This window comes from Bos grunniens, chromosome 12 (assembly GCF_055505025.1).
Source record: "Bos grunniens cultivar Pamir isolate PY7600 chromosome 12, Bosgru_T2T1.0, whole genome shotgun sequence".
Classification (NCBI taxonomy): Eukaryota; Metazoa; Chordata; class Mammalia; order Artiodactyla; family Bovidae; genus Bos; species Bos grunniens.
In genome coordinates, this window is record NC_141176.1 from 15241440 (window position 1) to 15385618 (window position 144179).

The window sequence follows — 144179 nt, forward strand, 5'->3', positions numbered from 1 at the left end:
CCAGGCTCCTCCATCCATGGGATTTTCCAAGCAAGAGTACTGGAGTGGGGTGCCATTGCCTTCTCCGATATATATATATATGTATAGTCATGACTGATTCTCATTGTTGTATGGCAAAAAGCAACAAAACACTGTAAAGCAATTATCCTCCAATTAAAAAAATATGTAGAAAAAAAGAAAGAAACCATGTAAAAGAAAAACATTTAATTACATAAGGAAATGTTCACAAGACATTTATTAATAAGAAACAGCAGATAACAAAACAGTATATTCAGTATTATTCCCCTTTTTGTTAAAAAAAAATTCAAAGCATGTATTTGCACAGAAAAAAGGACTAACGGGATGGATATCAAAATGTCAGCTCTGACTTGTGTTGTAATTACAAGGTAATTTCACCTTTCTTCCTTTCTTCAGCTGTGCTTCCCAAATCCTCTGCAGTCAACATGCATTGCTTTTGAACTCAGGAAACAAAGCAGTCTTTGCCTTGCGCAGCATCACATTAACCGAAACTCTGCACGCTGGAACCGTGACCTTGATTTTTAATAACTGCAGTCATTAAAAACACATTAAAAACATAATACAGATTATGAAAACAAATGCTAGTGCTCAGAACAGAAATTGATTGGACACATCCACTCAATCACTCAACAAATATTTTATTGAGCATTTACCAAGTGCCAGAAACTGTCATAGGTGTCAGGGGTACGGCAGTGTATAGACTCTACTGAATTATTTATGCTGGTGAAACATTAAAAAAAAAAAAAACATAAATGTCAAAACTACATCTGAAAATTGTGTTATAGCCATAAGCTGGAATAATAAGTAACCATTAAAAAGCATGTTCTAACAGACTTATTGGCACTGAAAATGCTTTAAATATATTTATGATGGAAGAAGAGTAGGCCATAAAAAGTACAGAGCGTAATGTCATTTTTTAACTAGCAATGTTTTTACATATATTTGTTTGTGTAAAAACATGTTTTTATTCATATCCATAGTCTATCTGTATCTAAGTAAAACCATCTCTCTCCCCAGTAGAGACTAGAGAAGAGATCGCCCTTAATCAGAATGCTAAGAAATGAATAAACTCCAAAGTGAAACCCCAAAGCATTTGTAAATCCTTGGGTGTGATAGTGCTTTGCATAAGGAAAATGGAAGACATCCGAGGGCGTTCTGAGTGGGCAGAGAAAGAATGGTGGACGTAGATGCCATCTACCTCTCCTTGCTTTCAGTTAAGCCATCATGCAAAGAACGTGACTTTATTGTGTGAATGTCTATGTGTAAATCAAGAAAAATAGAACTTTCCTGGCTGTCCAGTGGTTAACACTCCTCACGCCCAATGCAGGGGGCATGAGTTCAATCCCTGGTCGGGGAACTAAGATACCACACGCCAGGAGGCACCTAAGCCCACGTGCCGCAACTACTGAGCCCAGGCACTGCAGAGCCCATATGCCACAGAGAGTCCGAGCACTGCAACAAAAAATCCTGCCTGACCCAACCAACCTTCTGAGTGCTGCAACTAAGACCCAATGCAGCCAAATAAGTGTTTTTTTTTTAAATAAAATAAGCACTGCTACTTACTAGCTATGGGACCTTGGGCAACTTATTTAGATGTGCCTCAGCCTTCTCTACTGTATTATTTAGGAATATTTGGATTGCATGTAACAGAAAACCCAACTCAAAGTGGCTTCAACAAAAAGAGAGTTTTGTGGGTCATCGAAGGGGGCCAAGGGTGTCCAATCAGATCCCAGAGCTTACAGTGCTGCTGCTTCTGTTTCTTAGGGCTGATTTCCTCCATGTTGGAGTTCCACTCTTACATAGGTTTCTTCCTTGTGGTGGCCAGGTCTCTTCTGCAGGCCCAGTCTTGCACTGTCCTTGCATGCATGCTTAGTCGTTCAGTCGTGTCCAACTCTTTGCGACCCCATGGACTGTAGCCTGCCAGGCCCCTCTGTCCATGGGATTTCCCAGGCAAGCATGCTAGAGTGAGTTGCCACTTCCTTCTCCAGGGGGTCTTCCTGACCCAGGGATTGAACCTGCAACTCCTGTGTCTTCTGTGTTTCCTGCATTGCAGGCAGATTCTTTACCCTCTGAACCATCAGGGAAGCCATCTGGCATCCTATGCTATCCACTACCCTAGAAGAAAGAGAACTCTTATCTCATTTTTTTTCTGGCAAAATCTCAGGATCATTTGGTATGAGTGGGCAGCACCTCTTTCATGGCCACTCTTAAACCTAGGGATGGAATCAATCCCACCCAATCACTTGGAAGAAGAGTGGGAGAGGATTAATCAATGAGAACTTAGGTGTTCTTTCCAGGGGAAAAAAAAGGGGTACTAGCCTTTCAGAAATAGCAGCTGTCTAATATAGACAGACACACATGTCAGTTTCCCCATATTCTGTCTGGTTGCTCTTTGGCAATTTTCCACCATTTTATTGGAAAGAGCTCTCTAAAATGCAAGTCCAGTTATCATAACAGATAAGCTTCAAGAACAGCGATCAACTCTTGCCCATCTTCAGGGCTCAAGTCCTAACCTAGTGCCTCGCACAAGGTTGATGCTCCGGAATCTATTGAATGAATGATCTCATTTGAGCCTCAGAAGTGCCAGGAGCTGCCTGGGCAAATGCGATAACCGTGTTTCATATGGCAAAATAAATAAGCCAGGAGATAGCAAATATAAAGTGAATCTACTGGACACCAAGATGAGTCAGACAGAGGTGGGGTTTAGACTATATCATGAAAGGTAGAGAACATGTGTATGGGCATCATAGAGTGTCCCAGCTGAGCCAGGAGAATGCTAGGTTGGAAAGCCCCATCACGAGCAAGGACAAGGTAGTCCTTCCTGTAGTCGGTGTGTAAGAGAACAAGGGTTTTGCTCAGATTCTAGCAGAGAAAACAGGCCCACAGGATGACTCAGTGGTGTGATAAGCTCATACCCTCCACAGGGCCTTTGCCCATGTTAGCCCCCATGCAGGAATGTTCTTTACATCATCAGTCTCCTTTTTAAAAATTATTTTATTTAATTGCTTTTAGCTGCACACGGGCTTTCTCTAGTTGTGGAGCATAGGCTCTAGGGTGCAGGGGCTCAGTAGCTGCGGCTCCCAGGCTCTAGAACACAGGCTCAGTAGTTGTGGTACACAGGCTGTGTTGCTCCAGAGCATGTGGGATGTGAGGTCTTTCCCAGAGCAGGGATTGAACCTGTGTCCCCTGCACTGCAAGGCAGATTCCTAACCTCTGGACCGCTAGGGAAGCCCCATCAGTCTCCTTCACTTCACTCAGGTTTCAGCATTAATGTCACCTCTTAGGGAGGTTTTCCCAGATCTTGAGACTTAGACCAGTACTCACAGCACCGTGACCCAGCTGCCATTCCTTCAGAATGAAGTTACCACCTGAAATGCCCTCGCTCACTTGCTTACTGTCTCTCTCTTGCCATAGGCACATAAGTTCTGTTGGAGCAGTCATCTTCCCCGTCCTCTTCATTAGATATTTTTCAAACAAATGAATAAGCAAAAAGAATGACTCTTCTGGCTTGAGGCTACGTAAATAAATCACAGGCTTTAAACATGTCCAGCTCAGCCAATCCTTCATAAAGAACAGTTATTATAATGACTCTTATTTATAGATGTCATGAAATATCAGAAACCCTGACTTCGATGGTTTTGACTCTTCTTAAAAGCAGGGCCCAGAGGCCAGGGCAGTAGAGACTGAGCAGGCAAAAGAGGTGGAGGGAAGGAGCAAAGGCCGGGTGGCTGCTGCTGCTTGCCTGGGAAAGGATCCGAGGCGGGAGGAGAGGGGAATCTGGGGAAGATGAGACGGGGTGGGGACCCCAGGGACTTCCAGAGGAAGCTGGGAGTTGGGTTGTGGGGGGTGAGCTTGGAAAGGAGCATATCCTAATCCGAGTCTTGTTTTAATTATCAACTGATGATGGCAAGGACTGTTTCCATTCAGCTTCAAAATTTCAGAGTGTATGTGTTGAGGGTCTATAAGTTCAAAGCACTTGCTGGCCCCTGAGCAGGGGAGGTGAGCCAGGTATTACTCAGGCCCCTTAGGACCCCTTGGAGGAGACAGGAAGGTGGGTCACAGCAAACTATGAGAGTATAATAACCCTCTACTAGGCATACCCAGTGAAGGTTGGGGTGGTCTTATGTAGGATGCCTTGGAAAGACAGAGTGGGGCTAGCAAAAAGGATAAAGGGGATCTTTTGTTTGGTTTTTTAAAAATAAACAGCTCTTTTTCACATTTTATCTTATTTTAATTTTTATTTTCTTGGCTCAGCCACATGACCATGTGGAATCAGGTCAGGAAGCAACAGTTAGAACTGGACATGGAACAACAGACAGGTTCCAAATAGGAAAAGGAGTACGTCAAGGCTGAATATTGTCACCCTGCTTATTTAACTTATATGCAGAGTACATCATGAGAAACGCTGGGCTGGAAGAAGCACAAGCTGGAATCAAGATTGCCGGGAGAAATATCAATAACTTCAGATATGCAGATGACACACACTTATGGCAGAAAGTGAAGAGGAACTAAACAGCCTCTTGATGAAAGTGAAAGAGGAGAGTGAAAAAGTTAGCTTAAAGCTCAACATTCAGAAAACGAAGATCATGGCATCCGGTCCCATCACTTCATGGGAAATAGATGGGGAAACAGTGGAAACAGTGTCAGACTTTATCTTTTTGGGCTCCAAAATCACTGCAGATGGTGACTGCAGCCATGAAATTAAAAGACACTTACTCCTTGGAAGGAAAGTTATGACCAACCTAGATAGCATATTCAAAAGCAGAGACGTTACTTTGCCAACAAAGGTCCATAGTGAAGGCTATGGTTTTTCCTGTGGTCATGTATGGACGCGAGAATTGGACTGTGAAGAAGGCTGAGCGCCAAAGAATTGATGCTTTTGAACTGTGGTGTTGGAGAAGACTCTTGAGAGTCCCTTGGACTGCAAGGAGATCCAACCAGTCCATTCTAAAGGAGATCAGCCCTGGGTGTTCTTTGGAAGGAATGATGCTAAAGCTGAAACTCCAGTACTTTGGCCACCTCATGCGAAGAGTTGACTCATTAGAAAAGACTCTGAGGCTGGGAGGGATTGGGGGCAGGAGGAAAAGGGGACAATAGAGGATGAGATGGCTGGATGGCATCACTGACTCCATGGACGTGAGTCTGAGTGAACTCTGGAAGTTGGTGATGGACAGGGAGGCGTGGCGTGCTGTGATTCATGAGGTCGAAAGGAGTCGGACACGACTGAGCAACTGAACTGAACTGAAGGGGAATTCGAACCCATGCCCCTTGGAAGCATGGAGTCTTAACCCCTGGTGCCCCAGGGAAGTCCCAAAGGGGATCATTTTGAACAGGATCAAATCCCACTTTAGTGATTCAAAACAGAAAACTTGGGGGAAATATCTGTTTCACGGTTATTGTGATTTTTTTTCACTGATCTTATGTCAACAAGTTCAGTGTCACCTTTAACTGGCAATGGTGGGAAAAGACCATTTCACTAAGATAGACTGGGCTTCCCTGGTGGCTCAGATGGTAAAGAATCTGCCTGCAGTGCGGGAGATCCAGGTTTGATCCCTGGGTGAGGAAGATACCCTGGAGAAGGGAATGGTGATCCACTCCAGGATTTTTGTCTGGGGAATTCCATGGACAGAGGAGCCTGGCAGTCCATGAGGTTGCAAAGGCAGTCTATGGGGTCGCAAAGAGTCGGTGACTAACACTTTCACTTTCACTAAGACGTACCATGCATCTGAGGTCAGCAAACCTATCAGTAATTGGTTTTTGTCTTTTCAAAAACAGAAGAAGCTGAAACCCAAGAACAGGGACTGGTGACTATCTGTGGGACTCATCAAAGCTGAGCCGAGCTCAGCTGGTCACATGATGCCCTTGAGTCTTGAGACAGTGTCCTGACCTACTTCACAGGAAAAACACAAGAAGAACTTGTCACCTCTCAACCCCCTGACCACACTCTGGGTTTCAGCTGACTCTGCAAAAAATAATCAAATAAAAATTTTATCTTCCCATGATCAGAAAATATTCTCCATGAGGACTTGTCTTAGGACCTTAAATTTAAACTGTTGAAATTCTTTATACCTGCTACCCTTCTCTCCAGCCTTTTTGAAATGGAGAAATCATTTTTAAGGAAAATCTGCACTCTATTACATGAATGGTAGAAGCCAAGCCTTTAGTTAACACTCAAAAATCCCAAACATTTTTGCCTTGTACTCTGTATATGGCAGCAAGTGTATTCTAAGAACAGGAAGACTTAAGACACACTGATGTATGGATAGCACCCCTTTAAAGACGTCTCTGTTAGTAAGATTCTGAGTGTCAACCACTGAAGTTGATTGAAAATGAGTTACATAAAAAGAAAACAAATGAAACAACATGGGTAAACTTTAATAGAATAAGAAACCTATCAAATATAAAGTGGTCATTAAGCACTTACCATATGTTCAAAACCACCCTCTGTTTACCTAAGCACAGTACAAGTTATCTCCAGCTTTGCACAGAAGGTGTGTGCCCAAGTTCATTGGTAGGTTGTATTTTGTTTTTTTAACTCAGAATAAATTTCTTTTTTTTTTTTTATGTTATCTTGTTTTATCTACACAGAAATCTAAGGAAGGAAGGAATGCTTTACAGCCAAGGTCCTTGAACTTCAGAGGTAGAGGGGGGAAAAAAACCACTTCCCTCAGAAAATACAAATAGGAAAGTCCAAGGAAAGTGAAGTCACTCAGTCATGTCTGACTCTTCGTGACCCCATGGACTGCAGCCCACCAGGCTCCTCCATGGACTGCAGCCCACCAGGCTCCTCCCTCCATGGGACTCTCCAGGCAAGAGTACTGGAGTGGGTTGCCATTTCCTTCTCCACAGAATAAATTTCTTATAGGCATGCATCTTTGTTTCCTATTTTATGTGTTATTAATGATAGACTTTTGTGAGCTAGCTTAGGGCATAGGCAGCATATTGTGTGCATGCAAAGTGTCACCTCATTTCAGGTTATAGCTCAGTTGCTGGGACTCACCACCCTGCTCCCTTTTCCCGAATGTAGACAAAACCAGAACAATGATGGGAAGAGCAGCATCACCCCTGTGGCTTCCAATGTCTTTTTTGAACTTGGCTCCTCGTGGGGGCTCAGCCATTCTGTCAGCTCTTAAGGAAAAAAATTTGTGTTTGTGTTTACCTGTGTGTTTGGGCCTTCATAGGACTTCTGGTTTGGGACTAAACATCTTCTAGTGCAGGTTGAGTTGGACATTCTTGACTTCTCTCTTGAACCTATGTCCTCTCCACTGGCCCTGTGACATGCAAGAGCTCTACAAGTTGGTCCTGATTGGGAAAGGAGATGATGGCAGGCTATCAGGAGATAAGAAAGTCTTGGCTGGCTCAGTGGTCTGGGCTGAGTGGTTTGCCCAGGGCTCCTCAGGATAAGTAGACAGAGTCTGGGATACCTGTAATATCTGTCTTCAGCTTCCCACCTTCAAGCAGGGCACCCGTCACTCAGCCCTTCAGATGTCGGGGAGACTCCTGTACCAACTTGGGAATGAGAGGAGGGGTCCCACTAAGGAATTCAGACGCCCTGGCTTTACCAACAATCATCAAAGTTCTCTTGATCAGCACCTAATATCCACTTCTAGGACAAGTTCAGAGGCAATTCCAGGAGTGGCGTATCAAGTCATTCCTGTGTTAATGGGCATTCTCTGCTGTTTCAGCTTCTGCAAGACCAGAATGAGGACGTGCTGAATGACTCTGGGCAGGCCTTGTCTTGTTGGAGTCACATGTTCTCCAACAGCCCTGCCATAAATGGGATGGGACCAATCTGAAGCAGAGATTCCCTATGGCTGGTTTCCAAAATAGAGTCTGATCAGAGAACTCCAGAGTGATTACAGAGCTGTGGATGGGGGAGAGGCACTGGGTACATGGAAAAGTGAGACCCTCACTTAGTTTTACAAAATGCCTTTCTAAGGTCCTGATATAGACTCAGGATATTTAGAAGTTTATATATGAAATTGTTTTTACCACTCCCAAAGAATGGCAGAAAGGCAAACAAGAATTGCCTAAGTGGGAGGGATAAATTGAGAGATTGGGATTGACATATTCACCCTACTATCTATAAAATAGATAACTAATAAGAACCTGTTGGATAGCACAGGGAACTCTATTCAATACTCTGTGATGGCCTGTATGGGAAAAGAGCCTAAAGGAAAGAGTTACTATATGTATATGTATAACTGATTCAGATTGCGGTACACCTGAAACTAACACAACATTGTGAATCAACTATATTCCAGTAAAAATTAAAAAAAAAAAAAAAAGAAATGCCCTAGTAGGAACCAGCAGAAACTAAGAAAGAAAGGCTAGATCCTATTCAGAGTATAGGAGAATGATGGTCAGGAATTCAAATTCAGTGTTATGCTCAGGAGTTATTCAAAACAAGCTCAAATCCTGTCTCGGCAGATACTAAAGTCCAAGATAGACAAGCTGGTGGGAGTGCCAAATCTGGGCAATAGTTAAGTTTCTGCAGTCAATAAGAAATCTTGAATAGATCAAGAAGGAGTTGACACATCAGAAAAGATTCTGAGTATTTATTAGAAGCTCATCCTAGCCCTAGGATTAAAAGCTGGTATCTACAATTTTTGATGCAGATCTTTCCTTAGATACACTTTTTTAAAAAACTGAAATCAACCTGACAAAAGGGCAGACTCACCTGCTGGCTGGATTGATTTAGGGGTTGATCCAGGCTCAAGGTCTATTTGTCAGGCTAATCGCACAGGAAGATGGGATGAAGGCCAGCACACACACTGCCACTGGCAGTTAGATCTGTTTCCATCAATGCAAGCTTAAGTCACAGCCTAGCCTTAGAGAGCACCTCTCTCATGGTAAGAAGTTAAGTCTATTAGTCGGGACTCCTCTCGTTGCAAAGGACAGAAACTAAAGTCTAAAGTAGACAACCGAAAGGCACATTAGTACAACTCCAGGAATGACTGGCTCCAGGGACTCAAATGATGTAATCTAGGATATGACCTTCTCCATCTCCTGCTTTCTTCTGCGTTAGTTTCAATAGTTAGCTTAGAGTTAGCTTCAACAGCTCAGATGGATAAGATGACCATTAACACTCCCAGGCTTACTTCTTAACTTACTTACCCCCTCTTTCAGTGGAAACAGAGGCCCTAGTAAATTCCAGAATCCAGTTTTTATTGCCTGGTTTGATCTTCGAATCTTTCCTGAACCAACCATTATGTTCGGAATGATACTGTGATTGGCTACACTTAACTACATTAGGCAAGCTCTGGCGAACCACATGGATTAAGAATTAGAAAAGAGGCAGTATACTCCTTGACATAAATCACAGCAAGGTCCTCTATGACCCATCTCCTAGAGAAATGGAAATAACAAAAGGAAACAAGTAGGACCTAATTAAGCTTAAAAGATTTTGCACAGCAAAGGAAACTATAAACAAGATGAAAAGACAACCCTCAGAATGAGAGAAAAGAATAACAAATGAAACAACTGACAAAGGATTAATCTCCAAAATATACAAGCAGCTCAGGCAGCTCAAAACCAGAAAAAACAAACAACCCAATCCAAAAGTGGGAAGAAGACCTAAACAGACTTTTCTCCAAAGACTTACAGGTGGCTAATAAACACATGAAAAGATGCTCAACATTGCTCATTATTAGAGAAATGCAAATCAAAACTACAATGAGGTATCACCTCACACTGGTCAGAATGGCCATCATCAAAAAATCTACAAACAATAAATGCGGGAGAGGATGTGGAGAAAGGGAGCCCTTCTACACTGTTGGTGGGAATGCAAATTGATACAGCCAGTATTGAGAACAGTATGGAGGTTCCTTAAAAAACTAGGAATAAAACTACCGTGTGACTCTATAGTCTCACTACTGGCATATACCCTGAGGAAACCATAATTTGAAAAAGACACATATACCCCAGTGTTCATCACAGCACTATGTACAACAGCTAGGACATGGAAGCAACCCAGATGTCCATCAACAGACAGATGGATAAAGAAATTGTGGTTCATATATACAATGGAATATTACTCAGCTATAAGAAGGAATGCATATGAGTCAGTTCTAATGAGGTGGATGAACCTAGAGCCTATTATACAGTGAAGTAAGTCAGAAAGAGAAAAACAAATATCATACATTGATATTAACGCATGTATGTGGAATCTAGAAAGATGGTCCTGATGAACCTATTTTCAGGGCAGCAATGGAGACGCATAGACAACAGCCTTGTGGACGCAGTTGGGGAGGGAGAGGGTGGGACAAATTTGAAATATATACATTACCATATGTAAAGTAAAAAGCCAGTGGGAATTTTCTGTGTGACACAGGGAGCTCAAATGGGGGCTCTGAGACAACCTAGAGGAGTAGGATGGGGTGGGAGGTCGGAGGGAGGTTTAAGAGGGAGGGGACATATGTCTGTGGCTGATTCATGTTGATGTACGGCAGAAACCAACACTGTTGTAAAGCAATTATCCTCCAATTAAAAATAAATAAAATTTAAAAAGTAGAAAGAAGTGGTTCGCTATGGGAATTCGACATACTATTGTCAGAAGAAGATCTGGTTGGGGGAAAGACAAAACGAAAAGATGTCCACTACAACGAGTGATTAACTAATATTCTATTAGGCAGAGTCTCTCTGGCCTGGTTTTGGGCAGAGCTGAGCCTGCAGGTGACCAGTGACCATTAATGTTTGGGCTTTGTTAGAATGCTGCTGCTGCTGCTAAGTCACATCAGTCACATCCGACTCTGCGACCCCACAGAAGGCAGCCCACTGGGCTCCTCCTTCCCTGGGATTCTCCAGGCAAGAATACTGGAGTGGGTTGCCATTTCCTTCTCCAATGCACGCATGCATATTAAGTCGCTTCAGTCATGTCCAACTCTGTGCGACCCCACAGAAGGCAGCCCACTGGGCTCCTCCGTCCCTGGGATTCTCTAGGCAAGAATGCTGGAGTGGGTTGCCATTGCCTTCTCCATTGTTAGAATAGAGGGACTAATAAAATCATGGTATGATAGAGTGCAACAGCAGGTCTTAAAATAAAATGTTCAAGTCTTTACCAAGTGCTTTTCACAAAGATTTTATTATTAAATATTATTTAATTAAATGAACTACATAATAAGAATTACATCTCCCTTACAGGGATGCCAAAATTGAGGCTCTGAAAACTTAAACAAAAAGCTCTCTTATTAACAGGTAATCTGGTTAAAGCATAAAACCAGCCTACAAATTCATTGTTTATTTACTCCACTACAATTGTATCTGAGGAAAATATGTTTTCCAAATGTTGAAGGAGGTTTGGAGTCTTTCTCCATGAGGTGATAGGGACGATCATCTAGCGAGACAATATCCTTGAAGGAGTCGTTCAAGGATAACCTCGCTAATCAAGACAAACACATGGATGGATGTATGCATGATGTTCAGTTCAGTTCAGTCGCTCAGTCGTGTCCGACTCTTTGCGACCCCATGAATTGCAGCACGCCAGGCCTCCCTGTCCATAAGCCTGTGTTTAAAATCTTATTTTAAAAAATTAAAATAATAGATGTATCTTACAAACCATTAACTGTTAATACTTTTATCTCTGTGTGCATTTATATGTAGAAAAATACTTATTTGCTAAAAACTCCCTCGTGAAATTATTGACAGAGAAAAATCAAGCATTTATAAAAAGTAGCCTTGAGGGAAATGGGAATTTTAAAGTCATCTAATTAATTGTTAATGCAAATAACAAAAATAGTAGATGATATGCTTATATTGGTAATGGGATGTCAGGCAAAAATATAACTGTGCATATTTAAAACATGCTGGTTTCTGTGGTTTATTAAGGTGGCTATGTCACCATGCTCATGTGTCTGTAGACAAGTGTTTCAAATACTTTCCACAACTTGAGATGAGTTTCAGGGATTTGTAGTTAATTCATCAGGAAGAGAGCTTCTTGAGAAAGCCTAGCCTGTACCAAGTTGGCATCTATGCCAAGAACAAAAATAATACCATAGACGGTTCTATCTTTCTCTTAGGACCTAGGAGCCACGAGCACTCCTATTAGTCAGGGAGGTGTTTATACTTCTCTTGTCAACTCCAATAATGCAGTTGCTTAAACTAAGCTCTCATTTTATTGTAGTCATGAGTATTTAATATTGCATTAAAAATTCTACAACTACGCTTAAATTTTTACGATCTACTGTAACCCAGCAGGTACCCAAACTTAATGACTACTTTTATTATTAAATGACTACTTTTTTATTCAGATAGTATTAAAGCTAGAGAATATTATTTAAAGTATTGAGTCTCCTTGACCATACAACAGCAAATTGAAGCCTCACTAATGAATGAGTTCATTTTTCTTCTTCGGGCTTTAGGCCCTGTCAAACAAGGGGCTTCAGATGTTAGAACTTCCTAGAACAGACCTCCTCATAAGGTTGTTCTACAACATTAAAATTATGTTCTTCTTGAGGCAAACTGTTCACTTAGGTACCTTTAAGTACCTCCAGGCCCCCTGTACCCGCAATGCTTCTGCTCTGAGGTCTGCCTTTACTATGGGTATTTTGAGTGTCTGCGACTCTATAATGATATACAGATTTCCCCTTCGTATCAGGGGGAGTTGGTACCAGGACACCAAAATCTGAAGATATTTGAGTCCCTTATATACAATGACACATACAATAAGCCCTCTGGTATCCACAGACGCGGAACCCAGGGATAAGAGTGTCTTAGTAAATGCCACGCTCTTCACTTTGTACAAAGACAAGGTTTTCAGGCACAGGAAATATCATTTCTGGTTTTCTTTTTTGGTAAAGAGCGTTTCTGTGTGACAACTGCCACCCTTGGGCTCTGTTTTCCATAAGCTGTGAGTATATATAGTAGGTGTAGGCTCTTATCTGTGTCACTTAACTTTTCAGGGCCCCGGGAACCAACAAACAACAACAATAAAAAAAAAAAAACGTGAAAATTCCACACCACCCCCCCCTTCAAAAAAAAAAAACAAACTATTGTTCACTATCCAATTCTTGAAATTGCAGCCTTGGCTTAAACCACAATGAATAGTTTTCAACATAACTGCCAGCTTTGACTGATAATGACACATGGATTCTAGGACCAAATCCAGGTTTAGCAGGAAAAGTGCTGTTGGGAGGATATTGAACCCTGCTGTAATGCAAGTACCCCAGGAAGAAAACGCTTCTGAACCATTGACAGCCACCTGTACCGACGTGAGGATGAAACTCTAAAAGTAGGTGAAAACTTTTAAGGAAAGGAGAGGGGATCAACAGACGAGGCAGACACTAGGAGGAGGAGAGATGGGAATGCAGCTGAGGGGGACTGGAGATCACAGCTGTGGCTGCTGCTGCTGCTAAGTCGCTTCAGTTGTGTCTGACTCTGTGCGACCCCATAGACGGCAGCCCACCAGGCTCCCCCGTCCCTGGGATTCTCCAGGCAAGAACACTGGAGTGGGTTGCCATTTCCTTCTCCACAGCTGTGGTTAGCTAACCACAAAATAAAGCAGTGTTGGCAGAACAAAATTATTAAAGAGGACTTCAAGACTGGACTTGAGGGACTCCCCTGACGGTCCAGTGGTTAGAACTTCATGCATCCACCACAGGAGGCATGGGTTTGATCCCTGGTGGGGGAATTAAGACCCTGAATGCCATGCTGCAAAAAAAAAAAAAAAACAAGAAGAAGTTCTTGAATAAAAATGAAAATACAACATATCAACTTTAAATAATTGTATGGGAATAGTCACAAGTTTAAACACAAAGGTCTGGACTTGAGTGGACTTGAGGTTATTACAGCACAGTGTCCATTCTTGCTGGCACCAGCGCTTACTACAGTGTTTGGGATATGGTGACGGCTCAATGAATAGTGGTGTTTTTAATGAGTTTTTTTGAATGAATGAATATCTTTTTTAAAACAATCAAGGAAAGCCTCTTTTCACTGACAAGAGACAATTCCTCTGACCAGTGATTTCAGGAGTGTACTCCTTTGAATCAAAGGTGGGGACAAGAGACTAGTTTCATGCTCTCCCTTGACTGAGACTCCAGGATCCAGAGTAACCTTTCCCTGCTTGAACAAGCAGAACGGATGTAGATGGCCTAAGGGGCAGAAGGCGAAAATATTGGCAACTGGAGCTCATCTTAGAAGATTTGCTCACTGGCTCCAACTTCAAAAGAAAGCTTCCAATCACCTCCCTTACAAAACACCCCACCACACAAAGACATACAGCTGCATATACCAGTCTTTGGTTTTCTTCTGTTAATATTGTTTTACAGTTAACAAAGAGATGATCTGTGTTAGGAGCCTGAGGCCGAAACAGGCGAGGTGACAAGTCACTATGGTCCCCTCTAGATCGTGGCAGTGTTGCCTGAACCCAAAGCCAGTGTTCTTCCCAATACACGAACAATGAAGCTAGAAATGCAGCCCAGATGCATAACCCCAATCTACCTAGATCTCTGTACATGTCATAATAGCAATAATATTGGAGATGCTTGAAAAGAGAATATATAAATGGAATTAGAATGCAAGACCCTTCATTTAACGGGGTGTAGCAAGAGGTCAATAGGAATTTCAAACCATCCACCATGTTTTATTCTCTTTTCAAGTTGTTGCTTCCCTCTGCTCAGTGCCTGGGTCAGGGTTCTTTCATCACCTTGTAACACATTAAACTCCCTTTCATCCTAGAGTTACCCACCTTCCCCACATGTGCTATGTAGTCCTTAGCTATTAGGGCTTCCCAGGTGACTCAGTGGTAAAGAATCTGCTTGCCAATGCCGGAGATGCAGGAGTCTTGGGTTCTATCCCTGGATCAGGAAGATCCCCTGGAGGAGGAAACAGCAACTCACTCCAGGATTCTTGCTGGAAAAATGCACCGGAAAGAGGAGCCTGGTGTGCTGCAGTCCTTGGGGTCACAAAGAGTCAGACACAACTGAGTGATTGAGCACACAGCACAGCCTTACCTATTAATACTAGACTCTGGGAGGATATAAGAAGATCCTAAGCATCTCCATGGTACTGAGATGTGGGAATCCACACAAGGACTTCTCCAGCACTAAGGGATGCATACCACGAACCATCAGATGCCAAGAACCAGCAATAAGGGCGTAAAGCTAGTGACAAATTTGTAAACATGAAACTTCTTTTTCTTATTGATGGTGGAAATTTTACATGTACTGTAAAAAGTACAAATTTTTAGTTCAATGAGTTTTGGCAATTAAACATACTCTTTGTAAATACATAACTTCTTGTAAAGCTTAATTTGTGTATGTGTGCAAGAGATTATAGGTTGTATTTGAGACAGAAAGGAATAGAGACACAAAAAGATAGACCTGGAGAGACAGCATGAAGACAGATGTGTAAAAAGGACTGAACTGTTCACCAATTCTTACATGGTAAGTGGGCAAAGAAATAACAAAATAAATGCCAACGAGAGATTCAGGGCTGCTGACTGCTCCCGAGATGTGTGGGCAGAAATGAAAAGCTGAAATTTCTAAGATCAAAAGCAAATTCCTTTCTTTGACAACCTTATACACATTTTGCTGCCGTTCAGTCACTAAGTCATGTCCTACTCTTTGTGACCCCATGGACTGCAGCATGCCAGGCTCCTCTGTTCTCCACTGTCTCTCAGAGTTTGCTCAAATTCATGTCCATTGAATACACAAACATAAGATCATTTTTATGAAGGAAAAAGCAAACTGGACTTCCCCAGTGGTCCAGTGGTTAAGCCTCTGGGCTCCCAATGTAGGGGGCATGGGTTCAGTCCCTGGTCGGGGAAGTAAGATCCTGCAAGCTTCATAGCAAAACAAAAAAGCAAAGCAAAACAAACAAACTAAAAAACCAGTGCATTGTATGACATACATTCCTGAAAAATTATTGATCAGAAGGATGAAAATGTCAAAATGGCTCCAGGAGCAAGTTTTATATCCCAGAAGCTGAAATAATATCTACCCAAATAAACAAGGAGATATGGGGAGAGGCAAGTCCTCAAGACTGAATTTGTTGTCAACACTGGGACCAATGGGGTAGAGAGGTTTTATTTTCTTTACTCCAAGCTCTTGATTTTTTAAACACACAGCAAAAACAAGCTTTGAGTTTTTAATTCAAGTGAACAAGTCAAGAGTAAATCATGCTTCCATATTTCATGTGGAACCAGACTGGCAACCAGACTGAGTTACTAAGAAGTCACTGGTAAGGTATATTCCAGGAACTCTGGGTACAGATTAAATTATAGGATCTGAAAGTGTTTTATGACTCAGGACTTTCTTATCTTATCTGGATTGCAAATTCCCTAGGTTGGCACAGGCTTCTTATAACCAAGATAGTCCTTTACACCACTTGCTCAATGATCCATGTTTTATAAAAACCAGTAGTCCACTAGCGTCTAGAGCTTACATACTGAATTGGATTACCTTTCCGAAGTCTTTAAACAGAATGCCATTTAACTAAAGAAAAGCCGTAAGTCAAACTGATGTACTGTCTCCACAGCTGTTTTTATTTTGTGGCTATTTCTGTTGTACAAACCTCTGGTTTCAGATCTCCTGGGTTTGGATCCTGATCCTACCGCTCCACTGGCTGTGTGACCTTAGGTATGTTATTTAACCTCTCTGTGCCCGTGGTGCTCATCTCCAAAGTAGGAGAAAATAGCACCTATTTCATAGAGACACTGTAAGGACTAAATGAATACTATCCATTTATTTCTTTAACAAATACCATTGGCTCTTCAAATCCATGGGTTCCACACCTGAGGATTCAACCAGCTACAGATCAAAAATGTTTAAAAAAAAAAGAAAAAAAAAGAATCACTGGGGACTTCCCTGGTGGTCCAGTGGTTAAGACTTTGCCTTCAAATGCAGGTAGTCCAGGTTCAATACCTGGTCAGGGAGCTAAACTCCCACACAGATCGCAGCCAAAAAAAAACCAAAACATAAAGCAGAAGCAATATTGTAACCGACTCAATAAAGACCTTGGAAATGGTCCACATTAAAAAAAAAAACAACTTTAAAAAAAATACCAGGAAGTTCTAAAAAGCAAGATTTAAATACTCTGAGAACTAGTTATTAAACTATTTACATAGCACTTGCACTGTGTTAGGTATTATCAATAATCTAGAAATAAAGTATGTAGGAGGATGTGCATGGACTTTCATATAAAGGACTTGAGCATCCATGGCGTTTGGTGTTCACGGGAGTCCTGAAACCAGACCCCCGCAGATACCTGGGGACCTCTGCCTGCTTTTCTTGAGCACCAAGCATGTGTCAGGCACTGGGTTAAGTTCTGCGGAAAACAGAAATGAACTAAATAGGCAGAAGTACCCGCCCACATGAAGATTACATTCCAACCAGAAAGACAGACAATGAACTAGTCAGCAAGGGTGTGTACAGTGTCAGATGATGGTGAGTATTGTAAGAGGAGAGAGCACAGAGGAGAGGAGACAGGATTGGGGGCTGCTCTCCAGAGTGCCCAGGACAGCCTCAGTGAAGTGACCTTTCACACTAATAGTATCTGTTGCGTAAATAAGCATTTAATACTTGTTAGTGCTGTCAGCATTATCACTATTAATTAGACCCATATTTAACCAAATTAGCGTATGACAAACTCCCAAGGGAACTAAAAAAAAAGGTCAAAGTCCTGCCAGGGAGATTATAAATGCCATAGACTGCAGCACCGATGGTCACTATTTGCTTCGGCCACCTATAGGCTGTCCTTACTCTTCCTCCGACTCCTTTCCTGCCATCTCCCCTACACCCTTGACATCAATGCTTAAACACCATGTTCCCATGTGCTTCAGCCTGGGGATGTGTTCTATACCAGCACAGCACTTCACAATTTTTCTTCGTAGCATTTCTGTCTCCTATCATTAGTCTTGTGCTGTTTATTCTTATTGATCTGTCTCCCCACTAGACCATACTCTCCTCGAGGGCAGGGACAGTGTCTGCTTTATTTATTTCTATCCCCACCCCGTCTATATCTGACCTGGGAGATGGTTAAATATCCCTGCTCGAGACTTCCCTGGTGATCCAGTGGCTAAGCCTTCATGCTCCCAATACAGGGGGCCTGGGTTCCAACCCTGGTCAGGGAACTAGATCCCACGTGCACCCATTAAGAGCTAGCCTGCCTCGACTAAAGGTCCCGCATGCCGCAACAAAGACTGAAGATCTTGTGTGTTGCAACTAAGTCCAGAACAGCCAAATAAATACATAAATATTAAAAAATAAAAAGAGAGAAAGGTCTGTACTCCACTGTGCCCATAATTAGGCAAATAATTGGTAGGGTGCCTGCATTTTGGGCATCTGCATTATGTACCTCTTCTTGCACTTTCTTTCAACGTAGTTTCAACTTCCCATCATTTTAACTGTAGACAAAGAACAAAGCTCATCTATAAGACAGTCTATGAAGAAACGGATAATACCTGCACAGATGAAAGAACCAAGAAGCAAGATTACTATTCTAGGAAAACGAAAGGTCCCCCAAGGAGTAACAGCCGTCTCATCTGTATTTGGAACAGCCTGGTATTTGGAACTTTGTGGCATAACCTTATTTCTATTTTTGGCCATGCCACGTGGCATGTGGGATCTTAGTTCCCTGACTAGGGATAGAACTCTCATCCCCTTCATTGGAGTTGTAGAGTCTTAACCGCTGGACTGCCAGGGAAGTCCTAACATAATCGTTATTTGTTGTCATTTTTCTGAAACACCCATAAGCATCCTGACAAGACAAACCATCAAAATTCTTAATTCATGACGTATGGAAAAAGATCATCCCATCCAGATTTTAAGTGATTACCCATAAGACACACAGAGATCTGTGCACACATAGAAAAGAACTGGGGCAAATGAAAGCTGGTCTGAATTGGTCAGATGAAGGGACAAACTTGTGTGTTCTGATTTTTCTCTACAAAGCAGGGTTGCTAGGGAACGGTAATAACCATATCGTTAACTCCCAGGGTATCACAACACACAATCCCAGAAGTGATAAGAAGAGGAGAGCCAACGCCAAAGAGGACAGAGGCAAGGAACGATTTTCAGAACATGGTCTGACTCACCCGGAGCAGCAGTGAAACTATTTAGCCGGGCCAGAAAATTTGCAAAACTTAGTACAGCTAGGGACTGTCTGTCTGGTTTATAGATTATCCACTCCCTTTGCCTTCCTTCTCCGACCCTACATTTTCTAAATATAAGCCTTGATCATTCTCCATCAGTAGATAAACAGCAATTAGAAATAAACTACAGCCTTTAGTTGCCAACCCTTACTTCAAGATAGAATGTCATTAGCATCTTAATTAGATACAGGTTCCATTTTTCCAAGCTGATTTTTAAATTTTATTTACTTAAACTTTTTCTTTTGTATTGGGATATAACCAGTTCACAAACAGTACTGTGATAATTTCAGGTGAACAGCAAAGGGACTCAGCCATACATACACATATATCCATTCTCCCCCAAACTCCGTTCCCATCCAGGCTGCCACATAACATTGAGCAGAGTTCCTCAAAGCTATTTTTGCCTTACTTCTGGGCCCACTCTCTCATAGAATAGAGTTGCAAGAACAGATTGTCAAAAGTTTCCCCCTTTTCCACATCTGCGATGGGGTTTCCCGGAAGTGAAGGAGAGTGTAGCTGGGGGAAGGAAAGCGTGGGTCTGCATGGAGCCTGGGCCATCCTAAGGAGGAGGGAAGCATCTCAAGGGTGAAAAGTTGAAGGGGAGGGTAAAGAAAATGGCCAGGGTTCAGAAAGTGACTCACACCAAGAACTGAGCCGGAGGGAACGTCACTGCCTTTATCTGAAGCAGGAGCCAAGGCCAAGGGACAGGTTGACACCAGGGAGGAGAGTGGACGCTTAACCGTTTGCTCATGGCTTCTTTATACAAAGCAATTGAGAATCACAGAGCAAGCTGCCAGATCCAAAGAGGAAGCTCACTGGAGAGGAGCCAGCAGGGAAGTTGTGGGGTGAAGGGCTGGGGTGGGTGGGGGGTCAGGCAGGGAAGGGATCAAGTCATTGGCCGTGTTTCCAGAGTAAGCCGAGATGGCAGTCTCCCCCGGGTCATAGGGGACCAGCCACGACATGATTGATTTCACACCCTGGGAGGGAGCATTCACAAAGACGCCTGGCTGGTTTTGAAATATGAGGCCATGGTGTGACTGACTGTACATCTTTAGCTATTTTTTTCCTTCAAGGCAATTACATTAAGTGCTTAACATCATCCAGAGAGGAAAAATGAGGGCACCGCATTTTGGGTGGGAAGGTTGAGGAAGGAGGTCTGAGCTGTGTCCCTGCCATAAATGAAGGTGCACATTCAGAAGATGAAGCCTTTCAGACCCTGAGTTCTGACGACAGGGGCAAGGGAACACATCAAGACCCGAGAGCTTGAGGGAGTGTTAGCTGTGTCAACAATTGCATGTTACACACGCTGAAGGGGAGTGCAACCTGCCAAGCGTTAATGGATCTGCTGGAAGTGGAGAGAACTGGGCACCTGCCGCAAGCCGCCTGACCTGGCTCTCCCCACCTGAGCGGCAGCCAAACGAGTTGTTTCTCTATTTTCTTCTTACCCTTTGGGTCAAAAGAAAGGTTGCTCCTAAGTGTTTTTCAGAACCCGGCCTGACCCCAGCGTCATTGACTGGGTATTGGCTGCCGGGGAAGAAATGTCATTGCAAGTGAAACGGCCCAGGGGAATCCTGAAACCCTCACTCTGCTCATTCCTCAGACTGGTGGTGTCCCATCACAGGACGGTAGAAATGGGGGTCCCCAGGACATTTTACAGAACGTGTGCAAAGGGCTGGTCTCACGTGAAGGAGATACACAAACTGCCAGGATTGTTGGGCTTCACAGGTGGCTCAGTGGTATCATGGGGTCACCAAGAATCGGACACGACTGAGAGACTGAGCACACACACCAGCCAGGGCTATTAGCTCACCCAGAAGCAGGAGACACTGCCTAAGCCATAGGAAGCCCTCAAAGCGGACGCCGCACTTGTAAAACTGATGAAACAATTCTGCCCTTCAAGAAACACCAGACAATGGAGGAGACCAGGCAAATAGAGAATCACTAAAAATAATCTATACAGAAAAAAATACATTCGTTTCAAAAGGTCCAAGGAAGGAGCATAATGACACAGAATATTCTCTTTGTATTTTTTAACTTTTTAAATAGACATTTTCAAAAACAGAGAAAAGTAGAATAATAGAATGACCCCCCCATGTACCTATCGCTCAGCTTCTTCGAGCAATATCAGGGTACGTCCTTCTTATTTTCTTATTTTACCCGGTCCCATTCTTCTTTTTTCCTGGAGCTTTTTTGTTGTTGCTTTTTTTTTTTTTTTGGCCACATAGCATGTGGATCTTAGTTCCCTGACCAGGGATCGAACCCATGCTCACTTCAATGGAAGCACAGAATCTTAACCACTGGACTGCCAGGGAAGTCCATCCCTCACTCATAAATATTTCTGAATATATTTAACAATGATTCTTTCACTGAATTTTTTAACAGAAATTTCTATCTGAAGTATTGAGAATGTAAAGAGAAAAATTAGGAGATAAGGGCCTTAGAGAGGCAATAGGTTCTTGGTCTTCCCAAAGCTTGGGATGGACTAATGTTTGCTTAGATTCCATGAAATATCCATAATCTTTCTATTAAATCCCATTTTTGTGTGTTAGCTAGCCAGCACATGACTTTTACTGTTGCAGCCAAAAGAACTTTACTAGAGCTCTCTGGGGAAGGATCCCACAGCCTAGAGACACCAGCAGCACAAAACTAATATAGTGACGAGACTGCTATGAAACAAACCCTGGATGATGTTCGCTGCTGCTTCCCCAGCACCTAGCACAGTGCTCAACACACAGGGATTGTTCAACCTATTTGTTGACTAAATTGAATATTGAGCATCCCAGTAGAGAAGATTGGCGGAGAAGGCAATGGCAAGCCACTCCAGTACTCTTGCCTAGAAAATCCTATGGATGGAGAGAAGACTGGTAGGCTGCAGTCCGTGGGGTCGCCATGAGTCCGACGTGAACGAGCGACTTCACTTTCACTTTTCACTTTCACGCAATGGAGAAGGAAATGGCAACCCACTCCAGTGTTCTTGCCTGGAGAATCCCAGGGACAGCAGAGCCTGATGGGCTGCTGTCTATGGGGTCGCACAGAGTCGGACACGACTGAAGCGACTTAGCAGTAGCAGCAGAGAAGATTGGGGACTCATGGAACAAGTCTTAGCATCTTACTAGAAACAAGGCTTTGACACTGACTCTGCTACTTTCTTTCTATGTGAGTGAGTCACTTAACATCTTTGGACCTCAGTTTCCGAATCTGTAAACTGGGGATAAGAAACTCAGCCAACCTTACAGGGAGGCTCGAATGAGGTCATGCTATATGAAAGTGCTTTGTAAACTAGACTGTTTGCAAATGAAAGCTATTATTATCTTTTCCAGCTGGGGATTCCATTCTGCCTATCTCAGCCTCTTGGCCTGAGAAGCCTTTAGGGCGAAAATGGATGATAAACTGCCTCCTTCGTAATTTTTTTTTTCCCCTTCTCCCATTCTGGGCACTTCTTTTTAGCTTGGTATCTGCTTGGAGAACCCTGTTTCTAGATTAAACGGTGAGAAGCCCAAGAATTCTGTCAAGATTCTGTCTGTTTTCAGAAACCTATTGCTTCTTCATTCAGTTCATTAGGTCCTCAATGCTTGACCACGTTGACGGGTCCACACATCCCTCTGATGGTCAGTGGTGTAAAGGCTGTGGCTTGATCCGTTGCTATCACCCTTGGGAGATACACTCACTCATCTTACTGGGAGGAGGGCCCTCTGGAAAAACAAGGAGGCAGAGGAGCAGGGAAAATAAGTAAGTGTCAATGTCACGGCTTCCAGGCTCAGCTCCTCTGTCTGGGAGGCCACAAGGTTGGCAAGAAGCAGGCGAGTTGTCCTCGTGCCTGAGTCAAGAAACAGCTTGAGCTTTCTCATCACCTGAACAGCCCAGCACTTAGAGAACATTGCTGCATTGTTCTGTGTCCGCAGGTTCCCGGTGGCAGGCCAACCCCAGGGCCATGCCAGCAAGCCCATAGCTGTGCTGATCCGTCTCTACCTACGGCCGTTCATCTAATTGAGTCCACGGGGACGTCATCTCATGCTGCTGCTACCCAAGGAAGCGGGGGTGGGGCTGTGGGGGAAGGGGATTACATCATCATTATTATTGTTATTCACTTATCAGATGATTATTAATTATACTTCAATTAAAGGCTTGCACTCTTTACAAGCATGAGCTCACCAGCCCTCACAATGCCCAAAGGAGGTCAAGAACCAGGAGAGTGCTGATTTGCTCATGAATGCAGCTGACTTGAGTTTCAGAGATCCTGTGATCTTTTTTTTCCTCTATGTCTAGCTACAGGCCACCTCCCTTTGAAGCCCCCAATGTCCCTAATGTATAGGAGTCAGACATGTGGCCCACACTGCCACTGGCTACTATAAAAGTAGCAAGGATTAAATTTTTCTTTCACAACCTTTGCATGGATTTGGGGGAAAAAAAAGGCAAAAGATAACCAGGCACTCCAATGTAGCCTGCTCGCCCTCAAGATAAATGTGTCCAGGGAGGTAACCTCACAGTTGAATTGACCCCTGAATTTCAATGAAGCAGGAGCAGTTTGGGGCTGGGATCTTGGCTGGAGAGTTAGGTGGAGCCTGAAGTGTGTGCACATGTGTGTGTGCTCAGTCGTGTCTGACTCTACAACCCCATGGACGGTAGCCCACCAGGCTCATCTGTCCATAGGGTTTCCCAGACAAGAATACTGAGTGGGTTGTCATTTCCTCCTCCAGGGACTCTTTCCAACCCAAGGATCGAACTCTCACCTCTTGCAGCTCCTGCACTGGCAGGCAGATTCGTTACTACCGGAGCGGGGCCCAGCATTGGTGATCAAAAGTCATTTTGTTACTGAGGTCAAAGGACGGAGCTGAAGGGTGGAGGGACAGTGAGTGGTGAGCGGAGTCAGAGCCTTTCAGAAGGCGCAGAGAGGCGCTCAGTCAAAGCCGGGCAGCCACAGCGTCTGCAGACTTTGTGGAATGCAGGTCCCCAAAGCAGCACCCCTGGGGACCACAACTCTCCACCCAAGGGAATACCCAGGCAAACTGCAAGCCTGAGGAAAGCTTTCCCTTTAATGTATGGATGTGCTTGGTCCCTCAGTTACGTCAGACTCTTTGCGACTCTGTGAACTGTAGCCCGGCAGGCTCCTCTGTCCCTGGGATTCTCCAGGCAAGAATTTCGAGTGGGTTGCCATTTCCTGCCCCAGGGGATCTTCCTGACCCAGGGATCGAAGCCCAGTCTCTTGTATCCACTGCCTCGGCAAGCGGATTCTTTGAGGAGGGTAGCCTGTTTATCTTTCTCTTTTTCCTATTTTTTTTTTAAGAAGAGAATAGAGTAGGGGGTGGAGTGGAATCTCTTAGCAGGCAGGGGTAGGTACCAGTTTAGGTACCAATTCGTTTAGTGAGCCAGGTACCCCATCCTGCAGCTGCCACCCTCAGCCGGGCAACAGAGTTAATAAGACCTGAAGGAAACGGAAAAGAGAGTTGGAGAAACCTGAGGCCCAAAGTGCCTTATCTTGAAAGAGATCAGCATTTTAGTTAAAGGAAAGGTTTACCAATTAAAAGGTCCTGGAAAGAAGTAAATAATTACACACACACCCCACATACCCCCCCGCCCTTCTTGAGTTGTCCCAGCTGGTTTGGGGGGAGGGGAGGTGGGAGTTGGGGAAGCCCTGGGGCTTTGTCCACAAGGGGTAGGGGCTTTGCAGAAGCATTTTGTGTAAAAGGAGTAAGGGCTTTACTCAGCTCCTTCCACTAACCTTACCCAATGAGGCTTGTAGCGATCTAATCTGAGAGAGATAAAGCCCAATTTCCTCAGCTCTGGAGCTGATAAACACCACGGCAACGACCAGCTCTGTTCACAGAGGGATAATTAAAGCTCTCAGGAATCCAACCAGTGGTCAAAAGAACAAGGACAAACTCATATTTCTCAATGCCATTCCGGGCAGCTGTGAGCACCTGTCCTTTTGCTGGAATTTAACCCAGTGGAATTAGCATTGCCATCACCCACGTCTTTATGGGTTCAGCTGGAACTTAGCAGTCCATGAGCAGTCCAGCTAGCATCTAGCTCACCAATCACAAGCACCAACTGTGCCACTAACTTAGCACTCCTTGGGAAGGCGAGATTCAGCAAAAATAAACTCTAACACGCTTTCTTACTGACTGAGGAAAAGTCTAAAATTCTAGAAATTATATAATCCTACATGGAGGTATGGTGATTTCTTTATTGAAAAAAAACACACATGGCAATGTATTTTCTGACACTGTTGCAATTCATGAGTTCTGCAGAGTAAATTTTGTTACTTGGAGTGTTTGGATCCAGTACAAATGTGTGTGTATCATGAGATGTGAGGTCAGAGAAAGCACAGCAAAAGGAAATAACATGCATGTCCATGCTCTCAAGGCCCAGAGGTTTCTCAAAGGGAGAACCCTGTGAGAAGCAGGAGGTGAGAGGAGGCAGAGGAACATCCTACCAGGAAGTCAAGGTAACTTAGTATGTTCCCCCAAGAACATACATACCAACAGGAAAGGGACAGTTCTCCGTTGGAATCAGAGCTGATCTTAGGAACTTCCCTGGTGATCCAGTGGCTACAGATCCTGAAGACTTCCTTGGTGATCCAGTGACTACGACTCCCAAGCTCCCAATCCCACAGGTTTGATCCCTGGTCAGGGAACTACATCCCACATCCCTGGTCAGGGAACTACACCCCACAAGCAGCTAGGAGTTCAAATGCTGCAACTAAAGATCCCCAGTGCTGCAATAAAGATCTAAGACTCCTCATGCCACCACTAAGACCTGATGCAGCCAAATAAATACTTAAGCTTTTTTAAAAAAGTTGATCCTGGGCTGGGACAGAAAATGTGGTCATGGGCACTGAGTGGTCGTTTTCTCTTCCACATCAAGTGGACACATTATGAATGCCTTCCTAGGACTAAGGGAGAGACAGAGGCTGAGCTAAGACCTCAAAGGTTCTCACTTGTTTCTTTTCTTAAGCACTGTAACAAGTCTTTTTAAAAGAAATTTGTCTCGGAGCTCAATTCTCTAAAACAGATAAATATGATATGTTACTAATATACATTTATTTTGAACATTTATATTTTTAACACTTATCAATCAATAAAAACAAGAAGATAATTGTTGTTAAGTATTATGATGAAGATAAATACTTGAAATTAAGTGTTATGCTTAGCTTTATTTTGATTTCTGCACCCAAATTATTTATTTCAATTGCCTTTGGCCTTAAAATTTTATATGTATTTTAAAGTAACTGGAAAATTCAAATTCACCCAGAGAGGTAGATTCAAATGGAAAGTATGGGTTTTTAACAGCTCTCCTTTCAGGGTATATGCTTCAAATGAATGAATCCAAAAACTTAGGCAAGTGGTTAAAGAGATTTTAGTTACAAAATGCAATCACAACAGGCATTCCCTTGTGTTCCAGTGGTTAAGACTCTGTGCTTTCAATGCAAGGGGCATGGATTTGATCCCCGGCTGGAGAACTAAGATCACACATACTAGCTTGATGTGGCCCCAAACAATTTTTTAATAAATAAATTTAATTTAATTTAAAATGTCCCATAACTTCTTCTGAGAAGGTATCTAATGGCTGACAATCACAGTTAAAAAAAACGTAACCACAGCAATATTTATCAAGGGCTTGCACGTCCCCTCATGATATAAAAGTCAGCAACAAACACCCCAATCATAAAGTAAGTCTAAAATATCTCTAGTAAAATAGGATGCTTTGATACATGTGCCAAAGCTATGAGCCTTAGCTTTGTTTCTGATTTAATCGAGATTTGTAGTAATGACGAACAATTTGTACTTAAGCAGATCAGCAGTGCCTAATTTAAAAAAAAAAGTGTGCAAACTACCAACTTTTCAAAATAATGACACACTCACAAGAGCTTCAAGTATATTCACCAAAAAGGTAGAAATTCCTACCTCAGAATTAACTTGATCATCCAAATTGATGGTTCTTAATACATAGAACTGTGGTATAGAATACATTTTTTATGAATACTTTTAATTTTTAAATAAGGAAAATAGATTTAAAACACACATTTGAATCAAACATGTGTGGAACTCCTAAAGAGCCTTCCCTGGTGACTCAGACTGTAAAGAATCTGCCTGCAATGTGGGAGACGTGGGTTCAATCCCTGGGTCAGGAAGATCCCCTGGAGAAGGGAATGGCTACCCATTCAAGTATTCTTGCCTGGAGAAGTCCATGGACAGAGGCTTCTGGAAGGCTACAGTCCATGGGGTTGCAAAGAGTCGGACACAACTGAAGTGAGATATATGAACGGTAAGAGAAAGAAAAGGTCAGATTATAAAAGACATTCTCTATCATGGTTAAGTGTTTGAACTAGATTCTGAGACTCAGGAACAAGACAGTGACATAATCAGGTCTGTATTTTAAAGAGATCACACTGGTTTCAATGTGGAAAGTGGATTTTGGTGGAGGCGAAGGGGAGGGAAAGGAGAGAGATGATTGATGGGTGAGAATATGCTGTGGTCATCCTGGCAAGGGCTGATGGTGGCCAAAACGAAAGTCACAACACTTTGACCAGAAGGAACAAGGGTGTTGATTTAAGAGTTATTCCAAAGGCAGAGTAAACAGGACCCAGTCATTGATTAGATGGGGGTTGTAGGTCTGAGGCACAAAGTAGAAAGAAAAACCCTATACCATCTGGCAAGAGGGAAGGGATGGCGGCAGTGGGAGGGAGGGCCACGGGGGAGGGGATGTGTGTATACATATAGCTGATTCACTGTTTTGTACAGAGAAACTAACACAACATTATAAAGCATTATACTCCAGTTAGAAAATAAATAAATACTCTGGCACGAGCAGTGAAATGGATGGGGTATCCATCACCAGGGCAGGAAATTCAGGAGGAGGAGATTGGGTGAGTGCAGAGAAGAGAGGTGCTGAGCTCAGACACATTAAGTTTGAGATTCAAGTCAAGAACTAGTCACAAAATCCCTGTAAAAATAATGCTGAACGGAGTCCTGCACACGAAGACAAATAAGCACTAGATCTCTCCTTTAAGGTATGAGTGTGTGTGTGCTCAGCCGCGTCCAACTCTTTGCAACCCTCTGGGCTCCTCTGTCCATGGAATTTTCCAGACAGGAATACTGGAATGGGTTGCCATTTCCGTCTCAGGGGACCTTCCTGACCCAGGAATCGAACCCACATCTCCTGTGTCTCCTGCATTAGCAGGTGGATGGATTCTTTACCACTAAGCCAGCTGGGGCTTATAACAAATGTAAACAATCTGATTATAAAGCAGAGAGGGGTGAATACTTTGAAGAGGGGCATATCTTTGGAAAAATAAGAGAGGGTTCATAGGCCGTAAGAGATGAATAAGACTTGGCTTTTCTGGAGCTGGGAAAGAGAAAGACAGTCTAGGCAGAGATGAAAACATGAGCCAGAGAAGGAAGACCCCCCTACCAAAAAAAAAGATGTGACATCTGGGGAGTAACTAGAATAATTCAGTTTGTTCAGCTTATGGTACAGAATAATGAAGGGGAGGCTGGAAAGGCAGACCAGGGCAGATGATCAGGAAAAGCCATAACTGTCCTGCTTTATTGTAGGTACTGCTCTGTACCTGTGGGGAGCCAGTGAAACTCTTCAACTAGGAAAAGCATGAGGTCATGGGTCCCAATCCCCTGAGGCATGGTTTGCTTCCTTCGCTTCTGAGGCCAAGGACTCTGACCAGAGGGGCTGCTGGGAAAGTAATGTCATCTATTCCCCCATCAATCTCCCCAGGTAAATGTCAGTGTTAGTACAAAGGGAAATAGTGGTGGCCACTTGAGAAACCACTGCAGCGGGGCCATGTGGGTGAAGTCATGCTGTCTGAGTCACCAACACTGCTGTTTAACTTATTTTGGAATCTTTGGTTTGTGGTGTGGGGGTGGATTAATTGGCAGAAATTACAGAAGTAGCTATTACTCCATCTTGATTTGGGGAGTCTGTGTACAGACTTAAGAAACTCTTGTTTTACTTTTAAGTTTGTGCCTTATTCATACACATTTTTGAAAAAGAAAAGATCCTTTTTATGTAATGGGATGAAGCTCACATCCAATGTCAGTAGTCCCAGGAATGCCTGAAGTGGTTTTGTCATCAGAATATAAAAATTGAACTCTCCTCCCAATATAAGCAGACTGTGGCTTGATAAATACTGTGAAAGTAGAACATGGGAAAAAGAAAAAGTAAGAAATCCAGTTCAGGCAACTATTAAGAGCATCACAATTCTAACCACTGCCAATGAAAAACCCATGAGAAATAAGTCTGAAAAGGCCAGAATTTCCCAAATCAAAGAACTTTCTCCAGGATTCTCATTTTGTTTATTTTCAGTCTGGCTACATTGGACTATGGCCTCAGCTGGTAAAGAATTGCCTGCAATGCAGGAGACCTGGGTTCGATCCCTGAGTTGGGAAGATCCCCTGGAGAAAGGAAAGGCTACCCACTCCAGTATTCTGGTCTGAGAATTCCATGGACTGTGTAGTCTGTGGGGTTGCAAAGAGTCAGACACGACTGAGCGACTTTCATTTCACTTGACATCAGACTATGAGATACCTAGTACATGCATCTGTGGTTAATTTCACACATAAAATACACACGCAAGCACTGCATGTCAGAAAGGTGAGAAGAGAACCACATGTAAGGTTCTATTTGGAAACTGTTCATTTAAATGTACTTTAAATTTTTCAGATGATAAAAAGTCCTAACCCATTTGCGATCTCACCCAAAACATCTGGAAGCTTACATGGATTATTTAATAATCCTAAATTAGTATGTGTTAAATCGCTTCAGTCATGTCCGACTCTTTGTGACCCCGTGGACTATAGCCCACGAGGCTCCTCTGTCCATGGGATTCTCCAGGCAAGAATACTGGAGTGGGGACACCATGCCCTTCTTCAGGGGATCTTCCTGACCCAGGGATTGAGCCCACATCTCTTGTGTCTCTTGCCAAACACATCCCTTGCTCCTTGGAAGGTAAGCTATGACAACCCTGGATAGCATATTAAAAAGCAGAGACATTACTTTACCAACAAAGGTCCATATAGGACAACAACAACAACCACAACCAAACACGTGTGTACTCTGAAGAAGGAAACCCAGAAGAAAATCAGAAAGAGATATCAAGAAACACGCAATTAGAAGTGACCATTCTCGGGAGGGTTGGCACAGAGAAGCAACCAGATGGTCTCTTTCAAGTGGAGCCAAATAGAATGGAACAGTAGATGTTTTTTTCCTATAAGAATTTATAGGGGGAATAAACTCCAAACCCTCAAAGTGCCTAGGAATATTCAGATCAACAATTTCATGTTCTTCAACAAGTTCCAAATCACAAATCAAAGTTTTTAACTCGATATGGAGGGAACAAAAACTTTAACTGCTGTAGAGTTCCAAAGTGCTAGGGACAAAGATCAATGTCTTATGTCCAAAGACTTTTGACTCACATACAAGATTTAGGTAAGTTAATCATGTAAGGTGAAAGTTATGCTATTTAGCCAATCCCCACCCTCTACTTCTGACACCCTCTGCCCCCGCCAGTCTGATGGGTTTCATTTGAGATCTTTTTCTAATGTGTTTGCAAAAATATGACTGTATAGTTGTTTTGTACGTTTTCACATAAATGTTTTTATGTGAAAATTTTACATATTTTTCTATAATTTGTTTTTTTTTAACCTATCAAACATCTTGGAGATTTTTCCTTACCAGTACATAGAGATTAACTCCAGTTTTTTCTTGTATGATTTTTTTTTCTTTTTAACTTTTTGGGGAAAATTGTAGATTCATAAGAAATTATGCCCCACCCCCTGCCAAATTTTCAGGGATATCTGAAAGGCCACCCTTCACCCAGTCTCCACTAATAGTCATGTTTTAATTTGCATTTCACCATCCTCTATGTGTTTGTAGATACTTCTGTGCAATTTTATTATATGTACAGATTCACATAAGCACATTGCATTTTTAAGATGTTGTTTAAGATGTTTAAGATTTGAACAAGAGTTCAAATATACTCCTGGGAGTATATTTGTGTGTGTGTTTGTGTGTGTGTGTGTGTAAATTGCTGAAGAAAGTATTTTCAAAGTAGTTTTAAGGGTCTTAGAAGTTTGTCTTGTTAAAAATATTGGTTAGGGTGGTTATCAAGATTAAAGATTTAGGATATTAATCATGTATTGTCCTCTCTTGTTCTTCAATTGTTTATTATTTGTGTGTAGCTGCATAGAAAAAATAAATAGAGGGATGGTTAGATCTGATTAGCTTTCCTTGCTGGACTAAATCACCTTGGGAGGCTAGGCTATAATCTCAGAAACCTGTGAAATTCACCATGCCTTTGTATGTCTGATGCATGCTTAACAGGCATCCAATAAATGACTGCTGGTTAGTTAGGCTGGTTGATTTTCTGGTTACCCTGCTTACCAGAGTGCCAGCTGAATGAGCCAAGCTGCATATTTCCTTGTAGAAATATGCTCCTGGAAAACTCAAACAAAACATTTGCTTATGCCACTCCCAGTATAAGAGTGAGTGAGTGCTAAGTCGCTTCAGTCATGTCCAACTCTGTGTGACCCCATTGACTAGCCCAGCAGGCTCCTCTTTGCATGGAATTCTCCAGGCTAGAATACTGGAGTGACTTGCCATTTCCTACTCCTGGGATCTTGTCAACCCAGGGATCGAACCTTCATCTCATGTCTTCTGCTTTGGCAGGCAGGTTCTTTACCACTAGCACCACCCAGGAGGCCTTGGCAAAATATCCTTGGAAATATTATGAAAGCACCTGGATACTACAGTGGTACGTTTTATTGAGCCAGCTCAGAAGATGGGTAGCTATTTAGTTCCAAGCTCCATCCAAGACAGTGGCAGTTTCCTACATGACTTCTGGCAAAATGTGTCATGAATATTCATGAAGCGAAAGATCAGAAAATACTCGCTGCTTGTTAGTTATCCTGGGATCCTCCTGGGATGCATATGGCAAGGTTCAAGCAAGGCCACATTCATCTCACTTCTCTTCTTTTTCAGGACATTATTATTATATTACATATTTTAATTTCACTAAGGCAAAGTGAGCCAGAAAAAGAAACCAGAATATTAGCTCTTCAATTGATTGCAATTTTAAAGGACATTGCAATGATTATTTCTTGCAAAAAAAAAAAAAAACCTGTAAATAGATAAGAACAATGTGACATAGAAAAGATGTCTTTCTCTGCCAACCCTGTTCTTCTTTTAATAACATGGAGCTCAAATCCTGCTATCTTCTTGAAAGCTTCTCTAACCAAAATTCAATTATTGTGGAATAGTCAAGAATGTGGAAGCTGCCATAAAAAAATACCTGTCTGAACATAAGGGTGCATGTATCTTTTTGAATTATAGTTTTTCCAGATATTTGCCCAGGATATGTACAATAGAATGTGAAGAGTGAAAGTGTTAGTCATTCAGCCATGTCTGACTCTTTTGACGCAATGGTCTGTCCATGGAATTCTCCAGGCAAGAATACTGGAGTAGATTGCCATTCCCTTCTCCAGGGGATCTGCTTGACTCAGGGACTGAACCTGGGTCTCCTGCATCGCAGGCAGATTCTTTACCATCTGAGCTACCAGGGAAGCCCACGGTGGAATACTATGGACCAATTAAAAAGAACAAGATAGCGCTATTTGCAACAAGATAGATAGACTTATAGATTATCATATTAAGTGAAGTAAATCAGAAAAAGAAAGACAAATACCATTTGATATCTGCAATATGTGGAATCTAAAATATGACACAAGTGAATCCATCTACAAAATCAAAATAGACTCATAGACAGAGAGAACAAACTTGTGGTTGCCAAGGGGAAGGGAGGGTGGGGAAGGGATGAATTGGGAGTTTGAGATTAGCAGGTGCAACCTAATACGTAGAGAATTCAATATCCTGTAATAAACCATAATAGAAAAGAATATTTTAAAAAATATATATGTATGTAATATGAGGGCTTCCCAGGTGGCACTAATAGTAGAGAACCTGCCTGCCAATGCAGGAGATATAAAAGATGCAGGTTCGATTTCTGGGTCAGGAAAATCCCCTGGAGGAGGGCATGGTAACCCACTCCAGTATTCTTGCCTGGAGAATCCCATGGACAGAGGAGCCTGGCAGGCTACAGTCCACAGAGTCACAAAGAATTGGACACTACTGAAGGGCACACAAATATAAAAAATGATATAACTGAATCACTTTGCTGTACAGCAGAAACTAATATAACATTGTAAATCAACTGTCAGTCAAAAAATTAAAAACAGGGACTCCCCTGGTGGTCCAGTGGTTAAGAATTCACCCTGCAATGCAAGGGACGAAGGTTTGATGCTTTCACTGATCAGCGCCCCAGACTTGAGAACTTCTGTCTCTGCTACTCCTTAAGCACTTAACCACAGACCGACTAGATTTATTATTTAGTTACTCATGTTTGTTTCATCTTCCAAAGAAACCTGCCATCCTCTTGAGGACAAAAATCATGTCACATACAACTCTCAGAACATCTAGCTCAGTTCCTCCCCCTTAGTAATATTTCAGTAAGCACATTTTCAAAATAGCACTGTGTTACATTCATTGAGCACTGATGATATGCCAGGATAATATATGCTAAATGCTTTGACGCATTTATCCCATTTAATCTTTACATTAACCAAATGAGGCAGGCACTATTATTAGACCTATTTGTTAGATGTGGAAACAAAGTTACAAAAGTTATAAACTTTGCCCCAAATCACACAGCTGGTAAAAGGCAAAACCCAGACTGAAACTCCAGTCTGTCTGATCCCAGACCCCCTGCTTCCCACCATTTTTGGATATTGCTTCCCAAATTAAAAGAAAACAAACAAACATTTCTTGATTAATTAGATGCTGAATAGCTGGACATGAATGAACTCTTTGAACTCACTTGTAATATCTAGGTCACTTGGCAATAACTAGATATTTACTATCGTGGATGTTGGAATCTGAGATTTATTCAGTCAGCAGAAAATTTTGCTAGGCATGTGTCCCCGAGGACAGATGAGTGAGACAATGTCACCAAAACAAGTAATTATAAAACAACGCACATCGGGTTTTAATGATGGTTTGGAAAAATGCTCATGGAAACATAGGAGACAAACTTAATTTAAAATAGTTCACCATAGTGTCAGCATTTTTAGGATTTCTGCTATGTACCCAGCACAGTGCTGAGCAGTTTATACATACTGAATTCTCACTACCACTCAACAAGAAGTAGGTTTTATTATTCATATTTGCAAAGAAGTAAACTGAAGCCTGAAGTTGTCAAATGGCTTGGCCAAGGTCACACAGCTAATTAATGGAGCATAGATTGACTCATGTTTAGGTCTGAAGGACACCCAGGTCCATGGTTGGTTCCAGCTACCCATACTCTTATGAACTAGGTTTTCTTCTGGGTTTTTGCACTATCAAGAAACACCAAGGAAAGCATTTAAATATAAAGGAGAAAAAATATATATATAAAAGAGGTATAGGTGTATGAAGGAGGTTTCAGATCTGTCTCTTTAAGGCACTTCGGCCAACAGAGTGAACCAACAGGGTCATGGGGCTGAGTCATTGTCTAATTTGGAGAATAGATTATTTCGATATTTCGCTTCTCGCTTTTTTTTCCCCCCTCAGCTGGGGTTTATAATCTCTATTGTTCTTTAGGCTGACACCAGGTTTTGTGCTTCCTGATTTTGATGAACAGTTTCTTGTCTAGTCACCCTATCTCTTTAGTAAGCACGGTCCTTTCTGTATTTTTCCCCCACCCTCTTGTCACATCAAAAAGAGAGATTTGACAGTTGTTTGATTTGCCATTCTCATGATGAAGGTTTTAGATCAAAGCCAGAGCACCATCAGTCACATTTATAACACATTTTAGGACGAGAAAAAAATCAAGCAAATGGGGGACATTTTCAGGGGACCTTCAGGAGATGCCTTGGGACAACCTTACAGGAGGACCAATTCTGGAGCCTGGTGGGTACGTCTTCCATACCTACCTAGGGGAATGACAAAGGAGGCCCAGGACTGTGCCACCAAAAAAGAAACAAAAGGGTCACTACTGATGGAGGACCTTCTGGCAGCATGATACCAGTGCCTTAAACACAAGCCTGACTTTGGGCCCGGTAGTTTCAATTTGAGGAGTCTATTCTAAAGAAACAGACTTGTGTACTGCAATCACCCTCGGTATTTTTTTCAGTCGAGTTTTACTGAAACTTTGGATGGCTAAGTTGAAGATCTCTCTCAGTAAATGACACACTGCACTTGAAAATATGTGGGTTATTTTCAAATATCTTTTGATATTGATTTCTAGCACAGTTCCACAGTGATAAGAGAACAGACTCTGTATGATTTCAATACGTTTAGACCATGACATTTTTGCACCTTGTTTTATGTCCCTGGGGCTATCTTCCAATGTCTCCTAGCTTACAATCTATGGGAACTTGAATAGAATTTGTATTCTACTGTTGTGTGAAAATTGTGTAAAACTTAATTATGATAAATTGGTTCACAGAGCTTTTCAGGTCTACTATATCCTTCTACTTCTCTGTATATTTTTGAGAGTTTAGTATTGAAACTCCAACTAAAAATCTCAATTTATCAACTAAAAAATTATATAGTAGAACTGTATGTAACCTTGTTTTGTATTTTCTAAGTCACCTGTAAATGTTTTATCATATTTTAATAATTTAAAAAATAAAACAGAGTTGTGTATAATGATTAACATATCATCAATAGGAAAAAGGGAATATATTTAACAGTCTGACAATGGAAATTGTGTCAATAAATTATGATACATCCATACAGTGGAATGCTTCACTGAGAACTTCATGTCATAAAAAAATATTTAATGACACAGAAAAATGTTTTCCATATATTTTAATCTTTAATAATAAGATGTTTCAAGCATATACAAGGTAGCAAGACTATTATGACAAACCTACCATCCAGCTTCAACAATTACCTGCTGCTGCTGCTGCTAAGTTGCTTCAGTTGTGTCCGATTCTGTGTGACCCCATAGACGGCAGCCCACCAGGCTCCCCCGTCCCTGGGATTCTCCAGGCAAGAACACTGGAGTGGGTTGCCATTTCCTTCTCCAATGCATGAAAGTGAAAAGTCAAAGTGAAGTCACTCAGTCATATCTGACTCTTTGCAACCCCAGGGACTGCAGCCTACCAGGCTCCTCCATCCATGGGATATTCCAGGCAAGAGTACTGGAGTGGGGTGCCATTGCCTTCTCCATATATGAATATATGTATGTATTAATATATATGCGTAGATACACACACACACACACACACACATACATGGGCTTCCCTGGTGGCTCAGTGGTAAAGAATTCGCCTGCCAGTGCAGGAAACTTGGGTTCATTCCCTGGGTTGGGAAGATCTCCTGGAGAAGGAAATGGCAACCCACTCCCATATTCTTGCTTGGGAAATCCCATGGGCAGAGAAGCCTGGCAGGCTTCAGTCTATGGGGTCGCAAAAGAGTTGGACATGACTGAAAGCCTGCACAGCAACAACATGCACACACACACACACGTGTGTGTCCTATGTGTGTGTGTGTGTGTGCAGGTATGTATTATAACTGAATCAATTTTCTGTATACCTAAAATACTGTGAGTTAACTATACTTGAATAAAAGATAATTTTAAAAAGAAACCAGACTGTTGTGTGGAGTTTCTCCCTTCCTAGGCTTTGCTAACAACTTCCCTATTAAACATGTTTCTCTGTGTCCTGTATTTCCTTGACTTGAGGTTTGATTTGTGGCAAAAAACACTTTGTAAATTTTCATGGACTCGACTGTGCCCCTCATCCCAATTAATTTGTTGAAGTCCTAGGCCCTAGTAGCTCAGAACGTGACTGTATTTGAGGATGGGGGTCTTCAAAAAGGTCATTAAGTTAAAACGAGGTCATAAGGATGGGCCCTAATCCACTGAGAAGTGTAAGAGAGGAGGAGATTTTTTTTAAGTTGCATTTCTTCGTTTTGGCCACGCTTGGCCTTCGTGGCCGTGTGAGGTCTTTCTCCTGTTGCGGCGCGCAGCCTCATCATTGCAGTGGCTTCTCCAATTGTGTAGCGCGGGGTCTAGGGCAAGCTTCAGTAGTTGCCCCAAGGCATGCGAGATCTTAGTTCCCTGACCAGGGATGGAACCTGGAACCTATATCCTCCGCACTGGCAGGCAGATAAGAAGAGGAAATTTAGGCTCGGACTCAGTACAGAGGAAAGACCATGTGAAGACAGAGCAGAAGAGGACCATTGTAAGCCACGGAAAAAGGACTCAGCAGAAACCAACTCAGCCGCCACCTTAAACTTGGGCCTCCAGGCTGCAGGAGTAAAGTAAACCTCTTGAGAAAGTAAACCTCTGTTTTTTTAAGCCACGCAGTCTGTGGCACTGAATTACTGCAGGCCTGGAAAAACTGATACATAGATGTGCCTCTTTTGTCAGAAGGCACACAACCCATTCTTGAGTAGGGAATTCTGTGATGGAGAGGAAAAAAATATTACAAACCATAAATCTTGTTTTTAATCTACACAGTAAGAATGGCTACCTGTTTCAGAACAAATTACGTGCCAGGCACTGTACTCTAAACACTTCATTTTATTACTTGACTTTACAATCAGACCCACAGGTAGGTATTATTGTTGCCATTTACAGATATTGAGACGAATTCAGAGAGATTCAGACACCAACCCCAGAGCACACAGCTGGTTAAGTGGCAGAGATGGGTCTAACCTGGGCCCCTTGTGTGCCATGTAGATGATCACTGAGAAATTAGATGCTGTCAAACAGAGCTGCGGGACAAGCCCGAACTGCCAAGCTCAAACTGGAGAAGAAAGCAGCCCAAGGAGACATGGTACTCCCAGTGAGAAGAAAAGGGCCACTTCTCAGGCCCTTGGCATCTGAGGTCCCGACCCTGATTTTCACAGCTCACGCTGCAGTGGCCCAGCTCTCCGATGGCCGCTGCTACACTAACCGTGACAGTCATTCCTCCTGGGTCGACATGGAAAATCACCCTGGCATCATCTTGCATAGACTGCCTGCCTCTTCCCTCACCCCCCTCAGCCCACTAACAACCCTAAACTCCACATGCACGCTCACAGCTGTTTTGTTCTATTTTCACTGGCTTTGGATCACATTTCAATTCAGAATTAAGGAGCAGTGAGTAGGAGGCAGTACAGTATTAAGGTTGAAAGCATGGGCTTTAGGGAAAAAAAAAAAAACAAACAACAGATCTGGGTTGGGGTACCTGATCTATCCCTTTTACCTTGGCCACTTTAAGTGAGAGCCTTATTTCCTCTTAGCCTCAGTTTCCTCATCTTTAAAATAAGATTAATTATAATACCTACTTCACAAGGTGACTGTGACAACTAAATGAGATCACGCATCTAAAGCACACCTCTAGGGCCCTAAAACTTAATCACGTAGCTTTGAAATATTAGCCCTAAAAGAGAAAAGCACACTGCTAAGAAGTGATGGATGTCTGGAGGAGCAGACACATGGAAAGGCAGATCTGTGACTCTGGGTCACTTTGTCACTAACCATACTCAACCAGAAAGTTTCAGGAACTCTTGCCTTCCCCACTTTGGCCCCCAGATCACACTGACTGCTTTTTCCACTGCCTTTTCAGCTAGCTTATCATTCAATCAGCTCTGGACAAACGACATTGGCTTTGAAAGCTAGAGTCTGTGTACAGTTAACTAAATAGCAGTGGATCTATGCAAGAGAGCCCAGAGCCAGTTTTCTCCTGAAATTTCTGGCCACTCACTTCGATCAGCAATGGGAAATTTCCAGCCTGTGAAGCTCTACCTTAATGTGGGAGTCTATGTTGGCGTTAATCTCTCCCACTTTCCCAGTGGGGAAAATGCATCATATTTAGGACCAGTCACCTGTGTCAATAGCATCTTTGTTGCTGACACCCAGTGTGATGTAATCGGGGCTGGTCTGATGTCTTTTGTGTCTAATGTCTTTTGTTTCATCGCCTGGACATCAGCAAGTACCCTGCTTGCCGGCCTGATCATCCTCGATCAACACATGGTTTTGTCTTCTGTCTTCTTCATGGTGGGCTCCACAGCTGGGGAAGCGTGATGTTGGCCTGATAAATAGGACATGTTTCTTGGAGAGATGCTCTGCCACGTGGACCTTGGCCCTAAGTGCCTAGGGTCTGGGCCTGTAGGGGGGCCTCAATATCGCATCCCTGTGCATGTGGACATTTTCAAGATGGCCTTCTCGGCTTGCAAGGCCTTTCTCTGCTGGGGTGGGGTGGGAGGTAGAGGCTGGTGTAGAGAAAGAGAAGCCACAGCTTCCTTGTTTTCGTTTTCTCTGCTTTTTGGCAAAAAGCGTGTGAGGTTATGTGTTTGAAGGAACCAATTCCAGAAAAGAGAACCATCTGACACCCCACAAATGCCATGAAGACCCAGCATTTCTGGGAATCTTTGCTGTTTGCAGCTCGGGGAGTTCAAATGAGATCTGGGAAAGTAGCCGGTGGTTTTTCTCCCTGGGTCATTTTTTGTCTTTATTTCTGCTTCTTCTATTTTTTAACTACCCAAAGAGAGCAACTGAATTGTATTTTGCTTGGTAGGTTTGAGGGCTATCTTCCAAGGAAAATGTTAAAATCAGAGTGACAGTCACAACGAAATAATATTTCACCCTATGAAAATAATTTGTAAGAAATCTGCATTAGGTTATGTGTTATATTTCACCTGAAACATCCCACACAGCTTTTTTGGGGGGAAGTGATGAGCAGAGCATTGGAGGTTTTGAAGTTTGATTTAATTCCGCCAACAACAGTATTTCAAATGTACTCAGTCTAACATCCAAGAATCACCAAGCACATAGCATTGACTGCCCAGCAAAATAAAATAAATCCCTCATTCCCCCATTTGGGAAGGAAAGTTAAGGGAAGAAATTTCTCTAGTTACTCAGCCAGTGAGACCTAGTGTGGATGAAATTAAACAATCAAAAAATGTAGTTCCCAACTTTTAGTTCTCAGTAATGAAAAGTTAGCTTTTTAATCATTTTTATAAACTTCTGGAATTTTTGGAAATATGGATCATGATCTGAATTTTACTCTTTCTTGGTCAATATTAGCTTTGGTTGTATGATTAGTCATTTACTTGAGATAACATTTTTTTCCAGATACAGATTTTTCAGTTCAGTTCAGTTGCTCAGTGGTGTCCAACTCTTTGCGACCCCGTGAATCGCAGCACGCCAGGCCTCCCTGTCCATCACCAACTTCCAGAGTTACTCAAACTCACGTCCATCGAGTTGGCGATGCCATCCAGCCATCTCATCCTCTGTCGTCCCCTTCTCCTCCTGCCCACAATTCCTCCCAGCATCAGAGTCTTTTCCAATGAGTCAACTCTTCGCATGAGGTGGCCAAAGTACTGGAGTTTCAGCTTCAGCATCAGTCCTTCCAATGAACACCCAGGACTGATCTCCTTTAGGATGGACTGGTTGGATCTCCTTGCAGTCCAAGGGACTCTCAAGAGTCTTCTCCAACACCACAGTTCAAAAGCATCAATTCTTCTGCACTCAGCTTTCTTCACAGTCCAACTCTCACATACGTACATGACCACTGGAAAAACCATAGCCTTGACTAGATGGACCTTTGTTGGCAAAGTAATGTCTCTGCTTTTTTTTTTTAATATAAATTTATTTATTTTAATTGGAGGCTAATTACTTTTGAATATGCTATCTAGGTTGGTCATAACTTTCCTTCCAAGGAGTAAGCATCTTTTAATACAGATTTTTACATTGTACCAAACTCTACCCAGAGACCAACAGTTTTCTCTTATCTTTGCTTAAGTCCTTTATTTCTTTTTTCTTTTTTTTTTTTTGTTTACCATAAACTATTTCCTGAATATTGCTATCATGGAGGTATTTGGGAATTTTAATATTATTTCTCCTAATGTTTGACATTTCATAGAAAGAGGAATCATAATTTCTATTTACTGCTATTTCATTGAAATGCTTTTTTTTTTCAAGTAAGCTGTTTTTTTTTTTTTTTCCATGTGCGCTTGAGAAAAAGGTGAAATTCATTGTTTTGGGATGAAATGTCCTATAGCTATCAATTAGGTCTAACTGGTCTATTGTATCGTTTAAAGTTTGTGTTTCCTTGTTAATTTTCTGTTTAGTTGATCTATCCATAGGTGTGAGTGGGGTATTAAAGTCTCCCACTTTTATTGTGTTATTGTTAATTTCTCCTTTCATACTTGTTAGCATTTGTCTTACGTACTGCGGTGCTCCCATGTTGGGTGCATATATATTTATAATTGTTATATCTTCTTCTTGGATTGATCCTTTGATCATTATGTAGTGACCTTCTTTGTCTCTTTTCACAGCCTTTGTTTTAAAGTCTATTTTATCTGATATGAGTATTGCTACTCCTGCTTTCTTTTGGTCCCTATTTGCATGGAAAATCTTTTTCCAGCCCTTCACTTTCAGTCTATATGTGTCCCCTGTTTTGAGGTGGGTCTCTTGTAGACAACATATGTAGGGGTCTTGTTTTTGTATCCATTCAGCCAGTCTTTGTCTTTTAGTTGGGGCATTCAACCCATTTACGTTTAAGGTAATTACTGATAAGTATGATCCCGTTGCCATTTACTTTATTGTTTTGGGTTCGAGTTTATACACCATTTTTGTGTTTCCTGTCTAGAGAATATCCTTTAGTATTTGTTGGAGAGCTGGTTTGGTGGTGCAGAATTCTCTCAGCTTTTGCTTGTCTGAAAAGCTTTTGATTTCTCCTTCATACTTAAATGAGATCCTTGCTGGGTACAATAATCTGGGCTGTAGGTTATTTTCTTTCATCATTTTAAGTATGTCTTGCCATTCCCTCCTGGCTTGAAGAGTTTCTATTGAAAGATCAGCTGTTATCCTTATGGGAATTCCCTTGTGTGTTATTTGTTGTTTTTCCCTTGCTGCTTTTAATATTTGTTCTTTGTGTTTGATCTTTGTTAATTTGATTAATATGTGTCTTGGGGTGTTTCTCCTTGGGTTTATCCTGTTTGGGACTCTCTGGGTTTCTTGGACTTGGGTGATTATTTCCTTCCCCATTTTAGGGAAGTTTTCAACTATTATCTCCTCAAGTATTTTCTCATGGTCTTTCTTTTTGTCTTCTTCTTCTGGAACCCCTATGATTCGAATGTTGTAGCATTTAATATTGTCCTGGAGGTCTCTGAGATTGTCCTCATTTCTTTTAATTCGTTTTTCTTTTATCCTCTCTGATTCATTTATTTCTACCATTCTATCTTCTAATTCACTAATCCTATCTTCTGCCTCTGTTATTCTACTATTTGTTGCCTCCAGAGTGTTTTTAATTTCATTTATTGCATTATTCATTATATATTGACTCTTTTTTATTTCTTCTAGGTCCTTGTTAAACCTTTCTTGCATCTTCTCAATCCTTGTCTCCAGGCTATTTATCTGTGATTCCATTTTAATTTCAAGATTTTGGATCAATTTCACTATCATTATTTGGAATTCTTTATCAGGTAGATTCCCTATCTCTTCCTCTTTGGTTTGGTTTGGTGGGCATTTATCCTGTTCCTTTATGTGCTGGCTATTCCTCTGTCTCTTCATCTTGTTTAAATTGCTGAGTTTGGGAGTCCTTTCTGTATTCTGGCAGTTTGTGGAGTTCTCTTTATTGTGGCGTTTCCTCGCTGTGTGTGGGTTTGTACAGGTGGCTTGTCAAGGTTTCCTGGTTAGGGAAGCTTGTGTCGGTGTTCTGGTGGGTGGAGCTGTATTTCTTCTCTTTAGGGAGGGATGCTGCAAACAAATGACACTGGCATGCGCTCGCAGTGCCTCAGCCACACTGGGTCTGCCCCCGCTCACGGCACGTGTAGCCTCCCTGCCCACACTGCTCGGGCTCTAGGTTGTTCTGCCGGGAACAATCCGAGGCTGGCCCTGGGTTGCATGCACCTCCCAGGTCCAAGCCGCTCAGGTTCAGGCACTCAGGTAGTCCTCAGAGGCGCAGACTCAGTTGGGCCTGCGTTTTGTGCTCTTCCCAGGTCCGAGCAGCTCAGGTGATGAGGTGTTTGGCGAGCGCCAATGCTGCGACTTATCGCCTCCCCGCCACTCGGTTATCTGGGTGTAAAACCGGCGCACCTTCTCAGGCAGATGTTGACCGTCCAGACCCCCAATAAGTTTTAGTTAGCAAAGAAGCCAGTTTTATAGATAATGTCTCTCTGGGGCTGCGATTGCCCCCTTCCGGCTCTGGCTGCCTGTCACCGGAGGGGGAAGGTCTGCAGCCGGCTATCTCTGTTTAGTCCTTTGTTCTGTGCACGGGCTGGCGGTGTCTTAGGTTAGGGCTGGCTTTTCGCATGGTAGATATCCCACAGTCTGGGTTTGCTAGCCCAAATTATTTCGCTCAGATAGTGCTCAGGGTATTCAGGCCAGATTCTTACTCTCAGCGATGCAGCCCGTGCCGCGCCTCCCTGCCCAGCCCCCGCTTGCTAATGGCGGATGCAGGCGTCTGCGCTGTTTCTCCGCTGGGGAAACATCCCACCCCTCTACGTTCTCACAGAGCACCATATTTGAGCTCCCTGTGTCATACAACAAATTCTCACCAGTTAGCTATTAATATTTTACTCGTGGTAATGTGTATGTTTCAGCGGCACTCTCCCAATTCGTCCCGTCTTCTCCTTCCCCCGCTGTGTTCACAGGTCTGTTCACTGTGTCTGCGTTTCCACTGGGTATTGTTCTTAAAACTCTTTGTATTTGGAGAGAAAATAGAACCAACCGACATCGTGTACCAATATGTACCAAGCACTCTACTGGACATTGACAACATGACTTCAGTGAATCCTCCCTACCATCTATAAGGAAGCTACTTTTACTGCAGATAAAGCAATTGGGGCTCAGAGAAATTAATTAATACCTTACCCAAGATAATACAACCAATAAGATGGTGCAAATTAGATTTTGACCCCAGCATTCTCTAACTCCCAAGTCTGTCCTAATTTTTAAAAATTGATATAGTAGCTCAAATTCCTCACTTCCACATTCTCCCGCAGAAGGGAACATGTAGATACAGTGAATCTCGTATATCTAAAGTTCAAGTAAATATATGAGCTCCCAGAGGAGTTGACTCTTTTCATAGAGAATCCAGAAACAGATTGGAGGCCTTACAGAAAACAGTTTAGAATTCTCTGTCACATGATGCATAAGAGGTAGATTTTAATAACTGTCTAGAAACATGGATCGCAAACAGTATTGTTTGGTTTAAGAAATTTTTACTTCTCAAGCACTATCATAAGTAATATTGTTTTCAAATTTCTGTACAGTGTCATTACCTCAGATAAAAGTTCCCTGGTGATATCTAGAATGGGCACCTGTACTTCCAGGAGTACATGGCCACCAAATTCACTAACAGTGCGATGGAACTTCCTTCTCCTCCTTATCAGTCTTTCAAGAGAGTTATTCACTCCTTTGCTGTCCTACAGTTCTAAACTGTTTAATGGTTCCAAACTCTGAATACAGTCGTGGTGGTGGTGGTGTAGTCACCAAGTCGTATCCAACTCTTACAACCCCATGGACTGTATGTAGCCCACCAGGCTCCTCTGTCCATGGGATTCTCCAGGCAAGAATACTGGAATGGGCTGCCATTTCTTTAGCCAGGGGATCTTCCTGACTCAGGGATCGAACCCAGGTCTCCTGCACTGCAGGCAGATTCTTTACCGACTGAGTTAGGAGGGAAGCCCCTGAATACAGTACTGCATTTAAATAGAGTAGAATGTCTAGTTTGTTGTAATAGAACAGCCTTTAAACAAATAATTTCCTTTCAAAGACCACAATCTTCCTCATCACCCAGGCTCAATAGCTCAGAAACATTCTGGAATCTATCTCCTGGCCTTTGCTCTCTAATTCAGCTCCTTAGCAAGCTCTATTAATTCTTTCTTTTAATGTTTCTAGAGTCTAGCACTTAATTTCCATCTTTTCCCCCTGCGGCTCTCATTCAGGCCTCTACAATCTCATACCCAGACTATTACAATAAACTTTTAACTACACTGTCTCCATTTTTATCTTCCTCTAGCCCCTAATATACAATGTAAGATTAATCTTCCTTGAAATATCAGTTTTGTCTAATAGATGCCTCCATTAAAATTGTCTGCTTCCAGTGCCTATAGATAAAGTTATAATCCTGAAGTCCAACCCTGTGATAGATTTTTTCCTGAGTCAACTCAGCTAATCTGGAACTACATTTCCCAATTCCTTTCCCCAAAGGGTCGAGGTTAGGGTTTCCCACAAGAGAAGTTTGCATGATATTTGGAAGGAGAAGCAGAGGCAGGCATTTCTTAGTCTCTGGAGGTCAAAGGAGGCCCCACTGTGGCAGCTCACAATCGGCTCTCCTGGCTACTGGCCTGGCCTGCTGCCCCGGCTGCTGCCAGTTCCCATCTTTCAGCCTCTCCAAGTTCAGGGCCAGGTGTCTGTGCAGCTCGGAGGCAAAGGGCTTCTGTTCTGCAGGCCGCCAGTGTCACTGAGCATGAAGTGGTAAGTGACCACTTCATGGAGTCCACCTTGTTCCTAAAGATTTCATTTTTCACTCATGGGTTCCCATTCACCCTTGCCCTTTCCTAGGTTCTATTCAGCTTTTCCTCCAGATTCCAGCCTCTGATCTATGGGGACCTTCAGACCCAATTTCATGATAGGCAACAGCCAGTCTCACATAGATCTGTCCACCAGCTTCCACAATTGCCTGAGGCCATCAAAAGCTAGGAGAGGGCCAGGAACAGAATCTCCCTCACAGCTTCAGGAGGAACCAACCCTGTTGACACCTTGATTTTGACCTTTAGCCTCCAGAACTGTGTGACCATCAGTTCAGTTCAGTTCAGTCAATCGCTGGTGTCTGACTCTTTGCAACCCCATGGACTGCAGCATACCAGGCTTCCCTATCCATCACCAACTCCCAGAGTTTATTCAAACCCATGTCCATTGAGCCAGTGATACCATCCAACCATCTCATCCTTTGTCGTCTCCTTCTAATCCTTCCTTCAATCTTTCCAGCATCAGGGTCTTTTCCAATGAGCCAGTTCTTTACATCAGGTGGCCAAAGTATTGGAGTTTCAGCTTCAGCATCAGTCCTTCCAATGAATATTCAGGACTGATCTCCTTTAGGATGGACTGGTTGGATCTCCTTGCAGTCCAAGGGACTCTCAAGAGTCTTCTCCAACACCACAGTTCAAAAGCACCAATTCTTCGGCACTCAGCTTTCTTTATAGTCCAACTCTCACATCCATACATGACTACTGGAAAAACCATAGCTTTAATTCCATGGACTTCTGTTGGCAAAGCAATGTCTCTGCTTTTTAATATGCTGTCTAGGTTGGTCATAACTTTACTTCCAAGGAACAAGCGTCTTTTAATTTCATGGCTGCGATCACCATCTGCAGTGATTTTGGAGCCCTCAAAAATAAAGTTTGCCACTGTTTCCACTGTTTCCCCATCTATTTGCCATGAAGTGGTGGAATAAGATGTCATGATCTTCGTTTTCTGAATGTTGAGCTTTAAGCCAACTTTTTCACTCTCTTCTTCCACTTTCATCAAGAGGCTCTTTAGTTTCTCTTCACTTTCTGCCGTAAGGGTAATGTCATCTGCATATCTGAGGTTATTGATATTTCTCCTGGCAATCTTGATTCCAGCTTGTGCTTCTTCCAGCCCAACATTTCTCATGATGTACTCTGTATATAAGTTAAAGAAGCAGGGTGACAATATACAGCCTTGACGTACTCCTTTTCCTATTTGGAACCAGTCTGTTATTCCATGTCCAGTTCTAATTATTGCTTCCTGACCTGCATACAGATTTCTCAAGAGGCAGGTCAGGTGATCTGGTATTCCCATCTCTTTCAGAATTTTCCAGTTTATTGTGATCCACACAGTCAAAGGCTTTGGCATAGTCAATACAGCAGAAATAGATGTTTTCCTGGAACTCTCTTGCTTTTTCGATGATCCAGCGGATGTTGGCAATTTAATCTCTGGTTCCTCTGCCTTTTCTAAAACCAGCTTGAACATCTGGAAGTTCACGGTTCATGTATTGCTGAAGCCGGGCTTGGAGAATTTTGAGCATTATTTTACTAGCGTGTGAGATGAGTGCAATTGTGCGGTAGTTTGAGCATTCTTTGGCATTGCCTTTCTTTGGAATTGGAATGAAAACTGACCTTTTCTAGTCCTGTGGCCACTGCTGAGTTTTCCAAATTTGCTGGCATATTGAGTGCAGCACTTTCACAGCATCGTCTTTGAGGATTTGAAATAGCTCAACTGGAATTCCATCACTTCCACTATCTTTTTGTTCATAGTGATGCTTCCTAAGGCCCACTTGACTTCACATTCCAGGATGTCTGGCTCTAGGTGAGTGAGCACACCATCGTGGTTCTCTGGGTCGTGGGGTGGGGGGAACCTGGATGTAGAGCCTGGATAACACTGGGAGCCTCTCCCCGTCACCTGATTAGCACCCTTGTTTTATCTATTTCCTCTTCCTCCGTTTCTTCTTGCCTCACGTTTTATTTCTCTTTATCTTTTCTTCCCAAGTTTGTGTCCTTCCTTCTCCCCACCCAAGGCCTAGCATGGTGCTCAAGGCTGCCTAGGGCCACTGTGAAGAGTCAGTCATTCTGAACTGGGGGAGGAGGCAATGTGGGTTCATGAATGTTCTAATGGGCCACACTAATAGCAGAATATTAGTATCTTAAAATATTAATTCTGGGAAGAGGCATTAGCAAAGCAAGGAGGCCTGAGTAGCAAAATATGAAAGCTCAAAGAAGAGTTGAAGAAAAAGTATAATTCTAATTGTTACTTCTTGACCTGCATACAGATTTCTCAGGAGGCAGGTCAGGTGGTCTGGTATTCCCATCTCTTTAAGAATTTTCCACAGTTTGTTGTGATCCACAGACTCAAAGACTTTGGCATAGTCAATAAAGCAGAAGTCAATGTTTTTTTGGAACTCTCTTGCTTTTTTGATGATCCAACAGATGTTGGCAATTTGATCTCTGGTTCCTCTGCCTTTTCTAAATCCAGCCTGAACATCTGGAAGTTCACAGTTCATGTACTGTTGAAGGCTGGCTTGGAGACTTTTGAGCATTACTTTGTTAGCATGTGAGATGAGTGCAACTGTGCAGTAGTTGAAGCTTTCTGACCGTACTGTTGTGTTATTTGAGCCACCCAGTTAGTGGTCCTTTGTTCCAGAAGCCCCAGGAAACTAAAGCAACCCCTTGAGACATCTTTCCCAACTAGGTGGTTTCCGTATTGCTAGAGATCTCCCAGGACCCTGCACCCTCTACTTTTGGGAAAGAAAAAGAACTGACAGATTGTGACAGTACCAGACTCTGTATTAGATGCTCTGCATTCCTTGCCCCAATTAACCCTCAGACAGCCCCGAGGAGGTGTATGTTACTATCCTCATTTTAGAAACAAGCACATAGTGGGACTTCCCTGGTGATCCAGTGGTGAAGAACCCGCCTTGCAATGCAAGGCTTCCCAGATGGTTCAGTGGTAAAGAATCTGCCTGCCAATGCAGAAGACACAGGTTCAATCCCTGGATTGGGAAGATCCCCTGGAGAAGGAAATGGCACCCCACTCCAGTATTCGTGCCGGGAGAATTCCACGGACAGAGGAGCCTGGCGGACTACAGTCCACAGAGTCTCAAAGAGTCAGACACAACTTACTGACTCAGCACACATGTACACTTGCAATACAGGGGACTCGGGTTCAAGCCCTGATCTGAGAACCAAGATCCCGCACGCTGTGCGCCACAACTGCTGAACCTATTAGTCCAAGCCCCCTGGAGCCTCGCCACAACTGGAGAGCTTATGTGCAGCAACGAAAGGTCTTGTGTGACACAGCAAAGATCCCGGGTCCACAGCTAAGGCCTGATGCCGCCAAATAAAAGTATTAGGGGAGAGGAAGAAAGAAAGAAATGAGCACGTAGAAACATTAAATTCCTTCCCAGGGTAAGTGACGGAGGTGAAATTCAAACCCACGTCTAACTCCAAAGCCAAAGCTATTTCCATGATTTCATTCCTCCCCACTTTCCTTGAAAGAGCAGATAGTTCAAACCTCAAAACCGTCCTCTCCTCTGACATTTCTCAGTTGTTCTATGTTTCCCAAAAGAGACCCACAGAGTTGCGAGAAAAATTGAGAGGCAGAGTCTTCACTTAACAAAGCTCAGTCCCTACCCTCTGTACCTCGGCCCCATATACTTCCCTATTTTGTAGAAATAGTCATGGAAATCGGAGCTAATTAGACTGAACCTAGGGATTGTCAGGAAGAAATGGAAAAAAACAAGGATTTAGAGGCTGTCCTTAAAGTTAAGATTTTATGATTTTCAAGTGTAAATGAAATACAAAGTGTGCCAACAAAATATTGCTTGGGAGAGAGCCCTTGGAGGATCTGCTTTAATGAATAAATAAGTATATTTTGAAATTAGCTTTCTATTGTCTGTAGTAAATCCCCCATATGAGCTTGAAAGTAGTTGCTTTCTAATTCATGAAAAGAATTTCCTTCTATTGTTTTGCTTACCCTGTTGGAAGGATGGTGCTTATAGGGAACCTCAATTCAGGGAAGGCCACTGGTGCAAAATCCGCCAGTCTGAGCCAAAGTCAGAGGCCAGAGGTCAAAGCTATCAGGTTTAGCTTAGGGAGGGCCCAGGCCCAGAGAGTCAGGTGACCTGGCATTCTTGGATCCAGAGAAGCTCATTTGTGGGCCTTCTTGCAAATGAGGCCCTCAGAGAAGAGTTCCTGACTTGTGTAGACTTTGTTGTTAAAACCAAAGTTTTAACTGTATACTGTTAACTGTTTTAACTGTATACTGAGCTACTGTATAGCTCAGGGAACTCTATTCAGTGCTCTGAGCAAGCATGCATGCCTGCTAAGTCACTTCAGTTGTGTCTGTCTCTTTGCGACACTATGGACTATGGCCCACAGGGCTCCTCTGTCCATGGGATCCGCCATGCCCTCCTCCACGGGATCTTCCGGACCCAGGGATCGAACTTGCATCTCTTATGTCTCTTGCATTGGCAGGCAGGTTCTTTACCGTTAGCGCCACCTGGGAAGCCCATTCAGTCCCACTGAATGGGACGGAAATCCAAAAAAGAGGGGCTATATGTATATGTACAGCTGATTCCCTGGTGACTCAGACGGTATATGTAAAATGACTTCCCTGGTGGTCAGACGGTAAAGCGTCTGTCTACAATGCGGGAGACCCGGGTTCGATCCCTGGGTCAGGAAGATCCGCTGGAGAAGGAAATGGCAATCCACTTCAGTACTATTGCCTGGAAAATCCCGTGGACAGAGGAGCCTGGTAGGCTACAGCCCATGGGGTCGCAAAGAGTCGGACACAACTGAGCAACTTCACTCACTTATAGCTGATTCACTTTGCTGCACAGTAGAAACTAACATGGCACTGTAAATCAACTATATTCCAATAAAAATTAATTTTAAGAAGATCAATCAATCAATAAAAATGAAGAGCCCTTGACTTGATGTGTTGGTAGGCTTGGCCCCAGGTTCCTACACTCAGCTCTGGACCCCAAACACCTCAGTCTGGCTCACTACTTCATGCTGAATGTTTTCTGCTCACCTCCCAACCCCACCCCCAACCTGATCCATTATCCACCCTGCTGTACATCCCAATCCTAAAGAACTCTAAGAACTGCATCTTTGACCTCTTACCTTCTGGCTTCCATTTGGGCTCATCAACATTTGGGGTATTTATTACCCTGGATTCCTCAACACTGAGCCAAGACACATCGGTAAATGCTTTCCTCCATCAAAGGCCAAAGTTGCTTTCTGGAAGCCCTGTCCCTACAGTTATACTTCTGGCCTGGTCCCTTTAGCCTCTGCCTCCCCTTGCTTCTCTAGGCTTATCAGTGGCCGTGTGTGTGTGTGTGTGTGTGTGTGTGTGTGTGTGTGCATGCGCGCGCTCAGTCATGTCCAGCTCTTTGCAACTCCACAGACTGTAACCTGCCAGGCTCCTCTGTCTGTGGAATTTCTCAGGCAAGAATACTGGAATGGGTTGCTATTTCCTTCTCTAGGGGATCTTCCCGACCCAGGGATCAAACCCAGGTCTCCTGCATTGGCAGATGGGTTCTTTACCAGCTGAGCCACCTGGGAAGCCCTGGCAGTGGTGATAGCTTCTTGTTATTGCTAAACTGGCATCTTCCTCATCTTCTACCCATTCCTTTAGCTCTGCCTACAACTTTGCAAGTATTTTCTTCATGAACTTTTAGGTGGACCATTTGCTTTTCTGCTGGGACCCTGATGGAAATGCTACTGCATGTCCAGTATCTAACGTTTTGGAAAATAGTAGATACTCCGTAAAAATGTGTTGCCAGGAAAAAAAAAACAAAAACGAGGATGATGGATGGGGAATAGATTCTACTTCAAAAGGAGAATAACTTTCCTCTCCCTTCACTCTCTCCCCAGTAACTCTTGCCTTCCACTCCTTTCTTCAATTTTTTTTTTTGCCTCTTCAGCTTTTGCTTTATGATCTTATTCCCAAGAGTCCCCAGGGAAAGAGAACTGAGGACAATGATCTAGCCACAGTTACCCATCCCCACCCCCGAAAAGAACTAGAATTGAAAATGGAGGATTCACATGCCTAGTTCCCCAAGTCAGTGGATTCTGCCGAAAATGTCAGTGGAAAAATGCAACACAAGTGGATGGTGAGATGGGAGACGTCTGTAGATGAAAGTCAGCGAACTGATAAATTAGCAGTACATCCCATCTGGCGTGAAGAAGCCACAATAGAGAATAAAGCAGGCTTGCGGAGGGGAATTATGGATTCATGTACACTGTGCCAGAGAGGTTCTCATTTGGCATTCTAATGTGCTGACAAGCTGTGCTGAAAGGCCATCTCATTTTCCGGGCCCATAATGAAATGATAAAGGAGTGGTCAATTGCCCTGGGCCCTTCTTTAGGAAAAGCCACAAATGCTGAATTGGTACATCTGGATGGGGAAAGGGGACTAAATACTAGGACACATGAAGTTTGTTACCAGGGACTGGAGCTAATCAGCAGTGAAAGCCAAGAGGATCATGTTCAGTTGGAGCTTCTGGTCCTTATATATGAGAGACAGGGGGCTGCTGGCTCAACTATGAACAAAAAGTTTGACCTTCATTTCTCTTTATCCTCGGTGGCTCAGATGGTAAAGTATCCACTGGCAATGCAGGAGACCCAGGTTCCATCTTTGGGTCAGGAAGATCCCCTGGAGAAGGGAATGCCTGGAGAATCCTATGGACAGAGGAGCCTGGTGGTCTATAGTCCATGGGGTCACAAAGAGTTGGACCTGACTGAGTGACTAACACTGTCTTTATTTTCATGTTTATATAAAGACAAAAAGCTTATATCAGCCTCCTTGTATTAAAGCAGGGACATTTTCTGTGACTTTCCAAGAAAAATCTCTGTGATTTTCAACCCCCTCTCCTCGTATCTTTTTATTTATTGACTTATTTTTTTATTATTATTTTTTGGCTGTGGTGCTGTACAGCAAGTGGGATCTTAGTTCCCTGACGGAGAGTCAAACCCATGCCCCCTGCAGTGGAAGCCCAGAGTCTTAACCCCTGGACCACCAGCGAAGTCCCCCTCATCTCTTTTTTAGGTTTTGCTCCATTTGCTGTAAGTATTTGTGGAGCATCAAGACTGTTCTAGGTCTTCCAGATAGATCAGCATTCCCAGAGATGCCAACGGGGAGGAGAGGACTACCTTTGGCTTATCAGCCGCCTGGAGCAGGGCCACATTTGGGAGGAAGCCGAGCCTGAGTCCAAATTCTGGCTCTTCCACGGTTAACTAGCTGTGTGACCTTCACCTCTCCATGTCTCGGTCCCCACATGACTCCAGTGGGGATAATCCCTGCATCACAGCATTGTTGGGAGGATTAAGTTAGGCAGCACGTGCTGGTACCCAGAATAGTCCCTGGCTCTTAGTAGGCCCTCAATAAGCGGTGTCTGTAAGGGTCGCTGGCCGCCAAGCATCCCTGCGTTAGTTGACCACAAAGACCGTGGCGCGGGCGCAGGATGAAATAAATCACTTTTGTTTTCCCTGTCCAGACAAAAGAAGTCCCCTGGCTCTCGTTGCGTATAAAGCAGCCAAAACAGACTGAGCCCTAAGAGCCCCCTTTGTCCCAACAGAGGCCTCATTTGTCGGACCCAAATGCTGCCCTGGCAGTCCTGGACGCCTGTGCCACTGCTACAAATCTGTTTGGGTTGGAGCACCCCCAGTTCACTGCTGTGATGCGTCCAAGCTCCCGGGCTGGCCAGGCGCAGCTGTGAATTCATTCAGAGTGGCCCTGCCCACGGGGCTCCGGTCACCGTTGGCTTTAAATCCTGAGAATCAGCAATTCATTTTGATGACCTTGCTCCTCTCTGGGTTGAGGTGGCCCAGGGGCCCTGGCCTGCCAGGGGGTCAGATGACTTCTGGAGAGGATTTCTGGGTTCCAGGAGCAAGTGTCCTTGGTGTAGGAAGTGAGGGGACCTGGCAGGATTTCTCTTGGTGCCTGCTCTTGGAGCCTGTGCTAGGAGAAAGACACTGCTTTTGCTTTGTAAGTTGTTAGAGGGAAAAGAGTAGAACTTTTAACAGAGTTTGAGACAGGAATTCAGGTGGCGCTAATGGTAAAGAATTCACCTGCCAATGCAGGAGATACAAGAGATACAGGTTCGATCCCTGGGTCAGGAAGATCCCCTGGAAGAGAGCGTGGCACCCCACTCCTGTATTCTTGCCTGGAGAATCCCATGGACAGAGGAGCCTGGCGGGCTACAGTCTGTGGGGCTGCAAAGAGTCGGACACAATTGACCAACTGAACACAGCACAGTTCCTCATTCTGTTCAGATGAACTGCAAACCTGAAGACAAGGACACTGGAAGCTATTATAACTTCTGAGGCTGTAAGCACAGACCCAGGAGCTGGCGTGTGGGTGGGTTATCCACGTGGGCCTCACAATCACGCCCATGTCTCCCAGGGAATTACTGTTTCCACTCTCCTTCTTGAACGGGGTGAATAATCAGCACGATCAGAACCATGAATCCACAGACCTTCACTCCAAGTGAGCTCACGAGCTGTCTTTTTAAATATATTTTTTATATTTCCCTTTTTATTTCTAATTGTGGTAAAATACATATAAAGTTTACCATCTTGACCATTCTAAGTGTATGCATCGTTCAGTTGTGTTTAACACTTTCACACTGTCGTGCAGCCAATCTCCAGAACTCTTTTCATCTTGCAAAACTGAAACTCTATTTGTTGTTGTTCAGTCTCTAAGTCATGTACAGCTCTCTGTGACCCCATGGACTGCAGCACACCAGGCTTCCCTGTCCATCGCCAACTCCCGGAGCTTGCTCAAACTCTTGTCAATCAAGTTGGTGATGCCATCCAACCATCTCATCTCTGTCATCCCCTTCTCTTGCCCTCAATCTTTTCCAGCATTAGAGTCTTTTCCAATGAGTTGGCCCTTCGCATCAGGTGGGCCAAAATATTAGAGCTTCAGTTTCAGAATCAGTCCTTCCAGTGAATATTCAAGGTTGATTTCCTTTAGGATTGACTGTTTTGATCTCCTTACTGTCCAAAGGACTCTGAAGAGTCTTCTCCAGCACCACAATTCAAAAGCATCATTTCTTCGGTGCTCAGCCTTCTTTATGGTCCAACCCTCACATCTCACAGGACTACTGGAGAAACCATAACGTTGATTATACAGACCATTGTTGGCAGAGTGATGAAACTCTATACCTATTAAATAATAACTTCCCATCTCTGCCTGCTCCAGCCCCTTGAAAACCAACATTTTACTTTTCTATCTCTATCAGTTTGATTACTCTAGATACCTCATATAAGCGAATCATACGTATTTGTCTTTTTGTGACTTTTCCCTCTAACAACTTACAAAAATCATAAGTATTTGTCTTTTTGTGACTGGTGTATTTCACTTACCCTAATGTCCTCAAGATTTATCCGGGTTGCAGCTTGTGTTGGAATGTCTTCCTTTCTAAGCCTGAATGATATGACAAGTTGCCTTTTTTTTTTGGCTGTGCTGGGTCTTCATTGCAGCATATGGGCTCTTTGTTGCTTCACACAGGCTTTCTCCAGTTGCAGCACGCGGACTCTAGGGTTTGAGCTTAGTTGCCCTGAGTCATGTAGGATTTTGATTCCTGGACCAGAGATCAAACCTGATTATTAACTACTGGACCACCAAGGAAGTCCCACAAGTCGTCTTTTTTAATTACAGTCCTCTTAGGGATCCTTACAATATGAGGGAGAGCATTAGAAGGACTAATACTGAAACCAAAGCTCTAATGCTTTTGGCCACCTGATAGCAAGGGCCAACTCCTTGGAAAAGACCCTGATGCTGGGAAGAATTGAGAGCAGGAGGAGAAGGGGACGACAGAGGATGAGATGGTTAGACAACATCACGGATGCAATGGATGTGAGTTTGAGAAAACTCTGGGAGATAGTGAAGGACAGGGAAGCCTGGTGTGCTACAGTCCATGGGGTCGAAGTCAGACAAGACTTAGCATCTGAACAACAACAAAGGCTGGGTGGGGAAGACCATTTAGGGTTTGACGTTTCATAAAGCCTACAGAGATTGAATCTTTTTATGGATATATTACCATCACTTATATTCAATATCCAATGTCACGTGCTGCCCATCAGGTAATTAATGCATGTTGATCACTGATGGTGTAGAGAGCCTTGGGTCATACATCACTCTCTGTACTGAGTTCTGAGGAAGACCAGGTCTTGCTTTCCAGGGGAGAGGGAGGCCCAACCATACCACACAGCTCTGACATGTGTTAGTGGTGAGTTCCTTGATGAGTCACTTCACCACTGTGACTTTGGTATTTTCATTTGGTATCAAATGAAGATGATATTAGGGCTTCCCAGGTGGCACTAGTGGGTAAAGAATCTGCCTGCCAATGCAGGATACATAAGAGACTAGGGTTCAATCCCTGGGTCAGGAAGATCCCCTGGAGGAGAACATGGCAACCCACTCCAGTATTCTTGCCCAGAGAATCCCAGGGACAGAAGAGCCTGGAGGGCCACAGTCCATGGGGTCACAAAGAGTCGGGCATGGCTAAGCACTAGTGAACTCTCCTTAGGTTGGGTGGGGATTAAATGAAAGAGTAGATACAAAAGCAGCAAGCATGGTGCTGGGTCAGTTTTCAACAAACGGACATTAAATATTAGCACAAAGCAAACTAAAGATGAGATTCTTCCCCTCATGAAGCAGAGAACCCAGAGTGGCCAGTGGCTCTTGTACTTTTTGAGTTAGGGGTCCCTCTGAGAGTCACATCCATGAATACACAATCTGACAGTGAATTTCCAGGGAATTCTTGAATCTTATGATGCCCATTCATGGATTTGGAGCACCAAGATCAGAGATCTGGAATCTAGATAGCAAAAGAAAAAACATTCACGGACAATGTAGATGATGTTTTACATGGTGTGAAAAATAAAAAGCAGTTTAGCGCTGTTTAGTGCTAAATTACAATTACAATACTAATTGTTGTTGTTGTTCAGTCGCTAAGTCATGTCCAACTCTTTACGACCCCATGGGCTGCAGCACACCAAGCTTCCCTGTCCTTCACCATCTCCCAGAGTTTGCTCAAACTCATGTCCATTGAGTGGATGGTGCCATCCCACCATCTCATCCTCTGCCGCCCTCTTCTCTTTTTGCCTTTAATCTTTCCAAGAATCGGAAGATACTGAGAGACTCAGGTGAATCCAATCAGAAACACTACAGATATCCAGAAATTTCCCAAGAATTTAGCACTTCCTTTTCATTCTACTGTGAGTGGTTGCTCTTTCACTCACCACCCTTTGAAAGCACTTATCCTTTTGGTAGCCACAAGATGTAGCTTTTTAAAAAAACTATTTTATTTATTTATTTGGCTGCTACCCAGTCTTAGTTGCGGCTTGCAGAATTTCTTGTGGCATGTGGGATCTAGGTCCCTGACCAGGGATCGAGCCCAGGCCCCCTGCGTTGGGAGCATGGAGTCTGAGGCACTGGATCACCAGGGATGTCCCTTCACAATGTAATAGTTCTTGGCGTCTGTCCTGTGGCTTGGTGGGTTCACTTTCCAGTCCAACCTTTATGCCTTCTTCCTCGTGTTGCACACTTGGAGAGCCCATCTGTGGCCTAGTGCCTCTCCCAAAGCCTCACAAACGCAACTCTTTCAATGAGATTGTGGGTGGAAAATCACTCTTGGGATTGTTTTAAACTTTCAGATATACCACTGTCCCACGAGGTTCTCAACTGATTTAATATCATTCCATAGGTGTCTCCACAGATGCTTGGTGAACAGACATGGCCTTGTGTTTCAAGGGGGGTTGTTTTTATGGGCTCAGATGGCTTAGCTCTAAAATCCAGCTACCATCCTCTACCTCACTGGGTTATCTGTCTAAAATTGGGGACTGGGATAACAGTGGAGAGCACCATCGGTTTCCTGCCTGCCTGCCTGCCTGCCACCCTGGACTGTTCTCCAGCCAACTCAGGGCATGGGCATCGCCTAAGCAGTTCTACAGGTGTTACCAGTCATTTCAAATCCACTTCTAATGGCACTGTTTCAACTGCTATTATAGATCCCATTTCTGCACCCTGCCCTCCATAGCCTAATGTGAGCATTTTACTAAATTTCAGTATCCTTGTAATCACTGCTTCAAGCCTAGCATTAAAGATTTATACGGTAACAAAAAGCCTCTTGTCTAAGCAAGTAGAGGAAAAACATATAGGGAGTCTAATCTTCTAATTGCCTAGGAACTGGCAGGTTACTCAACTCTCCAATTAGAGAGCCTTTGATTTAAGTTAAGTAGCAAATCTATTAAATCTGATAGCTTAGAATGGTTTGAGTAGCCATACTGTTATAAACTACTTTAAAATGGCAGTAATCCGAAGAATCCAGGGTAAGATAAGAAACAAGTCTACTCACACTGCCAGAACAAATAATACAACCTGCCCTGAATATGTCAACCTTCCAAATCCAAAGCCATGCAAAAGATAGCATTGATCAAAAGGATTTCTACTCTCTTTCCTCCCATCATCTTAATGCCAGCAAAGCCAATTCTTCCCAGTGGCAAGAAAAATAAAGCTGGCTCTATGTTTCATTTGACTTTGTTTTTAAACTGCACTTTCCCCCTAACTACGAGATGTATTCATGCTCCATGGAGAAAGCTTGGGGAGCAACACAACAAAGGAAATGTCACTTAAGGTCTCATTTGCCAGCAAGAACCACTGTAAGTATTTTAATATATGACTTTCCTTTCTTTTACATTTACCATAGATAGAAATTTTTTTACAAAAACTAAGCACTGCTACACAAGGTCTTTTGGTCTACTGGTCTATTTATTTCATTTAGCAACAGATTATATTTCCATAACAATAGATAGTCTCCTTAGCATGTTTCCTAATGGCTACATTCAGCTCAGTCCTTTGCATGTACTATAATCCCCTCGAGTTAGATGTTAAGTACATTACAATGTTTTTCTGTCATAAATAAGGCTTTGATGGATATCTTTATAGGAACATCTTTAACTTCATCTCTGATTGTTCTTAGAACCATCCTAGAAGTGTAATTCCTATCACTAACATAAACACATACTTCTAATCTTAGGCAATCTTCAAGTTCCTCTTTTGATTTTATGTATTTATCAGTCATTTCACCACCAAAAAATAGCACTAATGTGGATACAAGAGAAAAGGAACAAACATGCCTCCCGCAGACCCAAAGACATCAAACCTTAAAGTTATTTGCTAAAGAAACTTGTAGAGGACAGACTAGAGATGAGCTCTTTTCTGAAAAACCAACCAGAAAAAAATAGACTATCTGCTGATGCTAATGGGGAGATTCAAGAGGAACAACCAAAACAAAATTTGAAACACAAATTTCAAACTGAATTTCCAACATATCCAAAAGTAAATTCCTTGAGGAAGGTGATGCAGTTAGGAAAGGCACAGTTACACAGACCAGAAACAATGCATTATTTCCAGTGAGTAATATGTAAAATTGCGGCAATACATGCGGATTAAATTGTCAAAGATAAAACGGTTGGGGATGTGAGAGTCACATCTGTGACTTTTTGTTTGTTTCTTTTGTTTGTTTCTTTCTATCCGAGCTGAGCACACACACGTTTAAAGAGTGGAATCCTTTTACAAGGCTTACTGCAGAAACAGCAGTCACACCCATCCCCTCTCACTTCTTTTCCTTGCAGAGGCAACTACTTTCTCACTTTTTCAGCTGATTCTCTTGCCATCATCATAGGCTAGGCTAGGCTAAGTCACTTCAGCCGTGTCCAACTCTGTGTGACCCCATAGACGGCAGCCTACCAGGCTCCCCCGTCCCTGGGATTCTCCAGGCAAGAACACTGGAGTGGGTTGCCATTTCCTTCTCCAATGCATGAAAGTGAAAAGTGAAAGTGAAGTCACTCAGTCGTGTCCGACTCTAGCGACCCCATGAACTAGAGGGGTCCTAGTCCATGGAGGCTCCTCCGTCCATGGGATTTTCTAGGCAAAAGTACTGGAGTGGGGTGCCATTGCCTTCTCCGGCCATCATCATATCCCTAATAGTTTATTTCTCTAATTATGTGTCTAATATTTTTCTAGCTTTTTATTCAGCCCAATTATTGAGATTACTTTTTTCCTAGATGAAAACATTATACACTGTCTTTCCACTATGAAAGGTGAGAATTCAGCTCACTTATACTCCATCGATACACTGGTACATCTAACAGGCTTGCAGTTGCCAAGGGGGAGGGGCCTGGCGGAGGGATGGAATGGGTGTTTGGGGTTGGTGGTCGTGGTTTAGTCGCTCAGTTGTGTCCCACTCTTGCGACCCCATGGACTGTAGCCTGCCAGGCTTCTCTGTCCAGGGGATTTTCAGGCATGAATACTGGAGTTGGGGTTAGCAGATGCAAACCTATTATACACAGAATGGATAAACCACAAGGTCCTACTGTATAGCACAAGGAATTCTATTCAATATTCTATGATAAATCGTAACAGAAAAGAATATTGTTAAAAAGAATGTATATATATATAGAGAGAGAGAGAGTGAATTTTTTTACATCTTTTAAAAATTGAAGCATAGTTGATTTGCAATGTTCTGTTAATTTCTGCTGTACATCAAAGTTATATATAATACATATATATATATAACTGAATCAGTTTGATGTACAGCAAAGCTATATATACATATATAACTGAATCACTTTGATGTACAACAGAAATTAACAGAACATTGCACATCAACTATGCTTCAATTTAAAAAAGATGTAAAAAATATTCACTCATATATCCTCTCAATATATTATCTGTCAGTCTATGTGTGCATGTGTAACTTTGGTTAGATCAGTAATCAGTGATTGCATAAGGATAATAATATTATTCTCTGATTACTTTCTGCACTATGTTTGGCCAAGTGTTCATCATTATTTCCTTTGCTTGGTTTTGTCGGTATTGCTATTGAGTCAATCTGAACCTGTCCACCAATGTAGTCAAGAATTATCTACAGACATTCAGCTGTCTGAATCAAGACATTAGATGTTATCAACTCTTGTGTCATTGTCATCTGAAAGTCCTCTCCTGGAAACCTCGACTGCTCCAATCCATCTGGTTTTCCTTATGCCTCACAAAGATTCCTCTCCCTCATCCAGAAGCTGAGGGAGATCACTGAGATCTCCTGTTCCCAAAGTCAGGTCGCCCTTTATCTTAACTCTGCCAGGAGATTTTCAACAAAGAGCGCTTGGAAATTAAACATTTCATGAGCCGGAAAATGTTTTTATGCTACCCTCTCGGTTGGGATTTGACTAGATATATAGAGTCCTCTTCTAGATGCAACTGTACCTCAGAATCTTGATGGCATCAATCCATTATTATATTTCAGAATTCTTATGGAGAAAAACAGCCATTCAGATGTCCAGTCCTTTGTAGCTTGGTTTTCCTCTCTGGAGGCCTATGGTCTCTTCCCTTGAAGTAGTCTGAAAACTAAGGATGATGAACTTTTGGTGTGGGGCGCTGCAATGGGTCTTCCCTGGGGCTCACCAGCTCAGCAGTTGTGGCACAGGGGCCTAGTTGCCCCTCGGTATGTGGAATCTTATAGTAGATCCTTGACCAGGGGTCAAACCTGCGTCCTCTGCATTGGAAGGTAGATTCTTAACCACTGGACCACCAGGGAAGTCCCAGTGATGATGTACCTTAAGGTGGGATTATTTTCACCCGTTGTCCTCGGCATGCCATTCTATGAAATTTTCTTCATTTAATGATGATTTCATTCCCTCTATTTTTCTAGCCATATCTTTTCTCTCTTTTCCCTCTCTCCCACCTTGGTGGCCTACTTTCTGAGATATTTTGCAACTTTATCTTCCAACCCCTCTAGTGAGTTTTCCATTTCAGCAATAGTGGTTTTAATTTTCAAAAGCTCTCTTTTATTTCTTTGATATTTTACAGCATCCGCTTCTTGTTTCATGGATGTTTTCTCTGAGAATATTAAGTGTTTTCTCACATGATCTCTATCTCTCCAAGTTATTATTATTATTATTATTGTTATTTGTTTATTTTGGTCTCCATCTTTATTTTTAAATGCTTATCTCAATTGTCTAGTAATCGTTGGTTGTCTGCTCATATTTAAGAACAAAGCTTTCAGCTCTGTTTATAAGCTCTGAGCACATGGATGGGGCTTATTTGATTTGAGCTTCAGTGTAAGAAGATCTGACTGGGACCTCACCTTAGGAAAACTCTGATATTAGTATCTTTAGGTCTTTTCTCTTGAAGTGAAGTGAAGTGAAGTGAAGTCACTCAGTCGTGTCCGACTCTTCAGTTCAGTTCAGTTCAGTTCAGTCGCTCAGTCATGTCCGACTCTTTGCAACCCCATGAATCGCAGCTCACCAGGCCTCCCTGTCCATCACCAACTCCCGGAGTTCACTCAGACTCACGTCCATCGAGTCAGTGATGCCATCCAGCCATCTCATCCTCTGTCATCCCCTTCTCCTCCTGCCCCCAATCCCTCCCAGCATCAGAGTCTTTTCCAATGAGTCAACTGTTCGCACGAGGTGGCCAAAGTACTGGAGTTTCAGCTTTAACATCATTCCTTCCAAAGACTCTTAGCGACCCCAAATTCCCAGAAAAGGATTATCTGCTCTCCTGCCTGGCTGTCAATATTCTGGAAGCTTAGTGAGGAAAAAGAGCTGGGAGCCAGTCCCCTTTTCTAGAGGATCCCCACTCTCAGCTGTGCCTGACATTTCCCCCCGCCTTATCGTCTTAAGAGAATAACACTCATCTTCTTCAGGAATGGGTAAAGAATAGTCCCTAGGCTACACAGGCAAGAGAAGATGTTTAGGAATCAAATTACCTCTCAAATGAACTTTTCATCAATATTCATGTTTCTAGCCTCACCTTCAAATCCAGTCCCCTAAATACCTGTATCATGAATTCCTGAGCCTTTGACTGTCCTCTAAAAAACTGGGCTGCTTTTCTGTTCTCCCCACCGTTGGCCTAGGACTCTGACACTTCAGGTCAGCCAAGTTAGCCAACATTCGTCCAAGTGCTTACCACCTTCCAAAATCTGTTGCTGTCATCTTTTCATTTCTGTTGGAGTTATGTCATATAGAAATACATATGTCATTCAGATGGATGGATAAAGAAGCTGTGGCATATATATACAATGGAATATTACTCAGCCATAAAAAGGAACAAATTTGAGTCAGCTCTAGTGAGGTAGATGAACCTAGAGCCCATTATACAGAGTAAAGTAAGTCAGAAAGAGAAAAACAAATATATATTAACATGTATAGATGTAATCTAGAATAATGATACTGATGAACCTGTTTGCAGGGCAGGAATAGAGATGAAGACATAGAGAGCAGACTTGTGGACACAGCTGGGGAAGGAGTGGAAGGGGCTAATGGAGAGAGTAGCATTGACATGTATACACTATAATATATAACATAGCTAGTGGGAAGTTGCCGTATAACACAGAGAGCTCAACCCAGGGCTCTGTGACAACCTAGAGGGGTGGGGTGGGGTGGTGGGTAAGAGGGAGGTTCAGGAGGGAGAGGATACGTGTATATTTACGGCTGATTCATGTTGTTGTATGACAGAAACCAACACAACATTGTAAAGCAGTTCTCCTTCAGTTTAAAAAAAAAAAAAAAGTCATTGTATTGGAATCTCAAAGGGAGAAACAGAGATACATGTATTTCTAGAAGCAGAGGGTACTTTTAAGGAAGAGAAATTGCAATAAAACAACTATTATACCAAAATTCAAAGGGCAATAAACTGAGAGGAGGGTAAGAGTGTGAAGAAAGATGCTCCATGCTTAGCTCTTTCTTCTAAAGAGTGAAGCAGAATGCGACCGAATCACGGAGGAAGAGGGAACGCCTCACGTAGTTAATTAGATTTGGAGAAAACTTTATTATGGTAGGTGATTTTATCGGCCCCAACCAATAAAACAGCTACCACTTTCAGATTTGCTTCTGTCCGAGTATTGGTCTAGGTAACTCACTTACATTAACTCATGTGATCTTCATGATGCTATCATACTCATTTTCCAAATGAGGGAACTAATGCACAGGAAGGTGAATTAGCACATCTAAGACTAAAGAGGTACAAAGAGAATCAGATTCTGAGTTCCAGTCATCTTGACACTGGGCTTCCCAGATGGCTCAGTGGTAAAGAATTCACCTGCAATGCAAGAGATGCAAGAGACTCAGGTTTGATCCCTGGGTCGGGAAGATCCCCTGGAGAAGGAAATGGCACCCCACTCCAGCATTCCTCCCTGGAAAATCCCATGGACAGAGGAGCCTGGCAGGCTGCAGTCCATGGGGTCTCAAAGAGTCAGACACGACTGAGCATGCACTTGGACAGCATCCTGACACTAAACTTACGTCCGGGGGTCATATTCACAATGTGACACCCATAGACTGTATTTCTCACATTATACTTAAAATGGGCCAGCCAGCCATATTTTCCCCACGATTCCTCACCACCTCAGTCTCATTCACAGTCATGTGTCTCGTATTTCTTATTTTTCTTGTTGGGCTATTTGCTTTCTTTCCTTTGTTGGGAGGCTGGTTTATTCCCTTTAACTTCTTGTTCTTCAGCTAGTCGGGATCCATTTCTCCCATGTGATGATCAGGGTGTGGTTCTTGCTGATGTTTGTAGCTAATGTAACTTCATCCAAAGACTATTTTATGGTTTACTTTGAGAAATTTAGCAGATTATAAGGGCTGGGGATGACTTAACCAAATACAGTGGATTACTAGCTAAGACCAAGAAATGATTTCTTTTTGTGTATTATTTATAGCACAGAAAATGAGTTTATGTCTCTGAGTAGTTTCTGGTGTCTGCTGAGAAGAAACAGAAATTAAGTTCATTGGCATTCTGGTTTTATACTTTTCTTCAACTCTTCTTTGAGCTTTCATATTTTGCTACTCAGGCCTCCTTGCTTTGCTAATGCCTCTTCCCAGAATTAATATTTTAAGATACTAATATTCTGCTATTAGAGTGGCCCATTAGAACATTCATGAACCCACATTGCCTCCTCCCCCAGTTCAGAATGACTGACTCTTCACAGTGGCCCTAGGCAGCCTTGAGCACCATGCTAGGCCTTGGGTGGGGAGAAGGAAGGACACAAACTTGGGAAGTAAAGATAAAGAGAAATAAAACATGAGGCAAGAAGAAATGGAGGAAGAGGAAATAGATAAAACAAGGGTGCTAATCAGGTGACAGGGAGAGGCTCCCAGTGTTATCCAGGCTCTACATCCAGGTTCCCCCCACCCCACGACCCAGAGAATCACGATGGTGTGCTCACTCACCTAGAGCCAGACATCCTGGAATGTGAAGTCAAGTGGGCCTTAGGAAGCATCACTACGAACAAAGCTAGTGGAGGTGATGGAATTCCAGTTGAACTATTTCAAATCCTGGAAGATGATGCTGTGAAAATGCTGCCCTCAATATGCCAGCAAATTTGGAAAACTCAGCAGTGGCCACAGGACTGGAAAAGGTCAGTTTTCATTCCAATCCCAAAGAAAAGCAATGCCAAAGAATGCTCAAACTACCGCACAATTGCACTCATCTCACATGCTAGTAAAGTAATGCTCAAAATTCTCCAAACCAGGCTTCAGCAATACGTGAACCATGAACTTTCAGATGTTCAAGTTGGTTTTAGAAAAGGCAGAGGAATCAGAGATCAAATTGCCAACATCCATTGAATCATCGAAAAAGCAAGAGAGTTCCAGAAAAACATCTATTTCTGCTGTATTGACTATGCCAAAGCCTTTGACTGTGTGGATCACAATAAACTGTGGAAAATTCTTCAAGAGATGGGCATACCAGACCACCTGACCTGCCTCTTGAGAAATTTGTATGCAGGTTAGGAAGCAACAATTAGAACTGGACGTGGAACAACAGACTGGTTCCAAATAGGAAAAGGAGTCCGTCAAGGCTGTATATTGTCACCCTGCTTATTTAACTTCTATGCAGAGTACATCATGAGAAACGCTGGACTGGAAGAAGCACAAGCTGGAATCAAGATTGCCGGGAGAAATATCAATAACCTCAGATATGCGGATGACACCACCCTTATGGTAGAAAGTGAAAAAGAACTAAAGAGTCTCTTGATGAAAGTGAAAGAGGAGAGTGAGAGTGAAAAAGTTGGCTTAAAGCTCAACATTCAGGAAACGAAGATCATCGCATCTGGTCCCATCAATTCATGGGAAATAGATGGGGAAACGGTGGAAACAGTGGCTGACTTTATTTTTCTGGGTTCCAAACTCACTGCAGATGGTGATTGCAGCCATGAAATTGAAAGATGCTTGCTCCTTGGAAGAAAAGTTATGACCAACCTAGATAGCATATTCAAAAGCAGAGACATTACTTTGGCAAAAAAGGTCCGTCTAGTCAAGGCTATGGTTTTTCCAGTGGTCATGTATGGATGTGAGAGTTGGACTATAAAGAAAGCTGAGCACAGAAGAATTGATGCTTTTGAACAGTGGTGTTGGAGAAGACTCTTGAGAGTCCCTTGGACTGCAAGGAGATCCAACCAGTCCATTCTGAAGGAGATCAACCCTGAGTGTTCATTGGAAGGACTGATGTTGAAGCTGAAACTCCAATACTTTGGCCACCTGATGCAAAGAGCTGACTCATTTGAAAAGACCCTAATGCTGGGAAAGATTGAGGGCAGGAGGAGAAGGAGACAACAGGAGATGAGATGGTTGGATGGCATCAGCGACTCGATGGACATGGGTTTGGGTAGACTCTGGGAGTTGGTGATGGACAGGGAGGCCTGGCGTGCTGCGGTTCATGGGGTCACAAAGAGTCGGACACAACTGAACGACTGAACTGAACCCCCGGGGGACTGGATAGACCACCCCAGGTCCAAAGGATAGGAGTTTCCACCTTTATTTTGGCCATAATATAGTTTCCTCAGTTCTTCTCTGAGGATGGTTTTAACCCATCCTACCTGCCTTTTCACTTCAAAACTCAGTACAGTCATCCCTTGGGATCCATGGGGGATTGGCCCCAGGATCTCCTCAGATATGAAAATCCACTGATGTTCAAGTCCTTTGTAGCATCACATGGTATCGTACAATGAATATATTCAGCCTTCCATATACACGAGTCCATATTCCTGGATTCAGAGAGGCAACTGTAATTATATCAGCTCTGGGCAGGATATAGTGTGAAGGGCTATACAGCCCACAGAGTGTTTTTTGTTGTTGCTGCTTTTGTATTTCATGATTTTTACAAATATTTATTTATTCGGCTGTGCCAGGTCTTAGCCGTGGCACGTGGAATCTTTAGTTGCAGTAGGTGGGATCTAGTTCCCCGATCAGTGACAGAACCCAGGCCCCTGTACTGGGAGGGCAGAGTCTTAACCACTGGACCCCTGGAAGTCCCCTACAGAGTGTCTTTAACATTGCCCTTGAATGCCTTTAGACAGATCTGCCCTCTCCAATGCCTGGGGCTCCCATGTGCCTTGTCAGAGCCTCCACTTCTCTCAGAGCAGAAGTGGCCTGCTTGGCTTTTGAGAGCCCATGAGTAGGTGACACCTGCCTGATATCCTGTGCGCCCCGCTAAGAATGGTTTCCGTGTCCTTCATTCTCCACATAATGAATCTGTTGAAGAGGCGGGGAAGCTCTCAGTATAGGTGCCTGCCTGCAGCTCTGTCCATCAAAGCAGTAACAGCAACCAGCTGGACATTACAGAAGCCTCCATGCAGTGAGATCCCAAAACGTGCCAGGCCCTGTCCTAAACACTTTACATATGATAACTCATTTAATCCTAAAACACACAGGTGGGGATAGATGAGGGAACCGAGGCACCGAATCACCAACTGGGCCAGGTTTACCACCCGGAAAAGCCAGGACTTCAACCCCTCCTGACTCCAAGCCTCCATTCGATCGTCACAGCCCGGCTCACTTGCTGTCATCAACCGTGGAGTTAATTACAGAGATAATTAAACTAAGAAAGTTGAGGCCTCTGGACTCCAACACTTGCTCACTCAGCTCCTTAACTCACTTCCTCCCTCCATGAGGGAGCATAGTAGGCAAGCAATTTATGGGATCCTGTCTCTAACATGAGAAGAACAGACCGCATGTATCCATCATCACCCAGAGGGGCCTGTTTTGTATTGTTATACATTTCTTCACCAAGAACCACTCAAGAGGACAAGTCTTCTAAAGAAAGATCAGGAAAAAAAAAAAACACACAAAGAAAAACTGAAGAACATACCTTTCAGAGCAGTAGTTTGCTTTGTCAAGGCTTGGGACGTAGCCCTGGTTTTTTTTTTTCAGTGAGGTCTTTGAGTGTTGCAGGAATGTAATACACCAGGCATAAGCCATTTTCTTAGAGAGTCCAGAAGTCCGAGAGACATAAACAACTTGGAATTGCTTTTGAAGGCCAGGTATTTAAAGTCCCCAACATAATGACTTATTAATAAAGCTCTCCACGGCTCATACATGAATGTTATTAACAAATCCTATTTAATCAGTCAAGATAATCTGATTAACTGGAATAAAAGAGGCATCTAGATCCCCAGTAATTCGCTGAACTTGCACAACACCAAGGGATGTCTATGCTGCAAACCAAGTAAAAGCATTTTGTGAATGTGTATGTGAGAGGTCTGATCTGGGCTCAGCGCCTTTCCCAGGGGGCTGCTGGCTTCTGGATTCAGCCACACTCAGCTGCAGCCTCACCAGGGCCCCTGTCTGATCTAGCCAACTCCTGCTGGTCAGGGTAGCTCCATCCCTCTGTCCCCCTACCGGCGCCCCCTCCTGTTCTGAAGTCACAAATCTGTGCGGTCTCCTCCCTGCCCCCTGAAGCCAGGACAAGGCTGGTGCAGGGTGGAGGGCAGGCGGTGTAGCTGGAAGGAGCCTTTGTTGGAGCCACAGGAACAGAGAAGCAGGGGTGGTCACTTGGGGCCACCTGTAGCCAGAGCAGGTCAGGACACCCGTTCCTGCCTCCAGAACTTGGGGCCTGAGGATCATCTCGTCTCCGCAGTCTCCTGGGGGATTCAAGCACACAGCCACTTCACCCATCTCAACCCCAAGCTCACACAATCACTGGTGGGAAAAAAAAATGATAAGAATCAAGTAAAAAGGCGTTAACAGTTTTTCAAAACTCTTCGAATCCAAGGCTCTGATCCACTTTTCCAGTTGCGTGTGCTCAGGCATTCACTCGTGTCCGACTCTTTGTGACCCCACAGACCTTAGCCCACCAGGCTCCTCTGTCCATGGGATTCTCCAGGCAAGAATACTGGGGTGAGTTCCTCTTTCCTTTACCATGAGCCTTTGCTTTTCCTCCCATGCGGCAACCAGCCCTGAACTCACCTCTCATGCGTCCATGCGTCTTCGCTTCCACTTCTGCCAGGTCCCTCATGCTCAGGTCTGGGTGGGGTAAGTGGGGAGGGGGCTTTGAGTACCACTCCTTCCTCAGCCCTCTCTCCCTTGATTCTTCTTCAAAGCTCAGGCCAAATCTCACCTTTGGGGCTCATTCTCAGACGACTTGACCTGTCGGAATTCTTGTTTCTGGGATGCTGCTTCAAAGAGTCATTAATTTAACTTGCAACGTGCCTGGGTTGTTTACACTGTGTCCTCAAAACTGAGGAAACAGATAACAAGAATTCGGCTTGGGGGACTTCTCTGGTGGTCCAGTGGTTGAGACTCTGCCTTCCAGTATAGTGGTTCAGGTTCTAAGATCCCACGTGCTGTGGGCAACTAAGCATGTGCCCCAACTATTGAGTCCACACACTGTAAAGCCTGTGTACTGCAAACTGTGACAAACACTCTGGGCAGCCAAAAATTTTTAAATTAAAATAAAAATAAAAAAGCATGGCTCCTGCCCTCAGTGGGCTTCCAGTCTCAGACCTGGTGATATTGCAGTGGAAGTGCTAAACTAGTCTTGTGAGCAAAGTTTCAGGAGAGCTTCCGGGGTTGGGAGAAAGAACCCCTGCGTCTGCCAGCGTTCAGCATGAGCTCCATCGTTGAGGATGACAGTGGGTACCCATGGCATGGCTTCCTGGTTGAGTCAACCATGTTCTGTTTTTACTGACACACACTTGGGGATACAGGTCACAATATTTTTATTTGGCTTTTTTGCTTAATCGCATAATAAATGACCCTCCCTCTTTTCTTCTTGCTTCTGGTTTGGAGGCTCCTAGTCCTACGCATATCACCCATCACTTGCACGTGCCCTGGTGAGGCTCCAATCCAGGATGTAAACACCGCTGAGAGGTAACGGTACGTCCCTAGGGGACTTCCCTAGTGGTGCAGTGGTTAAGACTCTGCACTTCCAGTGCAGGGGGGCACGGGCTTGATCCCTGGTTGGGGAACTTAGATCTCACATGCTGCACAGTTTGAGCCAAAAAAAAAAAAAGAACATTCCCAAACATCGCCATCCTGTAGCCACATGAAGATGGAACAGGAAATGGCCAGGCTGCACCGTTCAAAGGGGGACGTCAAGCATGTTCGCTGTCACCCACCAGCCTCCCTCCCCCTCCACATTCCACTCCAGGACCACTGCTGACAACCGTAAAATCGAATTCCTGGCCTGGAAAAGCTGCTCCTTAAAGGCAGATGTGCAAACAGGAGTGTTAGGAGGAAGGCCGATCCCTCAATTCAGAGGCTCTGGTCTCAGGATGCAGCGTTGCTTCAAGCTCTAGTCTTTGCGTTTGTTCATTTGTTTTAATCTCTTGGCTCTGGCCCATGGCATGTGGGAATATTAGTTCTCCCACCAGGGATCGAACCTGCACCCCCTCTGTTGGCACTGCAGAGTCTTAACCACTGGACTGCCAGGAAAGTCTCCAAGATGTACTCTTGAAGAAGGTTGCAGGAAGTGTGCTGTCTCTCAGACGCCCCTCCTGCCAGCTTTTCCAGAATGGAGTGGCCACCTTTTGTCTGAATACAGCTACTAGGAAAACACCACGGGTTTTCAGATGTGTCCCTGAAGTTCTGGTGCCTGGCAGCCCCACCCTTAGTGCTGAGGGCGCTGACCACAGCTTCGGGAATCCTGAAGATCAATTTTCGGCCAATGATGCCAGTGGGAGAAGGAGGGGACAGATCCGAGTCTGTTTTCCGCAATGAATGTTGGTAACTGTCACCGAGGGGACTTCAAATTGCACCCGGGCGGCCAAGCTTGAAGAGGAGAATGGACCCCAGGCTCTGTGGAGGGGCTTGACCTGCCCGAGGACACATGATAGGTACGGATTCTACCCGGGTCATTGTGCTCCCCGTCCGCAGAGTCCGGTCTGGTTTAAGTAGCCCAGGCAAGCCAGCCTGTCTTACATCTGGGACGGGTCAGGTTTCTTAGCTACGAGTCATTTCCCCTACTCACATAAATGGAAAAAATTGATCAGACGCCAGCCTGTTGGGTCATCTCTGCCCCTGCCACAGAAGGTGATGGGCACACGGCTTTGTCAGGCAGCAAATTTATTGGCTTATATTTCCCAACGGAAACGGGAAAATGGTCTGTGCCAACCTCTTCACGCGCGAGGAGAATGGCAGAAGGATCCTATACGTGCATCCTGCTTTTTAAACGATGTGCTGTGAGATAGAGATATTAATTGCCTGATGGGGAAACTGAGACTCGGCTCATTTACATCCATTAGCGGGAGAGAATGGAGAGCAGTTTTGTCATCTTAAAACATAAGATTTGCGTTTCTAGCCCTGAGTAGAAATAACCAGTGACAGTAAAAAAAAAAAAAAATCTGATGACAATGTTCTTAGCTAACAGAGAATGATAGAAAGAGTCATGGCCATCATTAGAATTCCACTATTCTTTTGATTAAGTAGCACAGTTGATGAGTTCATACAGGATATTTGAGGACTTCCCTGGTGGCTCAGATGGTAAAAGCATCTGCCTACAATGCTGGAGACCCAGGTTCAATTCCTGGGCCAGGAAGATTCCCTGGAGAAGGAAATGGCAACCCACTCCAGTACTCTTGCCTGGAAAATCCCATGGATGGATGGAGGAGCCAGCTGGGCTACAGTCCATGGGGTTGCAAAGAGTCAGACACGACTGAGCGAATTCACTCTTTCTTTTCTTTCTTTATAGGATATTCTGTGCAGACTCTAAAACTGTGGGGCTGATGAACTAACAAATCTCTCCCTCCTTCCCTCTGTCTCTGTCTGTCTGTCTCCTTTCCTCCCTCTCCTCAGTCTCCTCTCTGTCTCTCTCTCCCTTCCTATCTCTGACTGTCTGTCTGTCTGTCTCCTTCCTTCCCTCTCCTCTCTCTCCTCTCTGTCTCTCTCTCCCTTCCTCCCTGTCTCTGTCTGTCTCCTTCCCTCCTTCTCCTCTCTCTCCTCTCTGTCTCTCTCTCCCTTCCTCCCTGTCTCTCACTGTCTGTCTGTCTGTCCTTCCCTCCCTCTCTTCCCCATTCTCCCCCTGCCCCGGTCTTCTTTCCGTCTCTCTGTCCATCTCTCTCCCTCTCTCCCCCTGTCTCTCAGAAGCCAGCTACCAGACTCTTTCAGGAGACCTCCCAGCCTGTGAGGAATCATTCTTCTCCTGAGGCCTCATGGCCTGAATTTCAGCGCGAGAAGGGTCAGCGTTTATTTGTCTTGGGCTGCGTCGTGCGCGGCGGTCTCCCTGAGGTAACCCGCCCCGGCTCTGAGGCGCGCGGGCGCGGGCGGGCGCCCTGGCCTCCTTGTGTGCGCTCCAACTCTGGGGGAGAGTGCCCTCCTTCATGGGAAGGCCTCCACAGGCCCAGCCATGGATTGTTTATTTACACTCAAGGAACAAATCCTGAAAAATGAAAACCAAAACCAGTCGGAATTCAGATGACCGAGGTCTGGGTGGGAAGGCAGATTCTGGGGTGATTTCGCAGGCAGGGTTTCAGAGAGGATTCCATCCTAATACTAAATATTTTTGAGAACAGACACTCCCTTTTCTCAATGCCGTGTTGAGAAATACAACCTTAATACAGCCTTAAATAATAGGGTTGAATACAACTTTTGGAGGGTGTCTGAATAGGGGTTTTATTCCTCTATTCCCTAGGAAAACTTCTGGAAAATACCATATAGGGGCTTTATCTGAGCATCATTCAGTCGCTCAGTCATGTCTGACTCTTTGCAAACCTATGGACTATAGCCTGCCAGGCTCCTTTGTCCATGGGGATTTCCAGGCAAGAAGACTGGAGTGGTTTGCCATTTCCATCTCCAGGGGATCTTCCTGGATCAGGTGTCGAACCTGTCTCTCCTGCATTGACAGGCAGATTCATTAGTGCTGAGTCACCAGGGAATCCCTATCTGCCTGTTGCTAAGTCATGTCCAACTCTTTGAGACCCCATGGACTATAGCCTACCAGGCTCCTCTGTCCATCGGATTTCCCAGGCAAGAATACTGGAGTGAGTTGCCATTTCTTTCTCCAGGGGATCTTCCAACCCAGGGATCGAACCTGAGTCTCCTGCATTGGCAGGTGGATTCTTTACCACTGAGCCACCAGAAAAGTCCTGAGTGTAGGTTCCTCCGAAACAATAGACCCTTGGCACTGAAATTCCAGGCTTCTGTTCTTTCCTGCCAAGCCTCTATCTTTCTTCCAGTTATTGGGCGCTCCCTGGATGCTATGCTTTGTACCAGATACTTTACACGTGCCCCTCGATTATTTATCACCATTCAATCAGGCAGGCCCCATGACTGTACCTGGGTTACAAACAAGGAAGCTGATACTGAGAGAGGTCAATTGCTCCAAGTCAGAGACCAAGTGAACACAGACCCCGACGTCCAGCTCACTTCCATTTGACTTCACCTCTGTGCTGTTAACCACTGGGATTTTCTGTCTCCTCAACAGACCACTGCTTTCTGACTTTTTTTTTTAAGTTGCTCTTTCACTTCTAAATTGATTGCATCTGTAAACAGCATGATGTAAAACCCATATCCTTCCACTTTTATTTTTGGAGAGATTCTTGTGGTATTCAGGGTTTCTCAGCCTCGACACTGTTGACACTTGGGGCTGTATAATCCTTTGTTGAGGGGCTGCATGGCGTATCGCAGGATATTTAGCAGCATCCTTGGTCTCTACCTACTATGTGCCAGTAGGTAAAACCCTTCCCCCAAGCTGTGACCATTAAAAATGTCTCCAGAGGGACTTCCCTGGCAGTCCAGTAGGTAAGACTTCACCTTCCAATACCAGGAGTGCAGGTTCGATCCTTGACCATGCAGCTAAGATGTGACATACCTCAAAAGGCCCCCACATCAAAACATAAAACGGAAGCCAAATTCTAACAGCTTCAATAAAGACTTTCAAATGATCTGCATCAAAATAAAATCTTAAAACTTTTTAAAAAGTCTCCAGATAGTGCCAAATGTTCCAGAAAGGGGGCAAAGTCGGCCCCAGCTTAGAATCCACTGAGCTAGCATTATACCCAGCAGCTAATTAAAAGGGGCAATGAGTTTCAAGTTCTCCTTTCTACAGTTCCCATCATTACTCCAGAAAGTATTTTCAACCTTCCCTTATGTTACAGTGTCCCAGCAGTAAGGTCACATTCAACTAGCCCTCAAACATGGAGCCCAAACACTACTGGAGGAAGGAAAAGTCTGTGACTTCGGCAGGCAGGACAACTCAGTAACAGGCCTACGAACAGCACCAAGAGAGCCAGTGGAGGCGCCGGCAGAGGCCCTTGCAGTGAGAAATGGACCACCAGCCCTTCTCTTTGGCATCAACATCCGCAGCATCTCTGGAGACCAACCACACAGCTTCACTACTTAATTGCTGGGACCTCTAGATCCCAGACTCTAAAGCATGTGTTGTTTGCGGTTGTCATTGTCACAAGTCCCAGGACTTAGGATTGCGGAGCAGATGTTTAGATTTACGAAATGACAGAAGACATAGAAAGTATTGCAAAAGTGCTCAGGCTAATCCTACGACTTTTCATCCTAATCTAGAGAGCTGTCATCACCTTAAATAATAGGGTTGAATATGACTTTTAGAGGGTGTCTGAGTAGGGGTTGTGTTCCCCTATTCCTTAGGGAAACTTTTGGAAAATACCATATACAGGCTTTGTCTGAGTGTAGGTTCCTCAAAAAAAAAAAAAAAATAGACTCTGAAAAATGAGTTGGATACTAGTGGTTTGTTTGGGAGAGGATCCCAGGAAGCATGGTACGTAGGCGAAGCAAAGCAGGGACGGGAAGAAAGCTAAGAAAGGGTTATCTTCAAGAAATGGGTTATGTCTATGGCTCCATCCTCTGGGGTCCTCTGAATGATTGTGTATAATACACCTTAGGACTGTGCCCCCAAGGGTTACTGGGATATCTATCAAACCCCATTCCTCATTGGTTGACATCTCCTGGGAACATGAGCTCCAGGGCACTTGTGGACATGCCACACTCCTGGGGGAAGTGCACACCCTCAGTCGTAGAGAAGCAGGCAGGTGAGTTGCGTTGGTTACCAATGGCTGTGTCACAAACTACCCCAAAACTAACTGGCTTAAAACAATACACATGAATATCCCAGTTGTTGTGGGCTGGGAATCCAGGTGCAGCCGAGTTGGGCGTTCTGCTCAGCATCTCTTAAAATGCTGCAACCAAGGTTATAACTGGGCTGCAGGCAGCTAAAGGTTCACATTGTGAGGGAGGGATGTCCCTGGTGGCCCAGTGGTTAAGACTCCACATTTCCAAGGCAGGGAGTGCAAGTTCGATTCCTGAACTAAAATCCACATGTGCCATAGCATGGCCAAAGATATAACTATAAATAAAACTTTTAAAAAACGAATTGGGGAGGAGCCAACTGCAGGCTCTCTCAGGTGGCAGTTGGCAGGATACAGTTCCGCACAGGCTGGTGGCCTAAGGGCCTCAGTCCCTTGCTGGCTGTTGATGAAAAGCCCTCCTTGTCATGTGGCCCCTCCATTGAGCAGCTCACAACGTGACAGCTGGCTTTCCTCAAAGAGAGCAAGAGAGGGCGAGTGTGACCAGGGTCACAGTCTTTAAAATCTAATCCCAAAAGTAACACCCCATCGCTGTTGTTGGATTGTAGTCATTAGAAGTGAGTTCCTCAGTCCATCCCATGCTCCAGGAGTAGAGTTTACACTAGGCGTATAACCAGGAGACACCCTCCCAGGAGCCGTTTTAGAAGATGCCCATTTCAGGAGTGGATGAAAATTGCCCACCAAAGCTGTAGGTGACCTCTGGGCTGAGACAAAGGGATATGACCACAGCACTTGCATGCATCCTATGGATATAGCTGCATGCTGTTACATTATCCCTGGTTAATGAGACATTCTAGTTGTCTTCAAAATTCAAGGCCCTGGGGAACATGGCTTCTTTTTCACTGAATTAGAGTTTATTTACAATATTCCTGTTGGATCAGATGCTAAAGAATCTGCCTGCAATGCAGGAGACCCAGGTTCTATCCCTGACTCGGGAAGATCCCCTGGAGAAGGGAATGGCAATCGATTCCTGTATTCTTGCCTGGAGAATTCCATGGACAGAGGAGTCTGGCAGTCCATGGAGTTGCAAAGAATATGACATGACTGAGCAACAAACACTTTCATTGTGTTAGTTTCAGGTGTACAGTATAGCGATTCTGTATTTTTGTAGATTATACTCCATTATAAGTTATTACAAGATAATCACTATAATTCCCTGTGCTATACAGTATCCTTGTTTATCTCTTTGTATCTGTTAATTCCATTGAAAAGGCAAGTATTACTATGTTGTTGTTGCTGTTCAATCACTAAGTCGTGTCTGACTTTCTTCAACCCTGCGGACTGCAGCACATCAGGCTTCCCTATCCTTCACAATCTCCCAGGGTTTGCTCAGATTCATCTCCATTGAGATGGTGATGCTATCTAACCATCTCACCCTCTGTCTCCCCTTCTCCTTTTGTCTTCAATCTTTCCCACCATCAGGGTCTTATCTAATGAGTCAGTTCTTCACATCAAGTGGCCAAAGTATTGGAGCTTCAGCTTCAGCATCAGTCCTTCCAATGAATATTCAGGGTTCATTTCCTTTAGGCTGGACTGGTTGGATCTCCTTACTGTCCAATGGACTCTCAAGAGTCTTCTTCAACACCGCAGTTCAAAAGTATCATTTCTTCAGTTCTCAGTCTTCTTTATGGTCCAAATTTCACATCCATACAGACTACTGGAAAAACCATAGCTTTGACTATACAGACCTTTGTCTGCATAGTGACGTCACAGCTTTTTAATAAGTATTATTACAAATGGGGACACTTAGTGAACCTGGTGCAGACTGACAAATCTGAAACTGACATGAACCAAGTTACAGGCACCGTGCTGAGTTCCAGAGTGTGTGTGTGCTCAGTCATTCAGTTGTGTCTCACTCTTTTGTGATCCCATGGACTGTAGCCCACCAGGCTCCTCTGTCCATAGAGTTTTCCAGGCAAGAATACTGGAATGGGTTGCCATTTCATACTCCAGGGGATCTTCCAGATCCAGGGATTGAACCTGGGTCTCCTGTGTCTCCTGCATTGGCAGGCGGATTCTTTACCGCCAAGCCACCTGGGAAGCCAGAGACACAGAGATAAATCCTTAGGGAGGCTACTGTCTGTAGGGGTGGGAGGTGGAGGGATGTAAACCTAGGGCTGCAGAACAGGACCACACATACTGTGCTCTGCTAGACGGAAACCTCGAGCTGCAGGCACCGGGACATCTAATTCCAGGTAAGTGGGGGGAGGTGACAGGGATGGCCTGGGAGGTGGAGTGAGGAGCCGGTGACATGTGCAAATCTCCCTGCTGTCATGGAACACTGCTGCCTCTCCTTCCCTATAGAGTGATCCTTGAAGGATCACCAACATGCCTACCAGATGCCTTCATATGCTTAATCTTTCATAAAGATTTATTCTCAGGCATTTTCCATGTGGGTTGTGTTTTCAGAAGGACCCTCTGCCCAGGCCCTGAAGAAAACCAGGAATAAAGGTGAAAAAGTACAAAGGAACAGAATAGCAAGACCAACACCACAAACACATCAGATGACAAGTAATTCCCCCTCCTCCCACCAATTACTGCCCAAGAACAATGCTCTGAACTCCATAACTGGGCCCTCCTAACACACTGTGCATTGCGAGCCCCCAGGTACAAATCTAATCTATTTACCTGCCCACCTATAATATTCAAACCACAGGAGCCTCCAGAGAAAACAACTGCCTGCTGTGAGAGTGTTTTTCTTTCCCTTTTATTTAAAAAAAAAAAAAAAAAAGCCTTATCTCGAGGTTAAATCCATTATCCTGGACATTGGAATGAAGTCCCACAATGTGATGAATAACCCTGTTGCCTAATTTCCACCTCTTATCCATTCAAACTGAAAGCAAGGAGGCCCCAAAGGAAAACGGGGAGAGAAGTTGAGTCCCAGAAATGAATGGCAGGCTCTACAAGTGTGCTTCTTTGAGCAAAGCCACATCTGGTTTTCTCAACACCTGTCCCCCTCTTCCCTTCATTAACATCCCTTTGATCTTCTTTTTTTGTTGTTCTTTTATCCATTCCTTCTCCTTACACTTTTTATTTTTGAAAACCAGCGTCTCATCAATCACTGTCTTCAGAGTGTGATTTAAATGATTGATCAAGGACTTCCCTGGAGGTCTAGCAGTTAAGACTTTGCCTTCCAATGCAGGGGGCACAGGTTCAATCCCAGATTGGGGAGCTAGGATCCCACATGCCTTGTGGCCAAAAAAAAAAACAAAACATAAAACAGAAGCGGTATTGTAACCAGTTCAATAAAGACTTTAAAAATGGTCCACATAAAAAAAAAACTTTAAAAAATGACTAATCAGTAATTAATCATGAATAAGAATAATAATATGACTTATTAAATTATTTCAATAATCACTTGATGACTTTTTTTACAGTAGGTCACTGTTATCTATTTTTTTAAACTTTTTATTTTGTATTGGAGTACAGCTTATTAACAAGGTGATAGTTTCAGGTCAACAGGGAAGGGATTCAGCCATACACATATATGTATGCATTCTCCCCCAAACTCACCTCCCATCTAGGCTACCACATAACCTTGAGTGGAGTTCCATGTGCTAGACAGTAGGTCCTTGTTGGTTATCCATTTTAAATACTGCAGTGTAAACATCACGGGTTTCCTCTGTGGCTCAGGAGTAAAGAGCCTGCTTGCAATGCAGGAGATGAAGGAGACGCGAGTTCGATCCCTGGATTAAGAAGATCCCCTGAAGGAGAGCCTGGCAATTCACTCCAGTATTCTTGCCTGGAGAATCCCATGGACAGAGGAGCCTGATGGGCTACAGTCCATAGGATTGTAAGAGTAAGATGCAAAGAGTCAGAACGAATGAAGCGACTGAGCATGCACACACCCATACGTGTCTATCCCAAACCCAGATCTATCCCTCTCCCCAGCCTTTCTCTCCTGGTGCCCACTAGTTCATTCTCTAAGTCTGTGAATCTGTTTCTGTTTTGTAAATAAGTTCATTTGTATCATTTTTTTATTTGAGATTCTGCATATAAACGATGTCATATGATATTTGTCTTTCTCTGATTTACTCATTTGAAGATTCCCACCAAAAGTGGATGAGTGGGGAGCTGGCTTCAGGATGAATGGGGACCATCCAGCCTGGAAGGGATGCTAGGATGCCCCCCCAACATAAGTGTCACCGCTCTGGTAAGTGCAGCCCTGCGGGTGTGTCTTCTAAATTATACCTCACCAAATCTTGCAGGGGAAGAATGAGGCTCTCTGAACTCCCCCATTCCACCTAAAATCAGTACATAAAATTTCCCTTGACATCTCTGCACCAGGGCAAGAGCATTCTTACCACTGGAGACTTGGAGTCAATGCTGAAATACATCTCTACAAACAAACCTACTGAAATGACCTGTATCTTCCGTAAGTTCCCCCATTCTAGTTCCTAGTCACTCTCCCACAGTTTATTGCCCCAACCCAAATCCTTTCTTCCTCTGTCTTGTCAAGTTCCAAAATCGATCATTCTTTGTGGAAATGCCTTACAAGCTCTCAGGCCCATCTCCTTCTTTGGGTCTTCATTTCTTTTCTCTGAAGGTTCCCTGCTACATAGGAATATTAACATCAGGGGATTTCTCTGGTTGTCTAGTGTTTAAGACTCCATGCTTTCACTTCAGGAGCCACAGGTTCAACCCCTGGTGAAGGGACTAAGATCTTATATGGCTTGTGATGCAGAGAAAAAAAAATTAACTTCAAATATCTATATGCTTGTCTCCTATTAATCTGTCCTGTGTCAATTTAAATCTCAGGCCCAGCCTAGACACAAGAGGGTGGGAGTTAGGGGGAAAATCTGTTCTCTGTTACAGTAAGAAGTCAGCAACTCAGAAGCATCCCAGTGTCTTCCAGACCATGGAAGTAAATAGTCCAAAGGTCAGCATCCTCTGGCCCTAGAGCCTTATAATAAAGCCAGCATCCTCCAGAAAGCCCTGAGCTCCAGCTAGGCTTGGCTCCATGCCCATTCCCCAAGTCAAGAATATAAATACAAGCTTCAGAGGTGGAGGCAAAGAGGCAACCCAACTCCAAACCTCCTACCCATTCAGGGTGCCTCAGGTTTGAGATCTTCTCCATGTTTCCCAGGAGAAATATCAATAACCTCAGATATGCTAATGATACCACCCTAATGGCAGAAAGCAAAGAGGAACTAAAGAGCATCTTGATGAAGGTGAAAGAGGAGAGTTAAAAAGCTGACTTAAAACTCAGCATTCAAAAAACTAAGATCATGGCATCTGGTCCCATCACTTCATGAAGAAACAATGGAAAGAGTGAAAAACTTCATTTTCTTGGGCTCCAAAATCACTGCAGATGGTGCCTGCAGCCATGAAATTAAAAGATGCTTTCTCTTTGGACAAAAAGCTGTGACTCACCTAGACAGCATATTAAAAAACAGAGACATTATTTTCCCAACAAAGATCCATCTAGTCAAATCTATGGTTTTTCCTATAGTCATGTATGGATGTGAGAGCTGGACCATAAAGAAAGCTGAGCACCGAAGAATTGATGCTCTTGAACTGTGGTGATGGAGAAGACTCTTGGGAGTCCCTTGGACAGCAAGGAGATCAAACCAGGAAAGGAAATCAGTACTGAATATTCATTGGAAGGCCTGATGCTGAAGCTGAAGCTCAAATACTTTGGCCACCTGATGCAAAGAGCTGATTGATTAGAAAAGACCCTGATGCTGGGAAAGATTGAAGGCAGGAGAAGAAGGGGATGAAAGAGGATGAGATGGTGGGATGGCATCACTAACTCAATGGATATGAGTTTGAGCAAGCTCTGGCAGATTGTGATAGACAGGGAAGCCTGGTGTGCTGCAGTCCATGAGGTCACAAAGAGTCGGACAAGACTGAGCGACCGAACAACAACAACCACCACCACCATTTTCCCCAAACTTGTCATCCATCACTCCTGGGAATGGACTGTGGTCATCAGCAATGCCTGGGTCTGGTCCATGTCCTTGCCGAATCCCACCTGCAGGCAGGGCCTGTCTTAAGTCCATGAACTCTGAACTCTCAGTAACATTTGTCACAATGATAATGATGACTCTCCATTCAGCAGCAATGCCTCTTAGTTTCTGTTACACCAGAAGTGTCAGAGAGGGCGAAAAGTGAGGGAACAGGAGAAAGAAAACCAAGGATGACACTAAGGAGGCTAGATTTTCCCCTTCTTTAAGGATTCTGTCACTTGTGTCTTCAGGGGGTTACAGAATTAACACATCAACTAATGAACAGATTTTTAAAGTGCAGTATATCCATACAACAGAATATTATTAAACAATAAAAGTGAAGTACTGACACACCCTGTGACATGGATGAACTTCTAAAACATTATGCTAAGTGAAAGAAGCCAGTCACAAAAGACCATATTTTGCATGATTCCATTTATAGCAAATTTCCAGAATGGGCAAATCTATAGAGACAGAAAGTAGATTAATTTTTGCCTAGGGCTAGGTGAGTTGGAGGAAATGACAAGCAATGGCTAATGAGTACAGAGTTTCTTTTTGGGAGGATGAAAATGTTCTGAAATGGATCATGGTGATGGCTGCATGACTCTGAATATACTGAAAACCACCAACTCTGTACACTTTAAATAGGTGAACTGAATGGTATGTGAGTTTTATCTTAATAAAACTGTTATTTAAAACAGAAACAAAAGAGAGTCAACATACCCTCTAGGATGTTTGTGTGTGCTTAGTCGCTCAGTCATGTCCAACTCTTGCGACCCCATAGACTGTGGCCCGCCAGGCTCCTCTGTCCATGGGATTCTCCAAGCAAGAATACTGGAGTGGGTTGCCATTCCCTTCTCCAGGGGATCTTCCCGACCCAGGAATAAAACCCAGGTCTCCTGCATTGCAGGAGAAAAATACCCTGTAACGTGGATGAACCTCTAAAACATTATGTTAAGTGAAAGAAGCGAGGTTAAATGTGATTTGGCTTAATTTTCTGTATCAACCCTCAGGGTCAGTTTGGATGTAAAGCTACTGAAGCATAAGCTTCAGGCCCCATACTTGCATGGGGCCCTTCAAAATCAATAATCAAATCATAGTTCATTTTATATTCCTGATTTATCATTCTTTCCCTTAAAGAAGTAGCCCCAAATTGTATAAGTTCTGTGGCTCACAAAACCTGGATCTGCCTAATGAACATACAATACTTTTATAATCAAAAAAGAAGGAACCATGATTTTTTAATATATATTTTTTTAAATATTTATTTTTTAATTAAATGAAAAATTCTTTAAATTCTATAGTGCTTTACAACTTTCAAAAATTTCACACACGTGACTTCGTATAATACCATAATAACCCTTTTTTCCCTACTCCTGTAATGCCTCTTCTCCCTTCCCTCTCCCCACTGGTAACCACTAGTTTTTTCTCTGTATCTGTGAGTCTGCTTCTCTCTATTATATTCACTAGTTTGTCGTATTTTTTAGATTCCGCATATAAGTGATATCATATAGTATTTGTTTTTCTGTCTGACTTATTTCACTTAGCATAATACCCTTCATAAATATATTTATAAATGTAGAATTTTTAATCTTTAATGTGTCTCCCTTTCTACAGTACTGAGACCCATTGAATCTCTGCAGATCTCTTCTCAACAGTAACCTGTATGAAATCATCATGTGACTTCACAGGAAATTTGATCACAGGCTCAGGTGGAATAAGTCATAGTTTCCTCTGGGTGCCCAGCCCTGTTCATGCTGGCTGTGGCTTCAGGACACTGCCCCTCCAGGAGAAACTGCAAGAGAAAACTGTTCAGGAACATCTTCAGGTTAGGTGTGTTTTTTTTTTTAATAATTTATGTATTTAATGTGTATCTTGACTCTAACTGGGTATGCGTGCATGCTAAGTCACTTCAATCATGTCCAATTCTTTTCGACCCCATGGACTATAGACACCCCCTCCACCCACCACCACCCTCCCACCCCACCTCACCCTCACCCCCACCATGTTCCTCTGTCCATGGGATTATCCTGGCAAGAATATTGGAGTCAGTTGCCATGCCGTCCTCCAAGGGATCGTCCCCACCCAAGGATCGAACCCGGGTCGATTATACCTCCTGCATTGGCAGGCAGATTCTTTACCACTAGCACCACCAGGAAAGCTCTATCCTTTTCTATAATACTTAAGGAAAAAAGGTTCCAACCTCTAACACACATTTGGTGGGAAATCTAGTGCCCCCTCCTCTCCCGTGTCTAAAATCCTCGGACCTCAGGTTCCCAGGAACAAGCTTGCTGAAACTCCTACCAACAAAGTCCTAAGTATAGAATCAACCAAGACATACCTGGGGAGAAAAGATTCATGGTCAACCCATCCTTTACTCGGGGACTGGGTATAGATCTGGGTGCAGGATGTCTTTTTAAGCTACATCAGAATACTGCCAACCGGGGAAGCCATTCAGAAGGGTGAGGTGGGAGGGGAAACTCTTTCACTCTGGGGGTGCAGGGTGCCCCTATATCTCTAGAAAGATGCTGCGAAAGGGACAGAATGACAGAACACATGATTTTCCCTCAGGAGGGATGCCACTGGGGTTTGCGGGGAGCACACCCCTGCCCCCCCACCTCCATCCCAGCTGTGTGGACCCCTTATCCAGGAATTAAGTCAACCAGAAAAAGACTCGGGGGCTTCCCTGGTAGTACAGAGCATAAGAATCCACCTGCCAATGCAGGGGCCACCGCTTTGATCCCTGATCCAGGAAGATCCCACATGCTGCGGAGCAACTAAGCCAGCGAGCCAGGACCGCGGAGCCTCAGCTCTAGAGTTGGGAGCTGCAACGAGAGAAGCGGCCACCATGGTGAGAAGCCCGGGAAACCACAGCTGCAGAGTGGCCCCGGCGCCCGGCAACTAGAGAAAGCGCAAGTGCAGCAATGACGACCCAGAGAAACCAAAATTAAATCAACTAATTAATGTAAATGTTTTTGTCTTTTTTTTAAAGAGAGACTGGGATTGTTAAAATTCAAGTTCATGTAAGAAAAAACAAAACTCAGTGTTCTTCCACGAACGTGAGATTTTACTGTAGCTAGTCAAGAGATCTCCTCATGAGGTTAATGGAATGGAATATTCTGGTTCTAGGGTCCCGACTCTAATCCTTTAACAACGCTGGCTGGACTCTGCAATTATCACAGCTAACTGAAGAAAGATGCTCATTAGTATTCAGGACTCAGCTCGGGTGGGTGAAACCTTTGGGATCGCCTCAGAAATCATGTATAATTTTAAATGCTTAAATGCCGAAAACAATCCCTAGATTTAAATAGCCAAGCGACACAGAATGGGAAAGAATCCAGCATGGTGGATTACAGCTACCAGACTCACACTTGGAAGAGCGAGTGAGGTGGGAGTCAGGTTCTGCCCCCCACCCATCCCTCCTTGGTGCTCCCTCCTCACACCAGCCGTGGCCCCCGCTCCGCGGAGGTTGCGGCCTCATTACTGGTGAGCGCTTGGCTATAAATGCCGTTTAAGCAGTTCCTATCGGGAGAAAAGACTGAACATCGTGCAGCTCTTCCCAGCTCTGTAAAGTGGACACTCTGTACAAGTGTTTATCCACTATTAGATTTAAGCTTCCTATAACACTGGGGATGCACAGCTTAATTGTCGTTTTTCTAAAGGAGAGGCTCAAAGAAGTTGAGTAACTGGCTAAGGTCACCCAGGCATTACATGGTAGAACAGGATTCCAACTTGTCTGCCTAATGTCAAAAGCTTTTTTACCTTCCACCGTGCCAGCCTTTTCCAATTCTAAATAGCAATGGAATGGGTGGTAATTAACAGGCTGTGAACAGTGTTTCTGAGATTTTTACCTAGGCCAGAGGGTTACCGTGGACTGTAGCCCTCCGGTCCAGGCAGCCCCCAGGCAAGTCCCTTACTCTCTCAGCTCTTTTCTCAAAGCCATCAGGGAGGCTTTTCAACACTGAAGCCTTTCTTTACCCTTCCCTACTTCGTTTCTGCTCACTTATTGCTGTCTGATACACCAAGTATGAGCTTGTTTATTTATTATTCACATTCTCCACTAGAGTATAAACTCCCAGAGGGCAGGGAATTTCATCTGTTCAGCAAAGTATCCCTAGATCTTGAAAGAATATCAGGCATACCCTAGGCCCTCCATAAATATTGGTTGAGTGAATGAATGAATCAATAAATCCTGTCCTCTTAATCATGCATTTGGGTGCATGTTACTGAAAAAGATATGTAAACTTTATATATGTAAAGAATAGAATTTAAAGAATGTAAATGTAAAGAATAGAATTCCACCAGTGTTGGCTGTGGCTTCGAATCTAGTTTTATTATAATTACAATTTTTTAAAGTAATATTTTATAAAAAATGCCTCTAAAATACTAGTATTCGAGACAGCAAGCTGTTCTGTATAGTATCAATATGTGTAGGCATTTAAAAATTTTTATTGACAAATTAGTGAAAGAATGCACAAATAGGTAAGACCATCATTTAAACCTGAGCTCTGTTTACATAAGACTTACTTAGTATAAGTCTGTCTCAGAGGCAAGACATGTCATATTCACTGGACTTTCATAATAATGAAAAGGAATCAACATTCTCCTAAAGTTTGGAACACCACAATCCTTCTGAAAAAGGATCCTGTAGAAAAAAAAAAAGTACCAAGTCATGTCATAATTAACTGCACAAAATCTATTTGTAAAGAAAACAATGTGTTAGAGAATTGAAGACACCAAGAGAGGGAAGCTTGTGTTAGCAGTCAGTCAAATTCTGTTTTAATAAAAAGGTAGATGGGAGGAGGATTAGGAAAATATGCATTATAATAACCAAGCTTTTTAAAGACTTATTACAGAAAAGTGAAAAGAAAATCCACAAGGAAAATGCCTGAATGAATGCTGCTCTTAAATGATGGCAATCTCTATGTGAATTTCTGATAAAGAAAGCAAGGACTTCCCTGGTGGTCCAGTGGTTAAGAATCCACCTGTCAATGCAGGGGACACGGGTTCGATCCCTGACCCAGGATCCACATGCCGCAGAGCCACTCAGCCACAACTACAGAGCCCGCACACTCTAAAACTCTTGTTGCTCGGCAACAAGAGAAGCCGCCGCGATGAGAAGCCCACGCTCTGCAACGAGAGTAGCCCCCATTCATCACAGCTAAAGAAAGCCCACTCACAGCCATGCAGACCCAGCAGAGCCAAAGATTTTAAAAAATAAATAAAAATATTTTTTTTTTAAAAAAGGAAGAAAACAAAATACAGTCAGCCCTCTGTATCCACAGGCTGTCTATCTGCTGATTCAACCAATCTCAGATCGAAAATATTTTTTTTAATTCCAGAAAGTTCCAAAAAGCAAAACTTGAATTTGCTCAGCACTGGCAACTATTTACATAACATTTACATTGCATTAAGTATATCTAATTCAGAGATGATTTAACGTATACAGGCAGATGTGTGTAGGTTAAATGCAGATACTATGCCTTATATCTTGAGCATCCAGGGTTTTGGTACCCATCGGGGTCCCCGAAACCAATCCTCGAGGATTTAGAGGGACTACTGCACAATTGCACTCATCTCACACGCTAGTAAAGTAATGCTCAAAATTCTCCAAACCAGGCTTCAGCAATATGTGAACCGTGAACTTCCTGATGTTCAAGCTGGTTTTAGAAAAGGCAGAGGAATCAGAGATCAAATTGCCAACATCCGCTGGATCATAGAAAAAGCAAGAGAGTTCCAGAAAAACATCTATTTCTGCTTTATTGACTATGCCAAAGCCTTTGACTGTGTGGATCACAATAAACTGTGGAAAATTCTGAAAGAGATGGGTATACCAGACCACCTGATCTGCCTCTTTAGAAATTTGTATGCAGGTCAGGAAGCAACAGTTAGAACTGGGCATGGAACAACAGACTGGTTCCAAATAGGAAAAGGAGTTCCTCAAGGCTGTATATGTCACCCTGTTTATTTAACTTATATGCAGAGTACATCATGAGAAACGCTGGGCTGGAAGAAGCACAAGCTGGAATCAAGATTGCCAGGAGAAATATCAATAACCTCAGATATGCAGATGACACCACCCTTATGGCAGAAAGTGAAGAGGAACTCAAAAGCCTCTTGATGAAAGTGAAAGTGGAGAGTGAAAAAGTTGGCTTAAAGCTCAACATTCAGAAAATGAAGATCATGGCATCCGGTCCCACCACTTCATGGGAAATAGATGGGGAAACAGTGGAAATAGTGTCAGACTTTATTTTTCTGGGCTCCAAAATCACTGCAGATGGTGACTGCAGCCATGAAATTAAAAGATGCTTACTCCTTGGAAGGAAAGTTATGACCAACCTAGACAGCATATTCAAGAGCAGAGACATTACTTTGCCAACAAAGGTCCGGCTAGTCAAGGCTATGGTTTTTCCTGTGGTCATGTATGGATGTGAGAGTTGGACTGTGAAGAAGGCTGAGCGCCAAAGAATTGATGCTTTTGAACTGTGGTGTTGGAGAAGACTCTTGAGAGTCCCTTGGACTGCAAGGAGATCCAACCAGTCCATTCTAAAGGAGATCAGCCCTGGGATTTCTTTGGAAGGAATGATACTAAAGCTGAAACTCCAGTACTTTGGCCACCTCATGCGAAGAGTTGACTCATTGGAAAAGACTCTGATGCTGGGAGGGATTGGGGGCAGGAGGAAAAGGGGACGACAGAGGATGAGATGGCTGGATGGCATCACTGACTCGATGGACGTGAGTCTGAGTGAACTCCGGGAGTTGGTGATGGACAGGGAGGCCTGGCGTGCTGCGATTCATGGGGTCGCAAAGAGTCGGACATGACTGAGCGACTTATCTGATCTGATCTGATCTGACTGCATAATTAACCAGGGAACTTGGAGAGTAATGACATCCTTACAGGAGACAACTGAAGTACCCCAGAAATATTTTAAACATTTTGTTATGATGTTTCAAATGTACACAAAAATAGAGTACTTTCACGAACTCCATCTGCCCATCACCCAATTACAACAATCACGGCCTAATACTAGTTCCTTTACAGTACCACACACTCCGCTCTCCTCCACCAAATGAATGATTCTGAAGCCAGCCCCAAGTCACATCATTTCAACTCGATTCCCTTAGAAGACAGATAATTTTTAAAAATTGTGAACACAATGCTAATATCATGCTTTAAAAAAAAATCAATTGACCCCAAGCTACTCAACCTTAGCAGAAAAGAATGAACTGCATTCCATTCTAGCTAAATAGAGTTACAGGATAACTGAATAAAAAATTCAAGTAAGGAGACAAATCCTGCACCCTTAGGAGTCACACTGGCCAGCCTGACTGCTAGTCAGCAATCCAATTTCTCCTTCCTTTGCTCCTTTATGACTTCAAGGCCACCTGACCACAGAGCACAGTGCCTGAGAGCAGAGGCTCTTAGAAAGGGCCTCATCCCAGCTGTGTTGCATATGAGTGTGGGACACTGGGCAGAGGGCAAAATCACTGCAAAAGTATTCTGTAAAAAGAGGACAATAATCGTGTTCGCCTTGTAGATTTTTTATACAGCTAAATGAGACAGTAGGGCTTCCCTGGTGGCTCAGTGGTAAAGAATCTTCCTCCCAATGCTGGAGATGCAAGAGATGCTGTTTCATCCCTGGGTCAGCAAGATCCCCTGGAGAAGGAAAAGGCAACCAGCTCTAGTGTTCTGGCCTGGGAAATCCCATAGACAGAGGAACCAAGAGGGCCACCCTCTATGGGGTCGCAAAAGAATCGGATGTTGACTTAGCAACTAAACAACAACAAACAACCAATGAGACAGTGTTCTCATTCTCTAATACACAACAAGTGCGCAAACTCTATTAACTTCTGTTATCACTGGGAGGTGTGGCGGGTGGAGATATCAAAGGCCAGATTAAAAGTGATGTTTTTCTAAGACAGCTAACATATTCAGTTTCGAGCCGATCACTAAAACCACCGGGCAAATTTTAATTGCTGGTTTTGCATGTCTGACTATCTTGGACTCATTGAAATAGCCAGTAGAAATTATTTAGGCATCAGCAAAGCATGTTATCCAAAAGCTTATGACATTTTTATTGTAACATCAATTTTGATGTCGTGGCCAAGAGCACCTTAAAAATGGGCTAAATCCTAATAAAATTACCATGTGGCAAGGATGATGGTCAGTGTGAAAGAAAAGACTAGATTTCAAAGATCATTTTGAAGACTAAACCCATTTTAAAGTCAATGTTGCTGATAAGACAGAAGGAATGAAATGAACTGATGAAACTTAAGTGTGCCCATCAGTTGAAGGCACTAAAGACAACAGGAAAAAGCAGGGTTGGAAATCTAAGACTTCATAAAATGGAGAGAACGTGAACCTAAAAAACAACAGATAAAATCTGACAGGGTAAAAGAAGCGAAAACAAATATTCTCTGGGAAGGATAACTCCAGGAAGAGGGTACCCTGAATCAGACCCAGAGGCAGCCAGAAAAAAAGAAAATGGATATTTTTAACTTTTACTTAAGCAGGGTCTGAGGACAAGGGTCAGAGAAGGCAATGGCAACCCACTCCAGTACTCTTGCCTGGAAAATCCCATGGACGGAGGAGCCTGGTAGGCTGCAGTCCATGGGGTCGCTAGGAGTCGGGCACGACTGAGCAACTTCACTTTCACTTCTCACTTTCATGCATTGGAGAAGGAAATGGCAACCCACTCCAGTATTCTTGCCTGGAGAATCCCAGGGACAGGGGAGCCTGGCGGGCTGCCGTCTCTGGGGTCGCACAGAGTCGGACACGACTGAAGTGACTTAGCAGCAGCAGAGGACAAGGGTACCTCTGAAAATCTCAAATCATTTCTTCAAGTGTCAGTGTAAAATTATTTCCCGGATTTAACTATGAAAACTCACCTGGATAAGTGTTAATTGGATAGGAATTGAAAATATTTTCTCCACCCTGAAATGTGCTCCTAGTATTTTATGTGTGTGTGTGAAATATTAATACTTTGAGGTACAGTACTGGGTCCAACGTATGACCATACGTACACTTTTTCTTTTTAATGAAAAGAAAAATAACATTTGACATTTGCCTGTCATGTATCTAGAACTCTACTAGTTGACTTATATAAATTGTCTCATTTAAGTAAGGAGGCAAAAATGGATGACTTGAGGAACTAAAAATTAAAAGCATCCTATATTTGCATCTTTGGGTCCTTCTCTTAGCAGATTCTTAAAAAGGGACTTGAAAGTCATCTTTCAGGGCCCAGATAGCCAGCCACTGCATCAACACTCCAAACCAAAGCCACTTGAATGAATTAACTTGAGTGTTTCTCAAGTCAGTAAGCTCATAACTTAACTCATTTGAAAGCTTATTTTTCTCTTCCTTAAAAAAAAATTAAATCTGCAGAAAAGTTGAACTAGTACAATGAATAAAGATGCTCTCCTATGTAACCACAGCTTTGTTTATCACACACATATCTAAGAAATTGAGCTTCCTTGGTTGCTTAGACAGTAAAGAATCTGCCTGCAATGCGGGAGATGAGGGTTCAACCACTGGGTCAGGAAGATCCTCTGGAGAAGGGAATGCAACCCATTCCTGTATTCTTGCCTGGGAAATTCCATGGACCTATGATCCTGGCAGGGATCCCAAAAAGACTGACCAAACTGAGCAACTAACACACACATCTAAGAAGTTAACATTCAGTTCAGTTCAGTCGCTCAGTCTTGTCCAGATCTTTGCGACCCCATGCCAGGCCTCCCTGTCCAACACCAACTCCCGGAGCTTGCTCTAACTCATGTCCATCGAGTCGGTGATGCCATCCAACCATTTCATTCCCTGTCATCCTCTTCTCCTCCTGCCTTCAATCTTTCCCAACATTAGGGTCTTTTCCAATGAGTCAATTCTTCGCATCAGGTAGCCAAAGGATTGGAGTTTCAGCTTCAGCATCAGTCCTTCCAATGAATATTCAGGACTGATTTCCTTTAGGATTGTCTGGCTTGATCTCCTCGCTGTCCAAGGGACTCTCAAAAGTCTTCTCCAACACCACAGTTCAAAAGTATCAATTCTTCAGTGCTCAGTTTTCTTTATAGTCCAACTCTCACATCCATACATGACTACTGAAAAAGCCATAGCTTTGACTAGATGGACCTTTGTTGGCAAAGTAATGTCTCTGCTTTTTAGTATGCTGCCTAGGTTGGTCATAGCTTTCCTTCCAAGGAGCAAGTGTCTTTTAGTTTCATGGCTGCAGTCATCATCTGCAGTGATTTTGGAGCCAAAAAAAAAAGTCTCTCACTGTTTCCATTGTTTCCCCATCTATTTACCATGAAGTGATGGGACCAGAAGATTAATTACCATCTAATATGCAGTCTCTATTTAAATTTCTGCAATTGTGCTGAAAATAATTTTTTCTTAGCTCTTTTCCCCGTAAATCTAAGATCTTACCAAGGTTCTAGTATTGCTTTTGGTTGGTATATCTCTGTCTTATTTTCAGCACCTCTGATTCTCAGGAAACTCCTCTCAATATTGATCCAACAGATCCTCCTCCTACATTTCATCTCCTGAATTCTCCAGTGGTTCTCAATATATCCCTGACATCACATCTGCAAATCTGTCTGTTTTCTGTGAGAAAATTTAAGAACCAAAGGTCAGTACCTAGCTTATTCTAGATTGACTTGTGATTCTAAGAATGTCCTACACATAGGACTCAAACCAGTGACCTGATGGTTTGGCCATATGTATGGTCAAGCTGCATCCTGACCACACATATGTACGGTTTGTTCCACTCAGTCTGGGTGTACAGACGTGCATACATACCTGTATATTTAATATGAATTCATGGCCAGAATTTTAAAATTAGGAAGAAATTTTTTTCCTAATTTCTGATTCTTCCTTTAAAATGAAATTAAAAGGATCAGTAACACTGACCTCAAATTCCCAAAATATAACAATTGGCTGAAATCTTCAGGTAGCAGCTTCTGCCTTGAGGTGGGTCTGGGCCCACCATCTCCACAATCCACAAAGTGGTTGGTATAAGCAGTTCCCTCCTACTAAGACAATAATTTAATGAGATACAGGAAACAAGGGACAATGAAATTCTCTGCACTTGTGATGCAGAGGAAAGCATTCTTTTAGAAAGGGTCATCAGGAGCATGGGGAACCTAACTCTGGTGCAGAGAAGGGACACCTATTTTTAGTGATGTTACATCATTTTCATTAGTTATTGTGGATGGACTTGAATGGCTCCTTCAGTTGTTGCCATGGAAACCATGAACTAGTGAGCATTGTCTAGCAGCCTGGGTCATGTGACTTTAAAAAGAAAGAAACTTTTGAAAATACCTAACTAAAGAATTTCTGGAATGAGAAGCAGGCAGGATAAAGTATTCAAGGTGCTTATGAATTCCATCTGAGAAGCACAGGCTAATGGGAAATCCCAACTGAGGCCGAGTGGGTGAACCCTCATCCCTTCCTGTTTAGCTCAAATGCCTGCTAGGACTGCAGCGAGGACCTCAGAGCTCAAGCCTCAGGTCTTCCTAGGCTAAGTGATTGCAAGGAGATAAAGGAGCTTTTGTCCTCATCTTAGCTTCACACGATCTGGTTATAGGCTCCTGCGCCCTCTCCTCTGCTATAGGGAACATCCGCTTATGTAAAAATATCATCAACAAAGCATCACAAAGACTTTCTTGTCTGCTGAAGTGGAACAGAGACAGCAGGCTTCACCCCCAAATTCAACTTCGCTTCCACGTTCTTGCTCAAATCATTAACTCTCCAATTAAACTCAGGTCTGGAAAACAGGGCCACGAAGTCCTCTGAAACACTGAAGCCAGAAACAAATGAACAAGGCTTAAGAGTCCGAGGACACAGGATTCCAGGAGAGACAAATATAGAAGCTCTCGGAGCCAAAAAATTCACTGTATCTCCTGAGTGATTTATTTTACAATTTAGACAAGTTTTAGGATAAAGAATTTTAAAACTCATTTATTTTTAGGTAAACCTCTCTCCTTTCAGAAGGAAACAGTCTCTAGCGGATGACCATAAGAGGATGTCAAACTCACTGTACAGTCCCAACAATGGTGAAGAAAACAGAGGTGGTATTTTTCAGTGTCCATGATTGATTCAGGTATTCAACTGATAGGCTTTATTAAAAATAGTTACTGGATGGGAAAGGAGTTTGGAGGAAAATGGATACATGTATATGTATGGCTGCATCCCTTAGCTGTTCACCTGAAACTATCACAACATTGTTAATAGGCTATACTCAAATACAAAACAAAACATTAAAAAAAATAAAGTACCCTTTTGTTACTAAAAAAAAAGTAACAATGAATCTTTATAGTCATTATCATGACAGAGATCTTTGTTAGAAGGGAGAGTTAATCAATGAATATAGTAAAGTTGCAGGATATAAAATTAATGAGCGGAAATCCCTTGCATTCCTATACACTAACAATGAAAAAACAGAAGGAGAAATTAAGGAAACAATCCCATTTGCCCTTGCAACGAAAAGAATAAAATACTTAGGAGTAAATTTACCTAAAGAAACAAAAGACCTATATATAGAAAACTGTAAAACACTGATGAAAGAAATCAAAAATGACACAAATAGATGGAGAAATATACCATGTTCCTAGATTGGAAGAATCAGTAGAGTGAAAATGAGCATACTACCCAAAGCAATCTATAGATTCAATGCAATTCCTATCAAGCTACCAATGGTATTTTTCACAGAACTAGAACAAATAATTTCACAATTTGTATGGAAACACAAAAAACCTTGAATAGCCAAAGCAATCTTGAGAAAGAAGAATCGAACTGGAGGAAACAACTTTGCTGACCTCAGACTATACTACAAACTGCAGTCATCAAGAAAGGAGGGTACTGGCACAAAGAAAAAAATATGGATCAATGGAACAAGTAGAAAGACCAGAGATAAATCCATGCACCTATGGACACCTTATCTTTGACAAAAGAGGCAAAAATATACAATGGAAAAAAGACAATGTCTTTGACAAGTGGTGCTGGGAAAACTGGTCAACCACATTTAAAAGAATGAAACTAGAATACTTTCTAACACCATACACAAAAATAAACTCAAAATGGATTAAAGATCTAAATATAAGACCAGAAACTATAAAACTTTTAGAAGAAAACAGGCAGAACACTGACATAAATCACAGCAAGATCCTCTATGACCCACTTCCCAGAGTAATGAAAATAAAAACAAAAATAAACAAATGGGACCTTATTAAACTTAAAAGCATTTGCACAATGAAGGAAACTATAAGCAATGTGAAAAGGCAGCTTTCAGAGTAGGAGAATGTAATAGCAAATAAAATAACTGACAAAATATACAAGCAGCTCATGCAGCTCAATACCAGAAAAACAAACAACCCAATCAAAAAGTGGGCCAAAGAACTAAACAGATATTTCTCCAAAGAAGACATACAGATGGCTAATAAACACATGAAAAGATGATCAACATCACTCATTATCCAGTTCAGTTCAGTTCAGTCTCTCAGTCTTATTAGATACATGCAAATCAAAACCACAATGAGGTATCACCTCACACCGGTCAGAATGGCTGCCATCAAAAAGTCTACAAACAATAAATTCTGGACAGGGTGTGGAGAAAAGGGAACCCTCTTACACTGTTGGTGGGAAGGCAAACTGGTACAGCTACTACGGAGAACAGTATGAAGATTCTTTGAAAAATTGGAAATAGAACTGTCATAGGACCCAGCAACCCCACTGCGGGGCATACACACCAAGGAAACCAGATTTGAAACAGCACATGTACGCCAGTGTTCATTGCAGCACTGTTTATAATAGCCAGGACATGGAAGCAACCTAGATGTCCATCGGCAGACGAATGGATAAGGAAGTTGTGGTACATATGCACAATGGAATATTACTCAGTTATAAAAAAGAACACATTTGAGTCAGTTCTAATGAGGTTGATGAAACTGGAGCCTATTGTACGGAGTGAAGTAAGTCAGAAAGTGAAACACCAATACCGTATATTAATGCATATATATGGGGTTTAGAAAGACAGTAATGACAAACCTATATGCAAGGCAGCAAAAGAGACCCAGATGTAAAGAACAGACTTGGACTCTGTGGGAGAAGGCGAGGGTGGGATTATTTGAGAGAATAGCATTGAAACATGTATATTACCATATGGGAAATAGATGACCAGTGCAAATTTGATGCATGAAGCAGGGGACCCAAAGCCAGTGCTCTGAAACAACCCAGAGGGATGAAGTGGGGAGGAAGGTAGGAAGGGGCTCATAATTGGAGGGAGGGCACATGTGCACCCGTGGCTGATTCATGTCGATGTATAGCAAAAACCAGCACAATATTCTAAAGTAATTATCCTCCAATTAAAATAAATTAATTATTTCTTAAAAAAAGAAGGGAGAGTTCAGAGCACACACATAGAAATTAATGTGGGATGATAAAATAAGCCTCACGTGAAAGTCACTCAGTCATGTCCAACTCTCTGCAACCCCATGGACTGTCCATGGAATTCTCCAGGCCAGAATACTGGAGTGGGTAGCCATTCCCTTCTCCAGGGGATCTTCCCAACCCAGGGATCAAGCTCAGGTCTCCTACATCACAGGCAGATTCTTTACCAGCTTAGCCACAAGGGAAGCCCACGAATACTGGAATGGGTAGCCTATCCCTTCTCCAGGGGATCTTCCCAACCCAGGAATCGAACCAGGTCTCCTGCATTGCAGGCAGATTCTTTACCAACTGAGCTATCAGGGAAGCCCTAAGCTTCATGATGAAGGGGAAATTCTGGAAATTCTGATACCTAGGCACAGCGTTACTGGGCGGGGGCCTTCCACAATAACATTTCATTCACTATGCAAATTTTTTTACTTTTTAATTGGAGTATAATTTCTTTACAATGTTGTGTTGGTTTCTGCTGTACAACACCATGAAATATGTATATATATATATATATGTATCACCTTCCTCGGGAGCCTCCCTCCCACCCTGCCCCCATCCCACCCCTCCAGGTCATCACAGAGCACAGAGCCGAACTCCCTACGCTCTACAGTAGCTTCTCACTAGCTATTTTACCCATGGCAGTGTGTACTTATCAATGCTACTCTCTCAATTTGTCCCACTCTCTCCTCCCCCAATCACCATGTCCACAAGTCTGCTCTCTACATCTGTCTCTCTATTCCTGCCCTGCAAATAAGTTCATCGGTACCGTTTTTCTAGATTTCATATACATGCATTAATATGCAATATTTGTTTTTGTCTTTCTGACTTTGTATGACAGACTCTAGGTTCATCCACATCACTGTAAATAATCCAGTTTCGTTTCTTTTAATGGCTGAGTGATATTCCATCATATATACATACCACATCTTTATCCACTATGCAGTTGTATAGAAAGCAGCTGGTGAATGAGAGTAAGCCCTGGGAACAGTGAGGAGCAAGAGAATAGAGTTTCTACTCCCAGAGAGTAATGATCCAGTGGGAACAAGCAATGAGCATGTTTCGACAAGTATGATCAGTGTTTGGAAAGAAGTTTAGCATCGATGGGTGGATAAAGCCAAGAGTTAGAAAGCCAGTTCAACCTCACTCAGCATTGCCAGAGCAGGTAGCATGGGAGGAAAGGGCCAGACAGGCTCAGGTCTTCCCCATTCTGCCACGACATTGTGTTGGGAGCTCAGAACTGGCCCCGGTGAGAGTATTTCACCAGGAAAATCCCATCTCCTCTTCTGTAGAGCTGGTTGTTAAGTAAAACTAGCACACCACTGCACACTGCCACCGAAAGAATAAGAGACATAACTGGTAGGAATATGCTCACTGAACTTAAAGTGTGTACAAATGTATGGTGATAACAAAAAGCAATCATATAATAACAATAGTTATTATATAATAACTATATATACTATATATATGTATATGATAGCAGTGCTGTAGTTCTTTTATTCTGAAATGAATGTAAACATGTAAAAAAATATAAGACAATATAAATAATGACACTGGGATTCCCTGGTGGCTCAGAGGTAAAGAACCCACCTGCCAGTGCAGGAGACACAGGTTCAATCCATGCGTCAGGAAGATCTCCTGAAGAAAGAAATGGCAACCCCCTCCAGTATTCTTGCCTGGAAAATTCCATGGACAGAGGAGCTTGGCAGGCTACAGTCCATGGGGTCACAAAGAGCTGGACACAATTGGGTGTCTAAGCACATCCAACAAGTGGAGATAATAAAATATATCTTGTCTACCACCCTGAGGATGCTTCAAGAATCTAAAAAGAAATGATGCAAATGAACTTATTTACAAAACAAAAACAGACTCACAGACTTAGAGAATGGAACTTATGGTTGCGGGGGGGTGGGGAAGAATTGGGGGGGATAGTTGGGGAGTTTGGGATGGACATGTACACTGCTGTATTTAAAATGGGTATCCAACAAGAAGCTACTGTAGAGCACAGGGAACCCTGCTCAATGTTATGTGGCAGCCTGGATGGGCGGGGAGTTTGGGGGAGCGTGGATGCACGTGTGTGTGTGGCTGAGTTGCTCTGCTGTGCACCTGAAACCATCACGACATTAACTGGCTATATGTACCCCAATACGAAAATAAAAACATTGAAAAAAGAATCTGAGAATCGTGACTATTTAGAGCTGGAAACTTAGGGTGATCTGTCCCACTCCTCACTTCATGGGTGAGGACAATGAGGCCTGACAGAGTGTTTGTCCAAGGTACAGCTAGAGAGTGGTATAGCTACACCAGAATCCCAAGTTTTCTCCTGTGCCTGCCCCACCGTGCCACACTCTTTACACCCAGAATGAATGAAAAATACATAGTCAAAGGTGGCTTCTGTGTATTGGCCTTCAGGTTGTTTTTTTTTTTTTCCTGCTGCAGACTGAGATTCATCCCTTCAAAAGTCTGTTGGTGCTGAACTCAAATTTTTAGACATTCAGTTATTTTTAAAATAGCTCAAATAACCAGATTTTTAGCTGCTTAGAGCCCACCTGCTTTGCATACCCCATCATCCATCACTTGTTGGCCATTGATAAGGTAGAACCTTATAATTACAAGACCCCCGGGTGCCACCAGCCTGTGGAGCTCTCTAATCCAAAGACCACCCCCCACACACACCGTGGCTGCTGAGACTCCTCTGGTCCCCTCTCTCCCAAAGGCTCCCTTACTCTCCTTCCCTCTGGATCTTACCTTCCTGGAGCCTCTGGACAGTCTCAGACTGTGAGAGATCCCCACTCATGCATCTCTGTCCAAGCAGAGCCCAGCAATGCTTGTTGTGCATTGCTGCCTCTCACAGTCATATCTTTTCCCGTGTGTGTGTGTGTGTGTGTGTATGCGCGCATGTGCGTGGTCAGTCAGTCATGTCCCACTCTTTGTGACCCCATGCACTGCAGCCAGGCAGGCTCCTCTGTCCCTGGGATTTCCCAAGCAAGAATATTGGAGTGGGTTGCCATTTCCTCCTCCAGGGAATCTTCTCAACCCAGGAATCAAACCCACATCTCTTGCACCTCCTGCATTTGCACCACCTAGGAAGCCCATCTTTTCCGTTGATCGGTCCCAAACCTCTCAAACCTCCTGCAAAAGATGAAAATATGCTTTGAGCAAAACTCGTGGAGAGGTTTGGTGCCATCAATAAGACTAAGGAGGAGGGGAAAACGTCCGTTTCCTGTGGGTTTTCTTAATACCAGACAGCAAGGGACATTAATATTTCTTGGTGTTGGCCCCCTGTGGATAAGCCCTGGTAACTTGGCTCATCAAATCTTATAGCTCTCTTTATGCTTATTCACAAACTGGTCCCGGTGGCTGCAAAGTAAATGCTCTACGCCTTTGGAATACATCTGGAGCACCAAAATAAAGCCCTGAGATCAGGGACAGTACAGAAGTCCCCCAAATGTGGCTGTCACCCAAAGGCAAACTGCTTTAGAAAATAAGACAAGGAACTCCAGTTTAACACCAAAGGTTTTATTATTTCAAAAGCTCCAAAATCTAAATTCTACCCCTCAAAGTCTAAATGCATGCATTTTTCAAACATCTAAACACACAATTCAGCTCCCTTAAATCTTTCTGACAAGGGGGTAACAAATTTTTTTTAATATTTATTTATTTGGCTGCACAAGGTTTTCCTTGCTGTAGGTAGGATCTATGAATAATTCCCTGAACAGGGATAAAACCTGGACCCCCTACATTGGAAGTTAGGAGTCTTAACCACTGGACCACCAGGAACACCCCTGGGGTAACAGTCGACATGTAACTAGTTAGAGCTATTCTTGCTTTCCCTTGCCATGGGCCTAGGGGAAAGGCCATTTTACATTTTAAAAATTACGGGTTTCATGAAATCAAAGACTGAAGTATTTCAAGTATGCTTTCCTGATTTAGGCTGCTAAACAATTGCCATCCCCCAGCCCTGCCCCTCAAAAAAGATCTACACTCTAAATTCAACTCAATTTCATTTGATATGGAATTACCATATTTTGGAGGAAAATTAACACTTTAACTCTGACTACTTTTGCCAAAATTAATAATGATTATTAGCCCAGATTGATTAAACATATGCCAGCCACTGCACTGAGCACTTTAAGTATATTTACTTACATCATTTTCATATATGTTACAAACCCAGTAATGTAGATCCTAGTATCAGTCCCATTTCACAGATGTAGATACTGAGAGGCATGATGCTTAAGTAATTTGCTCAAGATCAGGCAGCTTCTAAATCAACCCAATTTGACTTTAAAGCTTCCCTGCCCAACGCAGTAGCCTCCAGCCACATACAGGTATTGAGTACTTGAAACGTGGTTAGTTTGAACTGAGATGGCAGGAACTAAAATACACACTATATTTTAATGACTTAGCATGAAGAAAACAACATAAAATATCTCTATAATTTTTAAAATACTGATATGCTGAAATGATATTTTGGATATGTCGAATAAAATAAAATGTTCAAATGCTTTTCACCTTTTTGATTTTGCTTTGGGTTAACATGGTGGGCTGACATCTATGGGGTCACACAGAGTCGGACACGACTGACGTGACTTAGCAGCAGCAGCAGCAACATGGAAAAGTTAACACTCCCTATGCCCCACTTGGGGGTCTCATTATTTGGACCATGTTGCTCTAGAGCCTAAACTCTTCACCATTCTGCTTTACCCTCCAAAGGAATGAGTTTTTAACCATTCACACCACTGGGAAGTGTGACCTTCTTTCATTGCAATATGTATGCTTGATTTGCAGGTGAGGAAACCAAGACATAAAATAGTTAAGACCCAAAGTCAAACGTTAACCCTGAAACAATCTTCAAAGCCTGCTGAGAACAAAAGATTGCATACTCTGTCCTCAGCTTTACTTGCTTGACCTGCTTTCCAACCTGGACTGAAGCCACAGAGCTCAAGAAGTTTAATGACTGTCTGAGGTTTAATGTCTAATCTAAAGCCAAACATGGCCTTTGCTTGTGTGTGTGCTCTTGCTTTATGTACACTTGTGCTATGCGTAGAAAGAAGAATACAGCAAGGCGGGAGAGGATGCCAGCGCATGAGACTTTTTACAAGGGGTCATGGGTTACTTTTTAGAGGATCAATACTTCAATTATTTAAGGAAAATCCCTGGGTTTCCCTTTTCAAGGAGGAGGTAAAAAAACACTTTGTTGTTCTTGTTTGTTCAGTTGCTAAGACGTGTCCAACTCCTGCTGACCCCATGGTTTGTAGCCCTCCAGGCTCCTCTGTCCATGGGATGTCCCAGGCAAAAATACTGGAGTGGGTTGCCATTTCCTTTTCCAAGGGAATCTTCCTGACCCAGGCATTGAACCTGCATCTCCTGCATTGGCAGCTGGATTCTTTACTGCTGAGCCACCAGAGAAGCCCATAAAACACGTACTCTTAAGCAAATTCACTGAATGGCCTAAGGGGCCCGTAAGAAAGCCTAAGCTGTACAGAAGCTGAAATTATGGCTCAGGGGCTGGACCAGCTCAGAGCTGAAGTTGAATTTTTGTTATTTTCCTCTGAAAAGTCTCTACGCAAAAAAAAAAAAAAATTTCCTGAAGTGTGAGCAACTCCACAGATGCCACCTAAGAGAACAGGACTTGGCAATTAAGAACCAAGTCGTTCCTGTACTTGCTACTGAGTGCTTGGTCCTGCCCAGCCCCCATCCAGTCTTGGACATTTGACGTCTGTGCTTATTTATTTAGCTCCCTGGAGCACAGGGCGGCTTTTCTCTATTACAGCGTTCACCTGTGAGGACTCTATTTAAAGAGCCTTCACGATATTCCAAACATTTACATCTGAGCCAAACCCTCAACTCGACCTTTCAGCACCCACTCTCTCCTTACTTTTTCTCAGCATCTCCATTCCTCTTATGTCCTCTCACTGCTGTCTTCCTGGCAAGCGTGTAAAGGAAGAGGCTTTGACACTGGAAACCCTCCAGGGGAGGTGATACGGCCGGTCCTCTACCCTACCGCCCCTTCTTAGTGGGGATTAAGTGTTCCTCCCGGGTGTCCCCACACTGGGCAGCTGTCCCAGGATCAACTGGTGACACTGCAGAGGGCTGCAGTGGGGAGAACAGAGGCCCGTGCCTTGTATTCATAGCTCTGTGTGTGCTTATATAATTTGCCATATATGGATACACCTAACTCTTACCTTTCACCTTGCTTCGTACTTTAGCATTGTCTTCCTTGACTTATTACATGTTTGAGTTTCCTAATGGACAGTATTCCACGTGGCACGGTGGAAGGCCTATTAATGTGGAGAATCAGATTCTAACCACTCTTCTGCTGCTTTGGACTTGTCGTTGAACCTCTGACCCTGTTCTTCAGTGAAGTGAAAGGCTGAATTGAATGATACCTGGAAGCCCTTTGTGTTCAACGACTCCATGAATCCTGAACTTTAGAGATCATCTCGAGTCATTCATATCCCTTTCTTAAAAATCTGTATTTCCTGCAACTCTTGACTCCGAGGGGTTCACCCTCCTTGGAAAGGTTTGTGGGTGCCCCGTGATAAGCAAAATGAAAGATCTTGCAAAGTGATTTATGGAACTCCACCCTGGACTCCAGAACAATGACCAAATTACATTGTAGCTGCACAGGAGGTATTTTTTGTTTATTTTATGGTTTTTTTTTTTTTTTTTTTTTTTTTGGCCAGAGTAGGGAGTGGGACTGTGCTGCATGGCATGAAGGATTTTAGTTCCCAGACCAGGGATCGAACCAGCGACCCCTTCAGTGGAAGAACAGAGTCTTTTTTTTTTTTTTTTTTAAAAGAAAGAAGAAAATAACAGGTAAGAAATTAACTCACAAAAGGGTAACATAGGAAATGGAATGTGTCTGCACTTATCTGTAGAAGAACAATGTGAATTTTTAAATCATTTCTTTGTTTCTTTGTTTGCTTGATTTAGATTCTTGGCTGAAAGGAAGCAGTCGTTTTTTCCCCACCAGGCATCTCCAAAATTACTGCTGAAGTCTTCAAAACATGTGTCTCTGTTTCCAGTTTTCCCCACTCCATCCCAGTTTACACTCTGCAGCCAGATAAATTCCATTAAAGCTGCCCCGGGTCAGAAGCCTCCCAGCTCCCCCTTGGCCAACTGGATCAAACACAGCCAGCTCCGCCTGGCTGGTCAAGGCTCCCACGTCATGGCTCCATCATCCTAACCAGCCTTTCCCACTGCTGCCCTCCAAAGACAACGCCCAGGGCTCTCCTACACATCCGCCACCCCAGGCATAATCCCACATCATATCTTTGTCCGGCTTCTTCTCTTCCAGGAACACCCTCTACCCTCGCCTCCTGACCCATCCCACCAGTTCTGCAAAATTAATGTCAAAAATCAGCCTCTTTCCAGACTTCCCTAGAGTTCCAGTGGCTAATGTTCCCAAAGCAAGGGGCCCAGGTTTGACCCCTGGTTGGGGAACTAGATCCCACATGTTGCCATGAAGATCAAAGATTCTGCATGCCACAACTGAGACCTGGCACAGCCAAATAAAGAAATAAATTTAACAAAGAAACAAAAAAAAAAAACCTCTTTCATGATTAGCTTTGTCTCACCTTCAAAATCCCACAGACCAGTGCTATTCGAGAGCAGCAAGTCATATGTATAATCTGTATTGATCCAGTAGTCACATTAGAAAAGTAAAGAAAAAGAACAGAAAAATCAATTTTAATAATTTAATTTATTTAACCCAAGATATTAAAAATATTATTACTTTAACACATTACAAACATTTAAAACTTATCAATGAGTTATTTTACATTGCTTTTTTTTTTTGGTACCAGATCTTCCAAATCCAGGGTGCATTTTATATGTACAGCTCTTCTCACTTAGAGGCCTACATTTTCATAGGAAACATTGCTATCACTGTGCTGTGCTCAGTCATGTCCAGCTCTTTGCAACCCCATGGGTGGCCTATCAGCCTCCTCTGTCCACAGAATCCTCCAAGCAAAAATACTGGAGTAGGTTCCCATTTCCTATTCCAAGGAAACATTGACCCATACTTAAATTTCATAGAGTTTAAAACTGAAAAAGTACATTCATGTACCCAAGTTGTTTCAAATATACTAAAAAGTCTGCCAGTACTGAACCCAGTATTGCTTTCTAATTAATTAATTTAAAGGAAATACATTGTAAATCAACCATATTCCGATAAAATTTTTTAAATTATTTTAAGGATGCTTAATAAAAGATATTTTTTAATGTTCATTAAAAATAAATAAATGGAAATAACATTGAATTTTCAGCTCCTCTTTTGCACTAGGCATAGTTCTAGTGTTCAGGGGCCACTTGTGTTCAGTGGCTATGATCAGGACTGTGTGGACGGGGCAGCCAGTGTGGGTCTCTCCAGAGGCATTCAGCCCATTTATCTTCAGGAAGGTTTCCTCTGTGTGTAGCCTCAGCTGGATCACAGAACCCCAGTGGGCACTATTGCATCTTTCTCCCTCAGTGCTCCAACCCCAGTGCCTGGCATTGACCCTGACACAGACCAGTCTGTGCACAAATACCTTACGGATCAATCAAAGAAAGAGTAAACACCTAAGTGATCTCTTCTCTCCATTAGATCATCAACTATTCGAGTGTATATATATACACACACACATATGTATTTAATTTATTTTACTGAGTATAGTTGATTTGCAATATTGTGTTAATTAAGATATAGCGAAGTAACCCAGTAATTTCAGTAATTCAGCTACACACACACACACACACATATATATATATACATTCTTTTTTTTTTTTTTTTACTGCACTGGGTCTTCATTGCAACAAGCAGGCTTTCTGAAGTTTCATGCTGGCCTAGTTGCCCCGAAGTATGTGGGACTCTTAGTTCCCCAACCAGGGACTGAACCCATGTCCCCTGCACTGGAAAGCAGGTTCTTACCCACTGCGCCACATATATACACCTCCTTCCTCACCTCCTTTTCCATTACGGTTTATTACATGACACTGAATATCGTTCCCTGTGTGGTACAGTAGTGAAAGTGAAGTCGCTCAGTCGTGTCTGACTCTCTGTGACCCCATGGACTATACAGTCCTTGGAATTCACCAGGCCAGAGTACTGGAGTGGGTAGCCTTTCTCGTCTCCAGGGGATCTTCCCAACCCAGGGATCGAACCCAGGTCTCCTGCACTGCAGGTGGATTCTTTACCAGCTGAGCCACAAGGGAACCCCGTACTGTAGTAGTTTGCACGTACATTTTATCCTTCCTAGAGTTTTCTATTATGCCAACACAGGGGCTTTCTCCCAATAGTCAAAGGCATTTCTTCCTCACTTAGGTGAATTCAGCATTCTGTAAACACACACGTTTCATTTTCCATAATATTTTATACTTAGGTATACAAGTACATATGTACTGTACATAAAAACATCTCTTAGGTCGAACTCTTTAAAATTCTTTTTAGCATTTAATTCAACTAATTTAACCACGAATTTATGTTAGGACAACACTGTCAAGTGAATTCAGGAATGTCTTTCCTTGTTAAGCAGGGAATTCTGACAGATTCACTCATATTTCCACCCACCTTGTGCATTCATTATTTGCTGAATTGAACACCTGACTTTTAAAGAAATACAGGCACTCTGTAAAAACCTTTAAACAGGCTGAAAAAACAGAAAAGAGACTCAGAAGGAAGAGGGTGATGATTCGTGAAGGACAAAGAGCAACCGGTGGCAACCCCACCCAGGGGTGCCATCCACTGGCGATGGCACGATCACACCCATTCCCGCGATGTGTGCAGCCTTATCTAGAGATCAGTACCTTGAGAAACAAGTGCCTACGTGCATGCTCAGTCGTGTCCAACTCTTTGCAACTGCATGGACTACAACCACCAGGCTCCTCTGTCCATGAGATTTCCCAGCCAAGAATACTGGAGTGGGCTGCCATTTCCTCCACCAGAGGAATCCTCCCAACCCAGGGGTTGAACCAATGCATCTCCTACATTGGCAGGTGAATTCTTTATCACTGGGCCACCTGGAAAGTCTTTCTGTGACAGAAGTATTACTGCAAAAGAATAAGCCTGATGCTCAGCAAATATTTCCATCCCAACATGGAGCCTTCTCATTGCCTCATGGAAAAACTCAGAATCAGGCCAGGTGAGGGCAGCGAAGCTGAGCCCAGTGCAAAGGCAGAGTCCTTGACCTTTATTGTGGAACATCAGCCCTGGGGCTCTCAGGATGTGGTCCTCATGATTCCTGAGGAGTCCTGGATTCAGGAACTAAGAGTTTATAATCCTGACCACAAGCTCTTACTGTCCCCTCGAACCCCAAGAGAAAGATAACAGGGCACCCTCTCTCCAGCTCTCTCGCTTTCTCGCTCGTGCAACAAAGTAGAATTCATGTGAATTTTTTTCTCATATTCTGTTTATCTAACCCTGCGAGCCCTCCATATGCTGCAAGTGAGTGGGTTGGCCTTGCACTCAGCATATTCTCTGCCATTCATCCTAATTAAGTCCTTGTGACAGATATCAGCGTGCCAATTGACATCCTCCTAGGACACATCCCATTTGTCGCTGCTCTAGTCCAGGGCCTCTCCACTACTCTATTTATCCAACAGTCCCTGACATCTGAATAGGAGGGAGAAAGAAGATCTGCCCAGAGGAAATGGCACAGCATAGGTCACCACCTGACCTGGATTTATAACGATTCGGAGACCTTGGGGCAGAGGTTCATTCGGACTTTCCTTCTTTGCTCTTTATAGTTTTGTTGTTGTCATTGTTGTTATTGGAGGCTATTAAATTTTTTGCTTTGAAAAAATTTAAAGTACAAGAATATGCAAGACAGCAATTATAAATGGAACCTCATTTTTAAGTCCAAAATGTTCCACCCCAGTTGGAATTTCCTGTCAAGCTTCCTCCCTTGATTATTTTTCTTTATAGCAGCATGATTTCCAATTGATTTTATATTTAGTAGTGGTTCCCAGAATTCCTAAGACAATAGACATTTTATTTTAAAAAGTTCCATGACTAAATGAATCCTCACATTAAGAGAATTATGCCTGTGGAACAACAGATGTGATTCAGAAGTAACCTTTATCACCAGATGAAGGAGAGCAAGACTGATTTTCTGTAGGGCAAGGTTAAGTGACTGGATTAGTCAGAACTTTTTAGGATGCAAATGACAGATAATCAACTCAAACTACTTCAGCAAAATGGTTGTATGTTGTCTTATGTATCTGGGATACTTATGTATGGATATGGACCTCAGGTAGAGTTGGATCCAGGTGTCAGAACAAAGTTTTCATGACTTTTACGTTCATGATCTTCATTTCTTGGCCTGACTTTTCTCCAAATTTTTTAAATTTTTTAAATCTTTTCTGTTTCCTTTAACAGTTTGGGAGGAATGGCTATTGCTTGTTTTAGACCACATGCTTCTGGTTTAGAAATCCTAGTGAAAGAGAATACCTCTTTCCTGGTACATAAATAAGTCACCCTCTCAGAAGAATTCTCATCTGTCCTGATGTTGTCATATGCCCTCCTCTGCAATACAATTGACCTTGAATAGCATGGGTTTGAATTGTGCTGGTCCACTTATACGTGGGTTTGTGTTTTTTTTGTTTTTTTTCAGTAAATACACACCGCAGTACTGCATGATATATTTGTGAGTTGAATCCTCAAATGTGGAACCAAAGACACAAAGGGCCAAACTGTAAAGTTATTGGTGGATTGTGGACTGAGTGGTTGGAGGGTTGCAACCTCTAACTTCTGCACTGTTCAAGTATCAACTATACTCATTTTTTTCATGGGAATGGGGTACTATGATTAGCTGGAATGGCTCATATATACAAACTTGTGGTGGGAGAGGGGTGAGGAGGGTTATTTATCAGAAGGAGAATGAGGGGTGGAGAAGGAAATGGCAACCCACTCCAGTGTTCTTGCCTGGAAAATTCCAGGGACAAAGGAGCCTGGTGGGCTACATTCCATGGGATCACAAAGAGTCGGCCATGACTGAGCACATCGGTATGGGAGATAAATACCCCAGTGACTGCACTGAGAGATGACTTGGAGAAGCGATAATTACTTCTCCAAGTGTTCATTTTAAATATAGTTACTAAGCATCTACTCTGTGCTAGGTAGTGAACAAACAGATTAAAACGCCTGCTCTCATAAAGTTTATATTCCATTACAATAGTCTTTGTCAAGATTAAAAAGTCATAACAGATAAATTCAAAATGTGATACTTGAAGGGATCATGCATTAAAAATAAACTATGCAGAACATTTTAGAGATAAATGGGGAAATCTGAATGAAGAGTGAGTATTAGATGAGTATACATTGTTGTTAAATTTCTGGAGTATGTTTTATAGATGTGGGAGAGTATCCTTGCTCTTAAGGGACACATATCAAAGTATTGAGAGCTGAAGGGTAATGATGCCTTCAACTGATTCTCAAATGATTCAGCAAAATTTAAAATGTGATGTCTGTGTCTGTGTGTGTCTGCGTTTCTTATCAGAAAATCATCCCTCTGCCACCCTGAAGAAACATACAATCCAAATAACAGCAGGTTTTGTATACAAACCCTGGTCAAAAGAAATCTCACCCCTTTGGCATCAGGTGGCCAAAGTATTGGAGCTTCAGCTTCAGCATCAGTCCTTCCAATGAATATTCAGGACTGATTTCCTTTAGGATTGACTGGTTTGATCTCCTTGCAGTCCAAGACTCTCAAGCGTCTTCTCCAACACCCAGTTCAAAAGCATCAGTTCTTCGGTGCTCAGCCTTCTTTATGGTCCAACTCTGACATGCATACACAGCTACTGGGAAAACCATAACTTTGACAATGGACCTTTGTCAGCAAAGTGATGTCTTTGCTTTTTAATATGGCTGTCTAGGTTTGCCATAGCTTTCCTTCCAAGGAGTAAGCATCTTTTAATTTCATGGCTTCAGTCCCCCTCCACAGTGATTCTGGAGCCCAAGAAAATAAAATCTGTCACTGCTTCCACTTTTTCCCCTTTTATTTGCCATGAAGGGATGGGACCAGATGCCACAATCCTAGAGTATGCAAACTAACATGCAATTACCCGTTGCCTTTTGCAGCTCCTAAAGGAACCCTGTATCTAGGCAACAAACATCAGTGACTGATAAAACCAGTAGTAATGGGGGATTAAGTGTCCTATCACCACTGCTGGTTTCCCTTCCCTTGTGGCTCAGCTGGTCAAGAATCCGCCCGCAATGCTGGAGACCTGGGTTCAATCCTTGGGTTCAATCCCTGGGTTGGGAAGATCCCCTGGAGAAGGGAAAGGCTACCCCCTCCCGTATTCTGGCCTGGAGAATTCCATGGACTCTACAGTCCGTGGGGTCGCAAAGAGTCGGACTTTCACTTTCATTTTCATCAGTGCTATAACAAATTGCTACAAATACAGTGTCATGACACAGATTTATTATTGTACAGTTCTAGAAGTCAGAGGTCCAAGGTGGGTCTCTCTAGGCTCACAGTGAGACATCAGCAGAGCTGCCTTCCTTCTGGAGGCTCCAGGGGAGAATCTGTTTCCTGTCTTTCCCAGCTTCTAGAGGCTGCCTACACTCCTTGGCTGATGGCCCCATCCTCCATCTTCAAAGCCAGCAATGGTGGATTGAGTCCTTCTCATGCTGCAGTCTCTCTTGTCTCTCTCTCCTACCTCCTTCTTCCACTTTTAAGGGCCCTTGAGATTCTACTGGACCCACCTGGATAATCCAGGAGAGTTCCTGTATCTTAAGATCAGCTGATTTGCAACCTTAATTCTCCTTGCCATGTAATATAACAAATTCACAAATTCCAAGGACTAGGATATAGACACTTTCGGGAGGTTATAATTCTGCCCAACACAACTTCCAAAGCCTCTTTTCGTGACACCAGAACAGGTACTTCCCTGGTGGTCCAGTGGTTAAGAGTCTGCCTTCCAGTGCAGGGGCCTCAGGTTCCATTCCTGGTCAGGGCACTAAGATTCCACATTCCTCGGGGCAACTAAGTTTGCTTGCCACAACTAAGACCCAGTGAAACCAAAAATAAATAAATATTTAAAACAACACAGAAAAAAAGACACCAGGGAAGATCTGGGTCCAGCCTACTTTGTTGAGGTGTCCAGAAGTCAAGAGTACTATCTCCACTGGCCCCCGCCACCAACTCCACACCCAAGCTCTGGTCCGGGTGCTGAGCTGGGCCTCACCTAGAGTCCTCAGCCTCCACTTCAGGACTCCCATGAATCCGTAGGCTCCCTAACTCTCTGGTGTCTCTAATGGCTTCTTCCATCCCCACCCCCAGGTTCAGCCTGAAGCAAGGGAAGAAGCAGCAGTCCTGCTGACCTCCTGTGGCCGGTTGCCCTCTGCCTCACTTGTGCCTCTGACGACCTCAACAGAAGGCTCAAGCTGTTCTTCTCATGTCCCTTCCCCCTCAGTGCTGGTGACAGACAGCCTCGGGCCTAAGCCATCAGAGGCAGAGCAGCAGGCGGGATCTCAGTCCCCTGACCAGGGATTGAACCCATATCCTCTGCAGTGAAAGGGCAGGGTCTTAACCATTCGCCCGCCAAGGAAGCCCCCGTAGTCCTTGATATGCTAAATTAATTGGAAGAGTCTGCCTTCCACTTTGCCTCCCCTCCTCATTCCCTGGGGACAAAATCAAAACTGTATTTGAGCAGTCAAACCTGACCAACTGTCCTGTGGTTCGAATGGCTACCCACCTTCCACCTGAAGACCCAAAACCCACGGCTTCATTGGGAGCCATGCCCCAGGGTGACAAGATGTACAGGCTATGGAAGTACAGCTGACACTACTTCAATGAATACTCCAATTTTTCTCCTATAGAAATGTGTGTGAAATATTATTTAATATATTATTAAATACATTCTACAGGAAGAGTTCCTGTAGAAATATTCCTACCTTGGAGGTAGGAAAAAGAGGATTAAGCTAGCGCCCCAATCTGAAAGTGGTTAAAGCCCTTTCTAACAAATTCCTAAACTGGAAAGAGAAACTTTTCTACAAATAGTCCATCACATGGTTTTCACACTAGACCACAGACATGGGGCCCGTGGGGCAGGGGGCACTTTTAGTCACAGCTGTGAGAAAAGTTCCTGAGAGAGGGTTGGAAACTGTTAGTCCTGTTGTTGACATTTACAAGTTGTCTTAAAACCCCCCAACACAATCCATTGCCAAATCATTGAGTTTCTGAATTCATTTGGCTGAATGTACTGTGTACTTGAATTTAAAAGCAAGCGAGCTTTCCTTTGAGACATTGTGAGGTGACAGGGTTTCATCTATTATTGGAAATCTGATTCAAAGTCCCATCATTCAATGGGCCAAGTGATCTTCTTATGTGAAAGGGAATTCATTAGAGTTGCGCATATTTTAATTGTGGGCAATCTGGGATGGAGTTTGGTCCTACAGCCTCCACTGAAAGGTACAAAAGATGAGGAGCCTTGAAGGGCTAAGGGCCAGAACTTGCAGATGGAAGGGGAAGAATACAAGGGTATAAGTTTCCTTTGGAGGACCCATTCATTGTGGGTCATAGGGTGTGGGAGAAATTGGGGACACTCAGTTCAACTTTATTTTTAAGGAAGAAAAGAAAGGAGATTTCTGAGCCTTAACAGCACAATAGGGTCATCTTTTTCAGGCTGGGTTGCTAAGATGTGACTTGTGTCTCACCAAGGGGAGGTCCCAGGAGGATGTTCACAATTTATCCCCTCACTATTTTGGTTCATCTGGTGTCTTTCTAGTGCTATGTGAAATCTGCCATAGAGAATTGTTTAAAAGTTCACTGAGCTCAATGCTATGGGGATATGCCTGTGATGTACTGATAAGTAGGGAAAATAGAAGCTTACAATACAGTCTATACTATATAATGGCTTCCCTGGTAGGTCAGATGGTAAGGAATATGCCTGCAATACAGGAGACCCAGGATCTTTGAACCTGGGTTGGGAAGATCCCCTGGAGAAGGAAAGGGCAGCCCACTCCAATATTCCTGCCTAGAGAATTCCACGGAGAGAGGAGCCTGCAGGTTATAATCCATGAGGTCACAAAGAATCAGACACGACTAAGTGACTAACACATACACACAGACACACACATACTATATAATTCTAATCTTCTGACATAGGGACTTCCCTGGTAATCCAGGGGCTAAGACTCTGCACTCCCAATGCATGGGGCCCAGGTTCAATCCCTGATCAGGGAACTAGATCCCACATGCCACAACTACAGATCTTAAATGCCGCGACTAACATGTGGTGCAGCCAAATAAATAAAATTAAATTAAAAAATGGTATTGTGACACGCCTGTCTGCAGATAGGCTTTATATATTTGGGTATGCTATTAGGAAATATACAAAAATCTTGGGGTACAAGGAAGGCTCATGAGTGATCTTTTAACTTGTCTTCATCTACTTTTTTGGAGAAGGAAATGGCAACCCACTCCAGTGTTCTTGCCTGGAGAGTCCCATGGATGGAGGAGCCTGGTAGGTTGCCGTCTATGGGGTTGCACAGAGTCGGACACGACTGAAGAGACTTAGCAGCAGCAGCAGCAGCAGCAGCATCTACTTTTTATATTTTCTGATTTTTCAACAATACATATTGCTTTTATTGTGCTAAAAACAAAGATTAATTAAAACAAAAAGTCATATAACCCTCCTAGAGATGACAATATAAATTCCCTCTCTCACCCATTCCTTTGGCATATGATTCTATCACCTAAGTCAGTTCAGTCAGTTCAGTTGCTCAATCGTGTCTGACTCTTTGAGAACCCATGGACTGCAGCATGCCAGGCCTCCCTATCCATCACCAGCTCCTGAGCTTACTCAAACTCATGTCCATAGAGTCGGAGATGCCATCCAACCATCTCATCTTCTGTCGTCCCCTTCTCTTGCCTTCAATCTTTCCCACCATCAGGGTCTTTTCCAATGAGTCAGTTCTTCACATCAGGTGGCCAAAGTATTGGAGTTTCAGCTTCAGCATCAGTCCTTCCAATGAATATTCAGGACTGACTTCCTTTACGATGGACTGGTTGGATCTCCTTGCAGTCCAAGGGACTCTCAAGAGTCTTCTCCAACACCACAGTTCAAAAGCATCAACTCTTTAGCACTCGGCTTTTTTTTTCTGTCGAACTCTCACATCCATACATGACTACTGGAAAAACCATAGCCTTGACTAGATGGACCTTTGTTGATAAAGTAATGTCTCTGCTTTTTAATATGCTGTCTAGGTTGGTCATAGCTTTTATTCCAAGGAGCAAGTATCTTTTAGTTTCAAGCCTGCAGTCACCATCTGCAGTGATTTTGGAGCCCCAAAAAATATAGTCTCTCATTGTTTCCATGGTTTCCCCATCTATTTGCCATGAAGTGATGGGACAAGATGCCATGATCTTAATTTTCTGAATGTTGAGTTTTAAGCCAGCTTTTTCACTCTCCTCTTTCACTTTCATTAAGAGGCTCTTTAGTTCTTCGCTTTCTGCCATAAGGATGGTGTCATCTGCATATCTAAGGTTGATATTTCTCCTGGAAATCTTGATTCCAGCTTGTGCTTCATCTAGTCTGCCATTTCTCATGATGTACTCTGCATATAAGTTAAATAAGCAGAGTACAATATATAGCCTTGATGTACTCCTTTTCCTATTTGGAACCAGTCTGTTGTTCCATGTCCAGTTATAACTGTTGCTTCTTGATCTGCATACAGATTTCTCAGGAGGCAGGTCAGGTGGTCTGGTATTCCCATCTCCTTAAGAATTTTCCACAGTTTGTTGTGATCCTGTGATCCACACAGCCAAAGCTTTGGTGTAGTCAATAAAGCAGAAGTAGACGTTTTTCTGGAACTCTCTTGCTTTTTTGATGATCCAGCAGATGTTGGCAATTTGATCTCTTGTTCCTCTGCCTTTTCTAAATCCAGCTTGAACATCTGGAAGTTCTTGGTTCTGCTAAAGCCTGGCTTGGAGAATTTTGAGCATTACTTTGCTAGCATGTGAGATGAGTACAATTGTGCGGTAGTTTGAGCATTCTTTGACATTGCCTTTCTTTGGGATTTGAATGAAAACAGCTTTTCCAGTCCTGTGGCCACTGCTGAGTTTTCCAGATTTGCTGGCATATTGAGTGCAGCACTTTCACAGCATCATCTTTTAGGATTTGAAATAGCTCAACTGGAATTCCATCACCTCAACTAGCTTTGTTTTTAGTGACGCTTCCTAAAGCCCACTTGATTTCACTTTCCAGGATGTCTGGCTCTAAATGAGTGATCACACCATCATGGTTATCTGGGTCATGAAGATCTTTTTTGTATAGTTCTTCTGTGTATTCTCGCCACCTCTTCTTAATATCTTCTATTTCTGTTAAGAAAGAAAGTGAAGTCGTTCAGTCGTGTCCAACTCTTTGTGACCCCATGGACTGTAGCCTACCAGGTTCCACCATCCATGGGATTTTCCAGGCAAGAATACTGGAGTAAGTTGCCATTTCCTTCTCCAGGAGATCTTCCCGACCCAGGGATTGAACACGGGTCTCCCACATGGTAAGCATTGTAGGCAGACGCTTTACCGTCTGAGCCACCAGGGAAGATCCACTTCTGTTAGGTCTATACAATTTCTGTCCTTTATTGTGCCCATCTTTGCATGAAATGTTCCCTTGGTATCTCTAATGTTCTTGAAGAGATCTCTAATCTTCCCCATTCCTATCACCTAAGGAATTACGATAAAACTATGCAAGGACTTTCCTGGTGGTCAAGTGGCTAAGACTCCACATTCCCAATGCAGGAGGCCCGGGTTCAATCCCTGGTCAGGGAACTAGATCCCACATGCTCCAATTAAGAGTCTGAATGCCTCAACAAGATCGGAGATCTGGGTGATGCAACTAAGACCTGGCACAGCCAAATAAATAAATAAATATTAAAAAAAAAAAAAAACTATGCAGAAGAGACGAGCGGGGACGATAATTCCTGAGTGAACTTCCAGAGACAGTGGTAGCCAAAGGGTTAGTGCAGCTGCCGAGGCTGGGGGATCCTGAGGGTGTTGGAGGAAGTGGGTTACCTCCTTGCTGAAAGCCTGTTCTTCCCTCTTTGGAAGATAGAGGGCGCTCATCCAGAGCCCTCTGGGGGATGAAGAGGTCCTTAACCAGGCACTGGGCCATGTGGGAAATGTGATCACAGGGTGGGGAGGCTCAGAGGCTGGGCAAGACTAGCTGGATCTTTCAGATGTCAGGTGTGATGCAAGGAGAGTGAAGTCACAGCCCGTGTTTGCCCAGCTCAGCCAGTTCTGTTTGGCAGGTGGGTGTGGAGGACAGAACGTCCACCGCAGCTGCGAGCACAGGCAGCCGCTCTGGGCACAGGTGGCTCCCACAGCTGCCTCCTCCCAAGGGACAACACCCTGCCCAGTGCCAGCTTGCAGAATGGTGGCCCTCCCCTCCCCTGACTCCAGGTCTCGTGGTGTAATGAAACAGAAGGCCAATTATAAGCTCGGATCTGTTACCTCCTAGTGTGTGACCTTGGGCACTTAGCTTCCTGCACCTGGGTCCTATCAGTGAAAATGGAAAGACCATAACCAGGCTCTCACTGAGATGGTGTGAGTCTTAAATGAGAAGCTGCGTATTAGAGACACGTGTATGGCTTAGCAGTAAACATAGGTTTGTTATTCTCATAAGGAGATGGGGGCCTCTCCTCCTGCACCCAAGGCAAGACCTGAGCAGACAAGCATCACAGTCACAAGCCCCTGCCCACCTTTGCCGCTTCGTCTCCACCCTCCCCAACATGTACCACCGTCCAGAGGACCTCCGGCTCGTAACCTGCCACCCCAAGGATCGTGATGGTTTCTTACTGCTGCAGAGGAAGTTCAAGTCCCAGCTGAAATTCGGAGGCAACAGATAAAGACACAAAACTGAGTTTTGCGAGAACCTTGGGAAAGGGTGAGGGGCCGAGGACCACCAGGGGACCCAGACTCCCCACCACATACACACACACACACACACACACAGCGAGGGCCAGGGAGCATTGTGGAAAGAGAGGGCTTGTGAAGAGGACTTGTAAGCATCCACTTGTTTGGGAGTCCCGCCCTAGGAGACACACAGCAGTTGGATCCATCTTTCCCTCAGTTCAAGAGGGCAGAACTTCCACGAGTTCCCTTGGAGGAGGAGGCAAACCCTTCACAGTCTGGGGCTGGGGATGGAGGAGGCTGGTGCCTGCTCTCAGTGGGCGTAGGGGGCTCCCCTCCCATGCTATACACCAGCTCTCCAGGGTGGAGGAAGCTGAAGAGGGCCTGACAGCAAGGGAAATGCCTGCCCTCCCAGAGCTGGTTGCGGCAAAGTTGTCCGAGAGCATCCCAAGGACCAGCTCTGCGTTGGGCAAGAGGTGGCTGTACGGGGTTGGAGTTGCCAGAGGTGGACTTGCTGGAATCCAGAGGGCCTGTGAAGGGCAGACTAGAGCTACTTCTGCCTCAGGGAAGGCAGCTACAGGCAAAGCTCCCTAGCGATGGAACTTCCCTGGTGGCCCAGTGGCTAAGACTCCACGCTCCCAATGCAGGGGGCCCAGGTTCAATCCCTGATCAGGGAACTAGATCCCACATGCTGCAACCAAGACCCAGTACAGCCAAGTAAATAAATATATATTAAAACAAAACCTCCCTGGTGATGAGTGGATGTGGGGAGGGGATTCTCCGAAGACCCTACAGATGCGCTAGGAAAGAACAAGTCAGCTCTAGGCAGCTGCCACCCCAGAGTCAGTTCCCGGCAGTGAGTGGCAGCTGCGTCCGTGCTATCCCACCCCCCTTTCTCCTCCCTTTCTGCAGCCTCCGTCCCAGTGAGGTCAGGGATAACCTGGTGAGTATGGGAGGAAGTGAGCTCGAAAGAGAGAGAAAGCTGACCTCAGCCTTGCCCGGCCAACCCCCCGGCACAAAGATGAAAGGCTAGAATGTATCTGAGCAGCACGCACATTCTGATGTCAGCGTGTGAAATGAATCTACAGCTTTGCATTTCCTCAGAGCGACCAGAAAAGTCCTGAGACTTTTCGTCCAGATGCCCCGGGGATGTGGGAGAAAACACAAAGCTGCTTTGTGACGACACTCCAGGAATGTGCTTATTCGACATAGCCATGTACTAATTAGATGTCTGTCGAGCTCTGCTGAGCTCTGCGGCAAGCCCTAACCAAGCACTTTGCTTTTATTCACGGAAGGCTTACAACAGCCATCTCATGTATCATCCCCAGGTTACTGAGGGGGAAACTGAGGCATGGAGAATTTAGGCAACTTGCCCCAAATTCGTAGAAGTTGGGTTTATCTTTTAAGCCTTATTCCTTCCTGGGCTACCTTTGATCTCTCCAGGATCCCAAAGCAACTCACTTTTCACTCTAAACTGCTTGTTTAGGGCCCAAGTCTTCAATTACAGTGATCTTTTTAATTTTATTTAAGATTTTTTTTTAATGTGGACCTTTATATTCTTCAAGTGAAAGTCACTCAGTCACATCCTACTGTCTGTGACCCCACGGACTATCAGCTCAATTCAGTTCAGTTCAGTCGCTCAGTCGTGTCCGACTCTTTGCGACCTCGTGAATCACAGCACGCCAGGCCTCCCTGTCCATCACCAACTCCCGGAGTTCACTCAGACTCACTTCCATTGAGTTAGTGATGCTATCCAGCCATCTCATCCTCTGTCGTCCCCTTCTCCTCCTGCCCCCAATCCCTCCCAGCGTCAGAATCTTTTCCAATGAGTCAACTCTTCGCATGAGGTGGCCAAAGTACTGGAGTTTCAGCTTTAGCATCATTCCTTCCAAAGAAATCCCAGGGCTGATCTCCTTCAGAATGGACTGGTATACAGTCCATGGAATTCTCTAGGCCAGAATACTGGAATGGGTAGCCTTTCCCTTCTCCAGGGGATCTTCCCAACCCAGGGATTGAACCCAGGTCTCCTGCATTGCAGGCAGAGTCTTTACCAGCTGAGCCACAAGGGAAGCCCATTTTCTTCGAAGTCTTTATCAAATTCGTTACCATATTGCTTCTGTTTTATGCTTTTGTTGGAGGGTTTTTTTTTTGGCCTCAAGGCATGTGGGATCCCAGCTCCCTGACCAGGGATTGAACCCATACCCCCTGCACTAGAAGGTGAAGTCCCAGCCACTGGACCACCCAGGAAGTCCCAACAGTGATCTCCATTGAGGCAAGAGCTAGATGGTTTTCATTTTGCTGGTATGAGTGCTGCGTGCGTGCTCAGTCACTCAGTCAGACTCATTATGACCCCATGGACTGTAGCCTACCAGGTTCCTCTGTCCATGGAATTTCCCAGGCAAGAATTCTGGAGCAGGTTGCCATTTCCTTCTCCAGGAGATCTTCCTGACCCAGGGATCACGCCCACTTCTCTTGAGTCTCCTGCATTGGTGGATGTGTTCTTTACCACTGCACCATCTTGGAAGCTCTCATTTTTGGTAGGGCAGGACCAAAAGTCGGAACATCCTGTCTCAGCTCAAGCCTGTCCCATCTCCACTGAAGACAGCCCTGGGACCCCATGCGTGTGCTTTGCCTCTGCCCAGCTGGCCCTTGGGTTTCTGTAACCAGGAGCTGAGAGCAGGAACAAGGTCAAACAGAAGCAGCCTGAGGGCGGAGCAGAGAAGAGTCTTTCGGGGAGTTTGATAGAGACGTGGGATACTAGTGGGGTGAAAAGAAAGTGGAGAAGACAACACGGGTGTTTTCAGATAAGGGCCAGAATCCCACTTAGGGATGTGCATGAATCACACACACATATTTGCTTGAAATTACATTTTTGGTGGCTGGACTGTGGCCTTTGTTGCTGTGGTTTGTTTTGCTTTGTTGGTTTCCAACTCTGCTCTGAGGCTAAACTGTATCTTGGCTTCCCAATCTACAGAATAGCTGTATTTTTAGACTCTAGCCTTTGGCTTCCCAGGTGGCTCAGTGGTCAAGAATCCACCTGCAAATGCAGGAGACGTAGAAAATACAGGTTTGATCCCTGGGTTGGGAAGGTCCTCTGGAGAAGGAAATAGCTTCCCACTCCAGTATTCTTGCCTGGAAAATTCTATGGACAGAGGAGCCTGGCAGGCCACAGTCTATGGGGTCACAGAGTCAGACACGACTGAGCATGCACGAGGGGTGGGGGAAGAGTCTCTGACACATAATAGATGTTTGACAAATGATGGCCACACTGAATTTAAATTAATTTGCCAAGCACCCTGTTACTCATACCCGGATGCCTGCATTTGAGGTTGAGCTGGCAAAACAGCCACAGAAAGCATTGAGGGGCAGACTATGGGCAACCTGACTTCAGCAAAAATCCCCAAAACCAAATGGCATCTGGTTCATGGTTGTGGGGGAGCAGCTGACAAGAGCCTGGCTGGGCTAGTGCTCAGAATATCAGAGCTTGAGCAAAGTGGCTAAATGCAAGGTACCCCCAACCCCCAGACCCAGGATTCAGATGAGCAGTCATCCCTCTGGGGCGATGAGTTAGAGGTACAGGCAGGACATTTCGCCTCGCACGATCCTGGGTGATCTGTCACCCAGAGTTGGCCAGAGGATGTCCTTTCAGCCCTTTTTGATTAACTTTTATTTACCATTTTCTATTTTTAAGTGACCTTTGACAAGACCCACTCTTTGAAATAGTCTGGCCGAAGGATTTCAAGAGGTCAACATCTTGCGTTGGGTATTTTATAAAAGGGCCCTTCTTTTCTACATGTGGAGCCCAGCTGGGTGGAGGTATTTTGCTAGAGAAGCCAGCCCTGAAATATCCATATAACACATAATCAATTCAAGGCTGGTCCTCGCCTTTCTCACACTTCCGTAGGGGGATTTCTTGGACACGGAGGAGCAGAGGAGGCTTCCAGAAGGGTCAACGCCTTTTCTACTGGGAACTCAGCACATAGTCTTGAACGTAAAACAAGAGAATTTCTCCCTAGTTGGCTCATTGTGGTCTTAAGAAGAAATAGGTACTAGCCAGGAATCTCTAAAATCTCTGATGAAGACCAAAACTGGCATCCTCAGATATCTTCAGCTTTGTGGATGTTCAGTGAAGCTTTGAAAATAACTCCTAAAAAGTTTCAGTCCACAAGAATGTTATCAACTTTAAATTCACCCCGTCACATTACCAGAGCTTCCCAGGAGATGCAATGGTAAAGAATCCATCTGCCAATGCAGGAGACTCAAGAGATGTGGGTTTGATCCCTGGGTGGGGAAGATCTCCTGGAGGAGGAAATGGAAACCCACTCCAGTTTTCTTGCCTGGAGAATCCCATGGGCAGAGGAGCCTGGTGGGCTATCATCCAGGGATTGCAAAGAGTCAGACACGACTGAGCACCACCACCACATTAGACTTCCCTGATAATCCAGTGGCTGAGACTTCATGCTCCCAATGCAGGGAGCCCAGGTTCAATCCCTGGTCAGGGAATTAGATCCCACATGCCACAGCTAAGTGTTCCCATACTGTAACTAACATCTGACACAGCCAGATTAAAGATTAAAGATTAAAAAAAAAAAAAAAAAAGATGAACTAGATAAGAAGACGGCTTCTCTGGTGGCTCAGTGTAAAGAATCCGCCTGCTGATGCAGACACTGCAGGAGATGAGGGTTTGATCCCTGGGTCAGGAAGATCCCCTGGAGGAGGAAGTGGCAACCTACCCCATTATTCTTGCTGGGGATAATGCCCAGGGACAGTGGAGTGTGGCAGGCTACAGTCCGTGGGGTCAGAAGGCGCTTGTGCATACACAGAGAAGAAATGAGACCTGAGACTTCCCCAGCCGCTTGATAAGAATGGTTTTTCTCTGCACGTTTTCAGGAATCCCAGGACAGCAAGCGACCCTACTTCTTATAACTAAGCTAGCAAAGGGCTCTTTGCAAACTCAAACACCAGAGAAATATTGTGAACAGATGAACAGACACTTCACTGCCTTTCATCACAACAGTTTTAAATGTTCAACACAGATAATAAGAAACAGGGACTTTGTTTTCCAGCTTGATGTCATTTCAGTAGATGTTTTCTGTCTACACTTCTGCTGAATATGGTTCTTTTTAAAAAATACTTATTTATCTATTTGGCTGCACCGGGTCTTAGTTTTGGCGCACAGGATCTCTCTCGTTTTCATTTTTTGGCTGCGGCATGCAAGGATCTTCAGTTGTGGCATGTGAACACTTAGCTGCAGCCTGCGGTACCTACTTCCCTACCAAGATGGAACCCAGGCCCCTAGCCACTGGACCACCGAGGAAGTCCCAATATGCTTCTTTCTGATGCAAAATGCTACATTTTGAGGCAGAGATTACATAGCTACCTGCTGAGAGGGATATTTACACATTATGGCATCCATCCCATGCCTGCGAAGAGCTTCAGGTCCCCTTAAGGGGAATCATCATCCCCTCTGAGACTCATATCTGGGGTCTTCTTAGTTATAGAAGTTACCATAACGTATATAGAGGCAGAAATCATCTGCAGCCCAGAAGGAAGGGGACAGTGGGACCATCTGTGGTCAGACACAGGGATCTGAACAACACATACCAGAGGATATAGCCAGCAGTTCTCTAGGGACACGCCAGGCCAAAATTCAAGTTTCAAAACAGCAAGCAGAATGGCGAGTATGGTAGCATGCTTCAAGATGGTGCTCAGCAGGAAAGCCAAGGAAGGCTGGGGAAGGACGTAGGCCCCCTCAGCACAAAGAAAGGCAGCAGCCAGGCTGGTGTTGGCATGCTAATCCCCCCAAGACCCAGCCACTCTGCACAGCTGCCTTGCTTGGGGACCACAGGTGAATACACCGAAGAAGGTAAGCAGCCCCTGCAGCTCAGCGGGGCTGTCGTCTTCCAAATAACCATTGAGGACGGGGTAAGGACCAGCTGGGGAACCATCTGAGCAGAGGGTGGAGCTATGCAAGAATTGTCTCCGACAGTGGCGCTGGTGTGGCAGCAGTGACCAACTGCGGGCATGGTCTGATCAGGCTCACTTTCTGCCTGCTCAGCCTGCAGTGACCAACTGTGGGCATGGTCTGATCAGGCTCACTTTCTGCCTGCTCAGCCTGCAGAAGCAGGTCTGGATCCTTTCAGCCTTTTTTAAATAAAGGCCTGGGAAGTCCTGGCCAGAGCCATTAAGCAAGAAATATAAATAAGGCACCAAATTGGAAAAGGAAGAAGTAAAACTGTTACTATTCTGATGACATGAAAACTGTTGCTATTTGCTGATGACATGATTTTATATGTAGAAAATCTTAAAGACACCACCAAAAAAAAACTATTAGGAATAGTAAACAAATACAGTAAAGTTTCAGGGTACAAAATCAATATACAAAAATCTGTTGCATTTCTAATAATGAACTAGCAGAGAGCGAAATTAAGAAAATAATACAATTTACAAATGCAATAAAAAGAATAAAGTACCTAGGAATAAATTTAACCAAGGAGGTGAAAGATCTGTACACTGAAAACTGTAAAACATTGTTGAAATAAACTGAAGATATAAAGAAATGGAAAGATATTCTCTGCTCATGGATTGGAAGAATTAATACTGTTAAAATGTTCATATTACCTAAAGCAATCTACAGATTTAATACAATTCCTATCAGAATACCAATGACATTTTTCACAGAAATAGGACAAAAAAAAAAAAAATCCTAAAATAAATATGGAACCACGAAAGACTCCAGATAGCCAAACAACCTTGAGAAAAAGAACAAAGCTGGTGGTGTCATATTCCCTGATTCGAATTATATTACAAATCTATAGTAATCAAAATAACATGGCATTGGCAGGAAAAGAAAAGAAAAAAGGCATATTATCAATGTAACAGAATTGAAAGCCCAGAAATAAACCCACTCATATACAAACAAAGGAATAAAGAAACTACAATGGAAAAAGAATAGTCCTCAATACACGGTGTTGAAAAAAGTGTACAGACACATGCAAAAAAAAAAAAATTAAACTAGATCACTATCTCACATCAGCCACGAAAATAAACTACCTCAAACTGGAAAATTACTCAGCCCTAAAAAAATTAATTCTTGCCACTTGCAACATGTAGATGGACGTGGAGGATTATTATGCTAAGTGAAATAAGTCAGGCAGAGAAAGGCAGATACTTTATGATTTCACTCATATGTAGAATCTAAAAAAAACAAGCAAAAACAAAATAAATGAACAAGTCACACCAACCAAAAACAAACACACAGAGGAAGGGAGACTGGGGACAATGGGTAAAGGAGTCGGCTGTATGACGACAGATGGAAACTGAAGCTTTGATGGTGAGTGTGCTGTGGTGTATGCAGAAGCAGAAATACAACATTGTACACATATAACTTATGCTATGAACCATTATACACAAATGAATAAGACGCTGGGGTCTTTGACCCTGGCCCCAGGCTTGTGCAGCAACGCATATCGGTTACATTCACTTCCATCTCTTTCACAGTTGCCACGTGGTAAGCATGTGAATGGTTTTTAGCTGTACTGATTTTAGGGGTTGTTGGTACTGAATTTCTCAAGTCTCCGTAAGACTCAGGACTGCCATCAAACGGCCCCATTTTTAATTTTTTTCTTAATATTTATTTTACTTATTTATTTGGCTTCGCCAGGCCTTAGTCGTGGCACTCAAGATCTTTGATATTCATTGCAGCGTGTGGGATCTTGAGTTATGGCATGTGAACTCTTAATCGCTGCATGTGGCATCTAGCTCCCTGACCAGGGATCGAACACGGGTCCCCTGCACTGGGTGCTCAGAGTCTTAGCCATGGGACTACCAGGGAAGTCCATAGGCCCCATTTTTAGAGAGGGTCTTCCAGTAGTTTCTCTGGGGCAGCCAGCAGCAACAGGACACGTACTGCTGGATAAATACAGTTCCTCCCCGGCTGGATGGCCAAGGACCCAGAGTCCCCAGAACCCACTGGCTGCTAGCATATCAGACCCCCTCTCTTCAGCCTGATGACCACCTAATACGGCCTTACGTGGTGAGAAACTTTGGCCCTACACCTGCCCTTTGGCTGGGAGTTCTCATCTGTCTGTCCACAGGGTCTCAGACGCCGCTGCAGCTCTCTCGCGTCTTCCTCGTATGCTGTGTGTCTGTGCTCCCAATGCAATGAAAGCTGCTCCTGGTTCGCTCGGGGTGAGGGTGGGGGGGCGGGAGTCAGGTTTCAATCAGATAAGCATGAAGACAAATGTCACATACCTTTCTCCCTAAAGCGGCACAAAGCAGCCTAAGAAGAGTGGGTGGCGCCTGACCTTTGGTGAAACTTCTTAGTCATGCAGGGAGGCCACTTGCAGGTGAGTCTGATGTGGGGAGAAGGAAATGGAAAGCTGTTTGAAGGAAGATATAGGTCAGGCTCTATGGCTTACCTCCCAGCCTCAGGCCATAGACCCATAGCTTTCCACTCCATCTCAGTGAGTCTGGTCCTTAACTCAAAACCACAAACCTGTGTGCATACCAGGTATGCTGGCTGTCCCCAAGAGACCATGAATAAATATGAAAATATTCTGACCTCGCCACCTGTCTTAGCCAGGATTCCCCAGAAAGCAAGAGTCCGTGGCAGAGGGCTCAGATGCTTCAAAACTTTGGTTCACGGACCTGTGGATGTAGGCGAGTGGGACAAAGAGTAGCACTGATATATATTCAAGATCATGTGTAAAATGGATAGCTAGTGGGAAGCTGCTGAGAGTTCAGCTCAGGGCTCTGCAATGGCCTAGAGGGGTGAGATGAGAGAGAGGCCGAAGACATATAGCTAGATAATTTACTTTGTTGTACAGCATAAGCCAACACAATGTTGAAAGCAATTATACTCAAATTAAAGATCAATTAATTAAAAGTAAATAAAAATTTCTAAAAATAAAAAACTTTGTTAGGGAATATAATCCCCTAAGGATTACAGGAAGCGGGATCAAGGGAGACAGGGGGAGGATCAATTCAAGGATACCAGTCACGGAACTGCCTCCCTCCACTCAGTACAAATGCTGACATTCATCAAGTATCAATACATTTCTTTAATACTCATTAAGCCATCAGTATTATCCAACAAGCTATAGAATTGGTCCTTGTCCTCACAGAGAAATCATCGCAATAGCAGCTAAAGTCTGCCCATGTTAGTGTGGGGAGAGGGAGAGTTTATTCATCGGTTCTCGCGTCCTGCTGGTTGAAGGTCGTCCCGCAGGACAGGGACTCCCCCACACTTACAGCTCGCACGTGTGTGGGCACCAGGCAGGTCTCATGGAGACATCAACCCAGGTGTCCTGTCGGGGAGAGTGGGGAGAGGTGAGAGGTGGCCAGTGTGTGCATAGGCACGCACTGCTGGACCCGTCTGACGTCAACTGGAGCCCGTATGCCATGGCACCGGGACAAGAGATAGGTAAAGCCAAGAAAACCTAAAACTCCAGCCACAGGAAGAGTTAGAAGGATGCGGTTGAAGCAGTTGCTGCAACTCCACATTGGGACCTCTAGAGCGCTGTGTCTCAGTAGCAGCCGGTGCCATGCCAAAGAACCCAGACGGTCCTAAAGAGATGCAAGGGATGGCAAGCACATAGCACTCCTACGAAGTGATCGGGACTTCACAGGGCTCCAGGGTCCCCCGGAAACTTCCTATGCTCTGATTCATCCTTCACCATTTTGGAATCCAGCAAAATGACAACCCCTCTCCTCCCCTGGAGCCAGTCAACGAGGAAGCCTCCAAGGAAGCCTCACAAGCTTGCAGCCCAGTTCAAGTCCCAGGTCTGCCACCTACTGGCTTTGTGACCTATAAGATTCCTAAACTCTCCAGCCTCAGTTTCTTCATCTGTCTAAGGGGAAATTGTGATAGCCAGTGAGATTATTCAATGTCATGTTTAGCCTGTTGCCTGGCACATGATAAAAAAAAAAAAAGAAAGAAAGAAAGAAAGTATTAGTCACTCGGTCGTGTCCAACTCTTTCCGACCCCATGGACTGTAACCCACCAGGCTCTTCTGTCCGTGGAATTCTCCAGGCAAAAATACTGGAGTGGATATCCAGTCCCTTTGCTAGGGGACCTACCAGGGACTCCTGCATTGCAGGCAGATTCTTTACTGTCTCAGCCACCAGCATATAATAAATTCCCCCTAAATAGAAGCTACTGTGGTTATAAGGCCACCAAACTCTGTGTGCCCCCAGGAATATTATGTTTCTCTGGGGGAAACTAGGGTAGTATGACACTCTGAAAGGGCTCTAAAGCCTTAAATATATCAACAACTGCTGCTATTTTAACATCCCTGGGAGCAAAGAGAAATCTTGGCAGCAGCCAAATGGCCTAAAAGAGAAATAAAATCAAGTAGTAAAATTAGCATCTCATTTTCCCGTCTTCACTCCAGGGCACAAGTGCTCCGCAGCCCCCTCAAGAGTGAGTCAGTTCAGGCAGAAGAGAAATGAATCCATCCTGAAAGAATCTGTTATTCTTGCCCTGCTAACCTTTCTCTTTCAGACTCAGTGTTTTGGTCTCAAGGAGGATGCTTGTGAATGACTAGGCTTAGGAAAATGGTCCTGCGTGCTTCCGTTTCCATACGCAGATGCACTCTGCTCTAAATGCTCCCTCTTCACTCTGCTTTCTGAGGGCTTGAGGTTCTTCTTACCGCCTGTTTTCTAGCACCAGCGATGGATCTGTCTATCACTGATCAAACTTCAACACTTCATTAGGCTCCCAAATGTCTATAGAGCCCCAGATTTGTGCCAGGCCTTGGGGATAAAAAGGTGAATCTCTGGGGAAAGACTGCTTAGACGGGGAAACACATCACAAAACAGGTGAGCACAGAGGTTCAAGCATTTGTTCAACAGATACTGCTGAGCCCAAGTGATGTGCTAAAAGCTATAGACTTGATGCCTGCCCTTCAGAGAACATGCGGTTTAGGGGAAGAGGCTCACAACACAAGGAGACTGACAGTGTGAATGGTAGAATACTCCAGTGCCCTTTATAGGTAATTCCAGGAGTCTGTACCACAGAGAAGGCAATGGCACCCCACTCCAGTACTCTTGCCTGGAAAATCCCATGGATGGAGGAGCCTGGTAGGCTACAGTTCATTGGGTCGCTAAGAGTCAGACACGACTGAGCGACTTCACTTTCACTTTTCACTTTCATGCATTGGAGAAGGAAATGGCAACCCACTCCAGTGTTCTTGCCTGGAGAATCCCAGGGACCGGGGAGCCTGGTGGACTGCTGTCCGTGGGGTCGCACTGAGACGGACACGACTGAAGCTACTTAGCAGCAGCAGCAGAACCAAGTTGCCATGCAATTGAAGCCACTCTATACTGAAATCCCAGACACACCTCAGTCTTCCTGTCTCTGGGTATCCTTCAAAACTCTCCTTTCTCATCAATGACACTTTTATGTTTTATCAAATAGGGCACAGATTTTTTTAAGGGTTGATAAGCATTCCCCTACAAGATTCTTTCCTGTCTAGCTAAAAGCCATTATTGAATTACCAAAATATCTCAGTCCCCAGGATCATAAGGTCTGGAGAAAGGGGTGAGTTTCTCCCACCCCACAGAAGGCCTGCCTAGTGAATTTCCTATTTCCGGTTTCCACACTGCCTCTTTCCAGGTGATGACAGTGGCAAAGTCCACTTGGTTCAGGGAAAATCCCCCTCTCCACGCCAAGGCTATATCCATCTAATATTCATGGAGTGTTTGAAGTGTGTCTCTGCTCCCTAAATTAGCAAAAATTACCAAAAGAATGGACGGCTCTTTTCTTAATTCTATAAATGTTTGTTGCTATACAATATACCTCGAGAAAATTGCACAAATTCTAAGGCATATCTGGATGAATTATCTCCAAGGAACACCTCCCTCCCAAGGCAACTATAGTGGTCAACAGCTCTATTTTCCACTGTATTATTATGTTTTATTTATTTAAGTTTATTTTTATGTATTTATTTATTTGGCTGTGCCAGGTTTTAGTCTGCAGCACGTTGGATCCAGTCCCCTGACCAGGGATCGAATCCAGGCCCCCTGCATGGGAAGCTTGGAATCTTAGTCACTGGACTACAGGAAATTCCTCCATGTCTTATTTACTCACTTATTTTGGAGTGTAATGGCTTCCATCCCATTATGTTTTAAAGTCTAGATTATTCTGAGACCTAGAGGAGGACCAGTGCACACTGGCCAAGCGCAGTCCATGTTTGCATTGCCCCCTCTCCAGCGTGGGGCCAAGGCGATGCCAGCGTCCTCTCCCTGTGGGCTTGGGCTCTCAGCTCTTCGTGGTCTCCAAGCAGCTGAGCCAGACCTAACACACTCAACTCCACAGCACCAGGGTCTGCAGGCTCTGCACCGGGTAGGTCTGTCCCAAAGGAAATATGAGTTGCAGAGATACACCTCTCCCCCCCTATACGAAGATAGCCTTTGTATCTGTTGTTGTTGTTGTGTGTGCGTGTGTGTGTGTTGGCCTCACCGAGCAGCTTATGGGATCCTAGTTCCCTGACCAGGGATTGAACCCGGCCCCGGCAGTGAAAGCACTAAGTCCTAACCACTGGACCACTAGGGAATTCCCACAGCCTTTGTATTGTTACAAAGAGCAGCAACTAACTGCTGGCATCTCTGACTTCTCAATTAAACGGCCCATTCAGGTGGATCTCCCTAAAAAAGGAATCTGTGCCTGCTCAGTCATGTCCGACTCTTTGTGACCCCGTGGACTGTAGCCCACCAGGCTCCTCTGCCCCTGGGATTCTCCAGACAAGAATACTGCAGTGGGTTGCCATTTCCTTCTCCAGGGGATCTTCCCAACCAGGGATCAAACTCACATCTCCTGTGTCTCCTGCATTGGTAGGCAGATTCTTTACCACCTAGGAAGCCGAAAAAAGGAATGGTTTCCATCAAAGGTATATTCAAGACCTTACCTCATGCATGATTGAAAACGGCTGAGAGCGCTGAAATGCTCTTTCCTCGCATGTCAAAAAGGTTTCAAAGACCTACCATTAAATCCCACTTCCCCCCAGAGGGCTCTGAAGGAAGGAAACTTCTCTCCAGCATGTAGCCAAGGACAGGGATCTTCACTAGGAGATCCATTTCACTGGACAGTGGGATAAGCTGCCGTATCCACACACACATTGTCCCCTTCAAGATCAGCTCCGGGACTTCCTGGTGGTCCACTGGCTAAGATTCCACGCTCCGAATGCAGGGGGCGCAGGTTCCACCCCTAGTCGGGGAACAAGATCCCATATGCCACAACTAAGAGTTCGCAGGACACAACTAAACATCCTACGTGCCACAGCAAAGATCAAAGATCCTGCATGCTGCAACTAAGACCCAGCGCTGCCAAATGAATAAATCTATATATTATATATAGAGAGAGAGAGACAAATAGATCAGATCAAACTCCATCTCTGCTCAGCCTTTTGTGCCCACTCCAGGGGCCACATCTGGTATTTGTCATCTACTTTCTCATATGCCAAACCATCACACTTGCCCTGGTACCTGATGGACATGTAGGGCTCAGACAAAATAATTCACACCAAAGACATGCTAAACATCAACTTGGTGTCAGACATTGGGTTAGGAGCTAAGAATGCAAAAGAAAATATGCCTGGAACAGCTAACTGACCAAATCAAGGGAAAGTATCATTAACAAACGCACAACAAACAAACAAAAAACCTTTAAAATGGTCACTCTCTCCCATTTACATCTCACCTGAAATTCTAATCTTCAATTTGCAACTTTATAATTCTCTCCAGTGGTGACTAATTGCGGCGTCATGAACAAAGGATGATAACTCTAGTCGAGGAATAAGCAATAGAAGGAAAGACCCTGATTCCCTGTCAGTGTTTCTGGAAAATTCATTTTCAAAGGCACAAAATAGACCATTCACTTTATCCGCACTTTTGATAATAACAAGAATGCCTAACATCTCTTGAGTCTCTTGGTGAGTACTCTGCTGAGTACATCTTCACATACATGATCCTGATAGCAAGACGCCTTTCTGCATCTTAAAGCCTATATCCTCTGCTCTCAGTGCATCCAGAAAAAAAAAGATAGTCCCTCTCCCGTCAATTCACAGACATTCTGGAATTTCATCTCCCCTGCTTCTAACTGGCCAGTGTCCATTGCTGAACCAACCATGTATAGGGCGACATTCCCACACCTGAAGTCAGCTCCACCCAAACCACAGGGACAGTAAGTGCAGGAAGGGGAGTGTCTCACAGACAATGAGATTGCTACTAGCAGAGGGAGGTGGAGAGGAAACGAGAGATGTCTGCCGAAGAGTGAAATCTACAGCCTAGCCCGGTTCCCCACCAGTTATATGCTCAGTCACTTCAGTCCTGTCCGACTCTCTGCGACCCCGTGGACCATGGCCTGCCAGGCCCCTCTGTCCATGGGATTCTCCAGGCAAGAATACTGGAGTGGGTTGCCAGTTCCTTCTCCAGTGATAAAGTATGAAGTGAGTGAAGTGAAGTCAGTCAGTCGTGTCTGACTCTTTGCGACTCCATGGACTGTAGCCCACCAGGCTCCTCCGTCCATGGGATTTTCCAGGCAAGAATACTGGAGTGGGTTACCAGTTCCTTCTCCACCCCAGCAGTTACAACAGAGGTTAAAACAAAGTCATCATATGATACAAACTAAGAAGCCCCAGACTCAGAGCCCTGTCTCCCATCCTTTGTGAAGTTTGGCTTTGCATCCAATACAAACTTGAACAGACCTGAACATTCATCTTAAATAAATACACTTTGATGTAGCAGAACAGGGTTTCTCAACTTCTGCGTTATTGACTTTTGGGGCTGGATGCTTCTTCGTTGTGAGAGGTCTGTTCGGGGCATTGTAGGATGTTGAGCAGCCTCCTCCATCCCAGTCTTTACCCACTAGATCCTGTCCTCACCCTAACCCCAGTGGTGAAACTAAAAATGTCTTCAGACGTTGCTAACAGTTTCCAGGGGGGCAAAATCAACCTCCCAGTTATGAACCTCCATGTTAGAAGGCAGGAGAACAGAAAAGAAGAGTTTTCAACACACACCAGGAAGGACAAACCCAAGTCACCTGGTCCATCTGGGTCCCCCTGCAGCCTTGAGGCCTGCCCCTTGGAATCCTGGGTGGGAAAATTGGGTTACTGGACACTAGTTGCCAGAGACAGAGATCTTCCAGTCCTCTTTTAAAACTGCTCAGGGCTTGTCTCAGAGGCACCAGGGTCTCCCCTCTAATTTAAGTGTTATGGTCACAAATCTCACCCCTTCCTGAGTGCTTACTGCATGCAAGTCACCACTGGGTGCGCTTACATGTATTTTCTTACTGTATCACTACATCAGCATTCCAGTACAGATGTTAGCTTCATTTCACAGAGGGCGAAACTGAAGCTCTGAGAAGTTAGCTACCCCCAAATCACACTTGGGCTTCCCTGGTAGCTCAAATGGTAAAGCGTCTGCCTGTAATGTGGGAGACCTGGGTTCAATCCTTGGGTTGGGAAGAGCCCTTGGAGAAGGAAATGGCAACTCACTCCAGTACTCTTGCCTGGAAGATTCTACAGATGGAGGAGCCTGGTGGGCTACAGTCCATGGGGTCGCAAAGGGTCGGACATGACGAAGCAACTTCACTGGTTCACTGGTTCAAATCACACTTAGTAAATACTAAAGCTGGGATGTAAAACTGTCTTGCAGAGTTTAGAGTTCCCACGTTTTCAAATGCAGCCTCCCTGCATGTCCACTTGTAAACTGGGGTCCTGCTGCTCACCACTCAAAGACCAATAAAAAGGCAAGGTTGATGGAAAGGAAAGTGTGCTTTATTTTGGATGGTGGCAGACAGAGGGTGGGGGGGGGTGGACACCTGTCCAAAGGCCAGCTCCCGACCAGGACAATCAGTGGGCAAGAACTTTTATACATGGAGGAAAAGGGCTACCTGCAAAAACAGCAGTCAGCTCTGATCGTCATCTTGAAATTAGTCATGCGGTGGTTTGGTCAGCATCATCTTGATTGTTTTAAGTACAGTTAGTCTTTAGTTCCAGGGTTGGTTTGTTCTCATTTCTTTGAGGCCAGTTCTCAGAACTGTGGCAGCTTATGTCATGGCTACAGTCTAGTCATCACGAGTTAACTTCTTCCACCTGGTGGGAGCTTCCGTATCTACAAGACAGCTCACAGGAAAGGGCTCAGAATATAATCTGTAACCCTCAAGGAGGAACTAAATGTCCTTGACGTTGCTTCGTAACTAAACTATTACTGTTTGGTTCTCTGACTATTTTTCTTGGTTTCTGCATTTTCTCACTTCTCTGATTAAACTTACTCTTTGGCTAAAGTTTTTCTATAGACAAAAGGCAGGTCAAGAACATGGGGGCAAGGATCATATGGCCCTGCTCCATTTCACACTCTGATGGCTTTCTGTAGTCAAGCTCCCGTGACTCACCATTTCTATTGCAGTTTCTCTTTTTTTTGAGATTTTATTTTCTCTCCTTCTTTTCCCTGAGATCTTGGTTTCTGCTTTGAAGGTTTGGTGGGTTTTTTTGTTGATGTTGTTTTGTATACATTTGTCTGTTATTTTTGGCTGCATTGGGTCTTAGTTGAGGCACGAAAGATTTTTGTTGAGACATACAGGTTTAGCATGTTGAACCTTAGTTCCCTGACCAGGGGTCGAACCCACATCCCCTCCATTAGAAAGCAAACTCTTAACCACTGGACCACCAGGGAAATCCCTACTTTTAGAGTTTAACTGCTTCATTTCTACAGATTTAACGGAACAAAGGAACTGAATAATGGTAACTATTGCTCACTATTAGGTGAATGACCATACTTCACTGTTCTCTTGGATATTTGGTCATTTTAGAGATTGGTTTCCTTACTTAACTCTGTTATCATTTTAAAGATCAGAGTATGATGAAGGGGACTCTATTTGGGACTCAGAAGACCTGGGTTTTCCTTTTGGCCCTGCTCCAAACTCACTGTGTGACCTCAGGAAAATGCTTCAACATCTCTGAGTCTCAAATTGAGGGGCTAGATTTTTTCGCCTACGAGGGCTCTTCTAGAAGTTCGATAAAGGCTCTAAATCTAAAATTAATTCCATGGCCATACAGAAAGTCTGAAATATTTAGAATAGGTTTCAAATGTTAGTAAGTAGTAAGTGCTGCTTCTCAGCAGTCAAGAGCCCCACTGTGTGGAATAACAGTTCATGGCTGACTTCAGCGTGTTCCATGAGGGCAGAGAAGGGGGAAGGCGTGTCACCTGAGTCTTGATAGAAAAGATAGTTTAAAATGCATGCCTGGACTGAAGGGGGACACCTAGTGATTCAGTGATGGCTCTCAAATGGCTGCACTGCGTGGTGATGGTGAGACAGGAGGTGGGGCCCCAAGTGAGGTCCAGCGGAGGATAGATGTAAAGGAGCGCTACGCTCAGAGGCCCTGAGTATGACCACGGGGCAGAGATGCTGCCTCCAAGCATTAAGCGAACACAGCTCATTCAGCAGGAGAAGCCGGGCAAGCACGGTGCCTCTCTCAGCACCAGTGCACCAGGCCAAGCCTCCCGCCTTCTGTCTCCCAGGCTGCTGGCTGCCCAGGAAACAATAGCATTGTGGTCAAAAAGGGGAGCCCCAGGGCTGGAAGGGGGGGCCCTGCAGAGACGGCAGAGTGGCCTGAAGCCCTTCCAGGAGCCAAGGACCTCTGAGGCCAGGAGGGACCAACCGCCTTTCTCCCTTCCTCTTAACTTCCCATCCCAAACTCAGCTGCGATCAAACTGCACTTTCAGTGGAGTCCTCAAAGAACGTTGCTAATGGATCCTCACAGCCAAAGAATTAGAAATCCAGGAGCCAGGGGAACGCAACTCAGCTTCCTAGTAAAGGTGGTCTGAGAGCTTAAGAAGACCTCCAGGGAGTGGCTAAGGAAAGGAAGCCCTCCCCGGCTCTGCCCACACCAGGGGCCAGGGGCCAGGTATCATGTTGGAGGCAGCTGGGGGGACAACCCAGAGATGCCGGGAAGTCACCCAGGGCCTCCCCTGGCTCCTCAAGTTCTGGGAAGATCCAGAGGCCAAGCAGGTAAGGACAAGCTTTTGCTCTGGTCCTGTGCATAGCTATGGAGATGAGGGCACAGTTCAGAGAAGGATTTAGCACGAGAGGAAGGGAACAAGGATTGCTAGAGAGCTCCAGGCTGGGCAAGGGATCTGGCAGACCCTGGTCACCAAGGTTGGGAAGTGGACACATCCAGCCAGAGGTAGACAGAGGGCTTGGTGCTCAGGGGTCATGCATTTGGGGTCATCAGGGAGCAGGAAGGGGTTGACACTTGGAGGCTGGACAAATATGCATAGCAGAAGTGAGTAGACTGAGAAGACGGGTAACACAAAACATCACTTTGGGATGTCCTTTGGGACTTCCAGTGGTTAAAACTGCACTTTCACTGCAGGGAGCGTGGGTTCCATCCCTGGTTGGGAACTAAGATCCCACATGCTGCACAGTACTGCCAAAAAATTAACAGAATAAAATGAAATTGAGAGGCTGTGTTTCCTGGGTCAGGTTACTTCTGTGTTATTAGGAAGTACAGTGGTGATGATCACCACACATAAACTTTGCAAAGTCACAATTAAAAAAAGCAGTCATTAGGGCCTTCCTCTCTGCTGGTCCAGGAACTAAGACCCCGAGCGCCAGTGCAGGCAGCCCACGTTTGATCCCTGGTCAGAGAACTAGGTCCCACATGCCGAAACTGACAATCTTAGGTGTTGCAACTAAGACACCCGCACGGTTAAATAAATATGTTTTCTTTTAAAAGCAGTCAGCAGACCTCCTCAGTGTCTTCCACACTTTTATGGATAGCTGTGTTGAAAAAGCTTCCCCAGCTACTTCAGGCCAAATGGACACCTCCTCCATCCACAGGACATGTGCCTCCTCTCTTTTACCCAGAGAAAGTAGGACCTTCAGCAGCTCAGTTTTACTTGTACCTCAAAAAAAAAAAAAAGCTATATTGTAAGCTGAAAAGAATGAGAATCATAGAGTAGATCTGCAGCAGTCTCTTCTGAGGATGGCAAGAAAAATAGACATTTCAACTGCGCCTTTAGATTTGCAGTCAGGTTAATGGAAACAAATAGCCCCAGGTCATTCACCTTAAAATCTAAATAAAGAAACAAACAGTTGGCCAACCAGAGGTGTAGAATTGGTATAGAATTTAAAGGCTCAAGAGACAGTTTTCTATGACAGTTAACCTGGGGTATCCTCTAATGCACATTAATGAAGTCTCCTTTATGTACAGTTGGGAAGGTCCCCTGGAGGAGAAATGGCAACCCACTCCAGTATTTTTGCCTAGAGAATCCCATGGAGAGAGGAGCCTGGTGGGCTACAGTCCATGGGGTTGCAAAAAGTTGGACACGACTGAGCGACTAATACAATACTAGGTAAATAGCACATGGATGGCACTCAGGAACTATTTGATGAATGAATGAATCATTTAATCATCAGTTTTTGTAGTAAGTTGTAGACTCCCTTTAGAAAAATCAATTCTAAATCCAAAGCCCCTGTACCAGTGCTTAACACACAGTAAGTGCTAAATAAATGTTTTCAAATGTAGTAAATGTTTCCATGCCATCAGCAGGCAATGTTTGCTCCTGGAAACCCAGGCTGTCCTGGAAATCATTTACCCAACGCCTCCCACCCCACCATCCCCATCCCTCACACAAAATTGGGGTGAATTTCTTAGTTGTTTTCTAGACTAGCAATACAGTTCAGTCAGTTCAGTTGCTCAGTCGTGTCCGACTCTTTGCGACTCCATGAACTGCAGCACGCCAGGCCTCCCTGTCCATCACCAACTCCTGGAGTTCACCCAAACTCATGTGCGTCAAGTCGGTGATGTCATCCAGCCATCTCATCCTCTGTCATCCCCTTCTCCTCCTGTCCCCAAAACCTCCCAGCATCAGGGTCTTTTCCAATGAGTCAACTCTTCGCATGAGGTGGCCAAAGTACTGGAGTTTCAGCCTTAGCATCAGTCCTTCCAATGAACAGCCAGGACTGATCTCCTTTAGGATGGACTGGTTGGATCTCCTTGCAATCCAAGGGACTCTCAAGAGTCTTCTCCAACACCACAGTTCAAAAGCACCAATTCTTCAGCGCTCAGCTTTCCTCACAGTCCAACTCTCACATCCATACATGACCACAGGAAAAACCATAGCCTTGACTAGACGGACCTTTGTTGGCAAAGTAATGTCTCTGCTTTTGAATATGCTATCTAGGTTGGTCATAACTTTCCTTCCAAGGAGTAAGCGTCTTTTAATTTCATGGCTGCAATCACCATCTGCAGTGATTTTGGAGCCCAAAAAATAAAGTCTGACACTGTTTCCACTGTATCCCCATCTATTTCCCATGAAGTGATGGGACCAGATGTCATGATCTTAATTTTCTGAATGTTGAGCTTTAAGCTTTCATTTGTAACCTGACAAATACACAAAGTTTCTGATAAAACCAGCTCTTCAAATTAACTAAAACAGGTAGAGATTTTTCTCCTCCTCTCAGCCATGTCCTTACTATGTCCTGTGTTTTTCTGCTGATAGAGGAGGCTAGACATTTGCTGGGCTTGATTTTTTGCAAAAAAAAAACACCCTCTTGCAACAACACAAGAGAAGACTGTACCCATGAACATCACCAGATGGTCAACACCGAAATCAGATTGATTATATTCTTTTCAGCCAAAGATGGAGAAGCTCTATACAGTCAACAAAAACAAGACCAGGAGCTGACTGTGGCTCAGATCCTGAACTCCTTATTGCCAAATTCAGACTGAAATTGAAGAAAGTGGGGTAAACCACTAGACCATTCAGGTATGACCTAAATCAAATCCCTTACTATTATACAGTGGAAGTGAGAAATAGATTTAAGGGCCTAGATCTGATAGACAGAGTGCCTGATGAACTATGGATGGAGGTTCGTGACATTGTACAGGAGACAGGGATCAAGACCATCCCCATGGAAAAGAAATGCAAAAAAGCAAAATGGCTGTCTGGGGAGGCCTTATAAATAGCTGTGAAAAGAAGAGAAGTGAAAAGCAAAGGAGAAAAGGAAAGATATAAGCATCTGAATGCAGAGTTCCAAAGAATAGCAAGGAGAGATAAGAAAGCCTTCCTCAGCGATCAATACAAAGAAATAGAGGAAAACAACAGAATGGGAAAGACTAGAGATCTCTTCAAGAAAATTAGAGATATCAAGGGAACATTTCATGCAAAGATGGGCTCTATAAAGGACAGAAATGGTATGGACCTAACAGAAGCAGAAGATATTAAGAAGAGGTGGAAAGAATACACAGAAGAACTGTACAAAAAAATCTTCATGACCCAGATAATCATGATGGTGTGATCACTCACCTAGAGCCAGATATCCTGGAATGTGAAGTCAAGTGGGCCTTAGAAAGCATCACTACGAACAAAGACAAGCAATACAGTCACTTCTAAAAATATGTGTGCAAACCTTCTTTTCTTTGTTTCTTTCTTTTTTTTGGCTAAAAATCAAGCCCAGCAAATGTTTAGCCTCCTCCATCAGCAGAAAAACACAGGACATAGTAAGGACATGGCTGACAGGAGGAGAAAAATGTCTACCTGTTTTAGTTAATTTGAAGAGCTGGTTTTATCAGAAACTTTGTGTATTTGTCAGATTACAAATGAGAGCTTCCAGACCCCACGGGCTATCTTTGGTGATGCTAACCCTCCCGCATCAATCCCCTCGGGAGCAGGCTGGCAGGACGGCACCTTAACCACCAAATCTGCATAATAGACATAATGACAACCATCAGGATGAGTGACAGAAACAGTGTCATTAACAATGCTGTGTCATCTTGCTTTTCTGTGTTGACCTGTGGTAAATTAAGGCCCTCTCCCTCTCCTCTGAAAGGCTTCAGCTGTCCTGCTCCCCTTTCTCCCCCGTCCCCGGGCACTCCCCCTCCCCTGAGTCTTTAGTTCTCCCTTCTACTCCCACCCCATGATCCACTGACTCACCTCTCCCGATTTCCTCTGGGACCCAACCAGAAGCTCCCCCCCCACCCCGCCTTTTAATTTAGGGGTGTGAAATCTTCTCTAACGAGGTCGCTAACCTTCATTCCAGAGACTGAGAGCCACTACCCATCGAGGCAGAGGGCGGCCCAAAGCCTCTGGTCTCAGAATTTGATCCGAAGGAAGCATCACTGCTACCTGCGGGCTTCCATTCAGAAACCTGTTTGGCGCACAGAATTCTTGGCTGTGTTTTCTGGGTGCAGCGGGAACTGAAGTCTGAGTGGTCGCGTTTGAAGCCACTCCACTGGTGGCCAAGCACAGGGCAAAGGCCAGCCTTTTGCTGCAAGTTATGCCAGTTCTGAAAAGCAGGCAGTTCCAAGGAGGAAGAAGCAAGCCCAGGTGTTAATTTAAAAAAAAAAAACTGAAAGCAGTTATAAAATGACCTTTCATGCTAGTTTCCTAGGGCTGCAGGGACTACTGTATATTAGTTGTTCAGTCACATCCGACTCTTTGAGACGCCGTGAACTCCTCTGTCTGTGGGATTTCCCAGGCAAGAATACTGGAGTAGGTTGCCACTCCAGATCTCCGGGGCATCTACAAGTTGCCACACGCTGGATGACTTTAAACAGCAGAAATGTATTTTCTCATGGTTCTGGAAGCTAGAAGTGCAAAATCAAGGTACTCTCTCCAAAGATTTTGGGGGAAGATGTTACCCTGCCTCCTCTGAGGTTCTGGCGCCACCAGCCAATCTGCATGGCATCTCACACATGCATCACTCCCATCTCCACCTCCTTCTCCACGTGACCTTCTTCTCAGCGTGTCCCTGGGCCTTCTCTCCTCTCCTTTAAGGACATCATTCACTGAGTTTAGGACCCGCTGTAATCCAGGATGCTCTCATCTTATTAACTATTTGCATCTGCAAAGACCATTTCCAAATCTGAAATTCCAAATGGACATGAACTTGGAGAAGACATTATTCAACCCAGTACACAATTTGAAAGACATAGAAAGATAGAGTTTTTAAATTTTTTATTTCTTTATTCTTGGCTGTGCTGTGTCTTCGTTGCTGTGTGTGGGTTTTTCTCTAGCTCTGGCAAGCAGGGGCTCCTCTTTGTTGAGGTGTGAGGGCTTCTCATTGCGGCGGCTCCTCTTGCTGTGGCACATGGGCCTTGGTCTCAGTAGTTGGAGGCACCAGATTAGATGCCCCATGGGATACGCGATTTTCCCGAACCAGGGATCAAACCCATGTCCCCCCACTGGCTTAACCTCTGACCACCGTGAAGTCCAGAGGACGGATTTTTAAAAAACCATGTCTGGATTTCTTCATATTCTCTTTGCATATCTTTCAAAAATCATGTAGGGGAGAAGGAAAAATTACAGTATTTTAATTCGGGGAGTTTTTTAATCCCAAAGAGTTGCCACAATGCTAATTTAAACCTAGGGGCCTCGAAATAATATTTCACAACAATCCTCCTTAATGCTTATTTTTCAGCTCAATATACACAGCTCCTCTTTAGAAAAGAGCCCTTTCCCTCTGTGCCTTGCCTCTCTCACCTCCCAAGTTCAGGGCCTGCTCTAGGGTGGCTGCTTGTCCGAGAAGAGAGGTGCATACGGTAAGAAGAGTAAAAATGTCAGTGTCAAGTGTGGAGGAAAGATCCCTTAGGGCTTTCACAGCCTCATTTTAGAGTGAATTAAAACTTATCTGTAACTTTGCACTTTCATTGCAGGAGGGCATGGGTTCGATCCATGGTTGGGGTACTTGCATGCCATATGGCAGGGCCAAAAAAAAAAATTGTTTGTATAAACATCATATGAGCTTTTCTTAAATTTTCAAATAAAATTCAAGAATTCCAATTCTAACGAAGGTTGCCTTCCCACTACTTAAAATTTCTCCTTCCTCTGTCCACACAATTACAGTGGAAGGAGCAACGTCAATTATCAAGATACTTCAAGTCCAAAATCTGATTTTCAAAAACCAAAACATAAAAAAGACCTAAAGCAATTTTTTTTAAGCATTGGCAATCATCTGGAGACCATTTTGGTTGTCATGCCTGAAGGGGGTCTTCTGGCATCTAGAGACGAGAGATACTGCTAAACATCCTTCAGTGCACAGAGAAGCTCTTCACCACAAAAGAAAAAAACAAAACAACCCATCAACAGTGCCCAGATTAAGAAGCCTTGGTGCAGTACCAAGATAATGCTTCTAAAACCACATCTTGATCATGCTTCACTCCTGCTCAAATGGCTGCACATTATCTTTGAGAATTTAAGCTCCTTGACCTTTAAGACCTTCTAGAACTTTCCCCAGTTTCTCTTTCCAGCCTTTACCCCCTACTCCCGATAGGAACCCTTCTCATCTACTACCCTGAGCCTGTCCTTACACTGCTCAGGCCCTTCACAGTTCTCCCTGCTTTGAAAACGTTTTCCCCTTCTCTCAGACTTAAACCTTATCTGTCCTTCCAGGACCAGCTAAAGCTCCTAGCCTTCCAGAAACCGTCTGGGCCCAGCCCCTTCGTCTCCGTCTCAGCTCACTTCCCTCTCCCCTCACTCAGTTCACTCCAGCCACACTAGCACCCTTGCTGGCTGGTCCATTCACACCCCAAGCTTTTTCCCCATCTCTTTGCCTTGCTCCTTGCATGAGTAGCTTCTTCACCAGAGAAGTCCCTCTAGTCTTTTTTCTTCCTTTTTTTTTTTTTTTTAACGCTAGGATGTGCACTTTGAGGCCAGAAATCTTGATTAGCTTTTCATCCCTTTCACAATGAGTCTGACTCATAATAGTAAGCATCTGTTGAGTGAATGGATGAACTCACAGGCTGGCATTTTGTTAGTGAACTCTCAAGGCACATCTCTCTCCTTCTCAAGGGCAGAGCTGCCGAACCCCCACAGTCCAGCATGATGCTTTGGGCAAGGTTTTAGTAATTGTACACAGGGTGAATAAGTGCCTGCCACACATTTCCTGCAACACTTACATTCCAGTATTTCTGGATCCAGACTCCACAGTGGACCTGCTTTAGAGTTAATTCTAAGTGGTTGAGGGTGGAGGCAAGAAGCAGTATCCTGACTGATTAGCTAAATTAGCTGGTAGCCACTACATTCTCATGAAGATTTCAGAATTGCTCCAATTCTGTTTTACAGCATTAACGTGCCTTGTTTATTATCAGTGGGCTTAATATGCTTTCTAGGAATAAATTTTCATTGCTTTGTTCATCAAAATCCATGCAGTTCCTTGCTCTGCAAAGATCTGGCAGAGAATCTCTCAATTTCCATTTGATTTTCGCCCCCTGGGGCAGTTGCAAAGGAAAGCCAATATTGTACTTACAAGGCATTTGACTGTATTTCCTCCAGTCACCCATGGCAGATATGCTGTCTCCTTATATCCTTTTCTTTGTGGTTGTAGAATGTTCACTTGGAATGTGGCCACCCTGGTTAAAAACCACATCTCCCAGACTCCTTTGCACTGAGGTATGGCCATGAGACAAAGTTCTGGCCAATAAGATGTGAATGGAAGGTGTGTACGAGCTTGTAACGTGAGTGTCTTTCCCCTTCTTTCTTTTTTCTGGTCTAAATACGGATGAGGCAGTGAGCCTCATGCAGATGAGGGCAGCATTCCAAAGATGGCAGGACAAAAAAGTGGAAGGCGATTGGGTCAATGACTCCACCACTGCCTTGCAAGCCATTAGTGCTTTAGGCTCACGTGAGAGTTTCCATGTGACAGAACACTTCTTATCTTATTTAACTGACTGTTATTTGGGGTCTGGCTCACAAAGATGACCTGATAGTCTCACCCGTTCCTACCTTCTCCACTAAAAATGTCAGCAGTACCATCCCCATTTTGCCAAAGGTAAAGAGCGGGTATGCCTACATCATTCAATAAAACCAGCAGAAATGCTCGATTTGAGCCAGTACCTCCTGAGACTTGCTTTTCTCTGCCTCCTCTGCTACCCAAGCTACTCTCTCCTCCCTGTTCTTGGCCTTTTCTTAGCTCCTTCCAACCTGATCTTGCTCACGAGAATTCATCAGGAGGTCCAAGATGATCTGAGTAAAGGATATTTTGAGGGACCCTGAGAAGGCTTACCTTCAGTCAGCAGTGCTCTTTATGTTCCCAGAGGGAACCCACCCCATTCCCTTTTCTCAGCTTCCCCGGAGGTTTCATTTACTGCACCCAGACAGAGCACCATTCCTTCGGACTTAAGGATGCTTCCAGAACTTGTGATCTGAGCCTGTCGCTGTGGTTTGCTTTCAGCTTATCAGAGACCCCTGAAGCATGAATACTCTTTGCCGATGTCAAAGCGCATTCAGTGGTCTCCACTGGCCTTCTCCCTTTCTTCATTTGTTGAAAATAGATGTCCCTAGTGTCCTGAAGGCTCCCAACAGAAGCAGCCAAGAAAGAATGTGGGCAAGTCAGCTCATTCAGACAACACGTGTGTGTGGAGCACCTGCTCAGGTACCTTCCCAGGCACTGAGGATGCATCAGAGAGCAAGACAAACAAGTTCCCTACCTCCCAGAGGTTCCATTTTAGGGGAGACAGATGAGGAAGGGAAACAGGAGCAACCAGGAAGGAGAGAGAGAGGAAAGGGGACCTAGAACAGGGAGAACAGAGAGTAGATTCATATTGGGATGAAAGCATGATGAAGAAAATACAATGGGGAGTGGGTCAGGCTGGCCTCTCCCCAAGGAGACTGATAGAGCTCAGGCTTGAATGATAGCAAGCTGGTCATGGGGATAAGGACCTGGGGAAGAATTCTGGAAGAAGGGACAGCAGATGCCAGTGCCTTGGGGTGGGAACACGCTTGGTGTTTAGAGGGGCAGACAGAAGACCCTTGTTGGCTTCAGTGACATGAATAAGGAGGAGGCCATGAGATGGGGTTAGCTCAGACTCCTTTTAGCCCTTAAAAGTCCACACATAGAGTTGGAAAGCACAAGCAGAAAGTGAAACTTCCTCTTCTAAGACTAAATACTTAACAGAACAATTCACTGTAAAAGCAAGATATAATGCCTAAAAAGAGACTATTCTTGCCTCAAAATCTTGTTTTTCTGCATTTATGACACATTGTGGATCAGATGGCCCCTCAAGACCGATGGCCCAGAACTACACCTTTGAGGAAGATTAGTATCTTTAGCGGAGAAGGCAATGGCACCCCACTCCAGTACTGTTGCCTGGAAAATCCCATGGATGGAGGAGCCTGGTAGGCTGAGTCCATGGGGTCACACAGAGTTGGACACAACTGAAGCGAATTAGCAGCAGCAGCAGCAGAGTTGGAAAGGTGGGCCTGGAGTCAGGAAAAGAGGAAATGGGAGGTCCACCCTTAATCAATGTCCTTCCCAAGAAGAGAGGAGCTTAAGAAATGTCTGAAAATCTATTTCAATTGAATCCAGTCCCTCACGATCTCAAAGTCCTTTAGAGAGGTCTCTGCCTATGTTTACACTTTGATGTGTGGTAACTATGGTGATGATGAGATGGGTTGACAATTGAAAGCTTCATTGAACTTTGGTATTAAATGTATCCACTTCGAACTTCTCCAAAATATGTATCTTCCAGCACAAGCAGAAAGTGAAACTTCCTCTTCTAAGACTAAATACGTAACAGAACAATTCACTGTAAAAGCAAGATCTAATGCTTAAAAAAAAGACTATTCTTGCCTCAAAATCTTGTTTTTCTGCATTTATGACACATTGTGGATCAGATGGCCCCTCAAGACCTCAGTCTTGAGCAACCCAAAACAGATGCTTACTGATCAGGTCTCTGGGCTGAGTGAGATGGGCTCACAGGACTCGCTTTATGCCTTTGGACCTCAGTTTTATCTTTGACATGAGTGTAAATGCCTCGAGATTAATGTCAGCTAATTGGTAAGTAGACTCTAGAACCTGCCTTTTCTCATTTTTGTAAATCACAATGACTTCCACCTCTCTCTGTGGCACACCTCCCATAATTTCCCAGAAATGACTGCTCACAGGTCTGTGATCAGTTGCTCATTCAGTGCCTGAACAGTCGATGGCCACAACATGATGGACAGGATGACCATGGTCCCTGCCTTAGAGAAGCTAAGTCTAGCAGGGAACACTGAACAGGTTATTTCTGGAGTGAGTGTCATGCAGGAGAAATTCAGGTCCCTTTGGGAAACAGCCATCTACATTGTCTGGGATCCCCGGAGGTTCAGTAGTAAAGAATCTGCCTGCAATGTGGTAGACCTGGGTCTGATCCCTGGGTCAGGAAGATCCCCTGGAGAAGGAAATAGCAACCCACTCCAGTATTCTTGCTTGGGAAATCCCATGGACAGAGGAGCCTGGTGGGCTACAGTCCACAGGGTTGCAAAGAGTCAGACACGATGGAGCACACACAGCACACACACATCTACAACATTCAGACCTGAGGCTTGGAGAACTCAGCCCCCTGGAAGATCTCATCCGCCTTGAGACATTTTTTCCAGCCTTTAAAGATGGTTTTGCTTTATGATGCATTGAAGAACCTGCTGGTCTTGCTTTCTATCACCCGCCTGTGGTACAGTGGCTCCCTAAGCGTGGCCCTGCCCCATCTTTCTCTAAATATATTTTTGAGCAGTGTCACAGAAAGAGATGTGGAGTCATGGAAAGACCCAGCATTTGGCCTGAAATGATCTGGGCTCAAATCCCAGCTTCGCCTCCGAGACGTCCCCCACATGCTCTGAGAATAATAATTCTTACCCACCCCATCCCCCAAGGATTATTGTGAGGATCCATGTGATCATTTACATGAAAATGCTTTGCAAACTATGGAGCATTATCCTCATGTCAGCTGCTATTCACAAGTCTTAGCATATTCTGGACTTCAGCTTTTCCTGACACTAATATACAGATTCCTGCTATTCTTTTGTGACACCCTTCATTACATCCCCCTCCTTCCATCTTTTGTTTGTGCTCATCTGAAATCAGAGCTCTAACAGCCTCCCCTCATCAGCACATCGGTTCTTGTAGCTGCCTCTTCCTTTTCTTCTGCGTGATGTTTTCAGTACGGGTACAGATAGCATGTCACATAAAACTTCATAACCTTCCCGGGTCTTTTTGGAATCTTCCTCAAATCCAAATCACAAGCATCTCTCTAT

At 44.0% G+C, this 144179-nt stretch overlaps 1 long non-coding RNA gene across 8 annotated transcripts; it reads left to right on the forward strand.

Annotated features, from left to right (window-relative positions):
• Positions 1-58097: 58097 nt before the first annotated feature.
• On the forward strand, positions 58098-103592 carry LOC147361401 (uncharacterized). 8 transcript variants are annotated; one of them, XR_015137858.1, is made up of 7 exons: positions 58221-58285; positions 71699-72130; positions 79004-79111; positions 79246-79333; positions 82524-82739; positions 100123-102153; positions 102271-103592. It is a non-coding gene; the product is annotated as an uncharacterized LOC147361401 (long non-coding RNA). The 8 variants fall into 8 exon arrangements; XR_015137859.1 differs by lacking the exon at positions 102271-103592 and having other exon boundaries at positions 82524-82734; positions 100123-100336; XR_015137862.1 differs by lacking the exons at positions 100123-102153; positions 102271-103592 and adding an exon at positions 91420-97505 and having other exon boundaries at positions 82524-82734.
• Positions 103593-144179: the final 40587 nt, after the last annotated feature.